Source organism: Ictidomys tridecemlineatus, chromosome 3 (assembly GCF_052094955.1).
Source record: "Ictidomys tridecemlineatus isolate mIctTri1 chromosome 3, mIctTri1.hap1, whole genome shotgun sequence".
Lineage (NCBI taxonomy): Eukaryota > Metazoa > Chordata > Mammalia > Rodentia > Sciuridae > Ictidomys > Ictidomys tridecemlineatus.
The window spans coordinates 207,085,684-207,212,490 of record NC_135479.1 but is presented as its reverse complement, the minus strand read 5'-3'; the positions used below and the strand labels follow the sequence as shown (position 1 = coordinate 207,212,490).

Sequence of the window (126,807 nt, the reverse complement as noted above, 5' to 3'; positions counted from 1 at the left end):
AGACATTCAGTGGAGGTCTTGGAACCTGTCCAGCACAGATTAAGGGGAATTACTGTGCACTCCCCTAGCTCCTGACACATTGGTCTTTGTGCTGCTGTTGGAACTTCTGGGCATTCCTCTGTCTGGGATGCTCCCTGCATCCTCATGGCCTGCTCCCTTACCTCACTGAAGTGTCTGATTAACCTATTTTCCCTAAGCACCCTTGTTTAAAGCATAGTCCACACTCCCTGGCATCCTTCTCCACCTAATTCTTCCCCATAGCAGTCACCTCCACCTTACATATAATATATTCTATCACTTATTATGTCTACCCTAACTCATGCCCCTTCTGTGAAGGTAAGGGATCTTGTCTGTCATTGCCTAGAACGGAATCACACAGCAGGAGCTCGATAAAAATTTACTAAATGAATGAATACATGCATGCTTTTATATGTCCATCAATCTGAATTAGTTTTTAAAAATATTTCTCATAGTTGGTTTTTAACTTTGGGGGACAAACTAATGTCACAAGACTTGTGTTCACAGCAATTCTTATCTATTGACTTTGGTGAATACTTCAGCAAACACTTTTAGTTATCAGTAGAGGCTAACTCAGTTCATGTAAAGGAACACAAATACCAAATAAATAGAGTAACGAAGGTCACTATGAAGTCACTCAAAGATTTGCACATGGTCAACCCTGTCGCCAGCACTAGATTAGCTATTTAAATAGCAGGAAGGGTTAAACAGAGGTGACAGCTTCGTGGATGGGCAATAAAAGTCATGACTGTTGGTCATTAAATAGTCTTTAATAATTGTAGAGCTCTTTCTCCTGCCATGTTCATGAGGAATCATGAAGCAGAGTAGCTCTGAGATCACAAAAAACTCAGGATGTCTTGTCTTGTTTTGGTACCAGGGATTGATCCCAGGGACACTCCACCACTGAGCCACATCCTCAGCCCTTTTTTTCATATTTTATTTAGAGACAGGGTCTCAATGAGCTGCTAGGGCCTCACCAAGTTGCTGAGGTTGTCTTTGAACTTGCGATTCCTCCTGCCTTAGCCTCCCAAGCTGCTGTGATTACAGGCATGTGCCACCATACCCAGCTTTTTCAAGGGCTCTTAAACTACTTAAGAGTTTGTTGTTTTCTAGAATACATAGACTTGCTTCCACACGGATTCCAGTCTTTTCCAGCTGGTGGAGGTGTCTCCTCCTCCAGAAGTGCTCTTGCAACTCTAGTTTATCTTCAACATTCAGATTATAGCATGACAACTGCTCCTTCCCCTCTCTAAGTGGCTTCAAATCCACTCTTGATCCACCTGGCTTTGCTCAGTGACTTATTAAGGCATTTCAGAGACCTGAGCAAGCAGGCAGAGATTGCAGGCTAAGCCAGTGAAGCACGTCCACACATCTTGCAAGTCAGGGGGACATTCCACGGGAGTGGACACAAAGGACCATCATGGCAAATGGGTGGGTTCTCAGATGGCCTGGTTTAAATGCCTGCCCTACCTTCTAGTCCCTGTGTGGGCTTGATTCAGCTTTTCATCTGCAACAGGGGAGGTTTTAGTAGGACCATTGTCATTATGAATTTTAAATCAAATAATGTATGTGTTATACTCTGCACCTCATTTGTTACGACCTCTTTGATGGCATTGTCGCAGAGAGCATAGCTGTCACAGCTTGTCACAGCATCTAATAAATGTTGAAAGACTCTCAGACTAGAGTGACCCTTTGTCCCACTCAGCCAGTGATGGTCCTAGAAATCACGCCTGCAGTCTCAGCTGTGTGGTTATGAGAGCGCCTCTGCTGTCACTCCTGGAAGTATCCCAGGGTGGACAATGATGAACTCATGAACTCATCCAGCTGGCAAGAGGATTCTCTGTTTTCTTTTGGGTGTTCTACGTGACCTTGCACTGTTCTCAGAACAAACGCGATTTTGAGTGGAAGGTTGCTGAATGATTGAACAGATAAAGGAAGAGGAGGAAGAAGAAGACCCCTTGTTATCTTATTACAAACCATCAGCAGAAAGTCCTCCCAGGGGCTGGGATTGTGGCCCAGTTGCCTAGCACGTATGAGGCACTGGATTCGATCCTCAGTACCACATAAAAACAAATAAAATAAAGGTATTGGGTCCATCTGCAACTAAAGCAAATTAAAAAAAAAAAAAAGTCCTTCCAGAAAGATACCCTCTAATCTGGATGGGAAAGGCAGAGGATCATCACAGGCCTCAGATATAACAGGGTGAGCCCTGGGGGAGCAGGGGAGGGGTGGGAGCACGTGTGACCGCACTCCAGGCTGGCCTCTGCACCCCTGGGATTGCATTTAGGCCTCTGGTTCTCACAACACCTTCACTTCTGACACCAGGATCAACAGTAGGATTTTGCTGGACATAGAAACGATACCAAAACTTGGACAGAAGCTCAATTTATTTATGTGTTTATTTTTGAATTTATTTATGTTTGAATTGGCTTATTTTTTAATTGAACCCAGAAGTGCTTTACCCCTGAGCCACATCCCCAGCCATTTTATTATTATTATTATTATTATTATTAATTATTATTATTATTATTTTATTATTTTGAGACAGGGTCTCACTAAGTTGCTCAGAGCCTCACGCAGTTGCTGAGGCTGGCTTTGAACTTGCAATCCTCCTGTCTCAACCTCCTCTCAACTCTGCTGCTTTCTGACTATTGTTTTGGGCAAACCACCTCTTTCTTGACAATAAACCTGCTGCATATTCTGAGCTTCGAAAGAGATAATATTTGAAAGTGTTTTGTAAGCCATGGGATTTCTGCACAAATGCCAAGTAGTATCATTAATTTGCCTACTGCACCTGGCTAGAGAGTCAATATTCAACCTTTTACATCTATCAGTAAATTTTTACTTAGCATTATAGTAGTTTTACAATGCTAAGTAAAAAATGCCTGCCTCTTTTAAGAACTTGAGTTTCTTTAACTCTTTTAAACCCTCAAAAATTCTGAACCCAACATGGATAGTAACCTGACAAAACTGATCTGTGGTCATATATTTGAGAAGTGGTCTCAACTGGGACAAGATATTGCACAAGTTCTGGACACAATTTTCCATTGTCATGGTTGGAGGATGCTACTGGTATCTAGTAGATAGATGGCTGGGATGCTTCTAAACATCCTAAAATCCATAGACAGACCCCCCCAACAAGCAGTCAAAAAATGATAATGATTATGTTTGAGGAGGGCCAGACTCTCTCCAGCCAATGTGTTGATTTCACCAGAGCTTTGGAATTGTAGATGAAGGGGTATGTTTTGGGTGGCAAGAACCCAGGACCCCTTAAAACATCTCCTATAAGGTCGGCACACACCTGTAGTCCCAGCTACTTGGGAGGCTGAGGTAAGAGACCACATGAGCCCAGGAATTAGAGGCCAGCCTGAGCAACATAATAAGACCCTCTCTCAAAAACAAAACAAACATCTCCTATAGTTTACTAATGAGTCTTGATGAGCAGCTATATGGGATATCGATGGAGAGACCATGAAATTTGCATCCAGAAATCTGGGCTGCAATCCTAACTCTGCTGCTTTCTGACTATTGTTTTGGGCAAACCACCTCTTGACAATAAACTTGCTGCATATTCTGAGCTTTGAAAAGAGATAATATTTGAAAGTGTTTTGTAAGCCATGGAATTTCTGCACAAATGCCAAGTAATATCATTAATTTGCCTACAGGCAATGACTGGTCCTATTGTTTTTCATGGTCCAGCTATTGGAATTGACCTCACCTTTCTAGAATACAGGAAATTTATCTACAATATTAATGCCTTGACACTTGTCAAAAAGACATTTAATTTCCTAAACTCTAATTTCTTAAATAAAATCCTGTAAAAAAAAATGATAGATAAAGGGAAAGAAGGCACTAGAACATAGCTTTCTCCCACACATCTAGAAAAAGTCTCTTACCCTCCAGGAGCTAGGTAAACTCTAAGTGTCCAAGAGACACAAGCTAGTTATTGTGATTCTTTCTGGTCCTTTTTTTTTTTTTTCCCATTCTACGTGTAACTTCAGGTCCATAAAAGAAAGTATAGTACCTCTCAAAGTCCACATCTCTATATGCTAGTCATGAAATTATTATCTAGACAGACTATTTTCATGCTACTCACAAAATTGGAAAGACCTGTCCATTCACCTACCCATCTGTTGTCTGCCCATTGTCCATCCATCCACTCATCCACTCATCTCTCCACCCACTGATCCACCCACCCATCCATCCATCCGCTCATCCATTCATCCATCCCCACACCCATCCATCTGTTTACCTGACGCCATTCCATCCACCTCTCTGGCAGACTTCTCTTCATCGCTCCACAAACATTTTCTGAGGACCTTTCCTGTTGGAGAAATGAACATAAACAAAGCACAGCTCCAACCCTGCTGTGAAACTCCACAGAGTGGGAAGACTGAATAAACTGGAGTTCGTTGGGTTCATATGCTGTCCCATGTCATACTCGATCAGTAAATTTAATTTCACATTTACTTTGAAGATCCTTAACTACACCCTAGAAGACCACATTTTGTAAAAGTACTCTTACTACTCATAATTTGAAACATTTTTTTAAAATGTGGATGGGAATGTTTGGCATTTGTTTATTTATTTAGCACACTTAAGGATGAAATGAATTAGTGCATAATTTTTTTTATAGAATAACTTACCAACTTATTTTCTTAATTTATTTGATTTCAAGCCAGGGGACCAGAAAGAGAGCAAGGCGGGAAGAGGCCTACCAGGGCTGAGAGCTGGCTTCCTGTGCACGTTCTCCTGGCCTCTCTTGTGGTGCCTTTGATTATGTGAGTTCTGTGACCTCAGGAAGTCCCTTTCATTTGGTGAGGTATCACCTTGGATGCAGACCTTGGACCAGATGATGTTGGTGTTCCTTCATCAAATTCTGCATTCTGTGATCTAATACCTTAGGTATTTGGAAGTCCCCAATCAAAGGGTGATAAAGCTCCGAATCAAAAAGTGAGCAATAAAGGTCTCCCAGGCCCCAAACAATAAAACTGAGTTTGTCTCTTAAAGTATGTTTTCCCCAAAGACAAAGAACCTGCACTGTCATTCAGAGTCTGAGACTTTATGCTAAATGGATTCTAACTTGATACCTTATTTCTCATCCAGAACACATTAGAAGCCGTGAACTGGAGCGGGTGAATCTGTCGTCCTTGTGGAAACAAGATGCTTACATGAAAACCAACAGGGCTGAAGGTCTCAAGTTCCGGTTTCTATGAGGTTTATATCTTCATTTCAAATAAGCTAAAACAAATTTATTGGTTAAAAAAAAAGAACAAAAAAGAAAGGGAGAGAGACAGGGGAAAGAGAAAGAAAAGAAAATGCTCTACGTGCCTTGCACATGGTAAAAAACAATGAAGGAAAAATCTCAAACCCAGATGGGTGACTAGGAAAAAGGCAGCACAAATATTTTATTTCACTAATGAATTGGCACAGTCTGGGGGACAAACACCCCAAAGCATGGATAGCAGATAGAATGACTTGATTTAAATAAGTTGTATGACTCTTTATTATAATTTTAATTAATCCATCCATCTTGCAAATAAAAAGCAATATAGAATCAACTAGAAATTTACATAGCACAGTGACTTCTCTTTATGTTTACTTTACTACAAATCTACATTGGCATTTTTAATCGTTTTTTTCCGTTACTCAATTACAGTCGTGGTTACCAAAAACAAGATCAAGTTTATTAGCCCTTTAAAGTGAGTTTCCAGGGGAGGGGCAGAGAGCCCCGCCCTTGGTAAAGGAGTCAAACAGAAGAAACAACAATCAGATCCAGCCACTGAGGGGAAGGGAACAGGGAGGTTCTTGGTACTGGGTTCTTCCAGGATCCCTTGTCCCCAAGGTAGAATTAGAACTTTCACCTGCCACCTGCCAACTTTGATCTGCCAGGGCAGCTGGGGCCATCCAAATAGCAATGATCCCTCGAACTTTCTTGGAAACTAAAACCCCAGGGTGTTACAGGAGTTGTGTGGTGTTCTCAGCTCTTTGGCTCTTCCAGGCAAGACAAGAGTCTTAGTAAAGTATTGGGAAGTCTATTAGAGGGAAAGGGGAAGGGAAGAATGAGTCCCTTCAGAGAGGAGAGGGGCAATGGGTCCCCTTTGTTTCCCAGTTTTATTGGGGTGGGGGTCCGTCTTAGGGAAGTTTCTAGAGAGTCCTGCCCAGGTACCACCTCTTAACTCTTCACTGACAGTAGGATTGCGTCAAATTTTTAAATCCCTACTGTTATTTTGTGGTCCAGTGGTCTTTGGGTCTAATGACCCTGTCCTCCTGAGCCCTGGAATCTTTAATCTATATGAAGGTCATGACCGATCCCCCTTCAGGGCAGCTTGTGTCCTGTGGCAGTGAGGCCCTGACAATAGCTCTGCAGATAACAGTTTTGGTGAGGACTTCAGTACATCCTATGGACTTAACCCAGGGTAGAGGGCCAGTGGCCTTAGGGAAATGGGGGTCAAGGCAGCACGGGAAGCCAGCGCTACTGGTTCCTAGAGCTCAGGTCTGTCAGCTACCTATCAAAAGAAGCTGAAAAGTACTTCTGCCTCCGTCCTGCAAATGACATGGTTTAAGTTTTACCTCTGTAAAGAGTGTTCTTTGCACATAATGGTTTATCCTTCACTATTTAACACTCTTGGCAAACCTGGGAGGTGGTCATTGTCCTGGCATGCAGCTGGGGCACACTTAGAGTGAAATCACACAGAATTCAACTGCATTAAACTATAAGTGAATTTTAAAATACTGACTCTCAGCTATGATTTTTTTCTGAAATAATTCCGTGAGGACAGCTCGATCCACTTTAGTCCTTGAAGAAAATAACATTCACAGGAAAAATCCTTTATACCCATGAAATGAGATTCAGCACTCAGGGTCCAGCAGCACGCTGACCAGGAGGCCATCTTCCTCTCTGTGGAGGGTTTGTTCTGGCCACCATGAAGCCTCTGCACCCCTGCCCGCTGCCAGCCTTCCAATGTTGCTACTAACTCTTAAAAAACAAAACAAAAACAAAAACAAAAATAAACAAACAACAACAATAAAAAAAAAAAAACCTTTGGGTTCTTATTGTTTATTTGTTCTTGAAAGTAGGGCCTTCAGGTAGCCTTGGGACTTGAGGTCCTCTCTTTACCCCAGCTTAACAATTGTCCTACAGGGACAATGACAATACAGTATCAGTGTATTGTAGCCCTAAAAACAATAAAAGGTGTTCTGGAAGGATCCCACTGCCAAAGATGTTCTTGGCAGGGAAATTTGGAAAAGACCAAGGGATGTGGAGGCCTCTGTGGTGCCAGGCACACTAAGATCAGCAGGGGCAGCTCTGATGGAGCCCCCAGCATCCTTCTTACCAGCTATAAAACTTGGAGCTTGTTCCTTAACCCTTCAGTGCCTTGGTGACTTCTTCTGTGGCATGGGCCTTTTAGTGCCTGTCTGACGGGGATGCTATGTGTCAGTGTGCATAAGATGCAGTCCATCTTCTTTGTTTGCAGATTCACCTGCAAATACCTTTTTTATTTGGATATTTTTGTATACAAATATTTACAACCCCAATTTAGATTGGTAAATATTTGTAACCCCAAAATGAAGACTCAAAGTGTTTTCATGGTCTTTCACAAGCACACTCATGTGCAGAGCACAGCTGCCCAGGGTACACCCACCCAGCCAAGGTGGACAAGAAGGGCTTTCCCTTCCAGTATGGAGGTGTCCTTGCCCAGTCTATTTAGAGCTGTGTTTTTCACATACTTGTGTTTTTGTTGGTGCTATTTTTGTTTAAAACGACCCCAAGTACAGTGCTGAAGCACTAGGTAATGTTTCAAAGCACAAGGAAGCTTCGACGTGCCTTATGGAGAAAATGTGTGTACTAGATAAGCTTTGTGCAAGCATAAGTTGTAGTCCTGTTGACTCTGAGTTCAATATAATGAATCAAGAACGTATATTAAATAAGAGACACAGAAAACAAGCTTATGTATTGACCAGGTGACAAAAAAGTGAGGAGGGGCTCTTAGGAACCTAGTCCTGTTTCCTGAGGAGCAAAGGTCCAGGATTCACTAATTCAGTGTCCTTGATGACGCTATGGAGCATGCAATGAATAACAGGAAGCAACAGTACTTGGATGTCTGACACAGAATAAATGGCCTCTGGTCATTGCTGCTTACCATCATTGTCTGGAAAGATCTTACAGTCACAGAGGTCAAGTTCATTGAGAACCCCCTGGAAATCTAATTTTTTACACACCGGCTATAGAATGAGTTGATTCATCTTCGTCACAAGGTGGTTCAAGCCACCTTCATCTCTAGCCTAGACTGTTACAATAAAAACTCTTACTCTTCCCCTGCCACCATAGGGGAAGAGTATTCTCAATCAAGCAACTTTGCCATCCTTTCTTTCCTCTCACTTTATTTTATTTTTAAATTTAATTTAATTTATTTATTTATTTGTGTGTGTGTGTGTGTGTGTGTGTGTGTGTGTATTCTGGAGATGGAACCCAGGGCCTTGTACATGTTAAGAGCATGTTCTTCCCTTAGCCATAACTCAGCCCTCTTGAGTCATTCTTTAAAATATCACTTCCCTGCTCAAATTCTTGCAGTGACTTCACTTTACACTTAGAGCCAAATCTTAAAGTCTTCCAGGAACCTGCAACCCTACTTACCCTGGCACGGTCTCCTAGTTCCTCCTTGACGCACGTCCCTGCACTCAGTCTAACCCACCCCTGTCTGATGCACTCTGCCTCCTTCTCTCCACAGCTTACCCTCTGACTTGGCTTCTGGTGCTGCTGAGGTCACCTGGACATGGCCACCTCACTGACCCTCCCACTGATCTCCCCTCCCACCACCATCCCCATCCTCTCGCCCTGACCCATTGTTTATCATCTGTCTCCCCACTAGGCAGGAAGCTCATGGAGGGCAGAGAGTCCCTTAAGCACCACCGTCCCATCTGTACCTGGAACAGTGCTGGACATGCAGGAGGCTGATAGTCATCATTTGTTACATAAATGGATAGTATTTGGACTTGATTTTCTGTCCAGATTGCTCAGATATTGTAGGATTGCTTGCACAGCCAATATTTTTGCTTAGGGAGCAAATGTCCTCTTCATTCATCCAGTCTGCCAGCCACCAAATATGTATTGCCTGGCAAAATAACCCTGTAGTCCATGCCCAAGTGGAGGTGAACAAGTAACTTGTGAACTGTCTAGAAAGTAAAGATCTCAGTGTAGCCAGACACCTTGTTTTTCTCTCCAGAGTCATTTGCATATCTTCCTTTTGGATCACCCCATCAATGATTTACCCAATAGCCCCAGGATTTTTCTAAGGCAAAAACTACTGTTTCCTCCCCTCCACCATATGCTCATCTCAAGACCTAGGGTTCTACTCTCCTCTACAGAGACCTGATCACAATCCCAAGGAACAACAGCTAAAAACTCAAAGAGGAAACGACCCTGTTCCTTGACTCCAAGTTCCCCTGAGGTGTTCTCCATGTGTAGCCCTAGGGAAAGCCTTCCATGGGTTAAAAACGGGGCCCAATCTGCCCCTGACAGCCTCACACTGGGACACAGTCCAGCAGCCTCAGTGTGGGCTTGCTTTTTCTTCAACCCTCAGAACAAAAATGCTCTTATTTTACAGAGTCATAGATGGCCGCTTCTTTCACCAAAGAGAAAAGGACTATGCAGGCTTAGCACTCCTAACTGTAACCCTAACTGTTTAATTTATAAATGAAATAGAGCTTTTGAAGACTCCATTTCCTGTTGAGACCCTAAACCTCAGAGAAGACATGCACAGTGCTTGTTAACATATAGGATTGCCTTTCTAAGATATTTCCAAACAATTCCTTCTCCCCCATCTCATTGCCCTTGGTTTCTGAGTGTCTTTGGATGAGTTTCCCTCCACATCTCCAGTCTTCAGTGTCCCAAGGTGTATCCACTGTTAGAAGGTGGTCCCTGCACAGGAGACGGACCCCACACGTACTAAAGGAGAATCTGTGTGAACAAAATCCATAAGCTGTAGACTTGCAAAGGAAAGGCACTCATTCTGCCAGATTTGGAGTGCTCCAAGGCAGCCGTGCATCAGAACGGACAGAAAAGTGTGTCAGAATAAAAGATGCCTCCGCCTTACCTCCAGCTGGACACACTCAGGTTCCTGGTGTCTGTTCTGTAGGTTCTGTAGTAATGTCGCACGTCCTCCCAGATTTGGGAAGATATTGCTCTGAGGATCACACAACTATACCTTCATGGGAACTTAAGCCTAACTCTGGTTGAGAAATAAAGCTCCGTGCTCATTAGAATGCTTCAGACATTTAACATCAAGTTAGAAAATTATTTTTTCTGGTCTCTGATCATTTCCTGACGTTACCCCCAGGTGGGAGAAAATGAAATGAAGGCATATTGTGACCATATGGATTTTTATAGTGAGGATGTGACTAAGGCACCTATAAGATCTAAATGCAATTGATGTCTACAGTAGGAAATGGGAAGGTTGTAGATTTTTTTGGAGGAGGGAGAAAATTGGTGAAGACATAAACTTTAGAAGAACCGTATTTGGTGACAATCTGGGTATTTGGGACATATTTATTTCTCCTTGTAAATGTAAGTGGTTTTTAAGGGATTGTGGCTCTGCATGATCTCCGGTGCACTTATATTCATTATAGCTGAAAAGAATCCTGTTGGGTGAGTCCAGAAACATTTGATATAGGTAAAGCTCGAAAGCTGTTGTGTAAGCCTGTCTTCAAACCAGGAAGCTGAATTTTCCCAGAATCAAATGGGCTCACGTTTCAATAGAAACTCGGGGCTCACAAAATCACGGTTGTGTTTTTCTACCCTCAGTGAAACTCTTCTTGCTTTTCGCCTTTTTCATTTTGCTTTCAGCGCATGTACACGGCTGTGAACTCAGAGAGCAAGTCTCCGTAGGATGAAGTTAAATGTTTCACCCGCGGGAGGACTTTGGGGGCTTTGTTCAAATTCTCTTTCATCAGATTTAAAGGCATAATTGTTAGACTGTTTTAAGCTGAGCAGTCAACGAAGGCACAGAAATAACTAGGGATTATGTACCTCCTTCAAACAGGTCGGTCATGCACAGACGTGAGTCAACAGAGAAAAGGGCCCAGGTTCCATCCCTGGGATACACACAGAAATTAGCAGAAAGGAGTCACAATCCCTTTTTAAGGTTGCAGCAACAAAATGAGCTTGATCTCTCTAAATCTTACAAGGCGTCACAACCCAAGTCCCCAAGACACACAGGTAAAATGCTTCTTCCCCAGGTAACAGGGAAGAAAACATGCTTTTATATTCATGAATCTCAAACTAAAATTTAGCATCTCCTTCCATTATGAATATAGAGAATAGATGATAATATCATAATTGTGCCTGTACTCAATAAAAATCATTGATATTTTTATATCTCATTACACATGGAAGCATCTCAAAATGTTATTTACACTCATCCCTTGGAAATTTCAGTAGTTACTAAACTTACCTCTTGATTTTATTTAACAAGACCACAAAGAAACAAATATACATTATTACCAAATCACACATTGCTTCTTAATATCTGATAACTGTATTTCAATCTCAATGGCTTGCTTTGACATTCTATGCAGTAAAAACATTATCAGAGCAGCAAAGATCCACAGCTGAAAAAAACCCTAACATTCCTTGAACTCGAATCTGTTTTTTAGTAATATTTTAAATGTGTTTCTTGAGGGGGGTGCGGCTACACAGATATGTTGATTTATCCAAACAACGCAATTAATGAAAACAACCTAAATGTTCAAGGACTAGGGAATGGATAAACAAACTGTGGTGTACCCATGACTCCATTCTTGGGAGTCCAAGTCCCATTCCCCCAACCTGGGAAATGATGAGGCAGGTGCAGAAATTAAGTTTTATTTAAAGGATAGAACAGAGACAGAGTTCTCCCAGGGAGCAGCAGGAGGAAGTGAATCTGGTCCTCTTAGAGTTTCCAGGTTTCTTTCTTCTCAAACCCCATCCTCCAACCACACCCCACCCTCATGCTGCCAAAAGGCAGGAAGGGAGCCTTCAGGGATACTTCTCCCTATTTTCCATTGTCTGCCCAGAAAGGCAGGGAGGGAGCCACCCAGGGGGTACCATTGACAACTCTGGGCTGGGGAACCATTCCCTGCAGGCAGGTAACCTTGGCCACAGGTGAGGAGGAGTGGAAGTTTCCTGGAGGTATAAGCGGTCCTGTCCTTTGTTCTCACTTCACCCATATAATGGAATATTTCTCAACCACAACAGCAACAATGGAAATGATAAATAAGCTGCAATATGTTCAATAACATGGAAAAATCTAAAGTGCATTGTGAAAAATTGGAAGAAACCAGATGAAAAAGGTTCCATGTATATGGCACTGCTATAGATTGAATATGGAATATTCCCCCAAAGACCGGTGTATTAAAATCTGGTCCCCAATTTGGCACTATTGGAAGGTGGCAGCAATTTTAAGAGGTGGGGCCTAGTGGGAGGTCTTCAGGCCATTGAGGGTGTGGTCTCAGGGAGGACTCTGGGACCTGGGTCTCTTCCACTCTCTCTTCACTTCCTGGCCTGAAGGGAACCACTCCCCTTTGGTTCCACCACGCACTTCGGCCCTGACATGCTGGTCACTGCAGGCCCAAGGCAGCAGGGCCAATCAATCATGGTCTGGAACCTCCCAAACTGTGAACTAAATCGTGTCTTTTCTCCTTATGAGTTTATCTATCAGGAGCATTTGTTTTAGTAACAGAAAGCGGACTAACACAGGTCAAAACCAGCATTGGTTGGTTGAGGGGAGGGAGTGGGGGACAAGGTTGTTGACAGAGGCACAGGGGATAGGGGTAATTGATGGAATTTTTGGATTTTAATAGCTATTAATTTTACCTAATAATGCTATGAATATAATCCATATGCTGGTTGCTTGAATATTCCCCATGTTCCAGCTCTCCCTAACCATGTGATCCAGGTTGCAAGTCCTGTGCTGAGAGCAGAGGGCAGCCCAGCATCTCTCCCATGGCCTCTGCTCTGACCACCTAGGTCTGCCCCACTCAAGCCCCATCCTTGCTGCTACTCTCTTCTGTCCTCCTCATCTCAGCCTGTTATGCTCGAATCCCTGACCCCAAAAGACCACCAGAGACCAAGATTGATGTAAGCAGCAAAGAGGTGTTTATTGCGAGCTAGCTCGGTCCTCCGCGCACACAGCAACTGGTGACGCTGAGAGGCCCCGAGCCCAGGATTTGCAGCAGTTTTATACATTTTGGGGGGAAGGCAGGGACCCCCACATACATCATAGCATCTCTTAGCAAATCATCACACACGGAGGGAAAATCATAAAACAACTCTAAAACATGATTAGCGCATTCACTGGCGGGAACAAGTTGGATAAGGATGATTGGTTAGTACAAGAGGGGGATTGGTTTGAACTGATTAGTTTGAGCCAAGAGGGGAATATGTGCTGAACGACATGGTTTCCCAGCATGTTATCAACCACCATAAACTACTGGGAGGGTCACCTGGCATCCCAGGTATTTTCCCCATCTCATGCTGATTGGTGGTTGCTAGGGGGTTGCTATGGGTCCTCACCTAGCCCGACTGAGTCAGGGACACCTGGATCTGCAGGTCTCTCCTGTTATTTGTAGATAAACAACTCAGCAGGGTGGGGATGTGCCTAGGAGAGCTCTGTGGGTCTTTCCAAGGACAAGGGTCATGCCCCTTTCCTTGGACAGGCTTTGCTCTGAGATGGAGGCTGGTTTCTCAAGCCCAAGTGAGCTCAGTCTCTTCTCCATGGTTTTCCCGGCATAACCACCTTGCACCAGGCAGCTGGGCATAGTTATAAATTATAGCCAGACCCAGACATGAGGCTGGGGCTATAGGTGTAAACCAGATGGCCCAGGCCAGCTAGGGCATGGCCACACAGCAAGGGAGGTGTGTAGGGCTAATGAGGGGCAGTGGGTTCCATCATGGGACCCATCAGAGCCATGAAGGCCGGAGGATGACTTCAAGTTGAATATTAGACCTACAGAGTCTTAAGGGCTTCAGGCCATTCCTGCCCCAAGGAATTTTCACTGATTATACCTCTGCTTGGGAGAGGCCTCCCGTCCTCCCTCTCCACCTCATCCAGAATCCTCCCACTTGACTTGCTCACCCCCAAATCCCTATTTCTTTATTAGGCAAAGCCACTCAGCACCCCTGTCTCCCTGACAGTCATCAACCCATCTGACTATTATTCCAAAACCAAAATGCCCCTCCAGGACTTTGGCTAACGGATTCTCTTTTCTGGTATGATTCTGCCATCTGCTCATGAACTCCAAAACAGACAGCAATAACCAACCCATAGTGAGTATTGACTAGTCGGAGCTCTGTGTGTGGTTTATTTTATCCCAGTTCAGACTTTATGGAATAACTAAAGTCGCTCTTCCTGTTGGATTGATGAAAAGAGTAAGATTCAGAGCTACCAAATAACTCTGTAAAGTCTCAGAGTAATAGGAGTTCAATGCAGTGTCCTGGACAACAGGTGACCTACAGAACCTCACATCAGGCCAATACTGCCCTTGCCTCGTCCGGGACACCGAAGTACAAATGTCAGCCGGTGTCTGCTGTCGCCTGTCTACCGGCCAGCATGACTGAATTGTTTAAACATCCAAATGAACACAATGGCTGCCACGTGACTGGGCTGCTTCCCTGTGAGGGTTCAAACCATCAGAGGTGAGATAGCGTGCCAGAGGCTGGAGAAGCAGGAGAACGTTCCTGTTCTTGGTTTCTCCTTCACCCACAATAAACTTGTTCAGAAGTAGGAAGTCATTTCCCCTCTAGACGAAAGCCCAGACCTGGGGCCACAGCAGGTGATCCCACTCTGGCTCTGTGAGTGCCAACCAGAAATGTCGATAGTGGAGTCGGGTCTCATCTGATGGGCCTCTGTTGCATGTGGAGAGTTAGAAATGCTTTCAGGCAGAGTTGGAGTTCCATTTCATCTGAACACCTAAAAATGAAATGAAATCACCCTGTTGTATAAAACAGTCAGACCCCACTTTTCTAAAGGATTTTGTCACCAAATGCAAGGGTTGCACTGGAAACATACAACCAGGTGAGATGGTAAATAAATGCTCAGGACATTCACTCCTGAGAGTCCTGGGTAGGTAGAGAGGGCCACAGAGGAAAGGAATGTTAAGAGGGTTTTATTCTCCTTCCTTAGATCCCCAAATAATAATCCACCAAAACTCTCATAAAATGAGTGAGGCTCTGGGAGAGTCCGGCTGTTTCGGCCCTCCTCTCTAAGGCTGCTGTTACCCCAGGCTATCTCTTATCTTGCAAGAACACTCTCCTCCTTCTCTGTCTGCCTCCCCGCCACATCCCAGTGGCCTACCATCCGTCCTCAAATCAAAACTCTTGTCCTTTCACTGAGGGTAAGTTCTATTAAGCGTTTGAAAGGATATTGGCAAGCTCCTATGGAGGGCTAACTAAGAGTCAGGCACTGGTGCAGGCCTGTCACGTATATCAACTCATCATTTCTATACTAATCCTTGATGTGAACACTGTTTGTTAGAACCACCCCAACAGTAAAGAAAGGGTGAGCAATGGGCCCAAAGACGACACCAGCTGGAAAGCAGCAGAGCCCAGCAGCGTCCCCAGACAGCCTGGCTCCCGAGACTGTGACCTTCCCCCTGTGAGCGGAACCCTTCTTGACCCTTGGGGAGCATGTCCTTCTTGCAGGCACTGTGTTGTGTGTGCATATATTTAGCAGATAAGCACAGAAACCTGTCGGTCACTATGCTGGGACTGGGGACACAGGGGGGACAAGGCCCTAGGGTTTATGTCCTCATGAAGCCACATTCCTGGGGGCTTCAGACAATTAGGCAAGCAATGACTACACAGAGGAAGTCAATTATCTGCGCACCTAGGAGCCCAGGGGAGACCTGGAGAGGGCGTGTTGGGAGAAGCTCGCTCAGTTCCAGGTACACTGAAGGAGGACGAGAAGGTTAAATGAGCAAAGAGGTAGAGGTTATGGTTCTGGGCAGAAGAAAGAGCTTGTGGGAAAATCCAGATCAGGAAGTGCACTAAGCAAAGAAAAGTCAGGGAGCAGAGTAGGGTGTCTGAGGAACAGCTAGGTAGGCCAGAAGCACGGGAGACACCAGCAAGGACTGGACTCTGAAGGGCCCACGGGGCCCAGCAGCAGGTTTGGGGTTTACCCATTCAGCAATGAGGCAACCAAAGGGTTGTCTGCTGTGAGGCTGTTCCACGCAGATGAGTCGGGAGGAGGCAGCCCTGGTCCCTCATCACCTGCCACTCTCCGCAAATCTAATGCAACTGCTTCCTGAAAACTAGAGGGCTCCGGCTTGGAAATCTAGGGCCCCAGTGGCTGTGCAAGCCTGTTATCCCAGCGACTTGGGAGGCTGAGGCAGGAGGACTGCATGTTCACAGCCAGCCTCAGCAACTTAGATAGGTCCCAAGCAATTTAGTGAGACCTGGCCTCAAAATAAAAAATCAAAGGGGTTGGGGATGTGGCTCAGTGGTTAAGTGCCCCTGTGCAAAAAAAAAAAAAGTAATGGGAGGGCAGTGTCTGGGCTGGGACCACCCAACAGTCCGAGGCTTTGATTTCCCACCAGTATTTCTCAACCAGGGGCAATTTTTCAATGTGGAAAGAGATTTGCGTTATGACCGGCTGGGGCAGCTCTACCAGTACCTAGTGGTAGAAGCTAGGGATGCTGCCCAACATCCTGCAACACACCAAAATGGCCCAGCCCCAACCACCAAGAATGTGCATGCTGAGAACCCCTGCCCTCAGCAGATGCCCTAAAGAAAGCAACTTGTAAGCAATTCTGAGCAAACTTCCTATGGAACAAAGGAAGAGGAATGTGGCCCTCAGAAGTCACCAAACTCAACAAGTAAAACAATACTTAAAAAAAAAAAAATCCCAAACAGAAAAATAAGCAAAATAAAACAGCATGCCACTGGGCTGGTCTCCAGGCCCTGCTGCTAGCTCCCAGACTCACCAGAGCAAGTCAGCGATGAGGGTCACATCCAGCTCCAGCCCCAGGGTCTGCATGAAAGGTCACCCACGTTAGAGACTCACAATAAGTGAGATGATGCTCTAGGCAGGATACCATGCACGGATAGTAGGTCTGGCCCACTGTGAATGCCCCTTCCCTCTCCTAGAAGGCTACCTGAAAAGAAAAGGATCCCAGGCCACCAAGAAGCCCACCTCTAGGATCAAGGGGGCCTGGAGCCGTGAGGGGATGGGTGCCCATGCCTCAGAGGGAGAGAACATGCAAGTAAACCTGAGCTCATATGGAGCCATCTTTGCTATAGGCCTCTCTGCCTCAGTACATATTCGTGTTTTATAGGCTCCATGCTCTATGAGTATGGTAACGTTCTCTAATAATACATAAAACAAGAACAATATACATATTTATATATGAAAATGTGTAAAGATCTATTAATATATTTACAATATACTGGGATATTGGGGGTAGATGCTAACATTTTTTTCCTCTATCAGAGATGCTACATCAAAAGCTATTGGTTCTGGGGGTGTTGCTCACTGACAGAGCACACACTTAGCTTGCATGAGACCCTGGGTTTGGATAGGAAAACAAGAAAATTGGTTCTGGAATAGGGTGGCTTGGGGAGCACTGGATCAGAGGATGTTATTTTACTTATTTTATTCCAGTGCTTTAAAAAATGTTTAGGCCAAAGGATTCTACTCTCAGACTTGGAAACAAAGCTCTTCCCTCCTTTCCTTAAAGAACTGCTTTTGCCCAGGCATGGTGGCGCAATCCTGTAATCTCAGCAGCTCGGGAGGCTGAGGCAGAAGGATTGCGAGTTCAAAGCCAGCCTCAGCAACTTTGCCAGGCTCCAAGCAACTCAGTGAAACCCTGTCTCTAAATAAAATTTTAAAAAGGGCTGGGGATGGGCCCCAGTGATGAAGCGCCCTTGGGTTCAGTCCCCAGGACCAAAAGAAAAAAGAAAAGAAAAAACCTGCTCTGGGCTTCTGTTGAAGGGAAGGCAGAAGAAGCCCTGCAGGTGATTAGATGCTCAGCAATCTCGGGTGATTCTGGCACACAGCATCTGCCTTCTGCTCCTCAAAGGGAAAGCTCCTACCACTCTGAGGGCCACATCCGCCTCAAGATGGCCCGCAGCCTGCGGACTCTGGCCAAGGCTTGGCTCCACAAACCTTTGTCTTCTTTTCTTTCCCACGTTCCCAGGAAACCTGCGGGCCCTGCTTGCCAGGCCCGGCTGGCATTCAACACGGGAAACAAGAATGAAGAATTGCTTATGCTTACCTCAAGAACCACTTGAAGAAAACAAGATATTAACTAAGATGGTGAGTCCGGGAGGGCGTGGGGTCCTCTGTGGGTGCCCTTCTAGCACGGTTTTGACCCTTGGATCTTGTCTGCTTACTAGCAATAAAAATGATATTCAAGTTTTTTTAGAAAGAGGTTAGTAATTCAGACTTTGGAACTTGTATAACCTCTGAACCTTATTTGTCAACTCTGGGTTTTTCTTCTTGATGAATGTGTGACATCTTTATCAAAACCTCACACTGGCTGTTTGAGACTGCTTGTATTTCATATTAGTGTTGCAGATTTCCTGTAAAATTCACATAACTGATGTGCACCCCATTTATTTGAAAGGGTCCAATCTCCCCTTAAGCTTTCCTGCACCCAGCAGTGGTCTGGTTTCAGTGAACATTCTTCTGTTCCAGAGCTTACCTGTGAAAGCATTTAGCCCCTGCCCCCTGCCCCAAGCTTCTCAAGGAGTCAATCACCTGATCCCTCGCTGGTGTCCAGAGGCTCTGTTTTCTGCCACTGCCAGGTCCCTTCAGGAGCCTCCTGTGCTGGGCTGGCTCCTTGGACTGAGGATCAGATATCCAAGGTGTGTAAAGCCCCCCTTTCAGGAGAGTTCACCTGTGAAGGGGTTTTTGGCAGGTGATTGGCCTCTAGGAATTTGAAGCCTGGATTTGCTACCAAAAGCCCTAGATCATGGGGCCCAAACTCCCCCATGGGAGGGGGGGGATTAGCCTTTGGAATTTATGACGCACCTAACTGTACAGGCAGTTTCCACTGACATGCTTCTGCTGTGCCCAGATAACTACAATCAAACCCCTCCTTAGCTTGCAAGGGTTGGCCTTGTGCCATCTCTTTGGAGGTGATGTGAGGCATACAGGAGCCCGAGTCTTGGCAGTGACCAAAGAGGAGACTTCAGGCAAAAGGAAATTCAATGTCCTGTGGAGGAGAGAGTTTTCCTTTCCTCTAGGATTTGAGGAACATGCTACGCTAATCCAAGACACTTTGGCACCAGGATTTATCACCACCACCACCAGGACAGCAGGATTTAAAAAAAAAAAAAAAACTGAAATAATTTCAGAATCCAATAGTCTCAATGATGCTGAAATGACCAGCCATGAACACTGGAAATATGGTGTTACGGCACATTATGATTTAGTAACCAAATAGGCCATTTCTCATGCACTGGTAAACACTTCATTCCACAGACACATCGAATAAAACCTGTAAAGTGAACTGATATCATCCAACTCCCAACACAAATTTCTCGTGATGGGACCTCTGCCGATAAGTAAAATACAAAGCCTCCAGTTAAATAGTGTTTTTTTTTTTTTTTAAAAAAAAAAGACAGACAAAGCTATGAAAAAACTAGGATAATATCTCAGGGAGGATTTGACATTATCCAGCAAAATTACATCAGGATTTTCCCTTTGACCCAGCCACGGATCCCTAAGGATCTATTTCAAAGATAAACCGCAAGAATGCAAAGGGGACCTAGGCACAAAGCTACTCTCAGGACACTGCTTGTTTTAACAGCAAAAGGCAGGAAACAGCCCAGGTGTCCCTCAGTTAAAATGTGGCTGGATAACCCAGGGCTCACGTGCACAATGGGTTAGTGAGGAACAGCGCCCCCTGCCCCTGTGGATGGTTTCTAGGAGGCAGAGTTAGTGAAAGGGCAAGAGCAAGGACAGGGTCCATGGGACGGGAGCATTGCCTACACAGCCAGGTTGTGGTGGGACACACAAAACCAAGAATCCTAAACAAGACTAGAGTAAAGGAAAGCGCAATTGGGGTGCAGAACGGGCTGAGTTAGAAGCCAGGCAAGTGCTCCATTGAGGTCCAGCAAGACGGAGCCTTCCAGAATCAAAGGAGCTTTCTTTGGGGAGTGAGAAGCAGGATGGAGGTGAACGAATCCAGATGAGGGTGGCCAGACCTTTTGTAAGTCCCTGGGGATGTTCAGGTCAGGAGGCAAACTGGCCAACCTTGTATTTCTCGAACATTGACAGGTATGGTTGGATTCCAGGAAACAGTCAATCAATTCTTTAAATGAAGTGTGAGTGGCAACTGACCCTGCCAGAAAGCTCTCCAAGGCTTAGGCAAAGCATTTTTCTTTTTGCCATTCTGCAGCCATTTGCGTTTTTATGTGATCAGAAGGAATGATGGGAACCCCACAGCTCCAGTCACCAAAGGGTCGAGGGCAAGCAGCAAGGTCCCTGAGCAGAATTCCAGAGTTCCTGTTCTTCCTTTCCTGTGCTAGTCCTAAACCCTGAGTTCTTCGGTGGTGGTCTTCTCTGTCCTCTGTAGGTTTCGACTCCTAAGCCCACCCACCATGGTGGTTTATAGCTTGGTGGCCCGAACCTTTCTTCCCAGTGTCATTAGACCACCCTGAGCTATTCACCAGGCTTGTTTGCTGGGGCCATTTTATGAGGTCCCAAAAGATAATGGGAAATCAGGACTTGCAGAATGAAATCAATGAAAACAGGGACAATTCTTTTGTTATAACTTTTGCGATCTCAAATTAAGCTGCACCCCGTAATTTGCATCTGGAGAGAAAGTCCAACGCTCTCACCGACATCTCGGTTCATCCACAGAGGTGACAGCCACTCCTGTGGTCTTTGTGGCTCTTGCACAGCACTCCCTGTGATGAAGAGTGGCCTCTGCTCTCAGGTGGAGTGCTGTCCATCTCAGCTGTTCATGGTGACCCTGTGCTTTCTCCACCCAGTCAGGCAGGGCTGGATTGGAGAAGTCAATCCAGAGTCCATCAGCAGGTGGCGCTCTTTCGGTCAAAGATTAGTTTATGGGAGACGGAGCTGGAGTCCCCGTTGGATTTAGTCAACTCTGAAGCCTGACCCGTGTGTAGATGTATAGTTGTGAGTCAGTAAATCAGCCGCCGGGAGCCTGTCCAAGTTGGGATTTCTGTTCCATAGGGCCAGAAGCATCTTGATCCAGGGATCTCTGCCTTGTATTCTCTGTCCTTGAAGTCTTAAGACACATTCAGTCTTACCATGGATGACCCTTCTTGGGTGACACATGCAGGAGGCATGGGACATACCACCCACACATTTTACCCTGGTCAAGTGAGTGTGCCCCGAAAGCTTGGCTAGTGCAGCCATATTGAAATTCCAGCTACAAAAACCATCTGAAAGGAAGGTCCTCACTTTTTTTTTCTGGGAGGTCATCTACTGCCACCATGTAGCCCAGCCTCCCTTCCCTTCTCTGTGTGATCAGAACAGTGGTCACCCAGGATGGGCAGACGGGTGGCTGACGAGCTAGGGCCTCCTTAGGGAGCTCTGTTGACAGTGCACAGGGACCAGGGTTTGCCTGCGCCTGCTCTCAACCCTGCAGAGTGCCTTTTACCCATAATAATGACCCCAGCTGTGGGCTTTTGACAGCTCCTGGGGCCTTCTGGGCTACCCTCCAAGACGCTGCTTGTCTGCCATCCAGGAACTTGGGAAGCTGATTAGTAGTCAGCAGGTCGCTTGGTGAACATGAACTCAGCTCAGAGACTCATTTATCCTGGATGGAGAGAGAGGTCTGAAGACATGGCATCTGCCTCGACAGCCCTGGTGCAGAGACTCTCCCGTCTGCTCACCTTCTCCCTGGTTCTCTGGACTCGGTGCTGGTCACATTACCTTTCTTCAGCTGTCTTACATGTAACCAGTTAAGCCAGAACCTTCTCTTAGGTTCAGTGGGTCACCTGAGAACACCCCATAAGCCCAGAGTTTACGCTGCTGCGGAGAAGGAAGCCACAGACTCCCCATGGAGACCTCTGCATAGCACACCTCCTCTTCTGGGTGGTGACGTTATTAGCGTGGGCTTCCTGGATGCATTATCACCTCCAGCCTCGGTGACCTGCAGGAGTTAGTGTGCTCGGAGGGAGTGAAGGAGGAGGAAAACTATTTTCAAGGGAAGAATTGGCAAGGCAGAGGGATTGGTTGGCTGTGAAGGTCAGGAAGAAGGATGAATTGAAAGCGACGGAGAAGATGAGTTGCTACACCCCTGAAGGTTGGTGACCTCCATTCACAGACACCCTGAGAGACTGATCTTGTTCTGAGCTGAGGGAAATTTACTGGGATGGGAAAAGCGTCAGGGACACCAATTACTTACTGATAAATGAGAACCCAAAAGTTTCTCCAATGAACTCAGAGACAGTAAGCGAATGTGAATGTGGCAAGTTCAGCTGCTGCCACCATCTCACATGGAGCCAAGCAAGACAGGCAAGTGGAGACAGAGATGAGCGATGAGAGAGCAGGTGCCTCAGCAGCTTTAGGTGAGCCCCTGAAGCAAGCTGTATTGCTTCATCTCAAAGTTCTTTGTTTCATGAACCTTCTTTTTGCTTCAAAAAGGAAAAGAGAATTTAAAATGGTGCTGCTACTATTGAGAACAGTTTGGTGGTCCCTTAAAAAATAAACACTGAATTATGTTATGACCCAGCAATTATGGTTTTTTTTTTTAGTGTCTATCCCAAAGAATTGAAATCAATGACTCAAACAAATATTTGTTCACCAATTTTCACTGCCACATTATTCACAATAGTGAAAAGGTGAAAGCAGCTCAAGACTCCATTGATAGTTGAATGAATTAATAAAATGCAGGATGTAATATATAATAGAATGTTATTTAGCCAGCTAGAGGAACAAAGTTCTGATATCTGCCACAATGCGGATGGACCGTGAAAACATCATTACATGAAATAAGTCAAACACAGAAGGGTTTGCATGATTCCTCTTTATATGAGGCAACTAGAATAGTGAAATTCATAGAGGCCGAAAGTAGGAGAGTGGCCACTAGGGCTAGGAGAGGTGAATAGAAAGAGTTATATGTTTATGGCCACAGTCTAGGTTGAGGATATTGAAAAGGTTTTGAGTATAGATAATAATGATGATTGTGCAACATTGCAAATGTACTTAATACCATTGGATTGTAGTGCACAAATATCTAAAATGATATCCTATTACATATATCTTACCACAAATTTAAGTGACAGAAATTTATTCTTCCATAGTTCCAGAGACTAGAAGTCCAAACTGAAAGTGTTAGGAGAAAATAGAAAAGAGTATCGGGAGGTCACCTTCACCAGTCACTGGGCGAGCAATCACTGTACTCTGATAAACCAAAGACCTTAAATCCCACGGGAATAAAGTGGAACACAAATATAAAAGGGCTGGGGTGTGGCTCAGTGGCAGAGTACTTGCCTAGCATGTGTGAGGCCCAGGGTTCCATCCCCAGCACCACACACACACACACACACACACACACACACACACACACAGGGAAGAACAATATATACTATATATATGGATGTAGTTACTCCAACATCCCTGGTGGCGGAAGATGTGCTATTTGTTGTTCCTTCAAGCTGTGGAAAGATGTGTGGCTATAAGAACTGCGCCTCTGCCCCACCCAGCAGGTCCCCTGGAGACTCTGGAGGGGACATCAGTCAGCCTGTCCCTTTCTTTGCTCCCTCCTCCTCCAACAGGCACCATGAATACATCAGGACAGTTCCATCTCTGCTCCCTCCCCAGAGACCACCTCAATTATTGCCCAGGTCCCTTGCGGGGGATGGAATCGGGGTCACTCTGCGTGGTTTGGGCTGACCTGACGGGGAAAAGTAATTTTTTCACAAAGGTCGGGGGACAGCTCTGTGACATCATGGGTCCTCTTCCATGCTAGAAGGCAGGAGAGCTAGTTCACCCAGAATCGCTTTATTTATAGGGAAGAGACCACCGAGGACGTTCAGTAGAATATTCCACACCACATGAGGCAGGGGATAAGGCTTCAAAGGGGTTTTGCCCGGTCCCCCGCTGGGTAACGCTCAAGTCCAGGGCTGGAGCAAACGTCTTCCTAGCCAAGGTGAAGGCCACTTTCCTGGCTCAGTGCATGGTGTGCGATGCCGGTCCCACACCCCCTTTACTCGAGGCTGAGAGGGGATGCTTAGCTCTCGGGCCGGGCGGCCTCCCACACTCGAAGATGCCTTGAGGCCTCACATTCCATGAAGAACATCCCGGGACCCCATTAAGAGATCTGGCATCAGGTGACGGGAAGGTCTAAGTGGAGCGACTTCAGGTCTCAATGTGCCACTTGTGTAAATGCATGTTTCTGGATAGCATGCCCAGAAATTTCAGGCTGGTGAATCTAGGAACCTGGGCTCAGGAGTCTGAATGTTGACCAGGCGTCTCCACAATCAGAGGTACATGGTCACTGCATCCAGTTCAGTAAATCCCGCCTGGAGGGAAAGCAACCTTTGTCAAAAGCTCTTGCCTCAGTATTTCAAGGCTGTGTCCAGACAGGTTGGTCAGATGGACACCATGATCCCTGTTGTGCTGGGACTCTCAGGGTGGCCTCAGTGACCCTGGCTAATGGCCCCCACAGTGTGGTGGAGGTCACCTTCACCAGACACTGGCACCCCATAACCATGCCCATGCCCTCCCTCTTCCTTCCTCTACTCAGGACATCTGAGCCCTGTTGCAAATACCACCCATATTTGTACTATCTGGTCATCAGAGGGCGACCAAACTCCTGGTCTTTGTCAGAGGAGCAACGAAGTCCACTACCTCTGGGTGGACTCTAACAGCCCTGGGTTGGTACTAATCGGCTTTGAATTTTCCACTTCAGAATCCATTCTCTATGTCCTCGACCCTGCATGCAGAGCAGGTGAATTCTTCTGAGTCTGGGCAGGGATGGGTGCTATAGGCCTCTGGGAACTTCCAGTGCCCCTGTGACCTCTAGTGCCTTGAGTCAGGGTTCACCTTCTCAAGTGCACATCGTATCATGGATTTGATAGTTCTCTCTGTTTCAGGCAACTCCTCTTGCCATTACAGGAACCGGCCTATCTTAAGAGGAAGTGGATTTAATACAGGAGTTATGTACTTATATTCAGAAGACGCAGAGAAACAGACTACAGAAGAGGCCCTCCTGGAAAGACTCTTAAACTAGCACCCCATATCTTAGTCCATTTTCTGTTGCTACAACAGAACACCCGAGGCTGGAAAACTTATAAAGAACAGAGACTTGTTTTGGCTCCTGGTTCAGGAGGTTCGGAGGTCCAAGAGCATGGAATCAGCAGCTGCTTGGCTTCTGGTAAGGGTCTTATGGCAGAAAAACAGATGGGCACGCAGGTGCATGGGAGATAGACAAAACCAGTGCCTCTTAAGGATCTAAGCACCTGGATGGGCCCCACCTCCCACTACCACCTCAGTGGCCATCCTGTCAACACAAACGTCAGAGGAGCAAGCCATGTTCAAGCCATAGCAGCCCAGAAGTAACCCACCAGGGAAGCTGCTTGTTCTAACTCAAGAAGAAATTTCCAGAATCGGGTAGTAGCACAGCCCTGGAATCTCCAAATTGAAGTAACACCTGGACTGTTAAGGGGGTCGGGGGCTGCCATGCAGCGCTTGCCCCTCCACACTGGCTAGATCTGCACAAGCCATGGCCGGCACCGCCTGTCCCGCCTCCCTTCACGCTTAGTGCAGTTCCAGCTTCAGCGGCCCCCTGGCTGCGGTGCCCTATTTCAAAGGCAGCCTGGGAGATGCTGCGTTGGTGTCTAAACCAGAGGGAAAGGGCAGGAACGGGTGGGTGAGCTCTGTCCCGCTTGCTGTGAGGCTGCAGCCAGACCCCTCCTCCCCCTCTCCCCCCTCCCCCTCGTCGTGCACTCCTCGTCCACTCTGCACGCGTTTGCTGCCACTTACTGCACCGGGAGGTCAGTGATGTGGCACGGTCCCCTTCCCCCTCGGGGGGCTTCTGGACTGCCCACTGGACTGAATTGTCGCCCCCCCACCCTCATCCAAATTTGTACAGAAAAGTCCTCACCCTCACTGCCACTGGATTTAGAGATGTGGGTTTTAGGAGGTGATTTAAGTTAAACGAGGTCATAGGGCAGGATCCTAAAGTGATAGGACAGGTGACCTTACCAGAAGAGAAACAGACTCCAGAGCTCTCAGTGTCTGCACAGGCTCAGGGGAAGGACCCTGTGAGAGGCCTCAAGCAGGCAGCCATCAGCATGCTAAGGCGAAGGTGCTCACCAGGCACCAAATGAAGCTCGATGGGGTCTCCAGCCTCCGGAACAAGCCGGAATCCATTTCTGCTGTTTAATCCTCCCCGACCGTGGTGCTTTGTTATGACAGACTCGGTCCACCAGGGGTCAGGCAAGAGCACAGGCAGCTCTAACACAGGGCCCCAGGGGCAAGCATGCTGGGCTTGGAGACCCAAGAGGGGGACAGCTTCATAAGTGTGGGGGCCAAAGAAGGCGTCTGAGGACCTGAGGGAACAATACGTTCCAAGATCTAGAGGGGAAAGAGACCTTGGCATGTTCTGACCACAGCAAGCAAGTCAACAAGACTAGAGAGATCCTATTTCTAGAGCATTTGCAGAGGGAGAGGCGAGTGGTTGGCTAGAGCAATGACCCTTGGTAGGACTGAATTATTGGAAGGACTCTTAGGCCCTCACAGGAGTCCCCACACAGGGCTTTAATGAACACAGGATACAGCCCCGCAGGAAAAAGGAACTGGAGGCCACCCTGTGGACGGGAAACTCCCAGACACAGACCCTGCTGCCCTTTCTCATTTGCATGCAGGGCACCTGGTCTTCAGATGGCACAACCCTCAAGGGGTGTGTGTGTGTGTGTGTGTGCATGATCTGGATTGTGAGGGAGCCCTGGCAAAGTGTCAGCTGGGCTTCTCCTAGCCAGAGCAGGCTGCGTAACTATTTAAAGCAGATGGATCTACGCATGCCTCAAACTAGCCCCTGAAGCCCAGGAGAGTGGCCAACTTTAGGTAGCACCTAATAAACCACTCACTAGCTCATCTCATTTTTGTCCTGTTGAAGAGTTGGCTCCAGATGGGGTGGCCAACCCTCCCAGATTTCCCAGGCTTGGGAGGCATTTTCCAGACGCCAGAACTTTCCATGTGAATCCTGGAAAGCTGCAGAAACGGTTTTATCTGACACACTACTTTAGTGTATTTGGATCTACCGGGCCCTGGGAGCTGCAGGTAGAGGTTCTGTAGGTGCCCCGCACTCTCAGGCCACGAAGGTCTCCCTGCAAGCACCTTTCACTAGCCCCAGCACGGGGACAGGCTGCAGGTGCTGCGCAGTTCTGCCTCTAGCAAAGGTCCTCATGGGGAAGTCAGAGGGTGTGCACCCTGAGTCCTCACCCAGTGTGTGTGTGTGTGTGTGTGTGTGTGTGTGTGCTTCATGCATCTCCAGTCTCCCACGGGGCTCTGTTGCTCCTGGATGCACTGGCTGCTTCCCCGCCTCCTCATCCCCCCCCCCAACATTTCCAGAAACACTTTTCTGCACTAACTTCCGGACTGTTGTGGGGGAGCCCAGGCAAAGACATGGTGCTGAGGATGCCGGACTCTATATGAAGTCAGTGAAGGAAAATAAGTTGGGAAGTGACATCGTGTGTTTGAATTTTATTGAGCAAATAATAAAGCCTGCATTTTAGGTAGGATGCCATGGTGGGCAGGATAATGGTCCCCCAACACGTTCACGTCCTGATTCCTAGAATATGGGAATACACACAAGACCAAGGGGAATTCAGGTTGTACGTAAAACTACAGGTGCCCATCATCTGACTGTAAAATGAAGAGACTTATCTGAACCACCCAGACAGGGTCAGTGTACACATGAGTGCCCTCAAAAGATGAGAGAAGGAGGCAGAAGAGTTTTCAGTGGGAGAAAGAGACAAAAACAGATGTTGGAGCGATGTGACCGCAGGCTTTGAAGCTGGCAGGGAAGCCAGCCAGAGAACACGGCTGGGTTCTCTCCTCGGCTGGAAAACGGATTCTGCTTCTGGGAAGACCCCGCAGGTACCTTGATTTTAGTGAGACCCAGTTTATTCACCCATTTTCTGTTGCCATTAACACAACACCAGGGACAAAGTTTTAAAGAAAAGAGGTTTATTTGAGCTCAATCTGAAGGCCCAAGGCTAAGGGGCCCCTGATGGAAGAGTCCCAGGTCAGCACAGGGCATCACACGGTGAGACAAGAAGCTCCATACATGTGTGGGTGTGTGCATGGGGCAGGTGTATGTGTGTGTCCTCTCTCTCCCTCTCTCTCTCTCCCTCTCTCTGTCTCTCTCTTGTAAAACCTCCAGGATGACCTTACTGAAAACTAACCCCCTCCCAAAGGTTTCACCTCTCCACACCACAGCTGGATTACATCCCCTCCTCTTGCTACCTCCAGGTGGGGATTAAATTTCAACACAGGAGGCCTTTGGGGACCCTGAACCCATATACAATCCACAGCCGTTGGTAAGTTTCATTTCGGACTTCAAATTCCAGAGCTGTAAAAACTTAGTGTGTTGATTTAAACCACTGGGTTTGTAGCCACTTGTTACTGCAGCGATAGGAAACTCATGCAGACCCTAGGCCAGAAATGGGGTCATTAAAGATATTTTATTTACACACCTCCCGTAAAAAGTGGTGTCAGGTGTGGTGGAGGAAACCAAAGCCACAAGGTGGGACAGGAGTGGGGGCAGGTGATGCAGGTCCTGGCTCTGGCCCTGCCACCAGGGCCATCAGTGGTGGCAGCTCCAGTGCCTGAGGCTCTAGCATCTGCTCTGCCAACCCACAGGGCACAGCAGCGTGGCTTTTAGGGACCTGCTTCTCTCTCTCTCTCTCCCTTTGACTTCTCTGTCACCTCTCTCCCCTGATCCTACAACCCAACTCTAGGGCAGCTCTGAGATGTCACTCAGGAGCTGTGTCACACACACGTTGGTTGCTTCCACTTGTGACGTGGAGTGAGAGCTGGGCCATACCCACAAGCACCTTCAATAGTCTCAGAACCTCGGAACGTGTTTTCAGATCCAGCAAGAAGCCTTTAGTGCATTCGCTTGGAGTCTGCGCACTTTGATGACACAGCCCACTTTGAATTAGGAACCTCACTGATTGGCTTCAAGGTCAAGGTGTGATGACAGTTGTTCAGCCTGGCAGCAGAGAGCAGTGGTTCCACCTCAGCCAATTTGTTCAAACACAGAGTTCCCGCTCATGCTCCAGCAGAGGGAACAAGTTCTAATATGCCACCAGCAGTTGAGGAGCGGCTGGGGTGCCACCTCAGTCCCCTGACTCCTGAGTCAATTTGTGGGCAGAAAAACACACCAGCTGTTTTTCCTGTTTCAAAACAACTGGCCCTTAATGGAGCAGAAGCAGCTCAGCAGAGATTCTCCTTAACTCAAAGGAACCCAAACTCACAGCCACACCAAAGGGACAGCTCTGTGTGACCCTGATGTGACCTGGTACACCAGACCTAAGTGACTATGGCACACGGCAGGAGGAGGCCGTGCCTGCTGAATTACTCCAAAAAGCAATTAGGCAAAAAAAAAGTTTTGCAGTAGTCACGCCTAGTATCTTATTTGGAAATGTGACCTTATTTGGAAATAGGGTCTTTGCAGATGTCATCAGCTTAAATCGAGGTTCGGCTACACTGGAGGGTGGGGTGAGGGAAAGTGCAATGATTGGCGTCCCTATAAGTAGAGGGAGATTTGGAGACAGAGACACACGGGAGGAGAAGGCCATGTGAGGACCGAGGCAGAGCCTGGAGTGGTGGATAAAGAGGCCAAGGAATGCCAGGAGCCACCAAGGCTGGAAGGCGCCAGGAAGGATCCTCCCTTAGGGCCTTCAGAGGGAGTGTGGGCCGCGAGCCTCCAGCCTCCAGAACTGTCAGAGCGTTTCTTTCCATTGTTGGTGGCAGTGTGTTACAGCAGCCCCAGGAACCTGACTCCCAGGTGATCTGGGAGTCCCCGTGGCACCCCGAGGAGCAGCAGGGGCTGTGACTTCAGGGAGGAGATCACTGATCTTGTCACGATCTTTGCAGCTTTTTTCTCTCTGGAGCGTCCTGTGGTTGGAATTGTATGTAGCCCTGTCAGATTGGCGTCTTTTACTGGGTTCCCTTCATGGTCGGATTTCTCCTGTGGGGGCAAAGTGACCTGGAAGCAGCCCCTCCCCGCCAGCTACCGTCCACCTGAGGCTGCTGTGTCTGAGTCCTGGAGGCCTGAGGCCAGGTCAAGGCCCAGTTAGCTGTGTTTTCACCACTTTCTGCTTCTCGCCCTGTGTACCTCTTGTTCCCTCGATGGGGGTGTCCCCTTAAACATTCCTCTTAGCCAGGAGCCCTGGGTCCCCTCCCCTAGCTCCACAGTTGCCCTCCACATTTTTCCCCTCACGTACCTCTCAGGACCCGAGGACACACCTCACAGTCAGGAAGGAGAGCCGGGAGACTGCTGGTGTCTACAGATGGCATGGGCAGGCTTCCAGAGGTCGACGTCACCCTGAGCGCCTCAGGACAGCCTGGCCCAGGATGGTCCCTCTCTAGAGCCCCCCCTGAATGAGCCTGTTTGCATTTTTTCCAGTTGCATACTTTGGGCCTTCACCACAAACCATGCAGAACGTGTGGGCAAAACCAGGAGGTGTTTCTGTACAAGCATCAGAACTCGCTAGAGCTCCCATCAGTCACCTGATGGAACATGTCAGGGACCAGATGACTTGGGCATCCAAGCCCTTTTCTACCTACCACTTATCTCCCTTTTCTTCCCTCATCCTCTGCTTCCCAGATTTTAAAAAGGATGTCGGGAGGTCCCCAGTGTTAAAGATTAAGTACTTGTGCAAAGCAATAAGCCATGTTGTTGCAATTCCGTCTTCTCCCGCTAGGTGGGAGTGTTTCCACAGCTTGCTCTCCTTTGGTTTGCTATGTGCAGGGAGAGGCCCCCAAAGGGGAAACGAATTTTATTCTCCAACTATTTAAGCAGAGAAGTGTGTGCACACACACAATTAGCTACTCTAAAATTAAAATTATCCTTATGGCAGTTTTACTTTATTGTATTGCTTTAAATCAGGTGTATACCGTGGGTATATTTTTAGACAACCTTTTTTAAGTTAATAGGCTATGTTTTAGAGCAGATTTAGATGTACAGAAAAATTGAATAGAAAACACAGTGATTTTTCCAAATACCCCCATTTCCCCCCTCCCCTCCACCATTTCCCCTGATCTTAACATTTTTGCGTTCATGGATTATATTTGTTATAATCCACAAACCAATATTGATATACTATTATTAACTAACACCTTATTTACATTAGGGTTCACTCTTTGTGTTCTCCAATCTATGAGCTTTGACAAATGTATGATGACATTGTCCACCATTATACTATCATACAGCATAGTTCCACTGCCCTAAAAATTACCCCCTGCCCACTAGTCATCCCTTCTACTCTCTCCCTATCCCCTTGATCAGAGGTCATTGATCTTGTTACTACCTTTGAAATTCTGCCTATTCCAGGCTGTCATATATGTATACAGTATGTTGTCTTTTCAGATTGACTTCTTTTGTGATAGACATTTAATATTTCTCTTAAAAAAAAAAAGATTGCTCCTTGTCTTTTTATGACTGGACAGCTCTTTTTTTTTTTTAAATCACCGAACAGTATTGCATTGCATTGTATAGATGCAACACTTTGCTTATCCATTCACCTACTGGAGGATACCTGGGTTGCTTCCAATTTTTGATAATTTTGAGTAATCTTCTGGAAACATTTCCCAACTCATTTGGGTAAATGCCAGGGAATGTACTTGCTAGATCCAGGATAAGACTATGTTTTATTGGACGATTTTTAGCACAAGGCTTGGCTAATGGACAGGAATACTTAAAACAGTCTCATCACAACACTGGCTGCAACATTGGGGCTCTGGCTATTTTCTAGGAAAATGGGAACTGTTTCTGAAATAGAAGTGAGGTGCCATCGGAGCCCTGGGAAGGGACCTTCCGTTGTAGCAGAGGAGGACTGCCACTCTGCTCCCGTGATTGACAAGGGACTGAGTCTGCCTTCTGCAAGCTACATGAAGAGTAGAAAATAACCTCCAACTCGGTTGACCAAAGCTGAGAAGAGCTCAGTTGCTTTGTTTAGTAGAAAGAGAAACTTTTCTGTTTATAAAATAACAGCAGAGGTGCTTCCTTGGTCTCACACAGAGGGTGGCCTTGGTCTCACAGGTGACTCAGAGCACCCAGACAAGCCCTGGGAGAATTTGTGTGGAGAGGCAGGAAGTCCTCTGCGTAGCCTGCATGAGGATTCAACTGAGTCCCACCCAACTTACTGAAGACCAGAAACCCAAACAGCTAGGCAGCTGGTGAAGGCTCTGCAGCCGAAAACTCAGAGGAGGCCCCAGGGTCAGAATTACCAGAGGCTTAGGGTAGAAACGCAGACTACTTGAAATTTCTGTAGAGAGAACAGCCTATACAGGTGTCCCAGTTAATGCACGTGTGTGTGTACGTGTACACACATACACATCAACACATAGGTATACACAGGCACTGGTGCATGTGCATAGACATGTTCACACACAGACTTATGTTCATGCATATGCACATGCTATAATATAAACATATATTACATGCATGCATACCTACTTGTGTGTACCTATGTACACACACCACATACATACAAACATATACACTATACATGCACACACATACATATGGCACGTGCCTACAGCACACTGAATACAGCCATACCCTGATGGCTTTTCCAATAAGTGGAGCAAACCCCGTGGAGGAAGGTAAGACTATGCTAAGTACTGCTGGCATAAATCCAAGCCCTTTCCCTTCCATCATGTTGGGGTCCAAAGGCTGAGGTCTGGCGCTCTCCCTGTAACACTGCAGCCAACGGTGACGTCACCCGGCACCCCCTGCCTCCTGGCAGAAAGCTCCGGCTCACTGTGGGGAAACTGTCTCACTTAACCGCAGAGGAAGCTGGAGGTGGCTGCGAGTCCTCCCTTCTAGGGAAATCCAGACTCAGCTGCCGTAGGGAAGAGTGCGCTGCAGAGGAAGCCCACCAGACCCCAAGACAGCCTGAATCAATGAAAACCTGGGAGAGCTGAGACCATGAGGAAGGAGAGATCTATGGGAAGGAGAGAGAGAATGGGGAAGCTCTGAAGGACTAAATACAGACTTGCTGGACTCAGGATGGTGCCAGGAAGCTGAGCGGAGGCAGCCTGGGGAGGGGAGAGGGGGAGGGATTCAAAGAAGGGGGGGCTTTTGGGGGATGGACATGTCCTGTCTCGATGATGGTGGGGGTCTCACCACGTCAGAACTTACCAGGCTGTACCATTCAAATAGATTTAATTCAGTGAATGTCAGTTACACATCAACGAAGTGTTTTTTTGTTTTTTAATATTCTTATTCCACAAAAAGCCATGTAAGCACTGGAAAATAAACAAATTTTGGGAAACTGGTTAGAAAATAAAGCAGAGATTTCATTCTCTTTTATTGCTGAGTAATATTCCATTGTGTATATATGCCACATTTTTTTTTATCTGTTCACCTGTTGAATTGCAGGTAAATGGATGGAGTTAGAGAAGACCATGCTAAGTGAAGTTAGCCAATCCCAAATAAATAATGCTGAATGTTTTCTTTGATATCAGGAGGCTGATTCACAGTGGGGTAGGGAGAGGGAGCATGGGAGGAATAGAGGAACTCTAGATAGGGCAGAGGGGTTGGGGGAGAAGGGAGGGGGCAGGGGTTATAAATGATGGTGGAATTCGATAGTCATTATTATCCAAAGTAATGTATGAAGACACTAATTGTTGTAAATATACTTTGTATACAACCAGAGATATGAAAAATTGTGCTCTATATGTGTAGTAAAAATTGTAAAGCATTATGCTGTCATTTGTAAATAAAAACACACACACACACAAAAAGAAAAGAAAGTGGAGAGTGTGACTTTAAAGTCTTCAGTTATCCCCTAAGGAGGAGGAGAGGTGGACATCTCATTGGCAAACTCAACACTCACGGAAGGTTGCCTAAAATACATAACAGTGCAACTGTTCTCATAAACTAGTTTATTTTACAGGACACACAAATTTATTCCTGAATCAGGCCAGATCAGGACCTGCGTTGCCTGCCTCCCTGTAGAATGGTGTTAGAGCAATGAACGGTACTTGGGTTCACGTCCCCCGGCTTGTACGGGTGGAAATGGAAACAGAGAAGCAGCTTTGTAAAATCTGCTCCTCTGTTCATTGGAGGATGTTGTCAATCATCCATTTATTTCTTCATTCATCCATCTTTCCTTTAGCGTCACTTATCAAGTCCCGGAGGCTGAGGATGCACATAGTCATGTGCTGCATGGTGACAGTTGTGCTGATGACAGACTGCATGTATGAGGATGGTCCCAGAAGATTATAACAGGGCTGAAGAAGTCCTCTAGCCTAGTGACGTCATAGCTGTCATAACATCATAGCACAATGCATGGCTCACATGTTCATGGGGTTGGCAGACTTACAACACACACCCAATTCTCTACAGTGCATGATGTTTATGGTAAAGAACAACCAGATTGCTGACGAGTACCCTGGCACAGCCTTGGCATCTCACATTCCTGCATCTTTTGATTAGATCAAGAGTCCACGTCATGCGACGGACCTACACCTTCTAGATTTATGTAAGGGCACCCTGAAGTTCACACAATGACAAGATGGCATAATGACATGCTCTCAGAACCCGTCCCTGTCGTTAAGTGGTGCACGACTGTGTCATTACCGGAGAGTGCCTGCCCTCACGTGATGCGCAGACCCAAATATCAGATGCCAGCTGAGAGCCTGATCACGCTGGGTGCAGGAGAGCCCCAGCCCCTGTTCCCAGGAGGCCCACAATGAAGGGTGGGTGTCAGGTCTGGTGAGAGTCATAAAGAGGGCGCCACAGAGTGGACCGCAGACTTTATTAGGGAGTTTGGTGATCCTCCTGTGACACCTGGTCCTTGGAAACATTCTGGAGATTCTCGGGTTGAAGCAGCTCTAATCCTGAGCTCTGCTCCCCAGGAGCTTCCTGGGAGAGACCCCTGGAGGGACTGAGAGGCAGGGTCCAGGGGAGAGCTGGAGCAAGGGCTCAGCCGTGAAGCAGGACAGATGGTCCCCATGGGAAATGGTGCGATCCTGAGCTAGGGGACAGGGAGGGAAGGGGCAGTAGGCACAAAGACTCACCAGGTAAGTGGTAGGAACTGGCAACCCTCCGTCCGGAGTGGGCGGATCCTGGGTTTCCTCCCTAGTTTCTGAGTAGGCAGCAAGGACATTTTGAAGCAGAACAGGTTTGGTGGGAAACACGAAGGCCTTCCGTTAGCCTTTGAATTTGGAGGGTTTGGGGGAACAAGCCTGAGTTTCTGACTTGTAAAGCCCAGGAACTCCCCACTGCCAGGAGCCGCAGTCTGGGATCACAGGGAGACAGCTTGGGTGGAAACAGCTGTCTTTGGAACAGTCTTACCTGTTTATTTGCCCTACTGGGTCAAGGTCCCCATGAGAGGCTATGACATCACTCACTGGGATGAGTGACAAACATTACACCTTCTATTGACCTTGGGCTTTGTCTTTTAAAGAAAGAAGTTGTGTTCTGCTGCTGTGTCATGTGAGCTGAGCCTGGCGCCCACTCTTGCTGCAGGAGCCAGACAGACAGGTGTCATGGAGGGTGCATAAAGCCCCCTGAGGGGACACCTGGAGCTCCAGGTGGCATGGGCTGACACGGCTCCACGCACCTGTTCTGCTTCCGGAATTCTTCTGTTCTTGCAGATTCCAAATTCCCATGAAAAGGGCTTGTGGATCATTCCATCTAGTTTTGAACCAAGCCCATTCTCACAGAAATGGGCCAGAGCTTTATTGATGCCTGCTGAGATGCCGTATGAAGTCGTTTCTAGCAAAGCCAGCAGGGACAGGTGACAGGGACAGGTGACAGCGAGACAGAGACGGAGCCAGCACCTCTTCACTCTGGGGATGAGCAACTGCCTGCCAGGTTGGGTGCATTGGGACTTGGTGATAGCTTAAAACAAATAAGTGAACTTAACCTGCCCCTCAAGGTCAAGGTGACATTTAGCAATGAGTGAGGAAGAAACTACTTTCTGCCAGGAAACTGTACTACATGGTAAGAACATTTCAAAAACAGAAGTTTGGAAAGGTTTCTGTCATTAAGCGATTTTATTGCCAAAAAAAACCAATGTGTGACATCTATAAAAGCTCTTATATCTTGCACTTCAGAACTTGGAAACACAATTTTCTAAGCTGTTAAAAAGCTTCCAAGGGGTTCTATGGGTTTTAAAACCTACTTGTGAAACTTATAAAAAGGAATAACTTGCAATTCATCTGCTAGAACAGTGCATCGACACCCAGAAGTGTGAAATTCACCAATGGCTCAACAATAGCAATGATAACCCTCGGCATGCTTGGTGGGTGGGACTGAAAAATCGTTATTGTGATTTAGGAAGTATAGCATGTCACAGTTTTCCAAAAGGACAAAGTGTTTTTAACCCCAGCACACTTACACATCACCAAGAAGTAATTGAAAGAGACTCAAGGCTTTCGAGAAAATGAACTAGTTTGGTTCTTGATACATAAAGCATATTTTTCATTAGTTCATTTAATAAATATTTTTGAGGCCCTCCTGAGGCCCAGAACATTGTAGGCTGGGCAGAGAGTGGCCAGGATAAAGATCCTGGCTTTGTGGAGCTTCCATTCTAGAGAAGAAGGGGGAAAAAATACAAGAAACATTTCAGTTTGTGTGGATTTCCCTTATCTTCTGACTTTAAATTTCTTAAGACAGTGCCTGTTTTATAATAGGCATTGCATTTATTATTAATAGAGTGAAGAGACAGTAATTCATAATACAGGTGTTTTCAATTATATATCATTTAATGTATGCAATTTAATGATGTTATCACATATATTATAGATTTTAAGTATATGGTAGTATGTTGTATTGCTATATTATACACATTAAATACTTGTTTATATTACTAATGCATCCATACACTTAATTATGTGCATACATTATGCATATCTTTACATGTTAGGTATATATACTTGCATGTCATACACATGTAATATACTCCTACCACATGGGTGTGCCTGGAGAGACCTGGCCTTCCTTCTCCCTCCTGAGTCCTGCTTCTGCCTCCTGCTGTCCAGTATCTGCTCCTCTCTGTAGCACAACCTAGAAGAGTTGCTTAATTCATTGCTTCTGATTCTCTTTCTCTCAGTTGAGCTTTTTTATTATTTTTTTAATGTTCTATTTCTTTCTTTTTAATGTGTTGTTAGTTGTTGATGGACCTTTATTTATTTATATGCGGTGCTGAGAATTGAACCCAGTGCCTCACACATGCCAGGCAAGCACTCTGCCACTGAGCCAGACCCCCCGAGTGGGGCTTTTACCCCCAGTTATTTCTCCAGCCTCTCCCTGGTCGAGGTCAATCATGACTTCCAAACCTGGAAACCCAAACTCAGTTCCCACCTCCTCAAGGCTGGCTCTGCAGCCGGGGGGCATGGAGGAGGGTCTTCCTCCTGGAAACCCGTTCTGGCCTTGGCTCCAGGGACCCCCGGTCAGCCTGGAGGTGGGGGGTGACCAATGGCACTGACTGCTGACCGCTGGCTGCTCCCCACCCCAGGCGTGGCTCTTTCCTCCATAGCCGCATTCACTCCCAAGGGCACCTCTCTGGCCCCAAGCTGAACCCCTGGAATGCCCACCTCTAGCTTCTGCCTGAACTTCAGATGCCAGACACCGGCTCCTGGTCGACTTCACCTTCAGGCCCAAGGGCTTCTCAAGACTAAAATGCCCCAAAGTGGGCCCCAACACAACCCGGCCCCTTGCAGCCACCTTGTCCAGGTGAGGCTGTCCTTCCCCGCGGCTGCTCAGGCCAACGCCCTGGACTACACAGACCACGTGGACCCGGACCGTGGGGGTCTCGCTTCTCTTCTCCTCCTCCCCAGGCAGCAAAGAAGGTGGCATTTCTTATCTCTCCAACCAGATCCGTCACGCTAACAATAACAGCTTCTTTTGTAACTCCTTTTTTTGGGGGGCTATCGGAGATTGAACTCAGGGCCCCTGTCCATGGAGCCCCAGCCCCAGCCCTATTCTGTATTTTATTTAGAGACAGGGGCTCACTGAGTTGCTCAGTGCCTTGCTTTTGCTGAGGCTGGCTTTGAACTCGCGATCCTCCTGCCTCGGCCTCCAGAGCCACTGGGATTATAGGCATGTGCCACCGTGCCCAGCTGTAACTCTTAATTAATGGGTGTATACACACACACACACACACACACACACACACACACACACACACGCACACGTGCTAGTACTGCAGATTCTTAGAACTGAGGCTCAGTGAGTTCAAATGACCCTCCCTCAGCAAACAGGCAGCAAAAGGCAAAGGCTCTCGTTCCCACCCAGGATGCCTCTACCCTTTAGTTCTTCAGCAAAGAGAAAAGTAGGAAGGAGCTGGAGAAACACAGCAAAAGGTAGAGAAGAGGGACAATAAAGTGGGGGATGTCCGCTCAAACCCTTCACTGGTTTCCTGTCTCAATGAGGATGAAACCCACAGTCCTCCTGTGCCCTACAGAGCCTAGCTGCTCTGCTCTGTCACCTCCCTGACTTCAAAGTGCTCACCCCCTGACCACTTGCCTCAGCCCCAGGAGGAATCCTTTGTACTCGGCCTTCCATAGGTTGTGTCACTGCTGCCTCAGGGCCTTTGCACTCGCTACTCTGTCTGGAATGTTCCTTTCCAGAAGCAGACGTGGCACTCTCTCCCTTTCTTGTCATCTTCTCTGGTTTTATCAGTTGAAATCACCCCCACCCACCCCCCCAATTTCCAATCCCTCTTCCTTGCTTTATTGTTTGCTCCTTGGCACTTATAACCACACACAACATCTATCTGCATGTTTATATTTACTTTTTAAAATTCATTGTCCATTTGTCCCCACTTCTGCCATCACCAGTAGAAAGTACCCTTCATGAAGGCAGGGATTTTTGCCTCTTTTGTGTGTGTTATATAGGATGACCTAGAACAATGATGAGACTGGCAGTCGCCTCAGTCAAGTCGGGTGGCTTAGTGCTGTGCAGGTATGAACATGAGGTCATCATCAACACACCAGGCATGGTTAGGCGAAATCACAACTCAGACTTCTTCCCCAGGGGGCGGAGTTAAAGAAGGAACCCATCCCCACAGTGATCCCGAGGAAAGGGACCAGGAGGGGCACCAAAGGCACCCTTTCCTTAAAAAGACATCCCTCCCTCCTGTTGGCATAGTGACACTGATGCTGGCGAGACCTCGGGACACGAGCTCCTAACATACACAGTGGCTTCCAAGGGAGGCCGTCCATAGGCTGGGTGTGGAGTGGGGCGAATCATTCTTGGACCATTCGACTCACCGTAGAGGAAGAACTCAGAGCAAGCCAAAGGCTAATTGGTCCGGACCCAGACCTGCCTTGCTACTGACTCCCTAGGAGCTGGATGAAGGCAGAGGTCTATTTATCATGTTGTTGAAAGACAGTGGAAGAGAAGGGAGCCTCCACACGGAGGGTGAGAATTCTAACCCTGCCATTCTGAGGCCCTTCTCTGCGCCAGGCACTGGCCAGACACCATGGTGAGCCTCTATGATACCTCTGCTGGGAGGCCACACATGTCCTCTTCTCATACTCAAGACACCGGGAGCTCGTGTGACTCCCCTGCAGAGAGAGTAAGGGACAGAACTGGAGGACAGGCCAGTGCAGGTCTGGCTGGCTTCTGGAGGCACCCGGGAGATGTGTGGCGCTGCTGCAGGAGGACAGGAGGGCACTTGGGACAAGGAGGGCACGTGGAAATGCTCGCTGCCCACTTCAGCCGACCCCATGTGCCCAGCAGCCCACCTCTTACTTCTGGTGGTCTCAAACAGCCCCCAGAGAAGGCTTGGCTCTGGACAGCATCGAGGTCCAGCTTCTAGACCAAGGGAAGCCTGGCCACGCTCCGGCACTTGTCTCCATGAGATGCCCTACATCCTTGATTTAAATTCCTTCCTGTTTAAACTGGCTTCAGAGGTTCTTACTCTCACAGCCAGAGAATCCTAACTCACATAAAAATCAGGAGTGTCAACACATTTAGAAGAGAATTTAGAGAAATGTAAAAGTCAGTGAATTTCCTTTCCAAACTTGGAAAGGCAAAGTAACCAAATTCTAGTACTTTTCCCAAACTGAATTTATAATAGGTTTTTCGAATTAAAAAAAGCATCAGGAGACCATCAAATGTAACAAGATTTTTTGTTTTTGTTTTAAAGAGCAGGTTTTAAGAATGAATTTTGAGTTGGGCACAGTGGTACGCACCTGTAATCCCAGCGGTTTGGGAGGCTGAGTTAGGAGGATTGCAAGTTCAAAAACTGGCCTCAGCAATTTAGTGAGGCCCTAAGCAATTAAGTGAGAACCTGTCTCAAAAAAAGAAAAAGGAAGAAGAGGGACTGTGGATACGGCTTAGTGGTTAAGCAACCTTGGGTTCAATCCCTGATACCAAAAAAAAAAAAAAAAAAAAAGAATGTTTTGAGGAGGAGAAAGAAGTTCCTTTCTCTAAAATAAAACAAATCAAAACAAGAACAACAGGCAAATAGCATGATACTTTATTCATTTACTAGATAGTAACAGAAGAGAAACTTCTGATTGAGTTAGTCAAAGGGTCTATTTGTTGGAACAGTCTTTGGAACAGTTCATTCCCAAGTAAAAGCAGACACTCAAAGTCAGTAATTTAACTTCTACTTTAAATAAAAAAATTGAAATGCCTATAATTCCTTGGAATGTGCAGAAATGCCTCTGGTTCATTTAATAGGCATTCAGCAAGTGCCTACTGCACACGGCTCCCTTCAATTTCCAGAACAAATAGGAAGCAATTGAAAGTAGAGCAAAACTTTCCCACCTGGCCAATGAATAGGCTGGTTTGTCCCTCCTAGGCACGATTGCATAACTGGGCTGTTATAGATGTAAGAGGCAGGTGCTAAGCGCAAAAATAACCAAACAGGGCTTTCGGAGTGACTCCTCTCTTTTTCTTTTTGGTAATTGCAATGGCTGACATGAAGGAAGTATAAGGAGAGGAAATGAATGGCGGGGATAGGATGATGCATTAATTAAAATTTGTGTGCCTCCCCCATTTAAAAAAAAATGAGAGCCATTCATTACCGCTTTGGGCTCCTTTCTTTTCTGGGTATCTAAAGATCTACACCCAATCTGCTGCTTTAAGCCAATGTCCAGTTAGATGGTGAAGCAGGGATAGAGCTTAGCTTCCATGGCTACAGCTGGTGCCTGAGGAATTTGCACATGGTTTATGGAGGCACAGCCTCTTAAAAGATCACCCCAGGTTCCATGGATCTCACCTTTAGAAACCTCTGTGATTGTGTTAAGGAGCAAGTTTTCCTTGGATTCCACCCTTGCAGGTGAGAGCCAGATTCTCTCTGGTCTCCTTCACTGATTGTTGGAGTTAAGGGTTACTGTCAGTGAAACCACAGGTACAGTCTTTCTTGCTGAAGACAATTATTATACAATTTTATTTTCTATGCGGAAAGAGAAATAGGAGATTTGATTTCTAAAACACCCACTTCCGTAGGGCAAGCGTCCTGGGTACTCAGATGTGGAAGGCATGATGGTAACTCTGTCGATGGAGAGCTTTCTTTTACTTGGCCCTGATATTTTGAGAGTGCTCTATTTCCCAAGTGTCGTGCCAGCACGGTCCTGTATCTCAGGACCTGGGGGAGGCTCAGTTCTTCTCCCTTAGGATCATCAGCCCTGGTCCCCACTTTGAGTGTCAAACATCTCTTACCTTCTGCTCTCAATCCCCCTACCTCTCTTTCCTCTGCCTCTTCTCTACTTTTTGCCAAATTTCTCTGGCTCCTTCTTACTTTTCTCTTTGCTGTAGAACGAAAGGGTAGCGGCATCGTGGGAACGAGAGCCTTGGCCTTTTGCTGCCTGTTTGCTAGGGGAAGGTCATTCGAGCTCACTGAGCCTCAGTTCTGAGAATCTGCAGTATTAGCACCTGCGTGTGTGTATGTGGGCGGGGCGGGGGGGGTGGCCGTGTGGGTGGGCATGCGCCATCTGAGCTAGCTTGTGTGCACACCCATTAATTAAGAACTACAAAAGAAGCTGGCATCATTATTGGATAATAATATATAGATATATTAATATGGGTCCAGTTGGAGAGATAAGAAATGTCACACCCTTTGCTGCCTGGGGAGGATGAAGGGAGAGAAATGGAAACCCACTTGGTCTGTATGCCAGCAATGACCTGCTGCATTCCAAGTCAGTGACGTATGTGTAGCCTGTGCCCCTTGCCTGAGGCTGTCGTTGCTGGCTCTGTCTCCATGCACTGGAGAGCCGTCTGTGATGGTCTGCTTGGCTACCTTTGGCTTTCTGCTTTGCTGGGGCTTTCCTTCCCCTCACAGGCTTAGCACGCTGTGTGCCCTAAGCAAGTGGCTTACAGTAAGCCGGCAAGGAGACAGTGTACTGTCCCGAGGACAAAAACAACACAGACCCACCCAGCAACTGCTTGGCTGGGCCGAGTTTTTCCAAAACTGGCGCCTCATCCCCTTTGTTACCCTTTCAGAATGTCTGGCTAGAGTTTACAGAGAGTTTTCAACTCTGCAATGTCATCCACCCTAATCCCGTGTGGCATTTATCACATTCCCTTAAAAAAAAAATAATAACAGCTTTATTGAGAAATAATTCACTTGGCATAAAAATACAATTCAGTGATTTTTAGTATTATCCAAGGAGTTGTGCAAACGTCACTACAGTCGATTTTTGAAGATTTTCAATATTGTGAAAAAGAAAACACACCATTTGCAGACATTCTCTTTCCCTCACTCCAGCCCCTGGTGACTGCAAATCTACATTTGTCTTAGTGTTTGCTTATCCTGGATTCTGCAGATAAGTGGAGTAGCATGTGACCTTTTGTGACTGGTTTCTTTTCCTTAGCATGTTTCCAAGGCCCATTCGCGTGATGACAAGCATGGGGACTTCACTCTTTTATATGGCTGAATAATATTTCATTGTAGGACTGTAGTCCTGGTGAACCTCTTCATCAGCCGAAGAACACTTGGGCTGTTAGGAATAATGATGCTATACACTTCTGTGCACAGGTTTTTGAATGGACATATGGTTTTACTCCTTAGTATAAACCTAGAACAGGAAGTACTGGGTCATGTGGTCTCCACATTTAACTTTTTTGGGGATCTGCCACATTGTTTACCAAAGTGGCTGCATAGTTTTACATTCCCACCAGCTTTATACAATGGTTCCAATTTCTCCATATCCTCACATCTCACTACTTACCAGTTCTCTCTGCATGAGTCCAACTACTCCTCTTGGACTTAAGTTCCAAGATATCACACTGGCAGACACAGAACTTCACCCATGATGCGTTCTGAGTAAATCTCTGCTGTTAGTTGGGTGCACTTTTAATTATAACCAGTTGAATTTCCTAACTAGAGGACATACCTACATCAGGAGAAAATACAGATCTAGTATTACATTCTCCAAAAGAACTTACCGCATAAATACAGCTGCCATTCATATGAGCACTTACTGGATTCTTCTTACATATGGCCTCATTTTTTTTTTCCTGAGCAAGTGAACTGATTGTCCAAGTAATCAACAGCATAGCTGAAATTCACACCCAAGTTTTCTTTGACTCACATTGTCCTTTAATGTGAAGGAATTCTCTTGAGCTTCTCTTGTTTTCATTTTATAAAAATCACCAAAAGCAAGGATCAATGTCGAGCATAGTACATAAAGGTAATTAAAAATAGAATTCCTTCTAATTATATTAATTTTGGAGGCTGATAAAATGACTAACAAATCGAAATATAAAAGTAAGGTTGGTATCACAGTCTAGTCCCTTATTTGCAACTGCATCTGGTAATACAAGGTTAAGCATGCATAACTGCTTAAGATCTCCCTGAATTCCCTCAAATGTTGGCCCCTGTGTTTCCAAACACCACCGCACGGCAACCTGAGCGCTGCCAGCTCAGCCATCAGCCTAAGGACCCAAGGGCCCTAGGGCCAAGACCCTGCCTGGCATCCTCCAGTAAGCACCACTAGCCTCCAGAAAGGAACCAGCTACAGGCCTTTGCCCATGACAAATATGGTCGCGGTTAGGCTTCAGGCTTGGGGCGGTGAATGAGGATCACCTGATGAGAATCCCGTTCTTTTATTGGTCTCCTCTCCGGGAAGGGCCGGACGCGGTAATCCAGCTGGGGCCGGCCTTAAAGGGACCGCCGCAGAACCCGCCGGAGCTCCTCCTTCTGGGCTGGGCGGGCGGGGGCCGCGCGGGCTTTCTGCCCCTCCCGCGCTGGATGGAGGCGGGCGGGGCGGGCGCTTGGAGGCCGCGTCTCAGGGAACCGTGGTGACAGCCGGCGGCCGGCAGCCGCGCGATCCCGAGGGGGTTAACCGGGAGCCAGCGGCCGCGGCGCGGAGGAGAGAGCGCTAGGCTCCGGCGCGCGAGCCCGGCGCAGCCGGCGGGGGCGCACAGGGGCGCGCGGGCGCGAGCGCGGGGATGGAGGACGGCGTGGCCGGGCCCCGGCTCGGGGCGGCAGCGGACGCGGCCGAGGCGCGGGCGCGGCCCGGGGTGACGCTGCGGCCCTTCGCGCCCTTCTCCGGGGCGGTCGAGGCCGATGAGGGCGGCGGCGACTGGAGCTTCATCGACTGCGAGATGGAGGAGGTGGACCTGCAGGACCTGCCCAGCGCCACTATCGCCTGCCACCTGGACCCGCGGGTGTTCGTGGACGGCCTGTGCCGGGTGAGGGCTGGGCCGGGCGGGCCGTCGGGGCGGAGGGCGGACACTTGTTGCCCCGAGGAAGCGGGTCGCAGCGCCGAGGTCCGCCGCGGATGGCAACCCCGGGACGCCCGGACGCGGGCCCTTGCCCCCGGGGTGGCGCTCCGCGGGTCCCCAGTCCCCGAGCCCCTGCCGGCCGCGCGCAGCTCTCGAAGCGGGTCTTCAGCGGCTCCGCTCCGCTCGGCCGGGGCTGGCTATTGCTTCCCAGCGACGCCCCTGCGCCCGGTGGGTTTTCGGGTGGTGACAATCAGGACCCGAACGGCCGGGCAGCTCCTGTCGCCCCCCTGGGGCGTTAGCCACAGCCCTGCATTTACTCGGTAGGGGAGGGGGGTCACCTCATTCATAGGGAGGAGGAAACAGACGTTGAGCGGCGACGTGACTCACTGTTCATAAATACGACGACGTCTCTGCATTCTCAATCTGCACGATTGGAAGAAAAGCCAGTGTTTGGGTGAGGATCCGTGGTTGCTCATTATCCTGCGGTTCGTTGGCCAGTTTTGGTCGAATGGTGTTAGGGGGAAGGGGACCATTTTTAAAACCCTTCGGATATTTAGCCAGGAATCTAGCTCCCTTGAAGGAGTGACATGCCACCACCAGGGACACTCAGTACATTGGGAATTGATCCCCCTCCCCCCAATCCGCACATTTTTAGACACTTTGGAGGGTGAGAGAGCAAGTATGAGTAATCAATGATGGTGGTGGGGAGGAGGAATTTATTCCAATCTTCAGTTATTGTGCAGAATAAAATTTGGACAGTGTAGGCGTTGCAGAATGAAACCTGCCTTTGATAGCTGCCCCGTTAAGACAGCAGCTGTCAAAAAAGCAATGCTTTCAGGCTTGGCTCTGGGTCCACAGGCACTGTCAATGAACTGTATGTAGTTGAAGCTGCTGCCAAGAGGAACACTACTGTGGAAAGGGAACGGTGTGCCTTCGTCTCATTTATTTATAATTTATTTGCCCATTTACTTTCAGAAAGGTTTTTATAATGGCCACATCAACTTCTGGGCATGCTTTCTAGAGCAACAACTGTCAGCAACACAGGGTCTTCCTCATCTTACTCTCAAACCTGTTCTTCTCAGGCAGCAGTGGCTAATGCCTGGCTTCTACTCCCAGCCACTGGGGAACCCATGTCAGGAGAATTGCAAGTTCAAAGCCAGCCTCAGCAACTTAGAGAGATCCTGTCACCAAATTATATTTTTATTATTTATTTATTTATTTACTTACTGAATAAAATAAAAATAAAGGACGGGGGATGTAGTTTAGTGGTAAAGTGCCCTGGATTCAATCTGCAGTACCAAATAATAGATAGATAAATAAAACAAAAAATAAAGTGCTTCTTCTCTGGGTAGGATAAGCATCTTTCTTAGGGGGTCCCAGGCCATTCCCTGGAGTAAGATCAAGTCATGTAAAACTGTATTGGGTGTCCAGTGCAGTTACTGGATGAATTTCTGGGTGTCAAGTGAGTTGCTGGGTGTCCAGCAATTCATAGTTTTCATTTTCTTCCCAGTGTCAGGAACAGGCCCCAAACTGCTTCATTTAAAGATTGGCCCACTTAGCCAGCTCTTCATTTTAATCTTTATTGGGACTCTGCTGTAGGCCAGGAGCTGTTCTAGGAGCTGAGGCTACATCAGTGACTACATTAGAATTTTTGCTTTGAGAACTGACATCTTTGTTGGAGGAAGCAGATAATAAACAAATGTCAAATATATCAGAAGATGACGGTGCCATAGGGAAGAACAGACTTGGGGCCGGACGTTTGGGAGGGATGGAGGTGGTGGCTGTCCATCAGCTGATTGGGGAAGGCCTCACCCATGGGCAGTGCTTTGAGTGGACACACTGGGCTAGCTTGTGTCCCATTTGTGCATTCTCTGTGTTGACTGGTGCCCTGTTCCAGGCATGGTTTTGGCCTGAGGACAGTGGTGAACTTGCCAGGCTCCCTGCCTTTATGAGCTTGGGCTCTAGTGACTGGGGAAGAGGTGGATCCTAAAAAAGCAAGTGAACAAGGCACTTGTAGATACAGTTAGTTGTCTCTTGGTATACATGGCGATTGTTGGTTCTAGGAAACCCCTTAGTACTAAAAGTCCATGTTATGTGCTTAAGTCATGACATTTGCATATAACCTAAGTACTACTTTAAATTATCTCTAGTTACTTTTTTTCTTTTTCTTTCCTTTTTTTATGGGGGGTACCAGGGATTGAACTGAGGGGCACTCGACCACTGAGCCACATCCCTAGCCCTATTTTATTTAGAGACAGGGTCTCACTGAGTTGTTTAGCACCTCACTTTTGCTGAGGGTGACTTCAGACTCACAATCCTCTTGCCTCAGCCTCCTGAGCCACTGGGATTACAGGTGTGCACCATCACGCCTAGCATCTCTAGTTACTTTTTTTAAAAAAATATTTTTTGATGTTGATGGACCTTTATTTTATTCATTTATTTATATGCAATGCTGAGAATTGAACCCGGTGCCTCACATATGCTAGGCAAGTACTGAGCCACTTGTCACTGGGCCACAATCCCGGCCCCTGTAGTTACTTTTAATACCTAACACAACATGATCTGTAAATAATTGGTATGCGTACTTTTTTCAGGAGTAATGATAAGGAAGAAAGTCTTTACCTATTCAGTGCTGATAAATTAATTTTGATTCATGACTGGTAGACTCTGCAGATGTGGTGCGCGAGGGGACGGAGGGTTGATGGTAGTGATAGACACAGCTGCAGACATGGCTGTTAATGAAGAGAGTGACAGGGTGGGGGGCTGGGTCCTGGTGGTCGGGTCCTAGCAGGATCAATCACTTTGGCGGTTCAAGAGGTCTTCCTGAAGAACTGGTTTGCTGGGTGACCCTGAGGGAATCCATAAGAGATGTCAGGAAGCAGTGTGGCTGCAACCTAGGGGAGGAGCTAGACTTCAAAGTTGCCCATTTGAGGTGTTGAGGCCCAGTCGGGAAGGGAAGTACCCATGTCTCCAACCTCAGTAGCACTGAGTGAGCAGCCAGGAGACGAGAGAGCCCAAGCTGTAGAGTCCGTAGGAAGAGTCAGCCTTCCAGAGCCCAGAGGAGGGCAGAGAGTGGCTCTGGGGACTGTGTGGGTAGAAGGACACACAGAAGCCTCAGCCTGGAGCCTCTTTAGATTGGTTGGCCCAGGAAGGCCTCTGTGCAGCTTGAACTGGGTTGATAGGGTGATTTTTGTGTGGCTGGCTCCAGGCAGAGGGAATGGCAAATGCTGGAGTTCAGTGCAGGGATGAACTCTGGGTAAGGCGAGGAGTCCCAGGTGTGTTGAATTGGAGGTGGGGAGGTGGTGGCTGAGGTCAGGGGGCAGCCAGGAAAGGTTCCTTGGAGGGCGATGGGGCTATGGTACAGTTCAGATGTCATCTTAACTGCAAGGCCAGGTGGGGAAGAAAGATGAGTGGGCAGGAGAGAAGTGGAGAGGCAGGCTGGGGGCTGCTGCCATGGTTGGGGAGCTTGGAGGGTGATGGCTATAGGTTCTGTGTTGGTAATGGGAAGTGGAGAGAGCCCCCTTCTTCTTCTGAAGCTTGTGAGGAGCTTCCTGCCCTGGTTGCCCCTTTGCAAAGTCCTGTAAGATTTACAACAGTAGGGGAAGACAAGAACCCACTGGGCTAAGGGGTCTCAGTCCCCAGAGGCAAATAGCTTTGGGCAGTAAGGCAATCCAGGAGCCAGAGCCACATCTTGGGATGTCATTGGTAAGCCTTCTAGAGAGTGGGTCCTTTCTCATTTAGCTAAAACCAGCCCTCTGGGAAGATGTGGCTTCTGAGCTTCAACCTGAAGCCTTAGTGTTTTAGGCCAGTCTTCCTTCAGGGTAGCGTGTCACCGTTGGGTGTGCTTTAGAGTAGTAGTGTTCACCTTGGGTAGACAGATGATGAACTGCAAACGCCTGTGGGCTGGCATCCCCTGTCCACAGCCAGTCGGCTGGGGGCCACTGTGGAGAGAAACAGCCTGCAGAAAAAGACTTTCTCAAGCTTGTTTGCATATAGCCTCCTATGATTCTGTAATCTGAGTCTCAAAAGCAAACAGAAATTGCCCTGACCTACTGATTCCTTTGAGAGTTTACAGAAGCTGTTCTGTAATTATTAATGTCTGATCTGATAAATGAGATCATCTTTATTAGCTGGATCATCATCAATAATGTAAATAATTTATAATGACTCAGTTAAGTTTTTACCTAACAATAATTGAAACTATATTATTAGATTAATATCATTGTAAATTAATGAAAACTTTATAAATGTAAGATTATTTTCTTTGTCTGTAACTACTACTTTTGTGAACCATTGTTCTGCTTCAGAAAGAAAAGCAGTGCTTTGAACCAGTAACTGCATATGCATATGCTTTGCACTGTGGGCAGTGGCTAGTTATTGGTTCTCTAGGGTAAGAGTTTACTCCACCATCATCAAGGTGACCAGGAATTTCAGAGTTCTCAAATAGTATTCTATTAGAAGCAGTGAGTGGAGTTCCACATAGCAGTGGAAACACATACCCGTTTTTGGTTGTCTGAAATATGAATATTTATCTGACTGATAGAGTGTTGCTTGAAGGCTAAGTCAGAAAAATCACAAAGATCTATTCTAGAGAATATACTTATATATACTTAAAAAAAATGCTTACTAAAGATTTGTGGTAGCTACTTTCCTTGATTCTTTTAATAACACAATGTTCTGATTGGTAAAGAGGGAGTTTCAGTGGTATCCTTGAATTCTTCCATCAGGAGGCCTGCGCAGGTTGGTTCTGTCACTCTAAGTGTCCCTTAGAGTCTCCAGGACCTTGTGACATTCCCATTCCCATGGCAGGCTCCAGGTGGTTTTGTCAGTCACAGTCGAAGACCATTACCCCAGTAGAAGGGTCTGGGCCACCCTAGGCATGGCTGTATCTTGAAGGTAACCGAATACTTGGTGACCAGGTTCCTACTCTAGCCAGATAGATGACAGCCTGTCTGTACCTTGAGTTCTTTGAGTCTCTAATGGGAGCCAGGCTCTTGGACTGGAGGATGCCTTCTCCTGGACTGCTGTTTGACCCTGAAGCCTGAAAGCAGGATGACTGTGGTCAGCAGGAGGGCTTAAGCCCATTTTACCCAGGGATGGTCTACCTCCCTTAAGCCTTTATATGCTGCACCCAAGGGCAAATCACAGACTCGCCTCCCAAAGCTGACTTTGGTAATAAGACATCCTTTAGTGGCACTCTGATGACTGAGGGGTTTTGAGGATGGAAGGTGGCACAGCTGATGGGCACAGCCTCTGCCTGAGATTGTGTATCCGTGGTTGTCTTTCTGCCCATTCCTGTCAGTCAGTGAGCGCAGCACACGGTAAAATGTGACATCCTAGCAGGAGAGTGACAGTGGGAAATCAGGCAGTTTTAGGCATTTTCACTTTTTGTCCTAGTAGGAGGGTGAGACGTGTGGTTTCTCAGACTTAAATTATGGATCAAGTCTTCCCTTAAGTGATCTGATATCCAATATGGTCTGGTTCAGTTTATTTGGTTGTGTTTTTAAAAGTTCACACATTACATAGATGCAAGGTACGTTTTAGAACTTACCCACGATTTCCCTAATTTTAGAATTTCTGACTCTTAATAAATCAGTGCCTGCTACACCCACAGGTATTTTCTTAATTCCTTTCCTCCTCCTCTCCACTAACAAGAGCATGGTCCACACCCTCCCTTGCTCAGAGCCTTTTTACTTCAGTAGCAATGGCTTTAAATGTTACAGTCTGCAACTACAGATTGACTTTTCAAGGCTTGGGACAATTACATAAGGGAAGGAAAAAGAGGCTTTGTGATAGAGTAGAATAGAGAGAGCCGGCTGCTGGTTCCTGTGCCTGTAGTTCAGGCTGTTGCCTTTGTCTCTTTGTTTCTTTCCTTTTAAAAAATGTCATCAGATGACACAATCACTGTTTCCCCTGCATGCCACCGAGGGCCTGGTGGTGTGCAGGTCTGTGAGTGCGTGGAGCGTGGGTAGCCTGGTGGTGGTGGGCACGCTCTGTGCACAGTCATAAGGGTTCACCTCAAGGGCTGTGGGAGCTGGCCAGTCACTTGAAATGCAGTTGAGTTGTGAGAGAGCGTCCCCTTTGTAGACACTGACCTCCCTCAGGACTGCAAGGGCTGGCCATGAAGAGGACAGAGGATGACTTGGCCATGTTCTCTGAGCATGGAGGGGCTATACCATGGCAATAGGTGTGACCGTGGCTCATTGATATAACATCAGAGGGCTGTTAATTACCTTCAATCTCCCAACTTAGCTAATGCTCAGGAATGACGACTGAGAGCTTGGGGATGTAACTCAGTATAGGGCACTTGCCCAGGACGCAAGAGACCCCGGTTCAACCCCAGCAGGGGGGAGAAGCTTATTAAGGTTTCTTCTAATCTGATTTTTTCTTTTTAGATTCAACAGTGTAAAAGAATACACTTCTAGCCTCCACAACTTAACATACAATACCTGATTGGTGGGGTGATAGCTAGATTTTCAAGTTCCTGAATCACCAAAAGCTGTTATCTACCTTATTTCTGAGAGAGCTCAAGACACTGAACCCTTGGTTTAGATATGCTGGAAGGTCCAGTACTTTTCCTCTTGTTGCTAATTTTGGCGGATGCAGTATGAAATTCCCACGAGCAATCGTAATTAGCACCGTAGAGAGAGGTATTTGAGGTTGGCCTGAATTTAGAATTAGAAGACAAAAATGTTATTTAATTCAGAGAGCTAATTTTGGATTTTTCCTCTCGAATATAACAATAGATTGACTTACTTTATTACCGTATTGGTCGGCTTGGGCTGCCATCACAAAACACCAAAGATTAGGGGGCTTAAAAATGACATTCACTTTCTCCTAGTTCTGAAGGTTAGAAGCCTGAGGTCAGGGTGCCAGCTCGGCTGGGTTCTGGGTCTGCTCTTTCCCTTCTCACTGTGTCCTCACATAGTCTTTCCTGTGTGGGCCGAGACACAAAACCCTGTTACCTCTTCTTGTAAGGACACTAATCCTGTTGGGGCTTTAACACATGAATTTGGAGTTGAGATACAAATGTTGTCTATAATAATTATCCTTGTATTTTTATGTTAATCTTTGTGGGTTTTTTTTAAGACAATAAAAGTTTCCATTTATTAGTATGAAGTGCTTTATTTTGTACCATCAGTATATAAGTATACATGTGGCCAGGCATCGTCCAAGAGACCCGTTCCAGGTCACACGGCTGGGAGGTATGGGTCCTGTGGCTCACACCCAGCTTTAGCTAACTCTGGAGCTGTGCCCCTTGTTTCTCAGTGAGATGGGAATGCACATGGGTTTTCGTGTGCCTCTTATGGGTTTTTCGTTTGCATCTTATTTAAGTCTTAGGACAGCTCTATGGAGAATGTATTTTTATCCATAGGAAACTGAGGTTCATGCAGTTACACCTCCATTATTCCTTTGGCCCTGTGTTTTTACTCTTGGCTATCTTGAGTGCTCATTGTGCACTAGGCACAGTGGCAGCCTTGAACATGTTGTGTTCAAGCAGAAGCAAAGCTGGGTTGCTAAGCCGGGCAAAGCTGCGTCCTCCACTCATTCTGATCTTTCACTCAACAAATACGCCTTAAGTACCAGCCTTGTTCCCAGCATTGTGCTGGCTGATGACCAGCTGCAGGACCCCAGGCAAACCAGCTGACCCCCCAGGCCCCAGCCTCCTGTGTTGCCCGCAGACAGACACGTTTCTCCCTTCCTGGAATTCACAGGCTAGCAGGAAGACACAAACTTAGTTCTGATGATATCATGCATGCCATGTAAATCTAACTAAAAGCTTTATAGATCACTGTGGTCCTTGGGCACCTCATTCGCCCTCCCCAGGCCTCCTGTGTTTCAGCTGTCAGTCAAGCAGTTGAATTAGATAATCCCTGAGGTCCTTTCTGGCTCCTCAGACTGAATGGCTCAGCTCTCTTCTACCCCAGGGGCCACACCCCCACTGCTTCAGTCAGGCTTTTCCAAGTAGGAGTTTGCTCAAAAAGAGAGTTCATTCATTGTGGTTCTAGTTCTTTTCCACTCAGCTTCTCCAGCCTCCCACCCACACCCCTGCTGTGCTTCCTCGAACTCTCAGTCCTCCTGCCTCAGCCCCCTGAGCACTGTCTGCTGGTTTGTGGCTAAAGAGAAAGTTCATTTCAGTCATTCCAGCTTTGTGTGTTTAGATCTTGGGGATTCGTGTAAGACTGATCCATAATGACCCCGTGCGTGTCAGAGGGATCAAATGAGCCAGCAGCAATTCTGTTGAGTTACCATTTGAAGGTTTGCCAAAGATGACTTTCAGTGCCAGAACATTGAAGTGAAATGCTTTTAAAAAACATTTAAAAATCTGACAATTACTGGAGACTTTTCCAAATGTCATGGTAGCTTTACCTTATTAATAGAATGATAATATGTCAGGGTTTGGCTGTCTTGGTTTCTGCCTATTGTCCTGGAATGAATTGATTGATTGATTAATTGATTGATTGATTGAGATGGGGTTTTGCTATGTTGCCCAGGCTGTCTTTGAACTCCTGGGCTCAAGTGATCCTCCTGCCTCGTCCTCCTAAGTAGCTGAGACTGTGAGTTTGTGTCACTGTGCTTAGCTGGGGAAATTCTTGGTAGCACCTATTTCTACTCTTATGTGTGGGTAGTGACAAAATTAGCAGTTATATAATTAATTATAAATACTGTACTTAACACTTACTAATTGTGCTAAATATCTTTTGTACATTGTCTCATTTAATATTTCATGCAACTTCCTTTTGGGGGGAAGTGGGTTACTGGGGATTGAACCCAGAGGTGCTTTATCACTGAGCTACATCCCCAGCCCTTTTTAAATTTTTTATTCAGAGGCCCTCACTGAGTTGCTTAGGGCCTCGCCAGATTACTTAGGCTGGCCTTGAACTTGGCACTCGTCCTGCCTCAGCCTCCTGAGTTGCTGGGATCACAGGTAGGCACCCCACACTCAGTAATCCTTCCTAAAACTTCTAAAATTGATGCTATTATTATTACTATTTTTTATACAGGTAAAGGAGACCACTTCTCCCTTTACAAAGTAATAAGCACCATAGAGTTCCATGGTTCCTAGTCTCCTGACTCTGGGGTTCTGAGTCCCATGGCAGGAAGGGCCTTCCATTTCTCCCATGAGTGGCTCAGGCTCAGAGGGGCAATGACATGGCCTCAGGAGTGCTCAGTGGAATGGGCAGAACCAGAACTGAAGCTGGGGCTCCTTTCCCCTGGTTTTAAACAGCTCACTTAATTCTGTGTCAAACAATGTCTTCCCTTTCCCACCAACACAAAGGAACTTGGAGCCCACAAATTACAGGACCATGTCTAGAGTCCAAGCCAGCCAGAAATTGGATAACCGGCAACACATGGGAAAGGCCTGTCTCCAGGACACAACTAGGGGGCTGTCAAAGGGCAGGGTGTTCCTGCACATGGAGGGAACAGAGAGCTTTGTACTGAGGGTGTTCAAAAGACCAGTGGTCACCAGCAGGGGGAAGCAACTTCCTGTGTGTTCTGCCCTGGGTCCTGCTGTTGGCTTAGACTATTTCAGGCATCAGAGACAGAAAGTGTTTTCAGAAGGAAAGGAGAAGTCATTTCTTATGGCACAAAGAAATAAGTTGTCATTTAAACTTAAAAAAGGAGTGATACGTCCCATCTCCCATTCAGAAAAACCACACAAGTGAGAAGCCACTTCCTGATGGTGGCTTTTCCCTACTGCGGGTGAAGATGTCTCTCTGGGGGGAATCTGAAATCAGGGAGCTGTGTTCACCTAAAGGGGAGACGACGTTTTAAAGGAATGACTCCCACCCACCTGTGCTATAGCGCATGTATTCTGATTTGATGCAGCTTGTTTGAAACACCACTCAAAATGATCAGCCTGAGAAAATGCAGAGAGGGTCGCCGGTGCAGCTCAGTGGTACAGCACTTGCCTGGCATGCGCCAGGCGCTGGGTTCCCTCCCAGCACCATGCAAAAAGAGAAAGAAAAAGGGGAAAAAAAATGCAAAGAAAGAACTCACTCCTGAAAACACACGATTTCAGAGATACTGGGGATTTGTGAGCAGACTTCCAGTATTAGGTTCCAATTAAATTACTTTGAAAGGAGAAGCTCTTGCTGGGAGGTAGATCACCAGACTGATGTGATGGGGGTTGCTCTCTTGAATGGGATGATTCGACTCCTGCTCAGGCCATGTAGTGATGGGAGCCTGGACTGGAGCTGAGATTCCAGGGAATTGGATAGATCTCAACTCCACTTTTGCATCCTAGCCCGAGGATCTCAGGTGGTCTGGCTCAACTACCTGTAAAACTGCTTTGCAGGCCTGGAAAACAGGCCACCCATCAGGAAGATTCACTGGGCTGCCATACACCAGTTGGCCTGCGGATACTTGCACAGGTTGGAAAGTGACTCAGGACTCATTCGGTATCTCTAGAAAGCTGAATCCAAGATGGAACTTTTCCAACCCAGGTGAGGTTGGCTGGGGATAACAGGCTGTGTGTTGAGTTGACAACTTCCTGCAGTTATACAGAGGAGCGCAGGGCACATTGTGTCCTGTGTTCAAGGCTTGACAAGGAGGAGCCACCTAGAGGGCTATGCTTGGGACTTCGAGCAGCTTCACCTTCATAAAGTTGAAATGCTTGGAACTTTTTGTTTCAGATTTGGAGTTTTTTGGATTTGGAGATATTTGCATAGTCTTTTGGACTTTGGATTTTTGGATCAGGGATGCTTGACCCATTGAGTACAGAGAGGTCTAGATGGTGCCTCTGCCACTAGGATGCTGTGGCAGTGTTCATGATAGCATCTGAAGACAGGAGATGCTCAGAAAATAGTCTTTAATGTCAGTGAGTATATGGTTCAGGGTCTTGTATTAGGTCCCCACTTAATTCTTGTTTGCTTGTTCAGTTGTTACATCCTTCATTCTCTCTCCATGAGCACAGGAGTTGCATGGCAGGGCCACCCACTTGCAGCTTTTCAAGCCGCTAGTTGTTAGTCTTACTAGATTTCTGGCTCTGCTAAGAGCGGAGGCGTGGGTGAGGTGTGTGCACACACACCCTGCATGCCCACCTTCCTTATGGACCACTACTGCCCTCAGTTCAGAGTTGTCCCCGTTAGGAGGCTATGCCATTATGGAAATTAGGAGGCTGTGCCCAAGAGTCCAGTCAGCCTGGATTCAGATCCCAGCTCCACCAGCCACTGGCTCTTTCTTCTTGGGCAAGTAACTTCTCTGCCATTTGTGGAGCACTGAAAGTGAAACGACCATAAAAATGAAAATATTGTTACTGTTGGTATGCTAACCAGGAAGACTTATTTTCCCAGGAGTAACTTAGTCACCTTTAGAAGTTGCATCAATTATTTCAGACCAAGTGTTTGAGGCTTTAAATCATTACAGTGGGGTATGTGTTTGTGAGAAATAAACAAACTTAGGTGTTTTCAAATGTTGAGAATATTATAGTAAAACATACAATACCATCAGATTAGCATGACTCATTATCACTTGTAAATGCTTAGAATAAACTGTAATTTCACCATAATATGTTGGGACCTTATTAAAAGGCTGCTTAATGTGAAATGAGCTTTCCTACAAAGTTGAAAATATTTGAAGAACTTAAATACTTTAAAAAAAATCGATATCAAATTAACTGAATTTTCAGAAACTATAAAGTAAAAATCATTATAGTAGGTGAGAGGAAATCCTAGACTTCCTAGCCCAATTTTAAAAAAAAATCCTATAATTGAAAAATGAACGTCCATGTGTGGGGTGAGGGTCTCTCTCTCCTTCCCTCCCCTTTTTCTCCTTGTGCTTTGAATGTCCTCTAGGGCACAGACAGGCCTTTCCAGAAGTCCATTATCATCTGCGACATCTGCACCTCCTGCACCAGCCAGCCACTAGCACCTGATGACAGGTGTCTGGGTCCTGTCCATATCAGGTCCTAAGCGGGCCAGATCACCTTGCTGTCCTTCTTATCTCTGAGTGCTGTCCTGGTTTCCATCAGACTGTGCCAGGGAAGATGACTTTCCATGGCAAAAGGCAGGCTGTCTGCTTGCGGCCCAGCGCCCCGCTGTGCTTTTAATTAAACCAGCCAGTCTTCAAAAACACGATTCTTACCCTGCAGTGGCATGTCACCCAACAGTCAGTCTGTCCCCAGTCAGTACTGTGAGATAATGGTGTCATAGAGAGGTGTGGGGTAGGGGTAAGGGGCTGAAGGTTGAAAGGAGGGGCTTTGGCATAGTGTGATCCTGGGGCCAGTTCCGAATGACCCACACCTTGTCCACCCTCGTTGCCGGCTGCACAGCCATTCCAGGCTGACTTCTGCAAGCAGTTAGCACCAGTCAAATTAGGTCTGCCTGTGCTGCCATAAGGCTCTTGAGGGACACCGGGTAGTGACTAGTGCCAACTCATAAGTACCATTTGCTGAGCACCAACTATAGGTTATTATACTTGCTTACATTGCTCTGTGAGTTGAAAAATAGTTCATTATAAAAGCAATGGTTGGCCACAAGAAATAAGAAGACAAGCATTTCCTGAAGTCCTCCACTGTCTTCTTTCAGCCTGTTCCTCAGAGGTCACCTCTGCGGAGTTTTACACAGAAACATGTATGGTGTGTACAGAGATAAACAAGTGTATGTGTTTACAGTATTACATAGTACTGTGTTGAATATTATTATTTTGCTACCTGCCTTGTTTGTCTTTCCAATGAACTCTGCATTTCCTTTGACTGACGGATGTTTCATTATAAGAACATAACCCAGTTAAACTAGTTTTTTCTATTGATGAACATTTAGGTCATTTCAGTTTTTTTTTCCTATTATAAACCATGTTCCAAGCAGCATTCTTGCATATACATCTTAGTTTGCTTAAGTGAGTAAATTATGAGATGCATTTCTCCAGTGGAATTTCTCAGTCAGAGGATATGGTTATTTTACATTTTTATAGATATTGTCAGTTTGCTTTCCAGAATGTTTATATTGATTTGTATCACCACCAGCATGGCATAAGAATTCCTCTTTCTCCACATTCTTGCCAGAATTGTAAATCAGTTCGAATCACTGCCAGGATCTTTGATACATACAAAATAATATCTCCTTGTTTTAATTTGCTTTTCCTTATTAGGTTCAGGGTTAACCATTTATTATGCTCATTGGTCATTTGTTGCTTTTTTTTTCTCTGTAAATTGATTGCTTATAATTTACTGCCTTTTGAGTGAATTTTTCCTGTACTTAAGAATCTTAATTCATTTTTTTGTTTATTAAGGAAATCAGTTCTTTATCACACATATTACAGATATTTTCTCCAGGTAACCACTTGATTTTGTGATATTTTTAACCCACAAAATTTTATTATTTTTATTTGTGGTTTAAGTGCAAGAAATGTCACTTCCTGACTTCTGAGTTTGTCACGTATCTAGGCCAAAGTGTATAGGAATATGTTTTCTTCCAGTATTTTTACATTTTTGTATTTGTTGTTTGCCTTTAATTCATTGCTATTGTGGCATAAGAAGTGAGTTCAGGCTTCTGGTTTTCTTCTTTATAGTTACCTGTTTGGTTTATAGAGTTAATTGACATATTTACATATTATGTTCCTATAATGTTCTACCTACTTAAGCCAGCTTTCAGTATAGGTTTGAAGTTTTCTCTGTATAGATCCTATTGGTTTTAGTTTGTATTTATGTTTTAGATCCTCCAGTGTAATATTTTTATGTAAACTTAAGAAATGCATTAAAATGAGATATTTTTTCCCATACCTTTGTGGTGTTTTCACATAAAGGAAATGAAATGTGTTTCTAAGAATTAGCTTTGTAACCAGCTGCACCCCACACTTTAGTCTTTTTGCCGTTTCTAATACAGGTTGCATGTCTCTTAGCATGGGCCCAGAGGAGTCTGGATTTTAGAATATTTGTTCATATTTGGTGAGATTTCTTGGGGATAGGATCCAATATTAACTGTAAAATTCATTTATGCTTCATGTTCATATGTTGTATGTATACATAGAAGAGCCCAAGGGCAATTTTATATGTTTAATGCTTCTGTGTATTGACTACCACGCATCTTGTGAAATTTTCTGAGATGTCATGTTGGCACTCAAAAAGTTTTGGATTTTGGATCCGATTTGAATTTTTGATTAGTTATGTACAACTTATTGTTCAATCTTTTGCATTTTCCAAATATATAATTAAATAATGATGATCTTGCCATCCATCTTCTTTACAAACTTACATGTGTATTGTTTTCTTGTACAAATGATACATCAGCATTGAATTATGGAAGCAGCAGATGAGCATCCTGTCTTAGGGAAACGCTGGTGCTTCACCTTTGGTTGTAAGCTTGGGAGGGTATGCGGTAGTTAACTCACCTTCATGCATCTTTGATGAGTATCTTCCCGTTTTAGACGGGTTATATACAAGAACAAACCTGGCTGTCTTTGTTACTTTTATATAGGTTCTAACCTAGCACACAATTCTTTAAAGTGGCTGCAAGAATGTTCCACACATCTCCATCTGCAGGCCAGAGTCTGCCCAGTGGAACTCTGAACCCAGATGGAAATATTCCGTGTGGCAACCACTAGCTACATGTGGCCACTGAGCCTTGAAGTGTGGCATATGTGACTGTGGAATCTAACTTATGATTTTATTATATTTTAATTAATTTTAATTTTAATTGCCACAGGCACTTAAAATGTAGCTAGTTCTACTGAGGAACTGAATTTTTAATTTGAAGTCTAGCCAATCTTAATGGAAATAGCCACGTATGGCTGGTAGCTGCTGGTGGGGAGCGTGTTCCTCATTTATACCATGGGAGTGTGTGCTGTTGGTGCTAGAAGGACCTGGTGGCCACTCCGCGTGCCCAGAGAGGTTGAGGCCCCTTATTTTGGTCTCAGGCATCTCGCTGTTTCTGACCCCAGCTCTGCTCCTCACACTCCACTTCTCCTCTGTACATAAAAGCCAGGGTCCTGGCGTGTGCAGACCAGTAACAGCAGCAGCACACATGCCCGAGCCGCACCGACTCCCTCCAAGCCCGGCTGGCCTGGGCGCGTTCAGTGACCATGTCTGGCCGAGTCACTTCCCTCAGCACTGCAGAGGCTCTCCCAGGGTAGGGACTGGGAGGTGGAGGCCTGGCTGTGTGTCAGGTCTTGTGTCTGCCTCTCTGGAGGGGACTGAGAGCACCCCAGGGTGCAGGCCTTGGGCTCCAGCATCCTCAGGAGGCCCTAGTGCCCTTGAGGTTCCTGTGTGGAAGCAGTTTCCCTCTGTCCCTGGGCCTGCCTCACAAGAACGTGGGTCTTTGTGGACTGTGCTGGGGTCACTGAGAGGGGGCCCCTTTCATGGCGAGAGCACAGTGTGTCCTGTCTGCAGAGTGGTGGCGGGTTCCTTGGCCACTGCAGGTCCTGGGCTCCATGGCAGAGCCTTGAGTACCGGGGCATCCACTGGAGCCCTTCCCGCAGTGGTTTGTGGGTGCTGGGGAGCAGAGTTGCTCCTCCCCGCAGTCAGCCAAGGCCACGTACATACCCGGATCTGGTTGCCAGTTACGAAGTCAGCCTCTGGTGGGTCAAGGACCCTGCCTCCTGGGGGCCTGAGCAAACCCCTCATTTTTTTCTCTCAGCCCAGATTAGATTAGATAACAGCAACCACCTGCAGTGCCCAGGCTCCCACGCGGAGATTGGTGGCAAATAGATGGGCTGCATGTACTCTTAGCGAGTTTGTGATTTGCTGAAAGGTCACGCACAGCTGGACCAGACACAAAAGCACCAGGCCTCTATTCTCCTGGCAGGTGCTGGTCCATTTTGTTTCCATGGTCAGGGAAAAGCCTTGAGGCATTTTTTTAGAACTTAAAAATTAGGTAATTTCTCCTCCCTCTCTGCTGGCCCTCTGTTCCTGCCTCCAGTGCACCTCAAAAGGGAAATGGCGACAGTGGATTTATTCAGGACCTACTAGGTGCCAGCCAGGGTAGAAGGGGCTTCTGGGTTCATCACCATTCTTTGGGTGCAGAAGTGGAGGACTGTGGAGGTCAAGTCACTTGCTCCGCATTGCCTAGCCTAGTGGGGGAGGGCGGGAGGTGAACCATGGCGGTCTTGGTCCAGTCCTTGTTCTCAGCCCTGACCCCTTGCTGCCTGCCCTCCTGGTCCCTCACTGTCCACAATGCCCAGGATCCCTGCGTGGTGTGTCCTTGTTATGACTTGTGTTTTATAGGGAGGACACCCAGACCTGGGGAGTTTGTCCCCAGGCCAGTACCTGCTGGACAAACACCTGTGGTCTGACTGTAAGCCCTGTTCTCCCCCCAGCACCACCTGCCTTTCTCTCACTGTCCTCGCCGGGCACCTGGCCTGTCTCATCCCTTGCTTCCCACATTACTCCAGGCTTCCAGAGAGGGGCGCCCCACTCCTCTTCCACGGGACAGTCTCACTTTTTTCAGTCTCTGACTCAGGATCGCTCTTTTCCCACGTGCTCACTGGCTGGTTCCGTTTCCTCTTGTGGGCTGGGGGTTCACTCCTCCGCCCGTTCAGCCGTTGGACTGTTTCTTTTCCGAGGTCCACATTCTGACGCAAGGGTCAGGAAAGACACTCTTCCGATATCATCTGTCAGTTGTGAACATCTGCGTCCCCTGTTTGGCAACAACTCTAAAATAATCACTTGCCCACGATGAGCAGGGTAGGAATGCAGTGGCGCCCCCCAGCCCTCCTGCCCCAGCATGAAAGGAGAAGTGGAAAGGAGCTGTTTTTCCCCGATGGTCACAGAGTTCTAGGTCCGCCTGGGACAGTGGCCGCCCTGGGGCACACAGCGCTTCTCCAGACTGGGCACTCGTTCCCCGAGAGCGGAGGTGGTCTGGTTCAGCCTTCCCTACAGTTTCCAGTTGCTTGTTTACTAAGCCGGTTTCCTATCCTGGAAATGGTGGGTATCCTCCCTCCACACAGCGCTGGGCTCAGCAGCAGAGCCCCTGGCCCACCCCCGTGGAAGCCTGCCCCCTTGGTGGCAGGCCATCTGACATTGGAGGCAGGACTCTTGTTCAGTCCAGGCTGTCCCTGCCCGCTCCGGGGAAAGGCAGCAGATGTGTAGACCTTGCTTGGCAGGAAGCTGTGACCTGGGTGGCACTTCAGCCAGTAGCACACCCACATCTTGTTCATGAAGATTCCATTTCTTGATGATTGTGACAGCGTATTGAGAGGGCTGGACGAGGGTGATTCGTACCTGGGGAGAACAGTCTCAGGTGTCCTGGCAGTGCCAGTCACCCTAAGCGCGTGGCGGTTGGGTGAGGGCTGGTTAGTGTCATGTCATAACACAGAAATTGCCAATGTTTGAGCATTTTTGACCCCAAACTGTATGCTTCACTGCTATGCCTCCATCTGACCAGTTTTCTCATGAGGTCATCTCATAATGATGTCTTCCTAACTAGCAAGTTTGAGGACATCATCTGATGTCCTAGTTTGTATAAACTAGTATCAAGTGTCGTTAGAAGACGGAGCTCCTTTCAGAGTGAAGGCGGGAAGTTCTCCCTGGTGCCCTGCAGCTGGTGTGCAGGACTGCGCTCTGAGGCTCCAGTGCTCTGAGCCTCGGGTACCCAGACCCTGTTCCCATCCCAGGCTTCCCTCCCGTATCCATGAAGGGCCAGCACCACAGTGCTTCCCCACGTCCTCCTGGCACTCCAATTCAGTCAAGCCGTTGAGGTTTTCCTGTAATTGTAGATTGATGTCTCCAAATTGATCACTAGAAAACAGATGTTACACAGGAAAATCTGGTCAGGAACCAGACGGCCTCGGCCAAGAAAAGGTTGTTCCTTGGAATCAGAAGACACAAGTAACAGATGGTTGGGTTCTGTTGACTTTTGAAGGCAACCTCAATCAATGTGGGTTTGTTAGTAAGCCATTCTCTTGCAGACCTGGAGTCCTGGTGTGGAGTAGCGGTGAGCCCTGGGCCCAGGAAGGTGGCTCTGGTGAGGAGGGAGCCCAGGGCTTGTGTGGCTGGCGATGCTGCAGATGGTCCCACTTCAGGACTGCCTTGCATCTCATCCTGGTGCTGGGAAGGTGGGGCTTTGTCCCCTCAGCGTGGTCCTGGGTCCCCTTCTGACAGGGTTTATATTCAGAACTGTAGCCCTCCTGATCCTGGGGTTTATCAGACCTTTTTTTAGCCCAGTCACTCAGAGGACAGGGCCACAGGAGTGTGAGTGTGTGGCTGGGCACCATCACCAGGAGCTAATGTGGGAATGTGCCAGGCCTGGCGGGAGAGCTGTGTGCCGTGCTGCCCAAGTGCCTGGCAAGGCTGGGATCCACGCTCCCCCACCTGTAAACTAAACTTCTCCCCAGAAAGGAAGTTAAGACCTGGGCAAATGGGGGTGGTGTCCTCAGGTTTGCTCACCACTCATCATTTTTCTTTCATCTATTTAAACTCAGTGGAGGGTTTGGTAAAGATAGATCTGAGATTCTGGCAGGGTTTTGGGGGGGCACTTCTTCAATACACTGGACGGCACCCTCCAGCTTTACTGAGTTATGATTGACTGCTTAGATCATGTAATTCAAGGTGCGTGTTCTGTAGTATGGCACACTGGACACCGAGCACCGTGGTGGAGCTGGCGAACACGGCTAGTTTTGCAGCCTGAACGCTGTCATACTGTAGCTTGCTGTTACTCACGCCCCTTGTGATTCAGGTGGGGAGAGGATGAGTGACATGCGTGGTATTTAAGTTCGGTGGACCTGGATAAAATAGTGGTCTTTTGGATGTTAACACAACCGCAACAGGATCCACCGCATGAGGGTCCCAAAGCCCCTCTTCTCCATAGATGGAAGAATGAGACTTAGAATTCAGTGGCAGTTTAAAGGACTTGAGGCGTTGACTCTTAAAACAGTCATACTTGAAGCTCAGCTGAAACTTCCCTCCACTTTGCTCTGACCTGCCGTGGTTCTCCATGTCCTGCCTGCTGGGCAGTGTCTGTGCTCACGGGGTAGCTGCTGGGTCCCTCACCATTGCCTCCGTGTTGTTCTCTGAGTACACTGTGTCCCGTGTCCTGTGCTGGCTCTTCCCTCCTTGCGGGTAGTCCCCACCCTCCCAACCTCCTTCAGAACCTGTCACCTTTGCAGGGAGACCTCTCAGCCAGCCGGTTTCATTTGTACCCTCTCTGCACTCTCTGTCCCTGCCCTACTTTCTTTTTCCCTGTGCCACCTTTTATTCTTTGCTGTTCATCTCTTTCCACTAAGGTGTGAACGGCTTGCAGACAGGAGTTTCATTCCATTTCGCTCTCTGCTCCTTCCCACTCCTAGACTGGCCTGGTACAAGTAGGTGCTTAAGTATGTATTGAGCATCACTGGATAATATTCAGGAATCGAGGACTGGCTCTGGGTCTGTCTTGATTTCCTGGTTTTCCTAAGGAAAACCGCTTTGTATGCCCTGGTGAGTTTCTCCTGACGCCGGGTAGGCATCACCGGACGCAGGTCCCTGAGGGTTTTTAGTCCGCAAACAAACCCTTATCCCAACCTCCCAGATCAAGTCATGAAATATTACCATGGCCAGAAGTTTCTAGACTGTCAAATCCAGTCATTCTTATGACTCTAGTATACAACCGGCTAGCTATGCTTTGTGTTTCAATGATGTATTTTACCTGTCCACAAGCACCCACCCACGCTTCTCAGGTAAGTGGAGCCTCTGTATTTGGGAGTTCTGTACCCCTGGGTCCCAACAACCACAGATGGAAAGTATTCTGGGAAAAAGAATCCCATCTGTAATGAACTCATACAGACTTTGTACCTGCCATCATTTCTAAGCAGTGGAGTGTGACTGCTATGCCCAGGGCACTGGCACTGTGTCATGTCCTACAGGTCCTCTGGAGCTGGCTTAAAGCAACGCAAGAGGACATGCATAGGTTCTATGCAAACAAGCTGCATTTTATGTAGGGGCTTGAGTACTTGGGGATTTGGGTATCCTGGGGAGACCTGGAACCATCCTTGGAAATGCACCTTCTAGTCTTGTAACTTTCCTTCAGTTATCTACACTCGGGGACCATCAAGAGTGACCCATCATCTCCTTGCACATGCTCCAGGAGGAGGAAGTGCTGGCTACAAGCTCAGCACCCCAGCCTGTGGGAGCCCAGTAAGGGGACTGGTGCTCAGTGCTGGGATGGGAATAGGTTGTCAACCGAAAATATATGTGTGAGGATAATGTGGAGGAAACTGTCACTTAAAGAGATGCACTTGGAAAGGGAGCTCAGCACCTTTATTCCCTCTGGATCAGGGTGCTGGGAAGCTTTTTCATGATTCGTCACTCATTTATTTGTTCATTCAAATAAGTATTTTTTTACTTATTCTGGCAGAGTACTGAGACCTAGGGGAAAGCAGCCGTGCTTTGCCCTGGTGGAGTGTACGTTTTCACAGGAGACAGATATTATTTTAAAATACATTAGTTATACATTGTGGTTACTGCTACAAATGAGCTGTGGTGGCAGTAACAGGAGGCCCTCGGGGCCCTGGAAGGTCTCCGAAGAGGGGACTTTTAAACAGGTCTGAAGGATATAAAGAGCTAGGTGAGTCCAAGCAGAGGGAGCACAACGGCCTCTGGTGGATAGGGCACGTGTGTGTGTGGGGGTGTCACAGTGCAAGCCAGGTGAGCAGTGGGCAGTCGGGATTCTCCAGAAAACCAGGCCCTGGGATAGATGGAGTGCAGAGATCCAGAGAGATGCACTGTGTGGGCTCGGAAGCCATAGCCTGCCAGCCAAGAGCCGGCGACCCTGGAGCCGTGGCGTCTGAAGGCCTGAGAGCCCAGGGTGGGGGTATCAGTCCCAGTTCAAGGACAGGAGAAGGCGAGATGAGAAGCCCCACGCCAGCAGTGAGGCAGGCAGGGGGCAGCGGCCCTCCTCTGTCTTCTGTCCTTCCTGGCCCTGGGCAGACTGGGTGGAGCCCTCCCTCCCTGGGGACGGCAGTCTGCTTTCCCAGGTCGCTGGTTAAAGTGCCGGTCACGTCCTGGGACACTCTCACGGACACCCCCAGAAATGATGTTTACTTGGGTGCCCCGTGTGGTCCAGTCAAGTTGGGGTGGACAATGGACTATCACATCTTCTGTACTGGGCTGTCATCTCTGATTTTCTGATGATCTTATCCTTTCCAGGAAAACTAGTACCATCTACATAATGCTGCCCCTTAAAACTTTAGTTATCAATCCCGTGAAGATGGCAGTCAAGGTGAAAGAGCCTTCCAGTCTGAGTACTTTACCTTCTACAAAGCCCTTTTCATGACCAGGCCCTCGTAAAGTGTCGTGAGGCACCCCAGTTAACTCCCACAAGTATGTATGTCCCTCTCTGTGTCCTCCAAAGTATTACTATCTTTATTGTGCTTTTTCCTTAATAAGCTTTTAAATTAGGGTAAAATTCACATAACTGTCTTAACCATTTTTAGGTCACAGTTCAAAAGTGTGTGTTTACATTGTTGTGCAGCCAGTTCCAGAAGACTTTCCATATTGCACAACTGAAACTCTGTACCCACAAATATCAGTTTCCCATTGTCCCTCCTCCTGCCCCTGATAATTATCAGAATTCTACCTTCTGTCTCTGTGAGTTTGACTACTCTAGGTACCTTACGTAAGTGGAATAATAAAGTATTTGACTTTGGTGGGCTATTTCACTTAGCATAGTCTCCTCAAGTTTCTGCATTGTGGCATTTGCCAGAATTTGCTTCCTTTTTAAGGCTATAAAGTATTCCATTGTGTGACTATTCCACATTTTGTTGATCCATATTTCTGTTGACAGACACTTGGGTGGTCGCCATCTTGGCTGTTGGAAATGCTGCAGTGAACCTGCTATACAGATACCTGGTTCAGGACATTGCTTTCAGTTCTTTTGGTGTGTACCCAAAAGGGAACTGCTGGACTGTATGGTAATTCTATTTGTGACTTTTTGAGTGACCACCACACTAGTTTCCACAGTGGTCAAACCATTTTACATTCCTGTCAATAGTGTGGGGTTCTCGTTTGTCCACATTCCTGCCCACATTTGTTCTATTTGTGAGTTCTCCTTCCCTTCCCGTTCTTTCCCTTCCTCTCCACCCCTTTCCCCTGCCCACCTTTAGGTGTGCTGTTCACTTTCCCTGGCTGCGGGAGTGCTCTCTTACACTCTGGTTCAGTTTGCTGTCCTTTTTTGTATGTTTGTCCTACCAGCTGAGCTACATCCCCAGTCCTTGCTGTCGTTTTCATTTGGGGGGTGTGGGGGGGTTATCTTCATGACACAGGCCAACAGGTTTTCTTTCTTGTAATGCTCTCGCCAGGTTCTGGGATCAAGGTTGTGCTAAAATAGAGCAAGTGGGAAGAGGCCCTTTTTTGTGTTTTCAACTGGAAGAGTTTGTATAAGATTGATATTTCTTAAATGTAGAAGATTTCATTAATGAAAATATCTGGATCTAGATTTTTCTTTCAAGAAGGTTTGAAATTAGAGATTCTGGAATTTTCTTATAAGTATGAAACCAAATGATTTTTTTCTCTTCTGTCATTTTTGTAAATTACATTTTAAAATTTTATTTAAAATTTAAAATATATTGGCATAATATTTTTATAGGCTTTTTAAAAACTACAGGGCCTACAGTTTCATCCCCCCTTTGAATCCTAATTTTGATAATTATTTTTTTCTTTTTTCTTCATCAATCCTGTCAAGAGTTTTATTAAATTTTTCATTATTATTTTAGAAGAGCCAACTTTACCTTAATTTATCCATTACATGTTTGTTTTATCTATCAATATTTGCTCTTTTTCTCTTTCTAATTTCTTTGAGTTTAATTGCTGTTCTGTTTTTTTCCGTTTGCAGTCAATATGTAAAATGTTGATTTTCATCTTCTTTTTAACATATTCATATAAGGCTATGAATCTCCTTCTATATGTGGCTTTTGCTGCATCTTGTAAGTGTTGATATGTCATGTCCTCATGATATTTCACTTTAAGATTTTTTTTTTAGTGTTACTATGATTTTTTTCTTTGATCTATGGATTATGTAGAAGCATGTTGCCTACATTACCAACATTTGGGGATAGTTCTAATTATGTCATATATTACCAACTGGCACAGCTCAACTACGATCAAGAACCATTCTGCTTTAGTCCTTTGACTTTTTTTCAGACTTGCTTTATAACTCAATGTTAAGTCAATTTGTTGTTCATTTGCATTTGAAAAGAAGGTACAACCGTAATTAGATGCAGTCCCTTAATAGATAGTAAATAGGGTCAAACTTGTCATCATTATTGTTCACATTACTGAAGTTTGTTCTGTCAGTTGCTGAGAGAAGCATGCTAAAATTTCTTGTTGTGATTTGAATTTGCTTATTTTTTTTTGCTAACTTTTGCTTTTGAAGATATATTATTAAGTACATAAAAATTTAGAATAGTTGTATTTCCCTGATGAATTGACCCACTGTTCATTTAAATGATTCTCTGGTAGTCAGCTTTCTATTACTATAGCAAATACCAGAGGTAACCAACTTACAAAGCAAAAGATTTATTTTCTTTCTTGGTTTTAGAAGTTCTAGTTCTTTCATTTTTTTTGGGGGGGGGAGGTGCTGGTGTTTGAACCCAGGGCCCTGTCTGTGCATGCAAAAGGCAACACTCTTCCAACTGAGCTATATCCCCAGCCTAGAAGTTCCTGTTCTTGACCAGCTGGACCCATTACTTTCAGTCCTGTGGTGGGAGTGCTGAGTGGTAGTGGCAGGAGGCATGTGGAAGAGCCAGAGCACCCACCTGATAGTAGAAAACAATGGAGAGGAAGAGAAAGGGGCCAGGGCCCCCAAGTCACCTCTTTCTAAAGGTTCCACCATCTCCCAGTAGTCTCATCTGACTAGTCATTTTCTACGTGTTCCGTGTATTCTGTAGCTCATTATTTACTTTCCTGCTTTCTTTTGAATTAAGTATTTAAAAAACTTATTCCATTGTCCCTTACACTAACTTGGCTGTTAGACATTGCTCTTCTTTTAGTGGTTATTATAGAGATTACAGTATGTATTCTTGACTTATGAAAGTCTAGTATAAATTAAATGGGTGCTACTTCTGTAACTAATGCATTGTTCTGGGGATGCCTGTATATTGGCTTCTTTCTTGTGTGTCAGTGGAATCCCCAAAGATCTCTTAGAAGTGCTATTACAAATAATCATCAAAGTGAGTTGAAAGGTTGGAGTTGAAACTTAGATATCTTTACAAATCATTCAACTTCTAAAAAATTCTATAACTAATTTTCCTAGGAAAAGAGAAAATTTGCTGGGTGTGGTGGCGCATGCCTGTAATCCCAAGCTTGGGAGGCTGAAACAGGACGATTGCAAGTTCAATGCCAGCCTCAGCAAAAGTGAGGCTCTAAGCAACTCAGTGAGACCTGGTGTTGAGAGATAAAATACAAATTAGGCCTGGGAAGTGACTCAGTGATCAAGTGCCCTGAGTTCAATCCTTGGTAAACATCCCCCCCCCCCAAAATAAAAATAATGTATAATCTGTTTTAAAAGGAAAGTGCACAGTTTGTATAAATGTTACCACATTGGCCTTTCAGCACACAGAGGTGGTGTGCGCCAGATGCATTTCAAAACACGATCCTCAGATAATTCTTGAGTTTGGTTCCTGAGGCCACACATCGACACGAAGCTGTTGGGAACTAGTGGTTGGTGTGTATTTAATTTTGTTATTTGGCTTCAGGATGCTCCAGCTAATCTCTGGTGAGAGTCAGACTGAGACTGGAAAGCATGTGGGTGCAGGGCTCTTTTCACCAGGCCTGTCACCGTCACCAGGCAGGCAGGTACCTGCTTCTGTGCTGGCTTGAAAAAACCTGACCTGTGAGCTCTTTTTTAATTTGTAGCACATGACCCCAAATTGCAAGGACTTGAAGGTCTGACCATGTTTGACGCCTTTGGACGGATGTGCCCCACATCCCTTCTCATTTCCCCAGCTCTCCCTAATTGCACCTTCTCACCCAGCAATTTGATGAGAACCTTTACAGGCCTCAGTATCAACAGGATCAGACTCCAGAGTGGAATGCACTTTTCCATTGCGGTCAGCAGAGGCAGAAGAGTGATTCGGAAGGAGGAGACCTTTTGCAGGAAGGATGTGTTTGAGGCGTTACTCATGAGATCACTATAATTATGAAGTATTATTTTACAAGGCACATTTTTTTTGACCATGATAATGTCTGTCTTCTTGGATTAGGTAGAAACATTCAGAAAGAAATGTTCTGGTGCGAGGAGGTTTATTTCTCATCATCATTGTGCTTTAAAGTTGTTTGGTAAGTTCATTCTGAATGAGTCGTTTTGGATATTTCTAGCATAACTGAATTTCCAGTCCCTTTGGATTCTTAACTTCTTCTGGGGGCCAGGAAGGGATATTAACAGAGATTACTGGAAGTAAGGTGTGAGATTTTTATGCCTCTAGAATATGGGCAAAAGGTTTAAAGTCAACAAATGGTTGCATGGTGACAGTGACGGTCACCAGCCTGGGGCTGTCCAGATGGCTCTTACAAGCTGCCCTTGGCCAGCCTTGGCCTCAGGATCCAGACAGTAGCCATGGCCTTCAATAGGAGGGCCTCCAAAAGTTGTCCCAAGGTAACCGGGAGTAAATATTGCTAACTTTATTGTTATGATCATTATGAACCATCAACCCTGTGCGTGTGTGTGAGGTGAGAGGGAATAGTTTGCTGTTTTCATGGTCAGCCTTCAGCTCTCTTCATCGGCCACTCTGGTCATGTAGTCTCTGTGAATCATGGTCAAATTTATCAATCTATATAGATTTAAAGCGAAATCGGCTGTTTGTGTTAGCCGTAGAGACGAGGTGTCTCCAGCAGTGAAAGTTTCATTTTCTCACAATCCTGGAGGCTGGAAGTCTGAGCTAAAGGTACCAGCAGGAGGGTTTCCCTTCTCCTTGGCCTTCAGATAGCCACCTTCTCCCTGTGTCCTTACTGGTCATCCCTCTCTGCATGCCCATGTCTGGTGTCCTTTGTGTGCCCCAGGTTTGTCCTCTGATGGAGACACCAGTCAGTGTGAATTAGGACTCAGACACCTCCTTACAGACTGTCTGCCTGTATGTGGTCACTTCTGCAGTCCTGGAAGGTAGGGAGGCCTCAACACATGGATGTGAAGGGCAAGGGGACATCAACACAGTTCAGTCTAGAGCGCTGTTAGAGTGGTCTGAGTTCTCCATTCTAGTGGGAGTGTCTGCAGGAATTTATGAGCAAGTGCTGATTCTGAAACCTAGTGGGTAGATCTCTCTGATCCCCTTGGAAACGGCTCTGGGCTGCCCATAGCCATCTTCAGCGCCCTTCCCCAGGCCTCACATCCAGCCCGACAAGTCCTGGAACTCATCAGAAGAGTTCCAAGTCCAGCTGCTTCTCAGCTCACCTCTTGTCCCCGTCCAAGCCAGTGCCCTCCACTGCCTAGGCCCCTGTAGTGGACTTCTGATTGTCACCTCCCTCCCGCCATTCTAGAACTCTGACTCCACAGCAGCTGGTGGTGTTTTTAAAATACCAATCAGAACAAGCTGCTCTCAGAATTCTCCAGCAGCATCCTGCCACCTTAAAGGGGGCTCTGAGTGCCTACCTGGGCCCATAAAGCCATCTGTGAACTGCCCCCTCACCCCGCCCCTGCAGACTCCCCTCTGCTCCTGGCGTGGCAAGAGCTACTCCAGCCTTGTGCTGTGACCCAGCATAAAAAGTGTGATCCTTCTTCCAAGGCCTGGAATTTCTGGAATATTCTGCCCCCACCCCCAGCCGAGCTTCACCACTTCCGGGTCTGTGCCACTTTCTTGGAGAGCTCTTCTCAAGGCCCCAGCTAAGCCAGCACTGTCCTCCCCCTTGCTGTCTCTTCTCTTAGCTGTCTTTGTGGCAGTGGTCGCTTCTTGACAGTAGGGAACTTAATTACTTATTATCTTTTCTTTGCTAGAATGTCAGCTTTATAAAGGCAGCTGCCTCGTTAGCCACCAAGTACCAGCACCTAGGACAGCACCTTCCGTGCATATGTGTCGCACTGGTGCATGACCCCTGTGGCTTGAATGGGCATGTGGTGTCCAAGGCCATGGTGGGCATGCTGCCTTTGTAAGGAGCACAGACCCCCTGGAGCACAGCAGTTCTGGGGAGAAACCTGCACCATTTCCTACCTGGTACCCAGAATCGCCTTACCTGGGAGGATGTGTCGAGGATGGCTGTGTGTGACATGGAGGCTGGCTTGACAGAGATCAGCCCTGTCGGAGTCTCAATACAGACTCAGAGCTGGAAGGTCACTGACGAGACTGGTCTCTGATTCTTCAACCTAAACAGAAAGGCTCTTGCTTTGTAAAGGTAAAATACCCCGCCGGAGGTCCAATTCCCACTGCCTCTCATCTCCATTTGGGCCACTTCCTGATCTCAATTAATTAATTAATTTTAGATCCTTCCCATTAATCCTGTGTGAAATGCAAGCTATCCTGATGTCTTTAACATTCTGGGGGCCTTATGCAATAAAGACTTTTCCTTTTGTGGTTTTTAAAAAATTTAATGGCATTAACCTCTGGGAATGACTGCTATCTTTATTTGGGGCTTGCTAGACTTCCTGCCAGGGTTTGGCAGATAGAGAGGAAAGAGTGGGGTTTGGGGATATGAATATCCTCTTCCGTCATTATCTGCTCCTCCTCACCCTTGTCTTCATCCTGTTCTCCTTCCCTGTATTACTCTTCTTCAATTTGAAAAAAAACCTTTCAAGTGCAAAGAAAGAGGGAGTATGAATAATTCTTTCTCAGGTGGAAAAAATGGTTCAGGGTAATACCAAGTCATTTTTCAAATCCCCGAGTTCTCATTTTTGTTTTGTTTTGGTTCGGTTTTGAGTAAACTTGGCTTTTAGTCTTCCTGTTCTCCCAGTCCTGGAACTCCCATCTTGACTTGCTTGGGATTTTGGAACACGTGTCCTTAGGAAAGGCAGCAGAACACATCAGACACTAGTATGGCAATCTGTAAAACAGTGGATGTGTAACCGATGTGATTCTGCAATCTGTATATGGGGTAAAAAGGGGAGTTCATAACCCACTTGAATCAAATGTATGAAATATGATATGTCAAGTACTATGTAATGTTTTGAACAACCAATAATAAAAATTTTTTTTAAAAGATGCTTTAGAAACACCAAACAGTTGCAAGAGAGGCTCACACAGGGACTCCTTCCCAGGGAGACAAAGGCATCCCTGGGGCCACACTGCATCCACCCGGAAGGGCAGGGACTCTAACCTGCTCCTCAGTGCTTGTATTTTCCCCCCAATGGTCTTTTGCCTGGTGCTTGTCTAAAGGACATTTCAAAGTTTGGGCCTAAAATTCTTCTCTTCTTCCTCTTACCCATCCCTTTTCACAGATCGCTCTGTGACGCCTATCTGTCTGTGCTTTGCTGGGTTTCTGGTGTGAGTGTGCACAGGTGAGACAGGCACATCGGTGGAAGTTTGCAGGTCTCCAGGTGTTAAGACTTGCAGGCCCTGGGATTTTCCTGCTTTGTGCAACCTCAAGCCAGTCATTTGATCCCCCAGGGCTGATTCCCTCCCCTGCAGATTGGAGCAAAGACCACACCCTCTTAAGATGGAGGGGAGCTGTGCAACAAGGTGAGAAGCCAAGGGAAAATAGGAAAAGCGTACTTCATCTGCCTCTGGGCACCTTGAGGTGTTCCCGCAGGGGACGCCACACCCAACTCTGCCCACTTCAGTTCCTGGAGCCCATCCCATGCTTGCGTTTGCACACAGCTGCATCATTCCTGTAGCCTGGAGGAGGAGGGACTGGACCGGGTAACAGCCGGTCAAGTGAGTGGCAGTGATATTTCAGCAAGGCCCTGATCTGATTATTCCTCAGTAGTCCTAGGCAAGAGTGGCCTCATACTTTCCATCACGGCCTGCGCCAGCCGGTTTCCATATCAGCCAGGCCTCAGGAAGGTGGAAGGACACATTGTCATTCTTTCCATTCTCGCTGACCCTGCTTGCTGTCAGTCCCAAACACCAGCAAGTCTGGCTACAGGAAGTTGCAGCTGCTGATCAGGCTGCGCAGAGCTGCCTCTTCCAGCACATGTGCACAAGCCGGACTTGCCTTTCTCTTGAGAGCAGAACACATGGCCCACCTCCTTGGGAGTCCTTGGCCAGGTTTATCTTATTTTGAGCTGTTGAGGTAATTGTGGTACAGACACTCTGATTCTGACAGTGATATGGCGTGACACTCACCCCTCTGGACCCTGACATCTGGTGTTAGCAGGAGACAGAGTGATAGCAAATTTCATGTGAATTCTCAGCAGCCCTAGGAGGCAGGTTGGTGGTGGCTATTTCTGTTTGGCAGAGTGGAAGGACAATCTGAAAGAAGCTGAAAAATTCTTTTGCTGGGGTCATAGTGGTAAACCAGGGGCCCCAGTGGAAGTAGCGCTCATGGCCCTGGACCTGCCAACAGGTTGCCTCTTCTTCTGAGCTCAGGGATGTGGTTGACACATTTCAGTTTTTGAAAATTCACTGCAGGGAAATGAAGACAGAGGGTCTATTTTAGGACCCCTGACTAATTCGTTTTCTTGTGTGTTTTGTAAAGTAAGTGTTATTAACAGCAAGCATAAGTAATGTCTGAGTAACTACACTATGTTAGGTTCCAGGGTGTGGCTACTGATTGGTCATGAGCATTTGTTAAATATATTCATAGAGTCACAGCTCAAGGGAGCTTTAGTAATCATTTAATCCAGTGGTCCCCAATCTGGCTGTTTATCAGGATCACTTCCAGCCTTATTCAAAATTCAGATGCCTGCTCCTACCCCAGATCCAAGATCAAAGGTCTGGACTCTGTATCTTGGTTTTATTTTTTGTTTTTCTGAGTAGGGTACTAGGGATTGAACCCAGGGATGCTTAATCACTGAGCCACATCCCCAGCCATTTTTATTTTGAGACAGTGTCTCAATAAATTGCTTAGGGCCTTGCTGATTTGCCAAGGCTAGCCTTGATCCTCCTGCCTTGATTTGCCAAGGCTAGCCTTGATTCCCCTGCCTCAGCCTCCTGAGTCACTGGGACTGTAAGCATACATCACTGCACCTGGCTGGACTCAAGTGTCTTTTACACCGCATTTTAACAAACTCCCCTATGTGGATCTCAAATAGCCAGCCTAAAATCTCTAAGGGACCTACATTGAGAATCATTAAATACAAACACTTATTTTGTTGTTGTTGTTGTTGGCTTACTATTTTTATTGTTATTCTTCAGGTGTGACCTTGCCTGGGGTCATCTAGCTTGTTAGAGTTGGAATTGGGATGGAAAACCCAGCTCTGTTTCTGTCACACATTTGTGTGAACATTAGGATAACCAGAGGATCTTTCTCAAAAGCACAGGATTCAAAGCCACCAGACCACTTCAGTGACACTTTGTAACATGCCTGGGGTTCTTAGGAAGTTGCTCCAGGCCCAAACAGAAATCTTGTCATCTCAAAACGAGGACCGGTGGATTCCAGAAATTTCTTTCCAACCCTTAGGAAAGGTTCTTTGTGAGGCTGTCTCCAAAGCCTTCTCTCTGGACAGGCCCATCTCCCTGAGGCTCAGAGTGGGGCCACTGAGACCAGAGCAGGCACCAGAACTTGACCCTGGACAGGACCTGTTCTGTCCACTGACCTGCCATCTGGGAACAGCCACATGCCATGTGCCTGGTAGACCAGCAGGCCCAATAGAGAGCCAAGTGCTTGTCATTTGGCCTTTCTCAGATCTCTGGGGTGTCTGGCTGATCGCTGCTCATGGCTAGAGACCCAATTTCCTCCTGCAAGAGAATCCTGACATTTTCTTCTATCCCTTCCCTTCCTGAAGGTTCTCACTTTAGTATGCCACCTTGGTGGGATAGGTGAGTATTTATTTCTCGGATTGTTCCCGTCCTTCACATTTAACATGGAGCCCAGCATGGTTTCCTCAGTTGCTTATTCAGGTTATTATTTTTGGGGTGTGTGAAGAAATCATGACCTGTCAGCAGTCAGTGGTGCAGGAAGGTAGTGTGGAGGGTAGAATTTTACATTTCCATAACACATCTCACCCTTTCCCTGACTTGGGGTCCTTGTCCTGTCGGGGAGGATGTCCCTGTCTCTCTGCTGGCTCCAGGCATTGCAGGCTGTGTGTCCAAACCCTGCACTTGCTGTGCCTCTTTTGCCCTCTTTCACCCACTGAGTCAGTCATTTGTGCCAGAGGAGATACATGGGCACCTCTTTCTCAGCCCCATGTGTTTGGCTAAAACTTGTAGACCTCAAATCTGACCATGATTTCAGTCTGTGTTCAAAATCCTTGCCTTAGCAAATAAGGTCTTTCATTCAGCTCTGCTCATGACTCTGTCCTGTTTCTTGACAGAGCTCGTCAAGCAGGGATGCTGGACTCCTTGGGGTTCCCAGAGCACAGAGTGCAGAATGATGGAAATATGGGCTCCTCCTGGGCCGCCCCTCTGGCCTTCTGCACGGAGCTGACCCCTCTGGCCTCAGATGGGCCTTTCTCAGTAGAGGTGAACTCTTCTGCTGACCTCTAACCTTCTAGAATGAAGAAACTACCTTAATATCTCCAGCTGCTACCTCCAATACAGTTGCTTGCTATGCTATTTTACCAGTTGAGTTTTAGATGAGTGAGTGAGTTAGCAAGTCATTTAAAAACCAAGTCATGCAATTGCACCAAAGAAGAAAGCATGATGCATTAGGTGTCTTTGGGGCTTCTCCTATCCATGCATTTGCATCATAATGTTCATTTCACATTGTAGATTTTCTAAATAGTAACTAGATTCCCTGGAAACTCCACCCAAGATAAACTTTAAAACATTCACATATATTTACCAAAATACCCATAGTTCTACCATGCTTTTGTGTTATTCTCGAGGTGCTATATATTTTTTTCTTCTTAATGTAGTACCTCTTGGCTGGTTTTTGGTTTCATTTTTACAAAATTTCCCATTCTTCCTTGCACAAGAGGAGACAGTTGAAAGTGAAAGGAGAAGGCCATTGAGCCTGGAATCTGCAGCAGACACATGCCCCGAGTTCACTTGTGGCTGAGTTGGATGGTGTCCCACAGGCTCGTTGTTTCTTATCATAGGCTCCTCTTCATGCAGAGGCCTCACCTTGGAGGGGCCCCAACTGTCAGGGCTGGAAAGAACAGCTCAAGTAAAAGGCGTGGCCCTGTGTGGGCAGCACCGGTGAGAGCCAAGGTGCTCAGGACTGGGCTATTGCACTTACCCGGGGAAGATAATGAGAACCCTATCCTTGTACTGGGGACAGAAGAAGGAACTAGGTGGACAGCTGAGAGATCAGAATCTTACCACCGGCAGTACCTTAGTGGTCATTCGAGGTTGAAGGAGTTGCTGAGCTCCAGGACTTGGGTCACAAGTTCCTTGGACTCTCCTACTTGTGGCCTTTCCTCCTCCAGCCTTTGGAATTGGCACAGCAGTTTTGGAGAATTCCAAAACTTCTGTGTGAGCTCCTTCCCTCCAAGTGAATGAGAGTTAGCAGCCTGTTCAGCCTGAGCAGGGGGCCCTGGCTCTGGCGCCCACCCTGCCTGGGCTGAGCTGGGCTGCTCCAGGTCTTGGAGTCCATGTAAAATTAAATTTCTGTGCTCCACCCACTGCCCACCCCAGGGAGTTGTCCTGAGGATTAAATCTCTGTGTGATACTTTCTATGATTTCATGGTGGTCCCCCAGTACACTACTGTCCCATCTACTCTTTGTGGGTCAGTTAGAGGATTTGGGGCAGGTGCCCTGCCTGTTGGTGGAGGAAGTGCTAGCCACTGATTTTCTATGTTAAATGCTTTTTAAAAAACGCTTTCGCCTCACCCAGGCTTCTCCTCAGGCCATCGGTGTGACTCTTAGTGGGCTCTCCTTGAGAGCAAGGCCATCTCAGCTCCTGAGCTGGGCATGTACCAGGGGCTCAGTAGATGGGAGAAGAGGGAGGGAGGACACCAGGTGGGGACTGCTGTTCCTAGCAAGCTGAGCGCCACAGCTGCAAATGGAGCAGGGAGAGCTATGTCTGTGCCCTTGGCCCTGAGGTCCAGCTGGGCCTTCTGGGGGACCCAGACTTGGACGGCCAGGGAGGGCCAGGTGGCTCACGTCAAGAGAGGCTATTCTGACCATACATTTGGTGAAATCCTGCAACCTGGTTTGATAAAGATGACCAGGAAAGCTTTGTTCAAAAATTCACTCGATATAAATGACTGATTTTGCAGATACTCTCAACTTATATAACGACTGGTTTCCATCTCCCTTCTCCTCTCATGTCTTCTTGATCCCACATCTGCCTGCCGTATTGTCACATTAAGATGCTACCATGTTCTATGCTGTAACTGCTGGCCATGTTTTATTCATAAGTTGGTTCTTAACCCTGAAGCCAGCGAGTAGGTTTATGCTTGGCGCTATCCCAGTATTCCTCAGGGTGGGGGCCAGGCAGTAGCTAGGATTCCCCTCCTTTTGAGTAGGCCCAGCCTCCGACCCAGGAGGCTCTTGCAGATGAACTTGGGAGCAGGTGGACATGAGACAGCTGTTTAAAGTCCCGCCACATCGAACTGTGCTTCCCTTCATACCAGATCCGACTTTCTTGAACAGCACTTTACTTTCTCTTAGAGTTTCTGTTATCTTTTTTCATTATTGTATGCTTTCTCATTGTCGTTGGCTTGTTGCATCCTCTCAATTATGGCAGACATTCTGTTTTTCACATTGTCCATTGTGGACTGCTCATCTCAAGATCCGAGGCTACGTATCCTCCACCAGAGACTTCCCTTCACCTTGTCCCTGAGTTGACTCTAACATGTCCAGGTTCGCCTCTTCTTTGTGTTTATGCCTTCATATTGATGGACTACATTCACATGAATCCAGTCTGCCTCCCCATAAGAGAACGAGGAGTGAATTGTCCAAGTTCTTGAAACTATATTAGTATACTCGTGTTCTGCCCTCGCTGACTGGGCCTTAATCTGGGCCATCCACTGTGGCTGATAAAAAGCTAGAGTCATTGACTGGCACTGTCTTGCAAGGGACTGGTTTTGCTCTCTCTGTGACATTCTAGAATGTGTTACGGATGTGTCCATGTTGGGTCTGGGCTCCTGCTCGTTGCCCTTGCCATCTGTTTCCATCTGCAGGAAGCGGCTTTGGCCTCAAGGACTCTTCTGTTGCATTCCTGAGGCTCATCATTTCCCTGTTTTTCTATTCTTTCTGGGACTCCTAATAGTCAGGGGTCTCTTAGATGGCTACTCTCTATCTCTAATCTTGTATTTTCTGTCTTTATGTGTTGTTGAGACAGGTAACTTTGACAATTTTCTACTAATTAAAGAAGTGGTGTGTATTGGAACAGCCATCCTGGAGATCGCAAGTGGGAATGATTATAGGATGAAGTAGGCCCAGGGAGAGCAGGAAGAGGAAGCCTGCGGGGATGGAAGAAGGCGTTTCCTCATTGACATGGAAGAGATGCAGAAAAAGGGGAGACGTGAACTTGTTATTTGGCCTTGATAGTCATCAAGTAGAAGTTGAGATCCTCTACTTAGACCAAAGACTTGGGGTTGCAAGAAGTATGAAATGTGCTGAGAAGACAAATATGTAGTGCAGTTTTGACCCAGAGTCTTGAGGACCCATCTGCAGTTGCATAGGACATATTTGTAGTGGGGACAAGTGGCCTGGTTTCACAGTGTTCACTAAACTGCCGTCAGGAGGAGGATTGAAATTTGGCAAGGCGAGCGTGGTACCAGGACGTCGGCAGGGGAATTCTGTGGAGGCACATTTTCCGTCAGTGAGGAGTGCCAGGAGAGACGAGCCGAACAGTGTTCGCCTGTCCAAGTTGGTGACTTCATATTCTTTCTGGGTCCTTCTCGCTCCCCTCCCAGTCACCATTCCCACGCTAAAGTGAGAGAAAAAGGAAGTTGGAAACTTTTGGTCCCAAAATTTGTGGTTCACTGCTAAAATCTTTCCATTTACATCAAGCCAGTTTTCAAACAGCATCCTTGGATCACTGTGGTGAAACCAAAGCCTCACCCGACAGAGTAATTTTGTCTTGCATGCAGAATTTCCAGCTGATGTTTGCTGGGGCCTAGGAGCAGAGTGCAGATTAACCCGCGTCCATGGATTTAAAAATGTTTAGGCTGGAGAAACCTTTGAGACTGTCTAGCTCAGTGGTTATAAAATGATTTCATTTTTGGTTTTTATCATTGTTTTGATTGAAATACCTTTTTAAAAAATTATTTTTAAGTTATTTAATTTATTTATTTAATTTTATGGGGTGCTGAGGATGGAACCCAGCACCTTAAATGTGCTAGGCAAGCGCTCTGCCACTGAACCACAACCCCAGCCCTGAAATACCTTTGAAAATGAATTATTTCACTGAATTCTGACATTTAAAGTGGAGCTGCCCCACCAGAAGTGGGGGTCAGCCCTGAAGCCTCAGGTGAGCTCCCCAGCACCCCTAGACTTTCTCTACTGGGCCTTAGCATTTCCCCTTATTCTGTAGTTGAGGAGGCAGAACTGGCAGGAGGACATACAGGGTGGACTCCTGGCCGGCGTGTTCCTTCTGTGGGATCTTCTCCCTGCTGCTCCTAAGTAGCAGGCCCTGAGGCAGCAGGAATGCAGATCCAGGCCTGGTGTTCCACTGGAGGTTTAATCTGAGGTCATGTCACCCTGGGTCTTGTGAAATCTTCCCGTCTTGGAAGTTGGCTGCTGATGTCTCATGATGCCTCATCCCACAGGTGTCCCAAGTCCTCCAGATAAAGTGCAGGTGGACTCTGCTGATGCCCTAACCTACCATGCCAAATGCTTTTGATGCCTCAGAGCAGCTGCTACAGTGGACCTCGGGGCCCACAGCTCCTGCGCTCATGGAGTCCACCATCCCCAGACTGAAAATACTAATAAAAAATTCTGAACCCGTGCCAGGCACGGCGGTGTACTCCTGTAATCCCAGTGGCTCAGGAGGCTTATGCAGGAGGATCACAAGTTCAAAGCCAGCCTCTGCAAGTTAGTGAGGAACTAAGCAACTCAGCAAGACCCTGTCTCTACAAATATATATATATATATATATAAAAGGCCTGGGGATGTGGCTCAGTGCTTAAGCACCTCTGGGTTCAATCCCTACTACCAAAAAAAAAAAAAATTAAAAATTAAAAAAATTAAATTCTAAACCTGTACAGACTTCTTTTTCTTGTTGTTTCTCCCTAAACAATACAACATAATAATAACCTACATAGCCTTGCATTAGGCATTATAAGTAATCTAAAGATGATTGAAAGTCTATGGGAGGATGTGCATAGTGATGTGTAAGAGCGAGGCCATTACATAGAGGACACTTGAGCACATGTGGAATTTGGAATTGTCAGGGGCCCTAGAACCATCCCCCGTGGATACCAAGGGGCAACCGTATTGTCTCCCTAGTGATCACAAAGGTCGTTTCTTAAAGTGGGATGATCATTCTCTGCCTTTTCTTGGTCACCAATTATGTTAGTGATGATTAAATCAGGTCTTGGATAGGTGTGTAAGTAAAAGCAGTTTGTTGTAATTTACCACATTAAGTAAATTGTCTCAATGATTCATCTGAAAGTCCTTAAAATTTTTCATTTGTATTCTCTGCATAGTTCTAATTTGATGTTATTATGGAAATTTAATTTCTTCAATTAAAATGCAGTCTTGTTTTAATATAATACTTATTTTTAAGAAATAGATGTTATGTATGATTTTTATAGAATATAAAATATAAAATATCAATTTTTAAGTGACAATTTTTTCAGAGTAATTTAGCAACTATTTCAGAAAACCATATAGTGTTTTGACATATTTCAACATGTTTCCTTCATTTGTAAATCAACTTCCCTCAGAGAAGAGATTATTTTTGCTCTTTATCTTCATGATTAATTTCTGTGAGTCTCTGTTAAAGTTTGCACTGAGTTGTGATTGTGGGAAGGAGTTTTGAATGTTTTCGTTGGTGGGCTGTAGTTTTATTTACTGGTGGGTTCGTTTTGAGACATTCCTCCATGCCTGGAACATCACTGACTCCACTCCACTCCCAGCCCTTCTCCTGCCCTCCCCTCCCTCGCCCTGTCCCCTGCCTGCACCCCTGTGTTCTCCTCTTTGTTTTCACAAAGGAAAAAGGAGTTTTTTGAGGAGACATTTTATACACTGTCATGTCAGTCTCTATAAACAAAGGCACGTGGTGCACTGTGCTGCAAAGCGCTGGCCACTCTTTGCAGTTGTGTTTGCACAGCGCCAGAGCAGTGCATGTGGGTTTTGAGCAATTCATTTGGGTTTATAACAGTGTTTCTGTGTTCACCCTGGACTCTGCGTATCATATTTTGGCTTCAAATGTTTAAAAAAAAAACAGTCCCAAATCATCAAAAGACAGAGGTGTGTCGTCAGAAAATTACGTTACAGATGAAGGCAGTGCGCGGGACTCCCAGAAGAGCTCCAAGCAGGCAGCGCGGAGGGCGTGGGCAGTGTGCTGGCCCAGAGGTCAGCCCTGATCACACGGCCAGGAGGGGTCTTTTCCATGCTGTCCTTGGGGGGTTATCACCACATTTCCCAGGCCTCTTCCACCTCTGCTACTTATTTACAGAAGCAAATCACTCAAGTCTTTTGAAGGAGTTTTGTTCCAAAAAGCTTTCTTCCTTTTTTTTTTCTTTTAATCATTCCCTTACTCTGTAATTTGCTCCTATTTTTTCCAGATCATATTTTACCTGTAACAATTTTGTTTTGACTCTGCGTTTTGGGAAAGGAAATGGCCTTTTTCACTATTTCAGATTTGGTGGATTGACAGGTTTTTAAAAAAAATTTCTATCAACCCAAATACTACACTTAGGAAAACTCAATTCATACAGGGGCCTGGGGCCTGGGGCCTTGGGCTGCCTGTGGACATGGGCGTAGGCCCTCCCCGCCCCACCCTGTGACCCTAACCCTCAGCCTGCAGTGGGCTTCAGCCCAGGCTCCCAGGAGAGAAGTGGGAGCACACACCCACCTTAACCCCTTCTTCCTCCAGCCCCATGGCCTCTACCAGACCCCAGGGGGTCATGCCCTGAGCCTGGTGGGCTTTGGATTCAAAGACTAGCTCTATGAGGGAATTAATTGGTGGCTTTGAGATTCTTTTCTCTCTGTACAGTGGGAATAGCACCTACCCCAGCCAAGATGAGAACTTTCAGAAGACGGTGTGCGGGAACAGTTGGTGCATAGCTTGTGCCTCACCTGCTAGCTTCCCCCTTCATTTTCTTCCCTTTTCACCCCAGGTGCCCTCCACCCACCTCTCAGTGCCCCGTCCAGAGCTCTACCACGGGGCTTCCCTCCTCAGAGACATCATGACTGAGGGCAAGGGGAGAGGAGAGGCCCCTGCCTCCCCCTGGGCTGGGGAGCTCTTCCACAGCATCCGTCATAAGTGGGTTTCCAGTCTAGAATGTAGTAGGGTGTAAAGAATCGGCACAGATAGGCATTGGTTATTTAGTAGTATTTAAAATTATTTAAAATAATGTAAAGGAAACAATCTGTTTCTTTTCTTTTTGTACTGAGGATTGAACTCAGGGGCACTTGACCACTGAGCCATATCCCCAGCCTTATTTTTTATTTTCTTTAGAGACAGGGTCTCACTGAGTTGCTTAGTGCCTTGCCATTGCTGAGACTGGCTTTGAACTCACGATCCTCCTGTCTCAACCTCTGGAGCCACTGGGATTACAGTGTGCGCCACTGTGCCTAGCAACAACCTTTTTCTTGAAGTCCAGTCTTCCTATATGATAGTTGCTTCACAGCATTGCTCCCAACTTCACAAATAAGTTGTATTCTAGAAAGTCTGCAGACCCTCCGTCTAGTGCTGGGAAGGCATTTCCCCACAGGGACAATGCTGTAGCAGTTCTCCCTCCAGCCCATGGACACCTGTAATGGGACTAAATCATACCACTGAGACTGTTGGGAAACAGACACAGGAAGGCTCCACAAGAGAGGAGGTGCACTGAGGAAAGAGGGGATGGATAAAAATCAGACTGGAAATGGCTCTGGGCCCTTTTGGGGTCCTGGAAAGGCAGCAGGGTTGCGCCCTGGGCTGTGATCCTGCCCCAGGCTTCTGTGAGTGCAGTGGCTCTGAGAGGAAGGGTTCTTTCTGCTCAGAGAGCCCGTTTATAAATGCCTGACTACACTTCCTGCATCCACTCATCTCAGCAGCTCAGTGGTTGCCAAAGACCTTAGGTGACTAAGGGGGCCCCAGCCCACCTGGGCCTCCAGCTTTGATGGCATCTCTCACCAGCAAACACTTCTACACTGGAAGTTATCCCTTCACTTCATGCGAAGATGGAAAAGAATCTCAAAGTTAAAGATGCATTCAACACATTTGAGGTCAAGTTCTAACCGCCCGTCTATTAAACAGCAAGCCCTCTGGTGGCTGTGTGGGGCTGGGGGAGGAACTGCATCAAGGACAGACTGTCCCCAGTTTACCTTTTTGATATGATCGCACAGAAGTGTAGATCTCAAGGCTGAACGTGATTGCAGGGAGCTGACCGTGCACAGGCCCGGTGTCAGCGCCTGGCTGAGCCCAGTGGCAGGAGGTTTGAAGTGTGCGTATGAACTGCCTTTTGGTGGGACGTGGCGCACTTTCAGAGTTGCAGCTGAGGGTCCTGGTGGAGGCTTGCCACCCAGCAGAAGCCTCTTGGAGTGCATCGCCACCCAGACCTGCCAACTCCCTCCTGAGTCCAGGAGGAGGAATCTGGTCCTGACGACGAGACTGGCAGATCAGATGCATGGGCCATTTCACTGGATTATCTTCAGTCCACGTAGCAGAATGAACTCTGGCATGTAAATGGCAGAAGGAGGCAGGTGGCTCCCCTTCCTCTTATGTTACATGAGCAATAAGTAGAAATTCCAGTGAAGTGCATATTGTTAGAGATTCTTTGGTTGTAGGATATCTTTATAAAGATATCCCTAAGCATTTTAGTCCAGTAACTGGACTAAATTCTAAGTCTCAGAGTTGACAAGATTATCCTGAACAGCTACAATTGCCTTTTTCTAATTAAGGGCCCCAATTAGAGCTTGTGTTCTCAACCTCCTAAGAGTTGAGTTCAGTTTTAGTAGCAGTTATCTGTTTCTTATTTGGGTTGTTTGGTTTGTGTCTACACAAGAGTTTCAAATTGCTAAAATACATAGAACCATAGTGAGATTTGGGAGGTTGGTGGGTGGAAGGTAAAGCAATCCCATCTGTCAGATTTTTAGCTTAAAGCAAAAATTCAAGTCAAAGAACACTGGAATAAGACTGCTTAGCATGGTCTGGCCTCTCTTTCCTGACCCCCGGCAGGTGGGGTTTGAGCATCATTGGTCCCTTGTGCTACTAGTAGACCAGATCTTGCTCCACATCTCAGGAGGTAGCAATGTGTGTGTGTGCGCAGGGAGAGGGGAAGAGAAGGAAGGCAGCCAGAGACTCTGGAAGTCATAGATCCCGACGTCCTCTTGCACTGGGCTACCTTGCCAGCCTGTGCCATTTGGTTGCCTGGCCACCTTTCTGTCCCCAGCAGCCCATTCCATCTCTCTATGGCTCTGAAATAGTGCTCCCTTCCCGCTGGCTAGAAACATCTCTGTTTCCCGGCAGTGTTATCTAGTACATTCCAGACAAGTGGCAGGTTTTGAGAGACGGAAAGCATTCCTGTGGCTGTGGCCATCCCTCGCTCTCCAGGAGACAGGAGGTGCAGGCAGAGGCCCCACACTGTCCTGTGCCCCTCCGATGGGAGGGCTAGCACTCTACCTATGTGCTGCTGAGTATGGGAGCACACATGCACTATGCACAACCCGGAGAGCCCTGCCCTCGTGGAGCTCCGCCAAATGGTGACCCAGGAGGTCACTGATGACAAGAGGTCCTGAGCGAATCAACAGGTTCACTTTGTGGCTAGTGTTTATTTGTTTTAAGTTGCAATTTTTGCAGAGAGCACATAGAGAGGCCACTGAAGTAATCTCAGACTGCCTTTCTGAAATGACAAGAAGCCATGGTTGAGGAAAGGTGTGAGCGCTATCATTGGGACCCTTTCTTCTGAGGCCGTTTTCTAACCTGGAACAATGTTCTCTTGTTGTGGTCCGCACCACACGGCCCTGTGGAGATCATTACAGAGCACTGCCCAGCCTTGGCTGTAGTCCTGTGTAAGGGGGCTTTCCCAGCGGCTGACCTCTCTTTCCTAATCAAGGTGTCCGTGGAGCTGCAGCCCGACTTGGGGGTGAAGGTCTGACCAGAGGCATTGCTGCTGCTGAGCAGGAGCTGGAGCAGGTCTCTCTGGACCACCAGCCCTGAGAGGCTGCAGGCCTATGACACCCTCCATCAGAGCCTCTCAGACCATCCATAAGGAAAAACAGTTTCCTCTGTCAATTTCCAATCTCTTGCCAGTCGACAAACATAATGCAATATAATAATGAATTACTAGAAGAATTAAAGGGACACATGCTATATAAGACTTTTTTGGGGGGGAGGCAGGTACCAGGGATTGAACTCAGGGCCACTCAACCATTGAGCCACATCTCCATCCTGATTTTGTATTTTATTTAGAGACAGGATCTCACTGAGTTGCTTAGTGCCTTGCTCTTTCTGAGGCTGGCTTTGAACTCTCCATCCTCCTGCCTCAGCCTCCCAAGCCCCTGGGATTACAGGACTGTGCCACCACTCCTGGCTGTACAAGCCTTTTTATTTGCCTAACAGACCAGCAGTTCTGGTACCTTACCTTCTGGGTTCTAAAGGCTTACTCTCTCCTTTCCTGTTCTTCCCTGGTGACAGAATGGCCCTGTCCACAGACTGCACTTTGGGCTGCACTTTCCTAAATGACAAAAAGAAGTCTTCAAACTCAGCATTTTAAATGTAAATATGTGTATTTATGACTGAGATTTTCCTAAGCTTTTTTTAAAAAAAATTAATGAATGTCATATTCAATTTGCCTTTCTTCGAATTTACTTTGAATTTTCTCTTGTGAACAGGCCGGGGTTCTATAGGGTAGTGACTCTCCACTTTTATATTCTTCTTTGGTATGTTGGCGGCCTTGATGTTCTCCCCTCGCCTGTTTCAAGCCCAGGTCTGTGGGGTGCCCTGAGAGTCTTCCTGCGTCACAGAGCTGCCTCGTTTCCTCCAGCATGCTAGCACCTTGATTCTTCCTCCACCCCACATCTGGCCCTGCTCACCCGTGGGCTTCACCTCTTACTTATTTCCTGCTCTGTGATCCTCTCTGCCCCACCCAGTGCCCTTCAGCCAAGCTGAGCTCCATGAAGTTCTGGAAGGTTCTGCAAGCCTCTTCGTGCTCCCTGCCGTTGGCACTGGTAAACCAGCCCTCAGTGCTCAGTGCTCTGGTGGAAAACAAGCTCTCCATTTGGCTTCATTTCCCCAATACTTTTCTGGCCTTAACAGCATGAATTTAAACATTGTTTGACACTTATCTTTTTTAATATAAGAATTAATTTCCCTAAATGGAATTAGAGTCTAAGACTATGGGTCCTTTATAAAATATTGTTGCCAAATGGTTTTCCAGAAAGTTTGAGCCACTTTTCAGTGTCCACATTGGTAAAACCTGAGTCATTAACTCGAGGTGGCCCCACCTCGAGGGTCACACTGCAGCGCATGGTGTGCTCTTCTCTTTCTAGTAGCTGATGGAGGAGAATTGGCTTTCTGCTTTAAATGCCAGTTCTCCAAAGGCAAGGCCTTCACTGTCCAGAGTTGCCCAGCGTTTGTCCTGAAGACAATGGACACACAGCTACTAATACCTGAGGTGATGTTGATGATATGGCCTGATGTTGAAGCACGGACAAGTTGTGATGTGGGAGATCCTCCTTCCTGTGCATCAGACAAAGGTGGAAATGAAGAGTAACAAAAGCGTTCGGCTTTCTAAATTGGCTATGCCTAGGGGTGCTGGTGGCAGCAGGGTGACATGGTGTGTGTGCCATCTGTACAGTCTTGGATCACATGGTGTATGAGTGTCCCTCAGTGTGCACTTACTGGGACAGCCTTGGGCACTGTGGGCATTTTATGCTTATTGAATCCTTGTAGCAGCTGCATGAGCTGAGTACCAGGTATTGTCCTATTTCATGGATGAAAAGAGCAAGCACATAGAGATTAAATGTCTGGTCCAAGGTGCTACAGAATGAAACCAGAAGTCAATCCTAAGTGGTCATGTCCTCCCATGTACTTAGAACCATCTCTAGATTACTTGAAATACCTAATACAATGTAACTGCTATGGAAATAGTTGCTGTACTTTGCTGTTTAGGAAATAATGATAAGAAAAAAGTTTGCACATGTTTAGTATAGATTGTTTTCCAAATATTCTCAACCATGCCTGGTTGAATCATGGAGGCAGAACCCATGGATACAAAGGGGTGGCTATAATTGGATCTCCAGGGCATAAGAACACATCCAAACTGATGTTCCTGCAGAGCAAGTGAGTGTTCCATGAAGTCCTTATTGATTTAAGCCAAAGTGTGGCTTAAGAAAGTGTCCCTGAATTTGAAAAATTGTGCTTTACATGTAAATATGGATTGTAATGCATTATGCTGTCAAATATAACAGATTAGAATAAATAAAATTTATTAAAAAAAGAAAAAGAAATTGTTCCCAAGAGGACTGTAGTAGGTGCTCATGTCACATGCCCTCGTAAGTGTTCCCAGAGGAGTCAGTGGCTTCTCCTGAAATGTCTGTTCTGCATGACCTCACAGAAATGTGAGGCAGGCCTGGGAGTGCCCAGTGCAGCTGGTGCAGTCCTGTGAGGGAAGGGGTAGTCAAGGGGGCACTGACGTGATCAATGGCCTGGAATTTTCTGGGTAGTCCCTGAATTGGAAGGGTTAGGATCTCGATTTTAAGGATCCCTGAACCCCCAAATCCCCGAATGCCAGACACCTACGGGAAAATGCAGCCAGCGGGGCCAGCCCTGTGTGCTTTGGGTGTCCCTAACAAGGGGCCAGTATTGAGAAGACATTTGGAGTTGAGATCCAAGTTTTATTGGCGTTGTCACATTTAGCCTCTCTTCTTTTTAAGAGCCATTGACCAAGGAATTAGCTTTTGTATATAATGATCTGAGAAAGTGTAAACACTTTCACAGAAAGTGCTAGTTCTCACAGTTCTGCTCTCAGGTGTTCAAGTCGGCTGTGTAAAACTTGCCACATTTCTTAACTCTGGGAGGAAGATAAGACTATTTCAAGTGTTTATGGAGAGAGCCTTAGAGTGGAATTTAACATAAATGGGAGATGCAGGCAGATCACTGTTGCTGGCCTCAAAAACAGTCTGACCATGGCTTATAAAAACACTTTGGTATCATTTTTCTTTGTTCTAAAAATAAAAGTTTTAAAGAAACCACTTGCAAGGAAAAAAAGTGTCCTGGTGCTGGAGAAAATCACGTAGATTGGCAGGTTATGCCCCATTTATAGCGATTGTGATTTGGGCACTTTGGTTTTGAGCGGCAGAGTGGCGGCTCTCTGGGCTCGGCTCTTTCTTGTTCCGTGATTTGAGCGGGAGTTCATCTGGCTCCCTCTGAACAGATGTGCTGTCCTCGTGTTTGGATAATGTCACGTTGATATTTACGATTTTTAACACACTATTTTCTTTTTGGTGTCACTTCAACCAAATTTTCTCCAATACATTCAAAATTATTATATTAAGTGTTGGAAAGTACTAAAGAATTGCAAAACAGTTTCCATTATGAACCCTGGTTTCATCAGACAGACTGTTACGACAATTCTCCTTTTGTAAAGAAGAATTTCCAGGAAGCCGATGCCCCACAAGTCAGCCCGTCTATGGGTGGCCACTGTTTGTTCTGTCCTTCTTCCTTGATTTTTATTCTGATTCTCTATTACCTCTTTGTTCTAGATGTAAAAGATGGAGCACTGATAAAGGAATACCTGCTGCTGTGTTTCGGATGTGGTTTGTCCCTGTCAGGACTCACTGAAATTCCATTCCCCTGTCATGCTGTTGGGAGGAGATGGGAGCTTTGAAGAGGTGATTTGGTTGTGAGGAGTTGATGCCTTTTCCTCCAGGATGAGGTTGATCCTTGAAGGACTGGATAGTTGCTAGGAGGAGGAAGAGCGGGTGATAAAGCAAGGCCACCCCTCCTGCTTTGTCCCTTCCACCTGCCCCATCTGCCCTTCTACTTTCCTCCAAGATGACGGCAGAGGCCCTTCCTGGTGCCACGCCCTTGGCCTCCAGTAACCTGATATTTTACCGTAGCCTCTAGAAACAGAGTAAGAGAATCTCCTGTGTGGAGCAGGTCAGAGCTTTAAAATTAGCCTTTTCACAGAAACTCCCCCACCCGCCGTGTGGGCACTGTCGTGGGCAGCTGTGTCTGTGCCAGTGTGAGCCTGGGGTCAGCCACATCTTCAGACCAACCCAGGATGTTAGGGTGGGGACTTGTGAACTTCTTGAAGGACTAGTACTGGCTTAGCAGATTCTGGGTTTTTCTTGGGGTACTCAGAAATGCCTAGACATTGACTTCTTGGGGGGAAAAGTTTTCTTACTCGTCTGAACCTTTCTCACTTCAGAGCCTGAGACCTGCATTGACTCACTATTCTCTTTAAGTAATGTTTTCAGGGCAAAATATTTGAGTGCAGCCTTCCTAGGTAACAGCCTGAGAAGGTGAACAGGAACGTCAGCTCCACGGGATGAGCTCCGCGACCCTGCGAGAGTAATCTGGGAACCCCCGACCCACCCCATTTTTGCCAAGATCAAGACAGGAATGCCTTTCTCATATTCTTCCCAAGGATTTGGGGAAACATAATGAGTTAGTACATGTGAAAGGACCTTGTAAACTGCAAAGTGTAGGTTGAACTTCACTTGGAATCCTTATCAGGCAGAGCCTATGTAATAAACTGGAAAAAGTGAGCTACATTCAGAAGAATGTCAGGACCTTCTCTTGGATCCAGTTCCAGATACCTCCACTGACTTAATCCACTGGGAACAAGGGGATATTTCAGAGCCTGGCATTTAAAGCATTAGGCTTCTTAGACATTTATTAGCAGGGAGAGCATTGTGTACCTTACAAAGGAGGTCTTCTCTTTATCTTCTTGCCCCTGAAAGTTAAAGAGCTGCTTTGGTGGCCTCCTAGGAGTTAGGACTCATGAAGATAAGATTGATTGTGGGCTCCTTGCTGGGCTGCACTTGCTTGCTGAACTCACTCCGGAGCATGCGAGCCTTTGCCCACAGCAAGCTGGTTTGATGGGAGCTCTTCTGACAGGAAGAATCCTGAGCTGTGAATCAAACACAGATCATGTGAGACTTCCTAACACTACTTCATTTCTCCCCACCCCCTGCAAATCCTGGCCTTGTTCTGAATTTTCCAATTGTTCCTGGAATAAGCAGACCACATTTATCCATCTTTGCATTCTCACAATTTCCAGTGACCCTAATGGGGAACTTCATGCAGCTGCATTGAACGGCAACTTATGATTTGTATCATTGCTACGATTGCTGGAAAGCCTATTTTTAGTATTCAGGTGAAACATTTTGATAATGCTCCATTAGCCTTTGGTTCAGTTATATAAGCTGAATCACATTATACACGATTTGAATTTTTTTTTTTCTGGGTGTTGGAGCCCTTAGCACTGATCCTGCCACAGACAAGACTGAGATGCAGGAAGTGTGGTGTCCTGTCCAGTGCAGCACACCGCTGACAAGGCCACAGGTGGAGACCAGGACTTCACACTCACAGACCACTGTCCTTTGGAAGCTGTACAGTTCTTAGGGAACCAGAGTAAAACTTCTCTACTATTCTGAATCCTTAGGAAATGCATCAGGCTGTTTTGGCTAGCCAGGTGTTCTAAGCAGACGAAGGGTATATAACCTTAGTCACTAGAAATGCATTGTTTGACCATTTTGGGGTCAGCGTCTAAAATGTCACCCTGTAGAGCTGAAGATGTGGTTCTTGATCGTTTCCTTTCTTCATGGTTCTTACGGTGCCTTTTCCTGACTATCCAGCTGGTCCCTCATCTGAATCTAAGCCACAGTGCTTTGCTGCAGGTGGAATCGGTGTGGGTAGAAGGTCCTCACACCTGGGGAAGCTGGCTGCCTGGCAGACCTTGCGGTCTTTTCCTGTTTCTAACACATGTGTTAGTGCAGGGCTGCTGCACTGGGTAACAGGAACGGGAGTCTGAGGCAGACTTTGCCCTGGGAGTTTCTCACCTCCAGAGTATCTTCCACAGAGAAGCCAAAGGTCTTGTGGGTTGACAGCAGCATTAAACACATGGCATTTTTTTCACCAGTAACACATGGGGCCACAGGCACCTCATCGACAGCTTGAACCTGTCCACATGGTTTGTCAAGGGGTTGATGAATCATTCCTCACTATTTTAAGAATTCGTGTTAGGCTGGTTACAGTTTCACTGTAGCTTTGCCTCAGATTCTGATTCCAAGTCAAACATCCAAGAGAATTAAGCAACACATGTAGACCTCAGTCCTCTTTGTAAAACAGAAACAACACCCGTCTGGTGGTTTGAGTATTCAATAAGAGAATGTACGTGGAGTGCTTGACCCGGTACCTGAGAGGTGGTAAGCTGTCGGCTTATGGTAGCTACTTTTCTCCATTGTCTCCGTCGTTGTCATCACTAGTTGCTGCTTAGTCTACCAACATCATCTTCTATGAAAAACGAACACTGGCTCTCTTGTGTTTCAAGTATGTTAAATGTGAAAGTTGCTCTCATGTTTACTATTTTTAAAAATTATCTCAAAATTTAAAAAGCCACCGCATGATACTTGCTAATGTGCATCCAAGTATGCCATTCAGTGGAGCATCTCCCCAGGCTTGGCAGAAGGTCCTTGGTCACAGTAAAAGCTGCCTGCTGGGATTTCGAAACTTGGCTTGGGCTCTCACTGGCCATCCCCTTGACTCATCCCCCAACCTGAGCAGTCACAGGATCGGCACTCAGCTGCCACCTCCACACCTCCATAGGTGGTGGTAGGAGTGGTGAGCTAGTGCTTCTGGAACAGGGGGCTGCATTGAGCCACCCAGGTGTGAGGCAGCCAAGGAGCACACCTGGGCAGGTGGGTGTTTACCTTAGTCATTGGTTCTGGCATGGTCTTCTCAGCCTAGAGAACCACAAATGCTTCCAAATGTCTTCTCAGCAGGCTGTGTGAGCACCCTTCCCGGCATGGCCCACGTGCCTTCCAGGTAGCCTGATGGACTTGAGACGTAAGAAACTTACACCATAGATAAGCAATTCTGGGTTCTTGGTCTTCACCTGAAAGGCACACAAGGTGTTTCCAACTTATGTTTTCCTAGCCTTTTGGAAATTATTCCAAGTATTTCCCCTGCTGATTGAAGTGCAATGATAAAAATGACCTAAATATTTTTATTACTAACTATATTACATGATTGTATGAAGAAATTATTCCTAAGAGAATGCTGTTTGCACAATTTTAGACCTTTCTCTTGAAAAAAATTGTTAAAAATCAAATTATATATTCCATAGGTTGAATGTAATTTGAATTATACATTTTATTGTGAAAACCAAGTTATATCACTTCTATTTAGAATTAGTATGGATACTGACCTTATTTTAAGTCCCTTACCACGTCTTTGTTCCTTTTTTTTTTTTTGCCATTCTGTTTTTAAATAACCTTATTATGGAGGTTTCTGTATGCACACAGGCAGGGAGGACATTCTCCTGAACTCCAGGTGCTTAGCTCATCATCAAGTCTCGATCACCCACGCAGACCCTGCCACCCTCACGCCGCGGGGTTGTTGTAAGCATGCTCCATGCATCTCTAAGAGGTATGGATTCTTAATAAAAATAAAATAAGTGGAAGTGCTTTCTTAGCACATCAGATATCCTTCTGTGTTCCTGTTTCCCCATTTGGCTCATGGGTATCTTTTTTTGTTTGTATTTTGATATTTTTTAGATGTAATGGACCTTTATTTATTCATTTACTTATATGGAGTGCTGAGAATCGAACCCAGTGCCTCACACATGCTAGGCAAGTGCTCTAGCACTGAGCCGTAACCCCAGTCCTCACGGGTATCTTTATAGTGAGCATGTGTGAGTTAGCATCCAGATAAGGTCACCGTGGCCTTGAGTTAATATCTTTCTTCATCCTCAGTTATTTGCATATGAAGCCGCCCATCTCATTTGTCTATGGAAGGTCCCCACTGTCCGGAAACAGCAGTCACACCCATGGCATTCTTTAACACCTTCTTCTGTCCCCTCTGTTCATTGTCAAGTCAGAGTCAGAAAGAGCATTTCTTGTTCGTCTCATTTTAGTTGGGACAAGGCTGCTTCTCCCGCGATGTCTTGTAATGGCCATTGCTGTGCATCAGGAGGACAGAATGATGGCTGTCTCTCCTTTGGGGATGTTAAGATGGAGCCATCCCGGGTTGATGTGGTCAGTCTGGTCCAGCTTGTAAAGTTCCCCTCAGCCTTTCCCCTGCTTGGCTTTAGCAGCCATCACTGACCCTTGCCCCACAGTTCGCTAAGGCACGAGTGTTTGGGCACCTGAAGCCTAACTTTCAGCACCCTGCACATGACTAACTGTTTGAAAAAAAGATTTCTAGAAAATATTCATTAGTAGGTATATAAAAACTCTAAGTGAGTCTAATAAAATAATGATTTTTAGGTGAACATGATGGCCCAATCAAAATGTTTTTGACATTTTTATATAAGAACACATACTTTTCAGAATGGTAAGTAGAAAAAAAAATATTAGTCTCAAAAAAAGAATGTGAAAAGTAACTGGGAAGAAGTTCGCTTATTCACTGTCTTCCCGTAAGCTCCAACTAAAAATTTGTGCATTGTTTCTTAGAAATTTTTTAGAAAGAAATCACAAGTAATTTAAAACATTTATCTTCTTTAGAGCACAAACAAATGGAGTACATCGTGTTCCTTTTGGTAATAATGTTAAACAATCAGTGACGACTATTGAAATATCCCATTAACTAGAGCAGATGCCCAGCGGGGGAGCGGGCGCAGGGCAGCCTCCCTTTGCATCTGAAGCACCATCTCCCATTGTGCTTCTCCATTCCAGACCTTTTTGGTATGAAAAGATTCCTGCTTTCCACTCATTTGTTATAAGCCGAGGAGACTCGGAGTGTTGACCATGAGCCCAGCACCATGTCTCACAGGCTGGTGGACTGGAAGGTGTGAGTCCTTCAGAACCCAGGAGAGTCGATTCAGCTCATGAATGTATGGCCAAGTGTTTATTTGGGACTCAGAGTTAAGATTTAAAAATTGTACCTAGTTTCTGGGTTTTATATATCATTCCCTTTTTTATGTGGAATAACCTTCATCAGAATCATTTCAGGAAATGAGAAAAGTAGGATAAAGTTGTGAGTCAGCCGTGGAAAGCTACAGCATGGAATGAATTAGTCAGAAGAAAGTGCTTCGGTGGCCAGCCGGAGCTGCATGCTGTCAGGAAGTGGCGTGACTTTCCATGATTTTATGTGCTATAAATCATGTGGCATCATGCTCCAGACACCGAAAGTCATCTTCTTCCCTTTTACCCCTTAGTTCTAATTTTTGAGAGAAAATTGACAAGTGTCCGTGGGGCAGAAACCACCAAAGCCCTTTCTGTGGTTGCTCCTCACTCCCATCGGGGTCCGCTCTCAGTCCGCTGGGGACAGGGTTATTCCTCTGAGGCTGCTAGGTGTAGTTTGAGAAGCCGTTGGCCATGACAGAGTTGCTGCTACAAAGGTGGCATCTGTTCCTTGGGCTTCTAATAATTTTTTCCCACTCCTGTTCTGCCTGCTTTTAGAGCTGTGCCGAGTCTGATCTGGAAGGGAATCTCATCTCCCTGTGTCCTGTTTTAGGAAGGTGGTCTCAAGTTCAGAATAAGGCAGTTGTGTTGCAATCTTCTCTCAGAAAATCCTTCTCTCAAAAAAATCTCAGGAAAAAAAAAAACTCGTGGAAATGGGGTGGATTAAAATTGGAGTCATGTGAAATCCATAAAATTCATCTCTAGGGGAAAATGCTGGAAATACAGTCAGCCACTAAAATTGCTCATGGGGGGAAATAAGTTTATTGTTTTATTGGTAATGTAAGTCAGTTAAAATATAATCAAGTCAGCCTCTTCACTTTTATGATGGATAGGTGTATTCAGCCTTCAATAATTACAGCCGGGTGTGTGTGTAATTTCTTTTCTCTAGCCAGCACATCTAATGGAATAATTCAATCAAGAATGGAGTCTGTATAGGAGTGGTTGCACTCACATTAAACATTGATGAAATTCCAGTTGATTCTGATGCCCTTGGCAACCCGGTAAACATTGGAAGAAATCCTGTAAACCAGGGAGCTGTTTGTGGCATCTGGCAAGCTTCCTAAGGAGAATCATTGGTCCAGAAGTTAATCCAAGGCGTTTCTGTGTTCTTATCACCTGGTGTCACTTCACAATCAGATGGTAACAATCGGCATGTTCTTCCTGCCCTTCTACCTGCCAACAGTGCTTCTCAGACCTCACTGTGCAAGACAGCCAGTCACCTGGGGATCCTGTAAAAAGCAGATCTACTTCAGGAGACCCAGGTAGGGCCAATTCTGCCTGTGCTGCTGGCTCGGGGACCAGCCCGGATCCTTGACTGTGTCCAAACCTTAAAGGGTATCATGGCCTAATGCTAACAGAGCCTTTTGTTCCCAAGATCTTGAACATCTTCAGTGACATTATTGCCACTCTCCCCAGCAGGATTCCCCACCCCACACTCCAAGATGGAAAGGCGCTGGATAGGGACATCCTGTGAGTCCTCACCATGAGAAGGCCACTGCAGCCTGCCTTTTTTTATCCTGAATCTCTCTTCGTCTTCCGGGCATGAGCTGTGGGTCCCCAACTCTCTACAGGCTAGTGAGGATGCACTCACCCTTCCTTTTCCTGTGAACTGGAGTCTTTCCTGAAGTGAGGAAAGAGTCCTGAGCTGTCTGTCACCGGAGTCTTTCATGGGACCCTTGAGCCCTCTTCCTAAGTCTTCATTCCACAGTGTTTTCTGAAGCCCACTTGTCTTCATTCTCCAATGTGCAGAGCAAGAGCAAGGGTTCAGCAAGATCAGAGGCACAAGAAGGATTTCAGCATTGGTGGCTAGAGGGAAGATGCTAGAAGCTTTGTGAGCAGAGATCTCAAGGTTTAAGAGTTCTTCAACACTGACTCAGAGGAAGAATTGAGAAAGGATGATCCCTGGGGAGGGCCCAGCATGGCATCTCCCTGCTGCTGGTTTCAGAATCACCAGTTGCAGACAGGGGTTTCCGACCAGCTGAAGAAATTAAGGCAGAGTGACAGAGCTGCTCCCGCCTCCTCTTGCTCCCCTCGGTTGCTCCAGTGGAAATAGGTTAAATCTTCAGTTGCTTATTTTATTTCCATGGAATTTTCACATAAATTAGCAAATCAGCATCATTATTTTAAAATCTTAGGAAACATGATTCAGGGTTTGTCATTATTTTTTCCAAGGAAGAAACTACTGTGGATATTTTCTGCAAAGATACATTGTGACTTTCCCAGTTGGAAGCCGGCCAGCAGACCTGCCTGCGACCATCTGAGAGGAAACTGGGTTCTGCCATAGGAGTAAACATAGTTGCTGGTGGCATACTTTCTGTTGGGGATGTTTTCTCTTGGTGTAGTTGAAGAAAAAGCCTCATTCCTGATGGTTGCCAAAGATGTGGCCTTTGGAGAGGGGAGTTTATCGTTGTCCTAGAGTTGCTTGCCCCACTTTATCAACATCAGTGCTGGTTTGTGGCTTTGGGTATGTGAATGAGCTGTTGGGGCTTGGCTTGGGGTGATGGCAGGATATGAATTTCGTCAGATGGGTGATGAACTGGTACACCCCACAACCCTCTGAGGCTGGCGGCTGGGCCTAAGTGGGAGGAATGGAGCCTCCACTGCATTTCTGTCTGGTCGTTTTCTTCCAGAGATTTTTCCTTGAAAACCTTAAACTACAGATAGGAAGCAGTGTTTCTGTGAGCCCTGGCGTACGAAGACGTGCGGTTCAAGATGGACACCTTTTATATTGTGACCTCTTCAGCTGGAGAGTGTTTTAGTTTATTGGGGTGCGGCGACACACACCGCAGACTGGGTGTTAACCAACAAAAACTTATTTCCTTCTCTGCCTGGTGCCTGGAAGTTCAGGATCAGGGTCCAAGCAGGTTGGTTTCTTCTGAGCCTTCTTTCTTGTAGACGACACTGTATGTATGGTGTCTTCACATGGTCTCTCCTCTGATGTCACTTTGTATGTCCAAATCTTCTCTTCTTGGAATGCCACCAGGCAGATTGATTAGGGTTCACCCCAATGGCCTTATTTTAGCACCTTTTATCACTTTCTGAGGTACTGGCTTTAGAACTTCAACATAGACATTTTGGGGGTGATACCATTCAGTCCACACAGGATTCATAGAGACCACCTTGAAATTGCAAATCTGTTTCTCAGACTTGGCTTATGGTTCTTCCTTTTCCTTGTAAGAGTGGTTCTGCCTTCATCTAGTGGGCAGAGGGCAGTTCTGGAATTTCATCATGGAGGTAAGAAGTGGGATGGCGACATAATTCTTTAAACCATATTCTAGGCCATTGGAAGAGGCCTAGAAGATCTCCTGCAAAATACATCCAGGAAGTTATGTGAAGAATAGAGGGGACTTTGCCTCTTAGAAGTCTGGGATGTGCTCTTGCATCCTCATGACTGCCCCAGACCTGCCACCGCCAGCAGGAACATCAGGGGCCGGGGACCTGGAGGGCCTCAGCAAAACAACTGGGTCTGTGCTCAGTAGATCCTGAGGTCCAGTGGGTGGTGAAGTGTGCCTGGTGGCACCATTGGCTCCTGTAGGAGCCCAGAACAATCATCTCTGAGCCACAGCAGCTGGCTTAGTCAACGCCTGGCCCTTAGTGGATATTCCGTGAGTAACCAAGAGTGGATGACCAAGCAGATGCATCGACGACTTGGCAAACCACTCCCCACCTGCCTGCATTCAGAAATTTTTCAGAAGAATGTCAGCTATTGGGGAACCTCCTCTTAGTTGTCTTGATTGTTTTCTGTCATTGTGTCCCCCTAGGACATTCGCTGTGGACTCCTCCAGTGGAGTTCAGCCCTGCTTGCTTTATATACATTGGCTTCAAGGCAGGTGTTGTACATCCTGTTTGAACGTGGACTGGAGGGTCACTGGTGCCAGTGTTCTGAATTCTCCTCCATAATTTGCCATTTGGGAGTCTTGGGTACACACCACTAATACAGATTTTGAACAACCACAGTGAGTCATCTGGTAGATGCATTTTCAAACTCCAGGGCACACTAGATTATCACCTAAACCACCACATTAAAAAATGAACATTACTATAAAAGAAATAAAAATAATATTATATAGTCACAGCTTAAGTTCTAGATGGTGCTGTTGAGGTTTTTGAACACCAGCTGCCACAACTGTGGCTGCTGCTGATGCTCCTTTCTCCCCGTGCCATTGAGGGCCACCGGGGGCATGAGTCAGAACAGGTCAGCACCCAGGCCAGGCGTGCGGAGGCACAGCACCTAGTCATTGGCCAAGGACTGCCTTCCTTTCATCATAGAGGATGGACATAATGGAGATCGTGAGTAACAGGTGGAAAGTAAAGAACCTCAGACGTGGTCTTTGGTCATAGCTCAGCACCTGGCAATCAAAATCTGATTTGGATTCCAAGCCCTTGTTCCTTCCCTGGTGTTTGACCACAACAGGCCAGTTCAGCAACTACAGTTCAGCAAAATCATCAAACCTACACAAAATAAGAAGCAAGTACGTAAATTAAGCCCAAGGAAGAAAAGCACGCATCGCTTCCCAGGGGCTGGCGTAGTCCTCCGCTGGAATCTGCGGTGTGAACTTAGAACAGCGTTTTCCTTCCATGGTGCTGAGAGAGCATTCTTCAGCCAGCATGTTTAAAGATTAGTAGATTTACTGGTAGGTGTAGATACGATGACACTTTTTGAATTTTTATGAGTAATGTTTTTTAATTAAAACAATGATTATGATGGTAAGCAATTTATCAATTTTATCTCAAAACAAAGACAAAGATTTTAAAAGTGCTATAACAGTATGTACATTATATCTCAATAAAACTGTTTTCAAAGTACTATGCTTTTATTTCAAAATGTTTAATATTGCAGAGAATTTTGTCTGCCTTAAGTTTGTTATTGTGTTAAACCTTTGAAAACGTCCACTTTCCCAGTTGAAGAGAACATAATTGAGCTTTTGCAGAAATCATAGTCATGCCGTTTTAAAAGGAGATCTATTCTGATTATTGATATGTTAATTTCAAAATTCGTATTCATTTAGCTTATATCCAGCCATGCAAAATAAATTTTTTATGTAGCTTTGAAAGCAAAAATGCACTGTCATTAAAATATATCACTGTCATTGCTTCTCAAAAAGTAGCAACATACTGTTGTGAAGAACTTAGGCCTGGAATCCACAGACTTTGTTCAATATCCTGGTTCCCCAGCTGAGTGATGGTGGTATCTTAGCACCACAGTCTGGGTTGGAACTTAAATAGCAGATATTTCTCTCCCACAGTTCTGGGGCCTGGAAGTCGGAGCCTAGGGTGTGACATGGTTTGTTCTTGATGAGGGCTCTCATCCTGGATGGCAGATGACCAGCTGTTGCTGTGTGCTCACAGGGCACACACGCCCAGAGAAAGCAGTTCTCTGGTCTCTGTTTATAAAAATGCTAATCCCAGCACAAGACCACCTCCTCACTACTTCTTCTCACACTGATCCCCTCTCAAAGGCCCCAGCTCTGTCTACTGCCATCACCTTGGGGGTTGGGACTTCAACATATGATTTTAGGGGGTCAGTGTTTAATTGTAGCCCAGTTGCCTGGCTCTACATCCCACCAGAACTATTTTCTCCAATTTGCACGTCTCCGAGGATATGTTTGTGACCCGAAGAAGGTGAGGGAGCACAAGAGAAAGGAGGGTTTGGAGTGCTGCGGGAAGAGCAGGAGTCTGAAGAGGGTGGCCCGCCCTGCTGGGGACAGGGGAGGGTCACTGTGCCTGGCTCGGGCTGCTGTGTCGCCTGTGTGATAGGAGGCTGAACCCCTCTCCAACTCCTGGTAGCTCAGTTCTGGTGGCCACCAGGGCTGCAGCCTCTTGGCCTTTCATGTTCTAAAAACAACAACAAAACCACCCCTGTCTTGCTCACCGTGTGGACTTTCCATATATATATATAGTCCTCCAAATGGGGTTGGGGCAGATTCTTTCCTATAGATAGTCATTTTTAATAAATCATGCCTTCATGACTAATAATGTTCTCTACTTTGTTTTCTTGTTTCCCAGATAGGACATAATATTGGATCAGGCTACTTAGACCTTTCCTGTTTCCGTTTTGGGAAAAACATGCTATCTTTCCACATCTGAGATGGAATTGAACATTTCTTGTAAAATATACATCTCAGGGAAAAACCCATCGCTATTCTAAACCTGCTTCCTCCTATTCTTGACTTCCTGGTATGGTGGATGTTGCTTGTGTCTTCCAGCTTCTACTTTCTGCCTTGGAGAGTTGTAACTCTTTGCTTAGTGGTTTGGGAGAATAGAGCAAAGATAGTTTTGCTTTTCATGATTTTTCTTTCCTGTTCATCTTTGTGTGATGCTCTTTGCATCAGCTTCTAAAATAAATGAGAGCTATACACCCACTAACAATACATTAACAACATTATTAGGATTTTTCAAATAATTTAAATGTACCAGAAATGATTTTCAGTTAGAGCCTATTTAATCTGAAACAAAGAGAATATTTTTTACATTAAAAAAAAACTAACAATAAGGATGAAACTGCCAAGCAGTACTATAAAGTCAACATTTTAATGTCATTTCCTCTTGGAACCAGAGTTTAGCCAGTTCTTGGCTTGCTGGCAAGAAGGGTTGGGGGTAGGGAGTTGTTACTAGGCAGGATATTTTTAATGGAAAAAAGGAAACCTTTGCCTGATGTGATTTCTGGCCATTTTCTAAGTCACTGAAATGTTTGTTCTTATCCATTTTATTTCCATAAATCGCTTTCTTTGAGTGTCTTTCAGATGGTCAAAGAGCATTGTGTATATCTGAGGAATTTCCTTTTATCCAGGGTGGATGGAAGTCTGTCAACATGTTTTCTGCATCTGTGCTCAGCCCAGCTTTGGAGATCCAGACAATACCAGTACCCTTTGGACCTGTTTGAAATGACTTGTTTCGGAGACACTCTGCACTGGAAGAAGTCATTCTTTCCTGTTGAACAAGAAACTGAATAAGTGCACTTGGTATTCTAGGGCTATTCTTAGGATGTTAAAACACCTGCTTAATTTTAGATCCCAGATTTATATACTCCCCAAGAGTCTACTCCCAGGGACTTTTGAAAATCCCTGGGAGACTTTGGGGTTGCAGCAACAGATAGGGGAGAGCGGCTGGAGAGTTTGGGGGAAGAGGGAAAAGGGAGCAGTGGAGGAAATTCTGGAGAGCACCGGGAGAACAGTCTCGAAGGCAAGGGACAGGGCCAACTAGAGAAAGACCGTTTCATCCAGAACGTCTTCAGTTGAGAAACAGCGAGGGGAATCGTGGGCTGACAGCACATGGGAACACAGGCTCTCAGGTGCGGTCACCTGCTCCTCCTCCGGAGTACTCGGCGAGCGTGCATGTGTGTGCTCCCTGTGCCTGCGCTCACCCGTGTCCTACATTGCAGCAGGTTTCATCAGAAACCACAAGGAGCCTGCGGACCACTTCCTCATTTCCGAAGTGACCTCCTTTGTCATGACTCTAGTCAGTTTTCCGTGGGGGCCAACGCTCACATCTGTTCTTGCAGAATCTGTTGTTAGCAGATATCAAGCTGGTGTTCAGAGTGTCCTTGGCTGGGTTGGGGAAATGTGCCAGTGGCCCAAACTGCCCGCTGTGCAGTGCCACAGTCTCCCCCAAGGGCAAGAAACAAGCTTGAGGTGACATTGAAATGGGGAGGTGGCGGGGTGGGGGGGTCGAGCCTGCTTTTGTGGCTTTGCCTTGCCTTCTCAGTTTCCCCTGAGAAGCATAGGAGGAGCCAGACAGAGAGACCCACCCCACACCCATGTGCAGGCCCAGGGCCCAGGAGACGTGGTCCCAGCAACTCCCCCCCCAGTGGGGGCGGGGTGGGACATGTTATAATAAGAGATGGAGCAAGTTCTGCAAGCCCAGTCTTCTCCAACCTTCAGTGACAGATCCTGACGTCCGCATCACACAGCTCCTGCCACTTATCACTGAGTGTCACTCTTCCTGCTGTTCACCAAAACTTAAAGGAGAAACCCATATACAGACATCTCCAGCCAGAGAAGGGAGCTTCCTGAGAGCAGGGCTGTTTCATTTACTTTTTCTCTCGGGGATCAATAGGCTCCTTGGACAAGGATAAGGCTTAGAAGATGCCCAAACAAATGCTAATTGACTTGAATCCCATAGTCAGACTCCCCCTCAGTCATTTAAAAAGGTTGAGGGTGGCTGGGCATGATGATGGCACATGTCTATAATCCCATCTATCCAGGAGGCTGAGGCAGAAGGATCACAAGTTTGAGGCCAGCTTTGGCAATTGAGCAAAACCCTGTCTCAAAAAAAATAAATAAATAAAAGGGCTGGGATGTAACTCGGTGGCAAAATGCCCCTGGACTTAATTCAGAATGAAAGAGATATTGAGGTTTTGTGTGTTTGTTTTCCAGTTTTAAAAATTGTGGTCAAATATGTGTAACAAAATTGACTATTTAAACCATTTATAAATGAGTTCAATGGTATGGATCAATTATCTCTTTTTTTCCCCTAACTTCCTCTTTTTAGGTCAATATTTTGGAGTTTCCACATAGCTTGATCATTAATTCCCTCAGTCATTCAGTCAACAGATGTCCCTGAGTCATCTCCAGAAATTGGCTGGGTGGGAAAAGAGGCAGTCATTTTGTAGCCCATGGGGAATCTCAGTGGGGAGCCCGGGTGTTACAAAGATAAACCATGGACCCATTACACTTGTCCTGGAAGAAGAAGGAGCTCCAGCAGAGGACCTGCCCACCTCAGGGGTCCAGAGCAAGCTGTCTGGGGAGTGATATTTAAATGCTGTTAAAGTATTTGGAATGAGCCAGGAAAAGCTGTGGGAGATGCTGCAGGCAGAGGAGGCAACTTGGCTAAAGGTCCCAAGACCTGAGGACAGGCCGGTGGGGCATCAGTGAGCCAGAGCAGGATGGCCAGAACTGGGAACCAGTGAGGCAGGACCTGAGTGAGAGGTGGCAGGGGCAGTGCATGGTCCAGAGCTAGCTTTCCTTCAGAGAGCACATGGAAGCCATGGGAGGACTTGATGTGTCCCTCACTTTCTTTGGGAATGTCCTTAAAGGAAGAGCTTGTTTGTCATTTGCAGAATGTGCAACAATCAACCTGACCTTAATATCTGAAATGGCAACTCTGGAAGATCTTTCTCTTTTGTGCTTTTAAAACCTTTTAAAATACAACAAAGAAGCCTGAAGATCCTGGAAATATATAATATATACAGCTCTCGGTCCCCCAGCACTGTGCTAGGCAGGCCCATTACCCACCCTGGTGGTGCTCAAACTTGCACATGCATCACAGTCACCTGGAGGGCTTGCTAAACACAGAGTAAATGTCTATGTCAGTTTTCTTTTGCTGTGCAATAAATTAATGGCTTACAGCAACACCACTTCTGTAGGTCAGAAGTGCAGGCACTCAAGGCTGGATTTTCTGCTCAAGGTATTACCAGGTTGGGACCAGCTCCTTGGCAGAGCTGCATCCTGACTAGAGGCTCTGGAGGAGACTGTCCCTAGGCACATCAGGTCTCTGTTCCCTTTTTAGGGGCTACTCTTGTTCCTTGAGGGCACTCACATTCCTAGTTACTTGGCCCCTCTATCTCCAAAGTCAGCAGTGGAGGTGTCTCTCACATTAAATCTCTGACTTCAAGAAAAGTCTGTCCTTTCCAAGGGCTCCCTGCATAATCTCTAGTGCAACATAATCTAAACATGGAAGTAGAATCCACCAGAGTCAGTATCTCAGGGCAATGGAGAGAATGGACATAGGGGCAAGGTCTTGGGGGCCACTTTAGGATTCTGCCTACCACAGTGAGGCAAGAATTTGCATTTCCAACAAGTTCCCAGCTAATGCAGATGCCACTGCCCTGGGAACCACAGTGTGGAAGCGCCTGCCTCTGCTAATTCTACCACAACCTTTGACTTAGGTTGTCCCTACTCCACTGAGACAGAAACTGAAGTCTAGAGGTAATAGTCAAGTCCAGAGGTAATATTTCAAAATATATAGCAACTAATACATCCTGGGCTCTGGCCAAAATGGATATCAAGCCAATCAGGACAGATTCTGGCTGTACATGCCATCGTGGGCATCCTGCAAGCACCAGTTGTTCAGGGACCCCCAGTAAGAGCTGCAGCCAGTGTTCATGTTCAGGCCAACCTGAGCCCAGCTTTGACCATGCTACATGCTAACATCAAAAGGGAAATATCATCCCCTCTGCCCCAGGCTAAGACAAGAGAGGAAATAAAGAGGACAGTAGTTTATTCATTACAAAATATATCTTTCGAGCATTCTGTCTGCTCAGTGTTGTATAAAGCTACTTTTCTCAAGGTTAAAGTCTGAATCGTTTCCTGTCGCCAGTGTAACAGATTACCAGGACAACTTTAATGGCTGAAAATAATGCAGTTTTATTACCCTGCAATTCTAGAGGCCAGTCTCAGTGGGCTACAGTTAGGTACCAAGGCCCTCTGTGTTCAAGGGCAGGAGACATACATTCTCCCTCTTGACGGGGAATGGCCAGGTTCTACAAGACCATGTGGGATGGAGACAGTGTTGGAGCCATCTTTGGAAAGCTCAGTTTGCCAGAATTGTCTTTATCACAGCTGCGTGTAGCATCTGGTCCCAGCACACCACGCTCAGCATCCTCCCACCTCGTCCCATTCTATATACCTGTTCTCCAAGCCCAAATTTCAGTATAGGTCTATCAGAAGACTTTATCTAAGACATTAATTTACTTATTTTTATGCTCTTACCAAACTATAAGAAATGAACCACATGTATTGCATAGATTGTTTTTATTTTAAAATAGACAAAGGTAGAATTTCCAAGAAATTCAGAACAAAACAGATATTAGCACTTAACCGAATTCATCCAAAACTTAGGTGATCGATCAAAGGAATTCCTTGAAAATGAATAAAGTGGATATGTCTTTTAATAAAAGTAGCTCCTTATTTGATTCTGCATGAAAATTAACCTGCCTAATATATATATATATTTTAGGCAGTAATGACAAAACTTATTTTTTTCCCTATTTATTTCCAGTCTTTCCTATTATCAAGTCCTTAATCCACAGGACTTTCTATAACTGGACCCGTTCAATATCGAGATGGGATCATGACCTACTGGACTCGCCTTTCAGATCACCACCCTCAATATCCTGAGCTCTGAGCCTCTGCATCACACAAGAGAGATCAAGAGAGATCATTTTTGTTATCACCAGAGTTGCAGTCCTGTCTCCAAGCTGCTCTGTTAAACCCCTGTAGGAGCGAAACTTGTGTCTCAGGCTTTTGGAGCTCCCAGTAGAGTGCTGATACTGTACTGAGCCCTGGCAGTGGCTTCGGGTTTCTTGACTGATTTGTCTGTGAGCTTTCTGAAGGAGTGCCCACCTTTCCCTCCTCCTGTCTCCAGCCAAGAGTCAGGTACTTGGCCACATGTTTTGTTCTGCACATGTTTATGAAGGACTTTAACTATTCTAGGGTCTGTGGCTTGATCTACTCTTAGTTTAGTAGAGGAAAACAATTAAAATGCGGTGAATGCTAAGAACTAGAAGTCCCTTGTGTTACAACACTGTAATAGGGGTTATTCAACCCTTGGGTTCAGCCTTGGGTTCAGGTTGGCACAGATCCTTAATAAATGGTGGTTGGATGAATGGACAGACTCACGATTTAGACTTGGAAGTCTGTTCCATGAAGGTGCTTGCCCAGGTTGGCAACTTCTAGCCCCAGAAGAGCCCACCTGTCTATCTGCCCTGTAACTGACTTGCGGCCTGGAATTTTCCCCTCAGCAATGCATTCCTTTGGGGTTGGGACTTTGATCTTCAGAATGTGCTGATTAAATACAAATTCTCTTGCAGTGCCTTATACATTAAATAGCTGTCGTCATTAACACCAAAATGGGAAATAGTTTATTGCTTAACGTTCCAGTCTTGTTAGAAGAGGGGGCTCCAAGGAGGAGGGGACCTTGGAGGGAGAAAGGAAAAGACCAGGATGTGCTTCCTGAGCATTAAGAAGAACGGAAACTAATGCAGATGAGAAGGGAGTACAGGAAGGTCATGGCTTCCACAAGAAAGAATTGCATAGTTTCACGCAGAGAAGGTATGCTGGCTGACTGGAGGTCATTTGCATTGCCCAGATGGCAGATTTTCCAAAGAATGTGGATATCCTCTGCTGGCCACTCTCTGGAGTCTGCAGAATGCGCTTCATGACTTCTGCTCAGGCATCTGCAGAGCTTGGTCAGCCACCTGTGGTGCATCGCAGTGACCATTCCTGGCATGTGCAGAGCCCTGACTCATGGGAATGGCTCAGCCAGCACAATTGATTAATTGGGTATTTCACAAGGTAAAGAGGGTTGGCAGGAGAGGTGAGCAAAAGAAAGCAAAATGGATGTTTTCTAGTGAAATCCCTGTCTTTAAAAGTGTTCAGGTAAGAAATGGGAATTTTTCAACAATTGGCAGAGTCAAAACACCAGGTTTAGGGATTATGCATAGTAAACAGTACAAATAAATTAAAAGCCATGATACCAAATTACAGCTCAAAAGGGAGGGGGGACGTAGATTTTCCTCTCTGATTACCTTTAACCTTACATTGTGTATCTGTTAACCACAGTTATCTTGGCCATTGAAATATAGCATCTAGTTGGGGGTGGGGAGGAATCCTTTATTACAAAAGTAATCAGTGTTCACTGTGAAAATTCTATTAAACCAATTGAATCTTATTTTTTAATTTTTTTCTTTGCTTCTTTCTCTGTTGTTTCTCTTTGCTTTATTATTTTTGCAATCTTCTTTACTATAATTCTTCCCTTTTTTCACCAAAACAGTCACAGCACTAAACATAATTTGAAACCTTTTTTGGTACTAGGGATTGAACCCAAGGATGCTTTACCACTGAGCTCCACTCCCCAGCCCTTTTTATTTTTTAAATTTTGAGACAGAGTCTTGCTAAGTTGCTTAGGGTCTTGCTAAATTGCTGAGGCTGACCTCCAACCTGCTATTCTCCTGCTTCAGTCTCCCGAGTCACAGGGGTGCCAACACACCTGGTGCCTTAACAGTAAGTCTTGAACATCTTTTTTGCCATTAAGTAGTCTTCACTTCCTTACTGTGAGTAGCTCCATAGTCTCTTGAATGGGTTTAGCATATTTATCGTCTGGTTACTGATTAGATATTGCATAAATAGACATACAGGGATATGTTTGCATCTAAATCTTTGCCCATGGCCCTGAGAATTTCCTTAGAATGAATTCATAGGAGTGACATTTTTGGGTCCCTATTCAGGTTCTAGTTGATGTGGTTTGCACTGAGAGTGAGTAAACCATAGAGTTCACTACTTTTTTTTACCCACATTTTCCTTTCTTTTTTTTTTAAGATGTTGATGGACCTTTTTTTAAATTCATTTATTTATATGTGGTGCTGAGAATCGAACCCCATGCCTCACACATGCTAGGCCAGCGCTCTACCACTGAGCCCCAGCCCCAGCCCTCCCACATTCCTTTTGAAGTTCTTCCCAGCGATAGATGAGCTAATGGTTATATTTGTCAGAGATCTCAGATGCTTGACATTGGGTACAAATCTTTGGAGCCTTCTAATTTCTTCAACTTGTTTCTGGTTGGTTGGTTGGTGAAGTGGACACTGTGATATACCCAAAATAGAGATTTGTCTCTGTGTCCTCTTGGCTGTTGCCCACTTTGGGGATTACTTCATCCTGCAACAAGCCACCCCACCCGACTTCCACCCCTTCACCAGGGTAGCCCCTGTCCCACTGCTGACCAGTGTAGGTACGTCTCTTGCCCCATCAAGGGTCATCCTTCCCTCAGAACCCCCCAGAGAGTCAGCAGGCCATCATACTGCTACTCCACCTTCCCTCTGCCAGCCCTGCTTTCTCCCCTCGCTTTCCCCCAGTAAATATCCTGCACAAGGACCTCGTCTCAGAGTCTAGAAGGCAGCGGCCGTTGGTTAGTTGGTTGGCTGGCCAGCTGGCTGGTTGTTTGGGTAGCTGGTTGTGTTGTTGTTTTGACTGGCTGATTGGTTGGTTGGCTGCCTTGTTGACTGGTGGTTGGTTGGTTGGTTGGTAGGTTGGTTGGCTAGTTGGTTGGCTGGCTGGCTGGCTGGCTGGTTGGTTGGTTGGCTGCCATGTTGACTGGTTGGTTGGTTGGTTAGTTGGCTGGCTGGCTGTTTAGTTGATTGGCTGGCTGACTAGCTGGCTGGCTGATTGGCTGGTTGGCTGGTTGGTTGATTGGGTTGACTAGTTGATTATTTTATAGGCCAAAGTATTTTCCCTCTACTGAGGGGAGTAGAGCCTTTGTGACCTTTCTTAGAATGGAAGAGCCCAAAGTGGACTAGACTAATGGAAGGGTTTCTGAAAAAGATGAAGTTAGGCATAATCTTCCCAAGTTATTGTCAATATTAGATGATTGATCAAACTGTCTCCTAGATTTTTTAACAAGAGCAGTTTGAAATGCTGTCTTCTCAACCTGGTCTTTTAAAAACTATCTCAAAACCTCACTCTGAAAATATGTTCAGATTGTCTTTCTGTGTCTTCTAATGCCAATCACATTAAAAATCTTTCTGCCTCCCTTAATCGTAAGCTAGTTCTATAGAGATCTAGAGATGTATTAGGGTTCCGGTTCTTAGCCATATTGTTCACTTCCCTCTTTTGGCCCAATCATTTTTTTTACTAAAAATTGCTTTAAGAAATCAACTCTGGTTTCTATGTATTTGAGGAGTCAAGATCATCCCTATAACCATGTCTCTCAGTATTTACAGTGTGATTTAAGGAGAGGGAGAGAACATTCCCAAGATGTGCAGGGAGTCACCAGGGGAATTCGTTGTGCCTGTGAATGGGCCACACAACACACACACAGAGCTGCCGTGAGGAGAGGAGAGACATGCTTTCCACAAGCATAATTTGGTGCAGATCATTTGACAGAGGACAGAGTGAGCCCTAGCCAGGATGGCTAAGCTGCTCTGCCTACAGCCACCACACCCAGTGCCTGGCTCTAGGGGTTGACTGCCCTGTTTTGATAAATTACTAAATTAAGCCAGAGCTGAAAATTTAAATGCCTTTGGGGTCAGTCATCGGTGGAGGGGCAGGTGTGAGACTACAGGAGTGGTGGGGACCCTGGTACTGCAGATCCCTGATTTCCACTAAAGGCACCTGCTTAGCCAAAAACACATGGTATTCAGGGCCACAGTGCCACATCCTCCTTTCCCTTCACCCCCCAAAATGTAGGAACACAGTTTCTATGTGAAAGCCCCCAATTTTTCAATATTGAGACTTATTTCTTTTTAAGTGTCAGAGGCTACCAGTTCCCAAGGAGTAAACTGATGGGCCATCTTGGCCTGAGAGAGGAAGGACCAGCTCTTATGCCTCAGGCCCTCTGGTGCAAAGACATGAACCCAAGTCTTGGGCTCTTGATATGAACACACAGATTTTCCTGATGAGTGAAGTCAGCACATCCATTCTCTTTTGTGGTGGTGAGTGTGGGATCTTATTAGTTGTGTATTTGGGCTTACCTTTCCTTAAGTACATTTTTCAGGATTACATTGCTTCATGAGGATGGCAGGGTACATGTCTCTTCATGCAACTTACTATCTGACTTTTAAGTAGTCAGCAAAGAATGCATCATAAGAAAGTACATGCAATAGCCCTGCCGGGATTTCTCACTTCAGACATGGAAACAGGGTGTGTGGATGGAATGGAAATAGTAGGTAAGAGCACACATACACTGAAAACTATTTCTGAGCGGACTCCTCCTTAGTTTTAAGACTGGGTGTGGAGACGAGCCCTGCTTAGCAGAGTTGTTGAGATTGTGTTTCTCTCTGGTGTTGACGATTTCCAGATTCCCATCTTGCTGGCTCTTTTCCTTTTCCTCCATGAACTCCTTGCCTTTTGATCTATTTAGTTCAGCCAGTCACTCACCAGGTATTGGTGTGGTGTTCCTACGTCCCCAGCACTTGGCCAGGCTGCCTGCTAGAAGCTTCCATAACAAGTCCTGGCCAGGGCATAGTAGTCTCAGTCCTTCCCACTTAAGTAGGAAATCCTGCTGGGGAGGAGCAAGGTTCATCCATGGACATCAACATTAGAAAGCAGAGCTCATCCTTTTAAGGTGAAAGAATAGATTCTAGGGAAAGAATTGAGCCTAAGGTGGTGAGAGCCACTTCGCACTAGAATAAATACAGCCAGGCATCAGGGAGCGATGCTGGTCATGGTGGATGTTCACCGCCCACTCCTGGGCAGCCGTTTTGCCCAGGTTTTGTTCACTGCAGATTGTGCCCCTGGCTGAGAATGGCATCAAAGCAGAAGTCAAAATCAGTAATCAAAGCAAGGTGAGTCTGGAAAGGAACAGACTAAGAAACAAAAGAAGAAATGATTAATTAGGGTGGCTTTAGGCCCTAGTAATCTCTAAATAAATGTTACCTCCCTTAATCCTCATCTGCTGGTCTCCAAGTCATTAAGTCTAGTTTTGATTTGCCTGTGGCTATTTCTTCATCTTAACATGGCACAGTGTTTTTCCAAGAAGCTGCAGAGGGGTGGTTAATCTTTATGTACTAAGGAAAGGTTGAGGTAATAAGGAAGCAAGAATTAATGGGAGTCAGAGCACACATGGAATTCAACAACCCAGATGGAATCTGCTGAGAACTGTGACCTCTGTCTTCAGGAATAAATCTCGACACACTCCTCCCAACCTTAAATGGGTGATTTCCTTTTCTTTCTTTCTCTCTTTCTTTCCATGATGATGAACCATGAACTTGAACTGACCTTGGTAGGTTCACTGAAGTGTGCTTAGCATTTCACCTTTAGCAGAAGGAACCCAGAGCACGTTTGCACCCATCACCTGTGGCACTGGCATAAGTAAGCCATTCATATAACTTTTGTATTATCCAAACTATTTGCACACTTTCTTTGTACAAAGAACTTCTCTGTTCTTTTCAAAGTGTCAGCGATGTGTGCCAGCAGGCTGACATTTATTATCACTTCAGTTTTCCTACAGAAGATGAAACCTGTCACACTTAAAAAGTAATTTTCTTATTTCAGATTTAGAGTCTGGTTCTCGTTCATCCTCAGGGATGGAGAACTTCCCTGTTTTCTTCCGCACATTCTTTAATAGTTAGAGCCCTCAGAGCCCATCCCAAAGGAAAGTTATCTGCTCTACTTTGCATTTCCTTTGAAACACTGTCACTTTGCTTTCCATTTTCTTTTAAATGGTGACCCTTCCTTATGGCCAAGCACATTTTTCCAGAATTAAAGCAGCACTAAGAGCCAGAATCCCTGAGTCCACATCTGGCCTCCCCTGAGCCATTCCCTGATTACCTCTGAGAGTGGCTAAAAATAGAAATTCCTTTATAGCTATCAAAAAGAAGAATGTTCTTCCTACTTTCTTTCTTCACACTCGCTGATTATGAAAAGGCCTAAAGAAAACAGGGAATTGAATCACACCACTGCTTAGACAAATGGTGTCCAAATGTTCTTGATCGTGAACCTCATTCTTTGAGTACCTCTGCTAGCCGAGCATTTTATTTGTAAATTCTGTATAAAGTCTGCTTTACATGGCACACCTTATAAAACATGCCATAAAAGAAGGCAAGGTGAGCATGTATTAAGTTGGACATGTTCTTCCCTCACACAGAGGGTCATGCCCTGCTGCGTGGGCCCAGAAGCAGGGCAGTGGCACCCGAGGATCATGGAGGTGGAGGGACAGTGCTGCATTGGCAGGGAAGGGCTATAGACATTAAATACCAGCAAGTCTTCCCCAAACAGAAGGATACAAGGCCTGCCGTCGTCCCAGGAGCTATACACCAGTAAAGGGGGATTTTTTTTTTAGCCTGGCATCTACTTAGTAGGTTGCCATTTTTCCCAAAAGACCTTTGCAAATTTTTTCCTTCTTCTCTGTGAGTTGGTCGGCTTCCCAGTCAAGCCTCAGTTTCCCTCCCTGGTCGCTTGGTTTTGCCCCAGGCTTCCTGTGTGGCCTGTTGCCAGGGCCTTGTCAGCTCTGTGGGGTTTATTATGGGTGTTCTGAGGTCATCCTAGCTGCGCTGTAGGAATGCTGTGACGGGAATGATGGAATTCAGCATAAACCTCAATTTTCCCTCACCCAAAATAGAAACTTCTTAATGCAAATACCCTCTAACTGCTTGGAGCCAGAGGAGGCAAATGCAGGTTAAAGAGATTCATTTATGGCTTTTATGGTGTGGGTGGAAGAAATGCAAAACATCTAAAGCTTTGAATTGACTAAAGCATTTCATTTCTTTGTTAGCTTCTAGTTTCATTTTACTGTTTTGAGTGCAACGTTTAGTATGCTTTTCAAGAGTTCTAATGAGACTTTGCTGTGGGCACTGCTGTCTCCAAATCAAACAAGAATCAAGAATGTACTTGTCTCCCAAACGACAAGCAATGGACAAGTAGGAGGGTCCCCCCTGCCCCCCCCACACCTTTTTGTTTGATTTACTTTGAATATCTGTGTATTTTTTATTAGTGCATTACAGTTATACATAATTGTGGGGTTCATTTTGACATATTCATAAATGTATATGTTGGACTTCACTGTATTTCAGTCCTCACAACCACCGCCTCCCCAGCTCTCTTTCCTCTCCCTGATCCCCTTCCCCTACTTCTATTGTTCTTCCTCGAGGTTTTTAATTGGTACATTATAGTTACACATAAAAGTGGGATTCGTGTGATATATTCTTACATGCACATGGGGTGGTTCAGTAAATTTCATTCCAGTTCCTCCCCTTCCCCTCTCTGCCTCCCTCCCCGTAGGTATCCCTCCTCTGCTCCATTGTTCTCCTTCTATTTTTCATGTGATCTCTCTTTTCTTTTAATTCCTTATTTCTAACTTCCATAAATGAAAGAAAACATTTGACCTTTGACTTTCTGAGTCTGGCTTATTTCACTCAGCATAACAACAAATGGCACAATTTCATTCTTACTTATGGCTGAGTAAAATTCCATTGTGTATATTTAGATGTACCACATTTTCTGTATCCATTCACCTACTGAGGGACACTTGGACTAGTTCTGTAACTTGGCTATTGTGAATTATACTGCTTTAAACATTGGTATATACGTGTTGCCATAGTATGCTGATTTTAATTCCTTAGGATAAATATTAAGAAGTGAGATATCTGGGTCATATGGTGGTTCCATTCTTGTTCTTTTGAGAAATCTCCATACTGCTTTTCAGAGATTACTATTAGTATTAGCAGAACCACCAACAATGCATGAATGTGCCTGTCCTCCACTCCACATATTCTCCAGCACTTATTGCTATTTGTATTGTTGATGATTGCCATTCTAACTGCAGAAAGATCTCAGTGTAGTTTTGATTTGCATTTCCCTGATTGCTAAGGGTGTTGAACATTTTTTCATATGTGTGTTGGTCATTTGCATTTTTTTGAGAAATGTCTGTTTATTTGCCCAGTTGATTTTCTTTTTGTGTGTGGATTAAGTTACTTTTGTTTCTAAAGGTTTTTTGTTTGTTTGATTTGCTTTGTTTTTTGCTTGTTTATTTTTGGTGCTAAGTTTTTTGAGTTCTTTATGTATGCTGGATATTAATCCTGTCAAGAGAGTAGCTGGCATAGATTTTTTCCCTTCTGTAGGTTCTACATGCTGTTGCTTCCTTTGCTGTGCAGAAGTTTTAATTTGATGCCATCCTACTTATTCATTCTTGGTTTTATTTCTTGACTTTATGGGTTTTATTAAGGAAGTTGGTACCTACTCCAACGTGTTGGAGTGTTGACTCTGTGTTTTCTTTTAGCAGTTGCAGTGTTTCTGGTCTAATCCCTAGGTCTTTGATCCACTTTCAGTTGATTTTGGTGCTGGGTGAGAGACAGAAATCTCGTTTCCTTCTTCTACATCTGGATATCTAGTTTTCCCAGCACCATTTGTTAAAAAGGCTGTCTTTTCTCCAACATGTGTTTTTGGCATCTCTGTCAAGGATCAGATAAGGGTCTGATGGCTGTGTCCGTGTGGATTTCCTCTGTCTTCTGCTCTGTTCCATTGCTCGTCACGTCTGCTTAAGTGGCAGTACCTTGCTGTTTTTGTTACTGTAACTCTGTAGTGTAGTTTGAGGTCAGGTATTGTGATACTACCTGTATCACTCTTATTAAATCTACCTATGCTTCTCTCCTTGCAGCCAAGGAGACCTCAGGTAGCAGTTCCTAGGGGTCTCTCTTCTAGTCTAGGGCCCTGACATGTTTTGTGACCCAGTTATTTTATTTTTGCCAGAAACTTCCATTCCAGCCTCCTTACAAAATGGTAGGTATTATCTTGACCTGCTCCTATTCCGATCTAAAAATGTAAGTGCTCAGGTTTGATTCCATGGAACTGGTCAGTTCAAAGGCAGGTACAGAATTATGTCTTGCTAGGCTTTGGGGGCAGCCTGGTGGAAGACCTATCATTTCTATGAGCAAAAACAGTTGAACAATCTTTACATACCTCACTTCTTTTTGTTCCTCATTCATATGAAATTAAAACAGTGAATTACAGTGCACCAGTTGTCTCAAATGGACAGAAGTGTTCCAGTTTTGCCCACAAAACCAAATTTGTGTCATGGTTTTTTAAAGAAAAGAGGAGGACAATGGAATGAGTGTTCTCCTGCTCCTCTGTTCACCTTTTAATGCTCTTTACCAAAGTGGACTCCAGGAGAGAGAAAAGAAGGCAGAGTGGGACCACAGGGAGGGCACTTTTCTGAGCTCTGGATCAGTGCTGTGTCCTCTGTCTCCACATCCCTTTCCCTCAGTCCCCCCACATACACCACCACCCACCACATGCACACCACAACCCTGACTCCAGGCAGATTCCTGCAGGTCCCCGCTGTCACACAGCCCTGTCCTGACTGAGCACTTCCTCCTTGGTGTTGACGCACACTACTGTTCAGTGTTCCAGGCTTTTTAGAATAAATGTATTTGGGTATTTTCAGGTTGGGAGCTATGGGTAATTTGGCAACGCAAACACTGTAACTGGCTTCTTATGTAACCCTGCGGTTGGCAGTGAGGTTCAGTGCATTGAAATGAAGCAATGCTCACTCGCTCATCCAAAGATGACTTTTCCTTTTTTAGGAGAGATAAATGTGCTGCTTTGTTTTTTCCTGTTGCATACATTGTTTTTAATTATTGGCTGACTTTAATGATACTTGCTTTGAAGTTAATTTTTAAATATGAATGGGAAGGTCTATTTAACTTTTGGAAGTTGAAGCACTGGTCCTGTGTGTCCCTAACCTAGAGAACACTTAAATAACTTGAATGCTTTCAGGTGATAATGAAACTGGGGAGAGGAGGAGGGACCCAGGACCAGACAGCATAGGAATCCAAACTGGTAAAGTGCTTAGAAGTTAGAGTTGCGACCTTTTGAAAAAACTGGAATCAGCCTTCCATCCCAAGGTGCTCCAGCCTGGGCATCTCATGAACAAGAGGTCCCCTATACTAGCTTTTCAATTATAGTGTATATTCTTTCCATTTTTTCTTTCTTTCCTAAATAAAAAAAAAATAGTCTGAGTCTCTAAGCAGACCTCCTTATTTTATTTTTTTTTCTCAGTTTCAGAGGCTAGATTCTCTAAAATATTTTGGGTTTGGTTTTTCATGGCGCTGGGAATGGAACCCAGGACCTGAGGCAGGCTCTCTACTACTGAGCCCCACCCTCAGCCCTCTGAAATGTTTTTGTATCTTTGCCTGAATTCAGTAGCCATTAGAAAATGAGCCAAGTGTTGTACCCCCTATTTCTCAAGACAATAAAGTTTTCAAATGAAAACTCTTAAGATTGTTTAGTATCTCTTCCCACCATATTCCTGTAGAACACAAGTGGGAATTGGGACATTCATCCAATAAAGTTCAATTGGAAAAAACAAAAACCAAAGGGAAACACTACATTTCAAAATAAGTCCCACTTTTTTCTTTAAAAGCAGAGTTCATTGACCAAGACAGATTTCAAAATGTTTTCTCTAAGGCCCTAGCTGAAACACTGATTGAGGCTGTCAGGAAATTACAGGGATCAAGCAACTCATCAAGACTTGGGTTTCGAGGTCTCCCAAAGCCTCGAAGTGGCCCTGGAGGCTAATTGCTGTTTACTGCAGTGGACCTTCGTCCTTGTTCTTCTGTAACATTTTCCATCTTAAGAAGGGCCGTCCCATTCAGCCGCGGAGCATGCCGTCTGAGTGGCTGAATGGAATTACTACCAGTGGAAACTATGCTGCGAGAGGGTGGACAGGGCAGCTGGGAAGCAACCTCAGCTGGTTTTCCATCCTCCGGAGCAGAGTTAATTAGCATAGGGAAAATGACTAAGGTGTTGACGTCACCTCTTTCCAGTAGAAACTTACACTTTGTCCCTGTCTGCCTGCGAGCATGCAGGACTTGACTCAGGAATTTGCTGGCCAAACAGGATGCTCTGGACGCTGGGCTTTTTTTTTTTCTTTCCCGGGGGCCTGGCCCTCCCCCTCCGTGCTTTATAAGCGCCGGCTCCAGAAGGGACCTACAGTCTCTTGGAAAAGAAGCTGGCTGCGCGGGCCTCTAGTGCTCTCCCTGTAAGAAAGCAGGATGCATTTTAGAAACTTTAACTACAGTTTTAGCTCCCTGATTGCCTGTGTGGCAAACAGTGAGATCTTCAGCGAAAGTGAAACCAGGGTAAGGCTTCTCACGTAATGTGATTTTTCAAAGCATTATGCTAATTAGGACTATTAACTGAAATTCGTGTGGGTGTGTGGCTCTCTTGTGGGTTTGGGGGTTTTGAAATAAGTCCATAGTATTTTGAGTCTTGAGAATCAAAAGCTGTTGCTTTAGGAATTAAGATGAGGGAATTTTTAGAGATCTCGGAATTTGAAAGCATCTAGGTTACTGGACCAGCTTCCTAGGAAGGCAGAGTTTGGAAATGGCATGGTTTTCATTCCGAAGGTGTGGGTGGACATTTCCAGGGAGGCCTCTTCTCACGGTGAATAGAAACACCTTTTTACAGCTGGAGTTCAGAAGAATTTGATTTCCTCTTAGGGAATAAATATTCTCAACTTATTGCGTGTTTATAGTAATTATAAGGGTCTGCTTCTAGCTTCCAGATTAGACCAGCTAGAGAAAAAGCGCCTTAGAAAATCATCACACTGGGATAAATAATTTAAATGTGGGATTAATGTGCCTCCTGGGCAGCGGATCTCATTGAGGTAATTACTAATTAATATAATTAGTAATTTTAATCGCTATACTTTTCTTATTCGTTTCGTTAAAATGTCAGATATTTTGTTGATAGCTACCCAGCTATCTGAGTTTTTAATAATATACATAAATGAATATTGTGTATGTTCTGTTTGAGGGATGGTGTTTGTGTTATATGCTTTATACCCAAAGCCATATGGGAACGCGCAAAGGTTTCTTCTCTTTAAAATCAAATTTAACTTCATAATTGTGTACTAGGATTGTGATCTGGGACCATAGTTTGCTTTTTTTTTTTTTTAACTAGATCGTACAGCATATTCTAATGCTATTGAACCACTATAAAAACTAGATTAGAACAAATAAGAGAATGATGCGGTAGGAATGGGGATTTAGCAGAGAATGTGGATTTCTCTGTTCTGATCCTGAGCCCTGAGTTATATTCTAAAATTATTCATCAAAGTCATCTCTCCCAAATTCTGAATCATAACTTCAGAACTACACAGTTGGTCACAGTGCTACTGATGAGGTCATGCGAAATGCCCCATCTAGCGAGACACCCCGGCAGCTCGGCCACCGGAGAGAGGTGGGGAATAGTGGCCTGCGGCCAGCTGAAGTCGCTGTCAGGCGCGTCCTTTCACACGTGCCTCTGCAGAGCCCCTGGTGGGAAAGTCACAGAAGCGGTGGGGCTCAGGGGCAGCTCAGGCTTGTGCGAAAACGAGGCTGGGAGCTGCTGCCCCTCCCGCGACCACCTGCCCCGGCCGCAGCGCCGCTTTCCTGCCGCAGCCGCGGGGGAGCGCTCCGGGGACCAGACCCCCCCTTACCAGCCGCGAATATTCCGGCAGAGGGTCCGCGCGGTGCAGGAGCTATTTCCTGCTCGCCTGCACGTTAGAGGGCACCGTGCTCGGGATCCCGGCGCTCTGCCACCTTTCACACGGGTTCCTACAACCTGTCCCAAGTGTTTAGTTTGGAAAAAGACTCCAACAGCGTCCAAAAGCCCGTGCAATCTTCCTTGAAGTCCCCATTGCCCACCACCCACTCCACCCCTGGCAGGTCTCTCCCCAGAGCTTCTCCCCAATCAGAGCTGGTAATCCCACAGCTGGGCGTTCCGTTCTAGGAGCTCGGGATGTTTCCTACTTTTCACTCTCTCTCATGACATGTGCCTGTCTGTCTTCAAGCCAGTGCAGAAATGGGTCCATTTGCAGTACATTAATTTTAAACCAGCATCATTTTAGAGAGTTAAAAGAAAAAGTAACAGACTAAGATTTTTTTTAAATGGTGGGAATTTTTAAACTACTTCCTTTAAGAATTGCAAGACTTAAGTTCATTGTTCAATTTAAAAAAAAAAAACTGTTTCCTAAATTACCTGCACTTAGCACTTTAAGCCCTAAAGAAATATTTGACATACATAAAATCGCCCTTAGCTAAATGGCAGGATTGGAGTGGGCCAGGATAAGGAAGTTCATAGGAATATCAGGCCTGGGAATAAGGAATTGCCAAACTGAACCTCCTAGGAAAATGCTCATTCTGCTTTAAAAATAATTTTTTTCTCTTATCATAAGAAGTATTTAATTATTGGTATTGTTCTGCTGATTAAGTGAGTTTAGTAAGTCATCTTCTTACCTTCTTATAAAAATCACCTATAATTGTAATTGGCCTAAAAGGGGCTATGTCGGCTAAGGATGTTGCTCAGAAGTAGAGTGTGTGCCTAGAATATGCACCAAAAATACATAAAGAAATGGCAGCATCTCCTTAAGAAGGAAGTTAGGAATTCTTGAAGTGGTTGGTAACTCATTTCTTTACTAAGCAATGTAATGATGTCCTTTAGTCAAAGGTCACATGCAGATAAATTTCAACTCCTTTTATTTTTATTGTTATTTTTCAGGCCAAATTTGAATCCCTCTTTAGGACATATGACAAGGACATCACCTTTCAGTATTTTAAGAGCTTCAAACGTGTCCGAATAAACTTCAGCAATCCCTTGTCTGCAGCTGATGCCAGACTGCAGCTGCATAAGACTGAGTTTCTTGGGAAGGAAATGAAGTTATATTTTGCTCAGGTGAGTCAGGAGTCAGGTGCATTGGCTATGAATGCATCTCTCTTCTCTCTTCCCATCTTTTTTTTTTTTTTTTGATGGTACTATGAATTGAACCCACACCCCTTTTTTAATTTGGAGATATTTGGAGACAGGGTCTTGCTAAGTTGTTGAGACTGGCCTCCAACATGCTATCCTCCTGCCTCAGCCTCCTGAATCATTGATACTACAGGTGTGTGCCACTGTGCCCTGCTCCTCCCATCCTTTTTTAAGACTATCTATACATTGATGATGTTATATATGGAAAACCCAAGAATTCATCTCAAGAAAGGCAAAATTAATGCTCTGAATTCTCAGTCTTGTACTTATTTTAAGAAGGCAGTAAATTTGAGAACAACCTCAGAAATGACACTTGGCCTTCTGGAGTTGAGTAGCAAGAGAGAAAGCACGCCCCCCCCCCCCCCAGCAAGCTTGCAGGTGTGCTCTCGGGACCAGGGCCATTTCCCAGCTCTTCCTGGAATCACACCTGTTTCACCTGGCACTTGGCCTGTCCTTTCACATCTGCCTTCCAGAAGCTGTGACAGGTGCTATTGACACTGCAGATCTTCACTGCAGGGCAATGACCAGTGTTGACTTCTCTCCTCAGACTTTACACATAGGAAGCTCACACCTGGCTCCACCCAATCCAGATAAGCAGTTCCTGATCTCGCCTCCTGCCTCTCCGCCGGTTGGTTGGAAACAAGTGGAAGATGCTACTCCAGTCATAAATTATGATCTTTTATATGCTATCTCCAAGCTTGGGCCAGGTAAGCAGTGCCCTGCAGGCAGGATCAGGGGTGCACAGGAAGAGTTGGCTAAAGACCTACTGCTCACAGGTCAGGGAGGATCCCCATTGGCCCGTTTAGCTCCCTCCAGAGCCAGTGCAAGTGTGCCCTCCCTTTGTGTTCTTCCACATCAATGCCACTTGTGCTATGAGTGTGCATTCCTTGGGAAGGTGTGCAAGAGCCACCATAACTGCTCATTAGTCCTGCGCACCAGGCCCTCGATGGGCACCCTCACCCATGAATCCATCCCCTCGCCCAGGGGCACAGCCTGCATGGCTCATGACCAGGTCTCTCTAGGTGCCAGTGAGCAGTGGAGTTTCGAAAAGGGAAAACTGATTATCCTTATAGAAATTTCAGTTTTAGTCAAGGTAATTTCTCCCTTGATTTCGTTGATCTGATTCTCACTTGACCTTTTTAATGGGTAGCAAAAAGAGAACCGGGGATCATAGTGAAGAAAGAACCTCAGGCTCCTTGTCCATAAAATGGGTCTTACCCAGTGGAGTTGAGGTCATCATCCAACAAAAGACACTCCACAGTGCCTGACCTCAAGTCGGTACTCAATCCGTGGTCTTTGAAAACAGTCAAGTGTGGTGGGTTCCTGTCCTGTGTGCTAGGATTTGGCTGAGTATGCAGAGAGGAGAGGGGGTCTTGGAGGGAAGAAGTGTGAGCTCCCCTTCTGTCCCGCCCTCGGAGCAAACTGGATACATGCTGAGACTGTCAGCTCCTCATTTCTCCTTGACCAGCAATCTGATGTTCCTTTGGGTCAAGGGTTTTATTTTCGTGGACCATCAGCAATTTCATATTGAAAAGATTACATTTCTGAAAACATTGCCCAAATGGAAATTTCCCCTGTGGTATAAAGCAAGAATCACATTACCCACTGCTAATCGTGGCTTGAAGGTCAAGGTCAAAAATGGTCAGTTGGAGGAAGTGTGTGGCCCTCCACAGCAGCTCTTGGTGAGAGGCATTAACAAAGCTGAGAGCTGCATCTATTGGTGTCCTAGAGACAGGAGCAAACGGGATCTCCCCCTGGGGAGAGGTGCCCTCCTGCTCTGGAGGACAGAAGTGCCATGAAGGAAAATTCCTCAGCCTCCAGCATCTACCAGGTCTTTACAGAAGACCATGGAGAAGGCTTTTGCAAACAGACATAATGAAACCAATTTGCCCTTGGTTTACTTAGTGATGGGCTGAATAGTATTTCATATTTGGGCCGTACTTTTCAGGACTGCAGATTTTGCAGTTATAGCCCTAAGTCCCAAGCATTCTGGATTTTGCGGTAGATAGGTAAGGATTTGTAAAGAGGCCAGCACCTCCAGTGACCCGTCTGACGTCCCAGACCTGAATGCTCTGAGGGAGCTGAGGCTTCTTCAGATGTAATGACACTAGCGTCCGGTCTCCAAGAGACAAGGCAGCCCTCCTGTGTGAGAGACAGTGCCTTCCTTGAGGAGAGGCCCATGCAGGGAGGCAGGAGGCTGGGAGCCTCTGAGGAGCTCACAGTGGTGGGTGAGGAGCCTCCTCACTTGCATGGAGCTTCAGAGAAAGTCTGCACGAAGCCTTAGAAGAAAACTCACCCGAGCCACCACAAAGTGGGCGAGCTGAATCCTTAGCTTTTCCACACCTTCTAGCATTGCACCACTAGGGATCAGCCTTCTTCTTTTTTTTTTTTTTTTTTTTGCAGTGCTAGGGATTGACCACAGGGTCTATGTGTGCTGGCAGAAGCTTTACCACAGAGCTACATCCCCAGCCACCTCCATTTTTAAACATAATTCTAGGTAAAATTCATCAGGCATGCATATCATGAACCAGGTACCACGGGCTTTGTGGATATTCACTCATGCCATTAGCTCTGTGAGGTTGATGCCTTTGTTGTACCATTTTATAGAGGAAGAAAGAGGTACACAGCAGAGTGAGACAACATGTCTGAAGCCCTGGTACTACAGGCTCGAAGCCCACGTGGCGGCCACACGGTCACACTGCCTCCCATCAGCACCCAGTGGTCAGACTCCCCACAGCCAAGCTGGAGCCCTGAAGGGATGCCCAGCTCCTCCATTCGTGGCCAGGTTCCTCAGTTACAGAAGGCTCTTCCCATCCGTGCTGGACCAGAGTGGTCTGACCTTGAGCCTGGTCAAAGTCAGGCTGGCACAGAACAGCAGAGCATGCTTGGCTCCAGGAGGCCAGCAGTTTTGTAAAAAAGGGATGCCGTGGTCAAGAAGGCAAAAGGAGCACCTGACCCGGTGCAGCTACCTGCGTCTGCACACTCGGCCTCCGCAGGTGTCCCCGTCCTGGGTATGCGCTGCCCTCGGTGGAGGCTCAGGATGTCAGTTCCCACATATGTTTATCCTTCAGCATCTTGTTCCTGAACTGATGTTCCTCACACCACACTTGGGGCCTCGCTGGCAGACAGGGAGCCTCTGGGTAGTTAGTGTAGGGTGCCTGGTGCCATGAGAAGCGTCAACTAAAAATACACATTCCATTTATTCCTGTCCCATGCTGGACTCAGAGTCAGACACACTGGAAATGAGTCTTTTTTTTAACGTAGCACCAAAGAAACGTAAATGCAAAATGTGTCTGTCTGTCTGTCTCAGCCCGTTGAGCGTAGGCAGGAAGCGGCTGGGCAGACCTCAGTGCTACTCCGTTTGTTCCTGTCGTGGCACCCTCCAGGTCTCGTCTGAGTTACCCTGCCATTATTTCTTCCCCAGGAGAGAAGTACGAGCTGCACGCAGCGACCGACACCACCCCCAGTGTGGTGGTCCATGTCTGTGAGAGCGATCAAGAGAACGAGGAAGAGGAGGAGATGGAGAGGATGAAGAGACCCAAACCAAAAATCATCCAGACAAGAAGGCCAGAGTACACACCTATCCACCTGAGCTGAACTGGCACCGGGCGAAGAAGCATGCTCAGTCATACTCACGGGAGGAATCTTTTACTGTGGAAGTGGCCGGTCACAACTTGGGAGGTGGCAGCCGTGACCGCTATGGCAGAAATCCAGTTCATGTTGCTCAGAAGAGAATCAAGGCTTCGTCTCCTTATTCTGATGCTGCACCTCAGTCCACGTCCATGGCACCCAGGAATGTCTTGGGCCAATCACTGAGTTTGTTGTGATCGCACAAGGACATTTGGGGACATCTTGAGAAAACCAATAACGATAGTGTCTTGTACTTGTTCTTTTCTGGTAGGTTCTGTTTTCGCCTAGGGCAGGTTGATCAGTGGGTCCAGGGAGTGCTTTCCGCTTCTAGCCAGTGTACAGGGCTCAATCCCAACTGGTAGGAAGAAGCATCATGCAAAGCCACCAAGTGTCTAGTGCAGAAAGGTTGTGAAAACAACCGCAATGCCATGTGGAATTGTAGCGTCTCATTTCTTCCCTCATGTTCGAATGTCTGTGCATGTTTATTACTGATTTTCAAGACTAACCTTTGTTTGTGTATGAAGTTACGCATTGTTGTTTCACATCCTTTGGGAAGTAGGAAAGCATTGGGAATCTGTCACCTTCCAGATCTTCAGCTCTTTGCATCCACATGTGGAAGTGTACCTGGAAGACCGTCTCTCGGCATCCTATCCAGTGTAGCACGTGACTGTGCTCCTGCAAAAGACGCTGATCTGAATTCCTACGTAGAATAGCTTATACAATTCAGAGAATAGCAGTTTCACTGCCAATTTTTAGCAGGTGAGAAATTTTAGTTTAGGTGTTTGGGTTGGATATCAGTCTCCATTGTTTCTTTATGTAATGGTTTCTAGACAAGAATCATAACCAAAGGTCGCTTTGGGAACTATTGGTTGAGATAGTTGGTTTTTCACCCCACTGAAACATCCAGATAAACTTGTAAATAGAGCTGATAGCATATATCCATACCTGTTGTACTCTTGGGTGAAGAAACGTGGCCGTGGAAGGCTAGTGTAAGCTGTATTAACCTACCTGTGAATCGTATGTTGTAGAAAAGCCGTCCACGTGTTTAATGGGATGAACTCAAAGCATGTAAAGTGAGTAGTAGATGTGTGTTGATATGAGAAGGATGCAGTGCCTTTCCCCATAATTCCTGATGGAATTGTTACACTAGGTGAACATTTGTAATTTTTTTCTAGTTGTAATGTGTATGTCTGGTAAATAGGTATTATATTTTGGCCTTACAATACCATAACAGTCTGTCATTCTGAAATACCTAATGCCAAGTAACAGTGCATGCTTTGGAAATTTGGAAGATGGTTTTCTTTGGGAAGCAAATACGTTTGCATTAACTTCTTGGATTGTTCATAACAAGAAATCGATTGAATGTTCTCAAAACCCTGTTTACAGTGCTTGGTAGGAAGGCACCGGTTAGGGAGAGACCATTGCATAGCTGTTCAAGTGTTTCTAGTTAAGTGCTTTTAAACTGGAGAGGCTAACCTCAAAATATTTTTTTTAACTGCATTCTATAATAAATCGGCACAATATGCTCTTTCCGGAAACTTACTTGTTTGTCGTTTGATTTCTAGGATTAATCTGTGAACCCTTTCAGTTCTGCAGCCTCAGAGGACACATTCCTTTGTCACTTTGAACTGAAAAGCTTCTAATTCTGTGCTGTGGTTCAGAGTGTCCACTGTACTGCAGTCCATCACTTAGAAAAGGGCAAATTGGATTAAATAAAAAGCAAAATTCTGAGCATTTTCTTGATACAGAAAATACTGTTTATTAGCCCCTGCTTCAAGCAGTAACTTTTTTTTTCTTTTGCGATGTTGGGGATGGAACCCTAGGGCCTCAGGCATGCCAGGCAAGCACTCCTCCTGAGTTATGTTCCAGCCACCGGGAATGTTTTTAAGCATTAGTTTGATGGGTTTTCTGTTTAGAAGAATGTCCACAGAAGATGCTAACTTATGAAGGCCAGTTATGTCCAGAAGATTCGTCTGCAAGTCTCTGTTTGAAAGAGTTGTGGCCACCTCTTCCCAGAGCTCTTTCCAGAGGGTGGCGAGCTTCCTGGCCAGTCCTCAGAGCCCTCAGTAACCCCATGTGAGATGGAATCTTTAAAAATGACACTGATCTTGATCCAGATCAACATTAGGTCATTTCACTATGAAAATTCACATCCACTTTGGTTTTCTTTTATAAAATACACCATCCTGTCCTTTTCCAAGAGCATTTGCATATTTGAGAGCCATTGTGTTCGAAGCTGCTTTCAATGTGCTGAGAAACCCACGTATCAATTCAGTCAGTCTGATCTGATTATCGGACAGATTCACTTACGGATCACCTAGGGACAGGAGGGGAGTATTTCCAAATAGAAATAGTAGAAATATGGGGTGAGGCGATTATTTATCATCATTTTGAACAACTAGGAGCCTGTTACAAGCAGCGAAAGGTGAGCTGTTTGCTGGCCCAGGACCCGAGTTCTTGAACGGCCCTGGAAGGAAGTTGGAATGTGTCATTAGTTCCCTCGGATTCCCAGTGGGTCCCTTACATAACTGGGACAAACACTGGTGACCCCACTGCTGGTGAAACTGACAGACCCTGTGAACATCCTTGGCGTGGACACAGTCTCCTTAGAGGATCGGGCATGTGAGTGTGGCAACCCCAGCTGGGGTTTTGTACTCAAGAGGACATTAGGTTATGGGCTCTCAGGCTGCTGGATCTGAAAGGCCCCCACGTTAGAGCACACCCAAGGCCCACCAATTTCCTTTTCTGAGAGGGGCTTCGTAAAATGCAGAAAGACGGACATAAAACAGGCAGAATCATGCACAACATACTCTGCCATTGATTGAACACATTTCTTAAAGAGGTTTTGATAGATCATACTACGGAGCTGGTGGGAAGTAATTTAGGGCCATATGAAGAAAGCCCCTGAAAATGTATGCGAGAGTGGATCATGGCCATTCATGTAGCTATTAATACTGGGGCCTAAGCATTGATTTTCAGTCAGCAGGCATTTAGTATCTTACATTGCCAGAATGTCATGTGAGCTCATGCCCACAGGAGATTTGGGCCACCAGAGAGCTTTAATTTTAGG

The 126,807-nt window shown here is 46.1% G+C and overlaps 1 protein-coding gene across 3 annotated transcripts; it reads left to right on the top strand.

Moving 5' to 3' along the window:
- Nucleotides 1-44,377: 44,377 nt before the first annotated feature.
- Nucleotides 44,378-125,275, top strand: Rcan1 (regulator of calcineurin 1). Of its 3 annotated transcripts, XM_040287017.2 has the most exons (5): nucleotides 117,299-117,457; nucleotides 117,876-117,984; nucleotides 119,859-120,032; nucleotides 120,655-120,814; nucleotides 123,532-125,275. In XM_040287017.2, the coding sequence occupies exons 3-5, from the start codon at nucleotides 120,012-120,014 to the stop codon at nucleotides 123,702-123,704; spliced, it is 354 nt and encodes a 117-aa protein (XP_040142951.1). In that variant the 5' UTR covers nucleotides 117,299-117,457; nucleotides 117,876-117,984; nucleotides 119,859-120,011; the 3' UTR covers nucleotides 123,705-125,275. The 3 variants fall into 3 exon arrangements, with proteins under 3 accessions (XP_077900719.1, XP_005323562.1, XP_040142951.1); XM_078044593.1 differs by lacking the exons at nucleotides 117,299-117,457; nucleotides 117,876-117,984 and adding an exon at nucleotides 44,378-44,811; XM_005323505.4 differs by lacking the exon at nucleotides 117,876-117,984 and having other exon boundaries at nucleotides 117,184-117,457.
- The last annotated feature ends 1,532 nt before the right edge of the window (nucleotides 125,276-126,807 follow it).

Excerpts from the sequence above, each read along its gene's own strand:
- Rcan1 (XM_078044593.1), top strand. The coding sequence starts at position 44,569 with ATGGAGGACGGCGTGGCCGGGCCCCGGCTCGGGGCGGCAGCGGACGCG. Across the intron at positions 44,812-119,858 it reads TCGTGGACGGCCTGTGCCGG|GCCAAATTTGAATCCCTCTT; the intron begins GTGAGGGCTGGG and ends GTTATTTTTCAG. Across the intron at positions 120,033-120,654 it reads TGAAGTTATATTTTGCTCAG|ACTTTACACATAGGAAGCTC; the intron begins GTGAGTCAGGAG and ends TTCTCTCCTCAG.